The following is a 144,179-nucleotide window of genomic DNA, read 5'->3' on the forward strand; positions in this document are numbered from 1 at the left end:
TTCCGTGAAGAAAACAGGCAGAGCGGTAAAAGCCTTCTGGCTTCCTGTTGTCCTGTGGGACAGCAGGGTGGGTTGGTGATACTGAGACCGTCAGCCGGCCCATTTCAGCTCAAAGACTGGGGGGCCACGCCACCACGCTTCCTGTGTGGGAAACGAGCAGAGAGCAAGATGATGGCTGTGATCGCCGCTCTGGCCGGTTTCCCTTGTGGGAGGAGGACAGAGAGCATCGGTAAGAATAGGTGCTTTATGGACAAAGTAATTTGTTTTATTACAAACAAACAAATTGACATCATTCACACAAGGCACAATGGGAATATTTCCAGGAACATTGTGGGATGCGAGGACAAGGCCACTGACACACGGCTCGGGCTGAACAGAAGCCCTGCAGGCTGGGTCGGTTCCCCCCTCCGACAGTCACAAGTACCGCTTCTTGCTGGGCGACTGGTTCCAAGCAAAATGCGTGTTCGAAATTGGAACCCTATTGTATTTGTAAGGATTCTTTTTCTTATTATTATTTTTCCCCGCTAAAAGTATGTGCAGCTCAGAAACCGTAAGTTCCAGAGCAACCACAATTGGCAGGTGGGTTCCTATGGCCCCCCACTACTCAGGCAAGGCATTCACCCATGTCGACCAGATGGTGGCGCTATAACAAGCAACTTTACGTTTTGGCCTATAACTTCTGAACCGTAGGTCGTAGAATCAAAATTTGAACATAAAAACTTTTCCACTGGATTGGTTTATATCTCGTAATGGGCTACATGGATTCGTACGAAATTCGGTTCGCACGATTTAGGGTCATGACTCACTCACTGCATACAATTTGATAATGATTGATTAAAGTGGCCGTGGCTTATTACAACAAATCAAAATTTCTAGACATTTCACATTCCAAAATTCAATAAATCTAAATAAATTATCCGTACGTCCTACAGAGCTGAAATTTTTTCAGCACATCCACTGAATTGTGACAAAGATTTGCCTCACTGCAACCTATGGTCAATTCAAAAGTCCTTCACTCTATATTTTTCAAAATATGTAAAATCAATTAACATCCATATCTCCACAAGTCTTCATTCATATGCTACCAAAATTTACACAGACATTCTCTAGGTGGTAGATATCAAGTGTGTCAATTGGTGTTCAGATCGATGCAAGTCCACAGTGATATTCATTATCTTACTGTAATTAGTACTGTATGCACATCATTTTCTATTTCGCCAAATGTTTGATCAAACTTCACCAAAATATTTGACAATACACCCGAAACCAGCAGAATGATGTGTGATTTTTTTCAGAATTTTTTCACTAACATTTTGACTGTTGTAAGCATTTTAAAGCTAGCAACTTTTCTCAATATTAGAGCTTCCAAGAAGAGAGCATTGGCTCTGATGATGACTACACTCCAGTGCCAAGTACATCAGGTGGTCATTGGACGGACCAGGGGACGGTAAGAGGGCGAAGTAGCGGAGGTCCTGCTAGAGGCAGGCAGTCAACCAACAGCCTGAGCTGTGCCTATCACGGGACCCAAGCCTCATCTTCCTCGTCTGCTCCTCTGCCAGGCTCTTGTGTCCCACAACAACCTGGTTGGTGCGTCTGCGGGAGATACCCACAGATCTGGAGAAGACATGCTTGTGTCTCCATGCTACCACACATATGCTTACATTTTGCGCCTTGCCAGGAGGATATGGGATGACATCCGGGACAACAATTTCGATATGCAGCCTATAGACAGTTTGTTGTGTGGCAGTATGGAACACTTGGACATAGACACAGGCTTGTAATTTGCAGTTGCTGTGCCTGGAGAATCCGTGATAAGTATCCTGATCCACATGGACAATATGTAGGTTTTGTTTACAGTTGGGTGTAATTACAATAATTGCTGTTCTGCAATACTACTATGCAAGATCACTGTACTGCAATTTGGTTTATACAATATAATTTCACTGCAATTAGGATTGCTTTCTTACTGCATTTGCACATATTATGTACATTTTTTTTGTATTCGTTTCATGTTTGGTTTTACTTGTAATAAATGAGGACATTTATATCTGCCTTTCATTTACAATCACAGCATAAACCACACACAATACTCCCAACGTGATTTCAGTAAATCTAACTATGCATGAAAGATGACATTTCAGGATATGTGGTATAGGATCTTATTTTTATTCCAAAATAACTCTATACAAAACCGAAATTGGGGAGATTTTCTTAAAGAAAAAACAATGAATTTGTCATACAAAAAAAAAAAGAAATCCTCAAACAGTAATATTTACAGTGCCAGGTTTCATGAAAAGTAAATCAACACTAAATCACACAGTGCAGAAAACTCAAAGCAGGTTTTTGACATCATCTGTTAATGGCAAAATACCTGAATGTCATCACTGATTGGGGTGTGGCCAGACATTTCAACCCACAGAGAGCATTGCAGCAGCAGTTTTCTGACCCATGTGACTTAGTATTCTTTTATTCGTTAATGGAGAGCACTACAATGTTCTATAAAGTGATTAGCAGTGTCAGTCTGTCAACCATAGGTTGCAGTATCACACTACTTGTCCCTTTAGTTAGTTTCTCCTCACTAAACCTATAACAGGTGGTTGGCTCAGTAGGTAAAGCATCAGCCTTTCATGTGGAAGGTTGTGGGATCAAATTCAGACTTGTCCTTTCCAAAGTCGTTAGTAATCAAGGACAAGTAATAGAAAGTTTGGCCGTTGTGAACAACTCCAGCAATGTGGTTGCAATGAAAAGATTAACTTGACAGAACTCACGGGCCAACACCAAAGCCAGTGTTAGAATCGTCTTGAACCAAGTATCTTACTAATGAATGGAAGGTTGGATATCGACCTATAGTTGGTCAGTGCATTACCATCTAGGTTGGGTTTCTTTAGTAAGTGTTTTACAACAGCTGTTTTGAAGGCATCTGGGAAGATGCCTATCTGAAGGGATGTATTTATAATCTTCAGGACATGACTTGAAACACTATCGAACACCCGCGTAAAAAATGCTGTAGGTACAGGGTCAATACATGAGGTGGAGGAGTTACACTCGGTGACAGTCTTGCAAAGCTCAGTTAAGAGAATAGGTGCTAGAGTTAATGAATCCCCTGGGCCATGTTGCCCAGAGTCACTGAAAACCCGCCCACAAAGCTGCTAAACCAGCCCAAAAGATACCAGCCAGCATTTGTTGTACATCTACCAAAGGGTACAGAGAGGGAAGAATACACTAATAGAGCTGGTTTCTTGTTTTGTTAGCTATATTATGTATGAAAGCATGGTCAGTGCATTACCATCTAGGTTGGGTTTCTTTAGTAAGAGTTTTACAACAGCTGTTTTGAAGGCATCTGGGAAGATGCTGTAATGGAAAATTACTATGTAGTCATGTAACCAGGCTGTAATCAACGCCTGGTGCACAGCCCCCAACTGTAACACTTGCTCTTTCTCTCAATTGCACATACATTCCTCCTTTGAAAGGCAGACTCACCCAATACTCTGTATCAGTCTGCATGAGACCTTGTATGCTCTGTAACTGATCCTTTCTGCACAGAAAGCTGAATAAACAGATGACTGAGACACTTGTTTTTATATAGACTTTATTTTCAGAATTTCCATCACAATGCCTATTTGAAGGGATGTATTTATAATCTTCAGGACATGACTTGAAACACTATCGAACACCCGCTTAAAAAATGCTGTAGGTACAGGGTCAATACATGAGGTGGAGGAGTTACACTTGGTGAGAGACTTGCAAAGCTCAGTTAAGAGAATAGGTGCTAGAGTTAATGAATACCCTGGGCCATGTCGCCCAGAGTCACTGAAAACCCGCCCACAAAGCTGTTAGCCCAGCCCAAAAGATACCGGCCAGCATTTGTTGTGCATCTACCAAAGGGTACAGACAGGGAAGAATACACTAATAGAACTGGTCTCTTGTTTTATTAGCTATATTATGTATGAAAGCATGGCTCTATTGGAAGATCTTTTGCTGCTGTTCCCCAGTTCCACCACCTTACTGCTGACTGTTCTGGTCCTGCTGGTCCTCTACCTATTCTTCTCCAGCTCTGGCCCCAAGGAGAAGGAGCCTCCAGGACCCAAACCTCTTCCCTTGCTTGGTAATTTGCTGCAGTTGGATCACAAGTTGCCTCACAACACCCTCTATAAGGTAAATAATTAGGGGTCCAAGCACGTAGTGCTGGAACCCTATTGTATTTGCTGGAATTATTATTTCTGGCTGGATTCTTATTATTATTATTCCCCCATTGTAATTGGCTCTAGCTCAGCCACTGATTGGTCAAAAGTTTTCAAATTTGGCACGCACATGGCAAACTGCGTTAAGCAGGTCTCCAAACGGTTTTGTCACATTTCGGACTCTTGAAACTTAGTATATAGCTGTCATTTGGTCTGCTGAACAAATTTCAAATTGGGACCCATAAGGTCCGTCTGGGTAGATTTTCCACCATCTTGGAAATTTTGAAAAACATTTGACAATCTTCTCCTCCTGAACTGCAAGTCCAAGTGACACCAAATGTGATATGCTTGGTCCATGGACATGCCCGAACAAAACTATTTTTTTTTTTTGAATGATTGGGTAAAAAATGGCAGAGTTATTAGCCAATCAGATTTTGACAAAATTCAACCTATCACAAGTCGACTTCACAGTGACCTATGACCTTGAAACTCTGTGGGCACATCGCTGACTGCACCCTTAGGGACTGTACCAAGTTTGGTGTTGATAGCCCAAAGAACGACAACACGGTACCGATTTCAATTTGTGCTAAGCTAACCTCTAACGCCCGAAATCACACATTAACGGCATCTACTCATAAACGGTGACTCGCATTCACTCCTGATCGCTTGTGGACGCTTCTCGTACCGGTCCTGAGTGATTTTCAGAGGCGGTCGCTGTACTGAGCGGTCGCGCACTGTGAATACCTGTCGAGGCTGCTTGCAGCTTTAATTTCTTTTTTCTTTTTTTTCTTTTTCTCCGCTAAAAGTATCTGCAGCTTAGAGACCGTAAGTCCTACAGCAGCCATATTTGGCAGGTGGGCTCCTACGGCGCACTGCTACTCAGGCAAGGCACATTGGCCAGATGGTGGAGCTATAACAAGCAACTTTACGTTTGGCCAATAACATCTGAACCGTGTATCGTAGACTGAAAATTCTTATGTTCCTAGATTCTTTCTATGGATTCTGCCGAGTTCAACCCATATACCACTTTCAATGTCCGCCATATTGCATTGTCCGCCATTTTGAATTATTTAAGAAACACTTTTTTCGCAACTCCTCCTAGGCCATTCATCCAATTCGCATGAAACTTACTGTGGAGAATCTTGGGACCATCCTCTTTCAAAGTTGTATAAAGGTTTATTGATAGGTCAAATGGTTTGGCTTTTATCGACCAATAAACTTTTAACTAAACACGCCATAACACTAAATTGCCCATAACTCATTAACCGTTCATCTAAGTAAGCCAAAATTTGAAACACGTGTTGAGAAGTGTTGCCTGAACACACCCCCAAAAGCAAGAGTTCCATCACTAGTGGGCGCTATAAATGCAAAAAGTTTATATCTCGTAATCGGCTGGATTCGTACGAAATTCGGTTCGCACGATCTTGGGTCATGACTCACTCGATGCATAAAATTTGGTAATGATTGATTTAAGTGGGCATGGCTCATTACAACAAATCTAAATTTCTAGACACTTCACATTCCAAAATTCAAAAAATCTAAATAAATCACCCGGACGTCCTACAGAGCTGAAATTTTTTCAGCACATCCTGACACTGAATTGTGACAAAAGTTTGCCTCACTGCAACCTATGGTCATTTCAGAAGTCCGTCACTCTATATTTTTCAAAATATGCAAAATAAATTAACATCTATATCAGCACAAGTCTTCATTCATATGCTACCAAAATTGACACAGACATTTTCTAGATGGTAGATATCAAGTGTGTCAAAGGGTGTTCAGATCAGTCAAACGGTGAGTCCGCAGTGATATTCAATATCTTACTGTAATTAGTACTGTATGCACATCATTTTCTATTTCGCCAAATGTTTGATCAAACTTCACCAAAATATTTGACAATACACCCCCGAAACCAGCAGAATGATGTGTGATTTTTTTCAGAATTTTATCACTAACATTTTGACTGTTGTAAGCGTTTTAAGTTTAAATAGACAAAAATACCCCAGTTTTGCACATGTGATGTCATTGTCAATAAGTGTCACCTTCAATAAGTCAATAAGTCACCTTCTTCAAGGGTCCAGGGTTTGAATCCTCAGGTGGGCAAGTCCTACTTGCCAACAATGTAGCAATGCATGCATGTGGTATGTTTCCAAGTGCTTATTGAGGTCATAGTCGGACGTTGCCTATTGTGACCCCGTGAAAATTTGTTGAAAAGTGTTTGTGCAGCAAAAACCGTAAGACCTAGAAACACCAAAAATTGGCAGGTGGTTTGCAAATTCCACCCAGTACTCAGTTTTCCCCACTGTGGCACACAGCAAAGCCAACACAAAAGCCGGTGTTAGACTGCATGTTTGATCTTCACAACATGTCAGTTTTGGTGTGTGTCTTTCTACCTTCTGTAATGTTTTGTCTATCTGTCTGTCTTATCAAATTGTGCTTGGACCTCTCAATCGCCGCTTGCAGCTGTATTTGATATTTGTTTTGTTTTTTTAACCCTGCTATTATGTTTGACCCCATTCCACATTTAACGTGTCTAAAAACATGATTACCATTATTTTTTCAGCTTGACAATTGATGACTTTTCCTAATTTCATGGGGACAATAGGTAAAAATAAAATTTAACATGATGATACAACACTTTGTATACAACAGTGTTGTTTGACCCCAAACACAATTGCCTTTTAAAACCAGAGAACATATAAAGATTTTATACATATTTTCTTTCTCTTTGTTTTGACTGATACTGAATTTTTGATCTTTCAAAAATGTTCCCATGCTTTAGGGCCCGTAACATGAGACAGATAGGTTTACATTGCTGGGGTCAATTTGACCTCAAAAATAAAAGATGTCTGTTAATTTTAACATAATAGAAGGGTTAAAGATGGTGGCCAGAGGAGAAACAGAATCAATACAGAAGGTTGTATAGGCCACTAATGTAAAAACTACTGATACTGAAAAACATAATGTAATAAAACTAAACTTGTATTACTTAAACTATTGGCTTGTTGACTGTTTTGGCTGAATAAAGTAATAACTTAAACCAATAATATATTAACACTCTGAAATCTCCTTTAATGTTTGCACAAGTGAATTAAGTGTAAAATAAGTGTTGAATCTTCTTTCAGTGTTTCATTTTGATAACAATGTAGTAACCTGAAATTCACTCTGCCATTCTAAAATGGAGTTGTGGTCAGGCTTGCATGCAGTTATACTCAACCAGAATAACCAGAAAATCCTATTTTCCTATTTTCCTCAGTTCCTCAATTAGTTTCTGACCCAGCTGCTGAGTCAAAACAGAATGCTGGGTTGGGCATTTAACCCAGCACACTGGGATGATATTTAACATAAATGCTGGTTTATATTAACTATATAAGGGTTTAGATTTACACTGGGTTATTATTATATTTCAATGTCCCTTACAATACAACATACACCCAAAATTGTATTTAAACTAATAACAGACAATAAACGCAAACACAAGATAGCCGGCCAGTCAGAAACGGCGCTATGACATGAAACATCATGGAAATTCTAGTTCTTTACCAAGCTGGCTGTTTATATGCACATTAGTGTCCTTTGGACATCTTGCTTTAGGCCCCAGTTACACTTGTCATTTCACGCGTCTCTTATCCGGATAGTATCCAGATATGATTTATCCACATTCAATTTACACCTGGCCACATCAATGCGTCTCTGTTAGCCAGATAGAAATCCGATTGCATCTCTCCCTGCTTTCCCGCGATGTATGCAATTGTGGAGATGGCAGGTGCCACAGAAATTCAGTTTTTAGACGGCAGGCGCTACTTAACAAAAAAAAGAAAACACTTGTAGTGAGAATGTGCGCACCGCTACAGAAACTGACCCAGCATGTGCACATTTTGGAGACAGTGAGGAATGGCAACTTTGATGGCAAAGCAGTGAAATAAAGTAAAAATGGCCTTTACACTCACTTCATTTCCAGGCTGACTCTACAGCAAACACATACACATATGGTGTGAATTAGTCTGAGGTAAGTGCATTACAGTCTTTTAGCAGAGCTCCAATTTGTTCCAAATTATTGCAACAAATTCAAGGTGTTAAGCAATTGGACTTAATGTCATAATGTTATATATTAATGATGCGTTATGGTTTGTACTGTAGCACGGCTGGCATGCATTGGAGATGCCGGTGCCAGGCGCACAGCCGTCCTTACAGCCAGCTCTCAACCACCGCAATGAGCTTCTTGGCGTCAACCTTTATATCTTCATATTTATTTTTATTTTTAGTTTTATAAACTCTGGCTTTTGGAGCTGGCGGCATTAACTGCTGCTGTGACATGTTGCCACTCAAACTTTATTTCATCAGTGATGCCCGAACTGAAGCCAGCTGGGAAATTTCTCTTTTCCGTCTTTGTAATTTTCTCACACAGAGAATGGAATGACAAGCACATTTGCATGCATCAGTATTCATTAAGGGCGTTGTGGAGAGACATTGTTCCGTTTGGGAGGAGTTGATGGTTGATGCATTTACACTTGACAAACTTGAGGATAGAATGTGTCTAAAGCCACCTCCGAAGGTGGTTTGAGCAATCGGATACCAATCCGTCTCCAATGCGTCTTGGTTGCATTTACACTTGTTTTTTTTTGCGTCTTTGCGAGAGGGCTGGTGAATGCGGTATGAGCACTTACCCTCATCTACCTTCCAGTAAACTCCTGTTAAACCTGCCTCCGTGGACGTGTCTGCTCTTGGGTCTCACTTTGTCTGTCACAATTAAAATGTGCGGTAGGTGTAGGCTACACCTATTTGTTCCTTGTATAGACACAAATCTTTCAGTGTACAGTTCTGCTGTCTTCTGTCTTTAAATTTGGCAGGAGCGGGTTGTCATTTTTTTTCAGTTTACAAGGAGGGCCACGTGATATTTTTGAGCTGGAGGGAGGCTTGACTATTTTAATGTTGGTCGGAAAATCTCCATATACCCCTTATCATAAATATCCAATGGTAACTCCCATAGACGTATCAATAACATTACAGATGAGGTACGCAGGCAGCAACTCTTCAGACTTTTGTTAGTCACAGATGTGAATGGTGGACTTGAATGGGTTTTATGCAGAAAAGTCATATATCGGATCCAGGACCCTGGATATTAGTCTGTGGATTCATGATTAGGACAGTGCAAGTGAACATACACTGCACTCTGACAAGATGGAGAGAACAATCCAGAGTAGAACAGGAAATAAATCGAACATTTGCACATCTTTTATAACCTGTTATAAACATAAACCCTTTTGATTACATTTTTCAGTTTTCCAGTTGTCTGTCTCGCGCATGCGCAGTCTGAAGATTTTCTTTCCCACCACTTTACGCTACAGTGGCTACACTCAGGTCCTCAACTATAGAATATACAGTGTCGGGACCTGAGCTCTGCTCCCAAAAGCAAGTAATTTCTTCGGCCAATGTCGGTGGAGCAGGGGGCTTGAGTCTTAGAGGGCTACGCCTATACTCATAGAATCTGGAGTTATGGTAACATAACTAACGTTCTATTTCATATAGGCTTCACCCTCTAAGAGCTGTCGCTATTGGGTTAAGGGCGAAGCTGATGTAATCAATGCCCACTGAGACACCAAGGACCTCAAGCCAATAACATACACCAGTTCACAACCCTATAATGCGAAGCGTAATAAGGCAGGAAAACACCAGCTGTGCCATGGTTGACCTCATGTTAACCTTGGAGCGGAACCGTGGAAAAAAGGCGAGTGATAGAACACTTGCGCCACACAACACTGCCGTTGCAGAATGTGAGACGTTGATTACGTATCATAATGATCCTTCATGCAGCCCACTAATCCGTGATGATTAGATTGGAGGTGTACCGTTTGGCATGTGCGTAAAAACGCCAGATCTGACAACGCGTCATCTGCGGTCTAGCACGTTTAAGACTGAATGACTCAGGGAGGACACAGAAACATCACACAGATAGAAACGGATGAAAGGGCACGGAGAAGCCCAAGATGCCGCTGTGCAGATGTTTGCCATTGCCATCCCTCTGAGGAAGGCCGTAGATGATGACAAGGCTCTCGTGGAGTGCGCCCGGACGCCCTGTGGCGGCTCGGCTCCTGCCGCGCTGTAGGCTTGTGTGATGGCATCACGCAGCCAGTGCGACAGACGCTGTTTTGACAGAGCCGAGCCTTGTGAATGCCCTCTGTAATGAACAAACAGCTGCTGTGTCTGTCAGATGTTTGCTGTGCGCAAAACATACTGTGACAAAGCGCGCACTGGGCAGAGACGGTGAGACGCTTCCTCTGCCTCATTTCTGTGAGGCAGAGGGAAGAACCCCTCGAGGTAAATAATTCTCGACCAAAAGGAGTTTTTTAGGACTTTAGGTGTGAATGAGGGATTTGGCTGTAAAGTCGCTGTGCTCCCGTCCTTTCTAATAGAAAGGCAGGACGGCGAGACCGACAGTGCGCATAAGTCAGAGAGATTTGGGCTATCGGCTTGAAAGGGGCCCCCCAGAGCGCGCAACACCAGAGGTAAATCCCACTGCGGAGCTAGAGCGCACGACAGGTTTCTGTCGTCTGACTCCCTTTAAAAAGCGCTTCACCAAGGGATGTGCGAAAACTGATCTCTCTCCATAGCCCTCGTGGCAGGATGAAATGGCTGCAGCATACGCTTTGATTGTAGATGGAGCCAAATCGTTATCTGCCAACGTCTGAAGGTAGGTTAACATGAGAGGCAGAGGACACGACGTGGGATCTGAGCCTCTCTCCACACACCAGCGCTGAAAAGCAAACCATCTACCCGCGTAACACGCTGTAGTAGAAGGGGGTCTCGCACCTTGGATAGTGCGCACCACCGCAGGGGGCAGACCTAACCTTTCCAAGCGCTCCCGTTCAGCGGCCAGGCCCACAGTTGTTGGCCTATTACCGGGAGGTGGAGGATCGCACCGTCCAGCTGTGACAGTGCATCTCTGCGCCATGGGAGCTGCCACGGTTTCCCCGCCAGCAGTTGTACCATGATCGGGGACCAAGAGGCGCTTGTGTGTAATGGTGCCACCAGAATAACCGCTAGGTTCTCCTCCTGAACGCACGCTAAGAGGTGAGAAATCAGGGGAACTGGGAGAAACGCATAAAGGAGAGCCCTGGGCCACGACCGGTGAGAGAATGCATCCACTCCCAGTGGAGGATTGTCTCATACATTCATGGAGAACCACAGTGCGCATTGCACATTCTCTCGTGAGGCGAACAGATCCACCTTCACCTTCCTGAACCTGTCCCACAACATCTGAACTAGTGTGGGACTCAGTTTCCACTCGTGGGAGGGACCGCCGCGAGACATCAAGTCCTCAGCGCGGTTCTGTACCCCCAGGATGTACACCGCTCTGATGGAGAGCAGGTGTCTGTGAGACCACAGCAAGAGGCTCCTGGCTATCTCCAGCAGCCGGGCTGAGCGCACACCGCCCTGACGGTTGATGTATGCTGCCGCTGTCATGTTGTCTGTCCTCACTACGACATGCCTGTTCGTCAGCATCGGAACAAAGTGCTTTAGACCTTTGAGCACTGTGGACAGTTCCAGACAGTTTATGTGGAGGGAAGGAGGATTCTCCCATTTTCCCCCCACAACTTGAGACATGCACGTCCCTCCCCAGCCGGAAAGAGGCCGCTGTGTCCACCGATATGTGTGACGTCTCTCTCCTGAGGGGAACCCATGTCAACAGGACACAGGGGGGTTTTCCAGTATGCCAGGTCTGACTGCAGTGAGGGAGGAATGGACAGCATGCGTTTTCTGTGCTGTATTGGGTCGAGACGCAAGCGGCTGAACCATCTCTGAATTTTCCTCATGTGGAGGAGTCCCAAGGGGACCACCACGTGACTTGCAGACATCATGCCTAGCAGAAGCATCACAGACAGCGCCATCACCACTCTGTGAGGTGCGACAGCAGAGAGCTTAGCGCATCCAGCCTGGCTGGGGACAGCTTTGCTCTCATGGTGGCAGAGGTCAAGTCCACACTGGGTGGGGAGCAGAGAGCTCTTTTGCCAGTTCTTGGCGAAACCCAGTGTTTGCAGATGCTGTAAAACTTCCACTGTGAAGTGCAGCTTTCTCCTGGGAGTGAGCCATAAGGATTAGGTCGTCTAGGTAGAACAAAACCCTGATCCCTTTCCTGCCTAATGGCTCCAGCGCCGTTTCCATACACTTGGAGAAGGTGCGCGGAGCCAGAGAGTAACCGAATGGTAACCGGTTGTACTTGTATTGGATTCCCTGGAAGGAGAAGCACAGAAACTTCCTGTGCTTGGGAATGACAGGGATGTGGAAATATGCATCTCTCAGGTCGATGGATGTGAACCAATTGCTGGGACGCACGCATTCCAACACGTCTGATTGTCAACATGTGAAAAAGGCCGCTTCATAATGTATTTGTTGAACAGGGACAGGTCCAAAATCGGCCTCATCCCGCCTGTTTTCTTTGGTGTGAGAAAATAGCAGGAATAAAAACCCTCCTTCTCCTCTCCTGGAGGGACAGGGGAGATAGCCTCCTCCCTCTGAGTCTGAAAAAGGCTGTGCTGAGATACCACCACTAACTCGCCCCAATGGGAGGGAGGTGGTTGGTAATCCTTTACGGTCAGTGAAGCTAGCGGTTAGTAGAGGATTTATTACTCTGGGCATTGACCAATGAATGGCCCACTGGCATCTGAAGCCCTGCCCCCACACTCGCATAGCTGCCCGATGCCGCTGTGTGAGAAAAACTGTCCTCACACACGTCCACTTGTCCCTGAGGAGGGGCAACGAGGAGTGGAGTATTTTGAAAATCGCCCACTCTCGCTCAGGTTGAGCTCGCAGCACTGCGCTTTGTGTGTGCAGTGGCGAGCCGCTGTTGAGTGTGGGGAGCATGAGTCTGTGTGAGAGAAGCCGCAAACAGCTCAGAGGGAGCATCGGCGGACTGGCTGAAAGGAAAAGCTCCTTAGGAAACAGTGGGTGGCCCTGAAAAGGGCCGTTGTGTTTCGGTTCAGCCATAGTGAGACTCCCTGCATCCCGTCATTGCCACTGACGCATTTGTTTGCAAGGAGGCTCGACGGCGGGGTTGGGCCAGGTACACGCTAGCCACCGGATCTTGCCTGGGCAGCGCGGAGCCTGCCAAGTCGAGGTTGCCGGCGGAGGATACCGCGATGGGGGAGGAGGTGGTGCCGCAGTGGGTGCTCATGGGGGCGCAGCTGCTGTTGCGGGTGCAGGGCGCCTCCTCTTGGGGCGAGCATCCCTGTGCATCGGGTGAGGCGGAGGTGCAGCTCTGCCCCAAAAGGTGTGTTTCCTCACCCTCTCCGCTTCCTTGGCCGCTTCATGTAGGTGGGCTGTGGCGCTTTGGAGGAGTGATCCAAACAGCCCATCAGGGGCTATGGGACCATCCAGCAGCTCCCATCGGATGAGAGGGGGAAGCTGAGACATGTGCAGCCAGATGTTCCGCTGCACCATAGTCTGCGACGCCATGATCCTGGACGACGCCACCATTGTCGCCGTGGCGAGAGTCAGGACAGCCGTCATCGCTTTGCCAATGTTCGTGGCCAACTCTGGGGAAAAAACCCCGGACTTGATGGCCATGGCAGAGACAGCCGAGGACAACAGGGCAATGTTGTTCTGCGCCGCCGTGATCTGTGCTGCTGACGAGTACGAGTAATCAGATAGACAGGCGTAGGCTTGGTCCCGTGGCGTCGGCGGCGAAGGTTCAAGCGGCGGAATGGAGGGTAAACCTTTTTCTGTGTCCCCATGGACCCTGGTGAAAGGTTCCCATCTGGCCACCAGAGCTCGCAGTTTTCTGGGGACGGAAAACGCTGCCTCCCTGAAGGGCTGAAGCTCCGAAAACCTGGGCCAAAGGGGGGGGCGTTTGACCGGTGGCTCCTGGACGTACACATCCCCGCCTAAGAGGCCGTGAGCAGGTGCAGGTTGCTCTGCTGGCATTGCTATGCCCCTCAAATCTGCTGCCTGTTTAATGATGTCTGGCAAGTCCAGGAGAAGTCCTTTGGCGGCTGGCATGTGGTTGGCAGATTGGAGTGGAGAAGGAGAGGACCGCAGCAGCAGAGCTCCTTGCCATGGTGGGGAAGGGGAAAGCCGCAATTGCAGGGCCCCGCCCTCAAGATCAGGCTCCAGGTCTCCTGACGGGGAGACGGGAGAATCGGGAGAAGAGCCCGAGATGGAGGGAGCCAAGCCGGTTGACTCGTGCATGCCATTGAGGATTTCCTCCGGAATATTCGGGAAGTCATTGCCTTACAGGATCTTGTCCAGCTCATCGTCCGGAGAGACAGCACTCCGGTCAGCTCGGCTACCGTTGCCGCTTCCCTTCACCTGGAGCGCCGTGAAGGAGTCCACCCGCCGCTGCAGTTCCTCCGCAGGCAGTCGAGCACAGAATTGGCAGGAGGCCAACGCTAACCCGGTGTGAACGGCGCCCAGGCAAGCCTCGCAGCGGCGGTGGAGGTCTGGCGGCAGGATATAGCCAGTCCGGCAGGCGGTACACAAGCGGACAGCTCCTCCGGCACGGTGAGACGACTTCTTCATCTTCTTCTTGACTGCTTGATCGCTGAAGAAATTTTTGGAGCAGAGCTCAGGTCCCAACGCTGTATATTCTATAGTTGAGGACCTGAGTGTAGCCACTGTAGCGTAGAGTGGCGGGTAAGAAAATCTTCAGACTGCGCATGTGCGAGAGGGATAAACCCAATAGCGACAGCTCTTAGAGGGCGAAGCCTATACGAAATAGAACAGTTACTTGAGCTAGGCTTTCATCTAACAGCCAATTTAACGATGTCGCTAGAGGAGACAATTTAACCTCCAATGCCAAAAAAAGGGGTATAAATGTTGGTCAATTTATTATTGGTCAATTTTAGTTCATCTTGAGAAATATTGATAGTGCAGTCCCAGGCAAGAGGAATAACCAATGAAAATTATTAAATTGGGCAGTATTCACATTTAATGGCAGCTGTTTATTAAATACATTAAATTAACTGTGAATTATTTTACAATTTACAGCTCAACTGAGCTGCATGAAATTTAGTTCAGTACCATAATACTGATTTTCACATGGTCTTTCCGGCATCTGGTTGCTGCCAAAGCAATACGTTACTGTAGTTGAAATCAATATTAAAAGGCTGTTGAATTAATTTAATTAATTAACATGTAGGCTATTGTGATCTGAAATACACCAAGAATACCAGAACCAGAAGTACCAGAATTATTCATTTTATACACCACAGATCCCCCCTGTACAGTAGATTATCTGATTAGATTTTGGAGCACCTTGCTGCATAACTCTGCATATTGATGTAGACAAACTCATTTTCCTGAAACTACTATAACTCCATCAAAGAAGACAAGTATGTTGTCATAGAAATTTTTGCTATTAATGCATTAATTTGCTTATTTAATTACCTCATTATCTTATGTTTAATATATCATGGTGAGACATTATGCAGCTCATGTGCCTCTTGTTTGTTTCATGGCTCTGTCTCTATGATTTTTTTCACAAACTGACACCATGGACACAGTACAGCTGCGTAGACAATACTGATTTGGCCAGCACCACACAGTTTCTGTATTAATCTGAACATGGTGCTCTGATGTTCTCAAGTCTTTGTGGACAGCAGCATCCAGTATTGTTACACTTTACTGGTTTGATTGCTGTGTGATGTTATTATTATTATGTTACCTTGATCTCAGCTCTCTAAGAAATATGGACCAGTATTCACAGTCCATCTTGGACTCAAGAAGGTGGTGGTCCTGGCAGGATACAAGACAGTAAAGCAGGCTCTGCTCAACCACGCTGAAGTGTTTGGAGAAAAGGAGATTGTCCCAATAATCAATGACCTAAATTTAACACATGGTAAGGACCCAAAAAAGATTTTGTGTTGTATAATTATTCTATTCTAATTATTGTAAAATATTCTACTACCTTGTATAATTACTTATCAACAATGCTATTTTATGAATAGAGGAGGAAAAACTAACATTTTGTTAAAATATTTATCTGCAGGAATTGTATTTTCCAATGGGGACTCATGGAAAGAGATGAGGCATTTTGCCCTGACCAACCTGAGAGACTTTGGAATGGGCAAGAAGGCAAATGAGGAGAAAATTATCGAGGAGAGTCAGTACCTGATTGAAGTATTTAAACAAAAAGATGGTAATTATTTTATATAATTTTGGCAGAATTGCAATTTTGGTGGTGAACAAAAAAACTTTTCATTCTTACATTGCTAATTTCTTTGCTATTGTTTTTTTTTCTACTTTTTTTCAGGTAAAGCTTTTAATACTACCCAGCCAGTCAACTATGCTGTCTCCAATATCGTCTGTTCTATTGTCTTTGGCAGCAGATTTGAATATGATGACCCAGAGTTCACAAATATGGTGGATCGAGCTAATAAAAACACTCAACTTTTGGGCTCAGCTTCAGTACAGGTATTGCTTAATATTTTCATGATTCTCACTTAGCATCTTGCTCAGTAAGCATCTACACACAAGTGAAACCAAAGTAAACTTAATATTTATATTTTACACACTGTACCATACATATCTTATGAAAAGCTATGCGCCTTTGATTTGTACTATAGCTAGACATGGCCAGCCGCATCATCACTGCGCATGCACCAAAATCACATCTGCATACTTTGGTTGGACCAAAATCAAACTGCTTAGTTTGAGGTTAGACAACTAAAACAATTTGGTTATTGTTAGGGTATGGTTTTGGTAATTTGGTTTTGCTGAACATGAAAACATTTTTCACTGCTAAAATTTGTTTTGCATGAGTCAGGACTTGAACACAGGTCACTGGAGTGAAAAGTAAATGTATACAGCCAGCCACCTAACCATAGCACCCCTACTTTCCAGTGAATGATAAGTTTTATTGCATGATTGAAATTACCACAGAATCTAGAATTTACTGAAAGGCTTGGCGATTAGACTCCATCATGAAATTATCTTCATGGTGTTGTAATCCCATGAAGGCAGCATATGATAAATTTCCCCCTGATGGAGTCTAGAAGCTGGTGGTGGTGAGAGGACTGTAGAGATTAACGTCCTGCAGGTGTCCGATGAAACCATAGGCTGTAAAAAAAGATATGAATGAGGTCCCCCTAAAATAATGAAATAATTTCTGACCTTACCCAGGAGAAAAACTGTGCCAAATAGACATAAAGAGATGGTAAATATGATGAGCTGAGGAATTACCGGTAAATATGATGAGCTGAGGAATTAGCAGGTAAGAGAGGCTAAATAGTCAGCAGCAACAGCAATATGGGGTAACATGAGCCAGCGGTGGACAGAAATAATTGTTCATCACCAGGTTTAGCCAGCAATGACCAGATGTAGATCAAAGACGACCAGATAACAAGAGACAGCCAGAAATGGCTAGACAGGGCCAGCAATGACCGGGAAGAGCCAGCAATGGGTAGAAATGGCCATGTGATTGAGCAGAATTAGCCAGCAATGGCTAGAAATGATCAACACTGGATAGAAATGCCAGCAATGGCCAAGAATAGAAAAGCACCATAACTTCTGTTTTGAAAAGTGCTACATAAATAAGATCTATTATTATTATAATATTATTATTATTGCTGGAAAATGTGTTATGTCAATTGTTTGTTTGTTTACACATTCAGGGAAGACAGAGTAAAACTCCAAAAGATCACCGCCTTTCCTTTAAGATTTGACTTAAATGGTGTGTGCATTGGTGAGTATTAGCAGCTGGGGAATGTAAAGATACGCAGCTAGGGAGCAGGGATAGCTGGCCAGAGAATAGGCTACTGAGGCAGAGGAACACTATAGATTTGCGTGGAGAGAAGTGAGTTGATTGAGCAGGGGACCCTGTATAGACGCCTGGGTGGAAGCAGCGTCTCTGAGGATGAGGCGGTGGTGTTAGCATTTCATGCGTTTGAAGTGTGCCTCTGATGTCTTAAGAGAATTAATGAGGAATTGGGTTAGGGTTTGTCTCTTCACCCTACTTTGTATTAGTACCATAGGATTTTCCAAACAATTGGAGCTACAATGACTTACACCAGGGCAGAGATCATGTAAAATGTGGGCCATCATAATATCCATCATCTGCAAACTCCAGTTAATGTCCACCATCTAGCTACTTTTAAGCACTTTAGCTGATTATCACCACACCACGTATCAGGATCAGAATGAGGACTCAAAAGCAGACACACAGACTGAAGCGGAGAATACGGTTCAAAAACGTCTTTACTGAAGTAGTAGGCAGGTACAGGGTCATAGAGAGGCACTGGTCGAACACAGGTGGTCACAAGGCAACAATACCAGTAGCAGTAGGCAAGCAGGGCAGTCCAAAGAACGGGCAGGGTCAGAACCAGGCACACAGAAAACTATTCAGCAGAGCAGAACAGGTAATGGTAGGAACAAACTAGGTAGCAAGCTAGAACGATCTGGCAAAGACTGGAAGGAGAGTTGATATACTGTATGGGAAGGCTAAATGGGCAGATGAACTGCAGCTGGTGCAGCCAGTAGCAGGCGGGGCTGACTGCACACAGGTGTGCAGTGACAGGAACTGGTGAGGGCAAAAACCAGGACTGGAGCAGAGCTAGTCAGGATGGTAAGCTGGCTGGGATCATGACCACATGACCATTCAGCTCTATATCTGTTCAGTTTCCATTAGTGCTGCCCTTCTACCACTGTACGAAGTTTTGGAATAATTGGCAGGGCGTTTATGTCCACACCAGAAATGAGTTCTCCAGTGCAAAGTGCACGCCTACTGCCACACCCCCACACACCTAAGTTTAATGGTGTTATATGAATCCATTCAGAAGATACGTGCCTTTTTATCAGCAGTCATGCCCACTGCCACACCCCCTTTGTCCCATCAGTGTTAAAAGTTAATCAGTTCTTCCTCGCCCCATGACCAGACAAACAGACAGACAGACGGAACAGGGTGAAAACATAACTCTGGTCCAGGTAATGAAGTGGGAGAAAGACTTGTGGACACATACACTGTTTTTGGCTGGACCGCAACAGCAGGGCCAGCCCTACAAATGCGAATGTCTGTCACTGACTGACTGACTGACTGAGTGACTGAGTGACTGACTGAGTGACTGAGTGACCAAGTTACACCATTGGTCGGCCGTGGCACGTGGCACAACACAGTATCACAGAGCCAGAAATTTCAGTTTCGTTTTCTCCGCCGTCTAGTTTCTCCGCTGAGATCAGGAGCCCGTTTCTCCCACACAATAAGCAGGCTGACCAATATCATGCATGTAAGCTGAAGCTAAAGTAGAATCTATACAATTATATCATATCACCGTTTATGTCGATGCATATGCGCAAGCTCAGTCCACCTGAAGTCCTCTGTTCTGTCGGGGGAGAGAGGGACACAAACAAGCATGGAGGTTTCATCACGCCGAGGGCTTATTGCTGACCTTCCCGAAGTTTCCCGGGGCCACGGTTCCGGCCGGTGCCACTAGCTGGGCGCCGATTTGTTCACGATGATCCGGCCGAGATTTCGCCCGGGGTCCCGACAACGATGCACCCCGGTGTCCGGCGAACAGCGTTTTCGGCACCGACGGGTAACAGAGCGCCTGGCGCTTGGATTGGCAGGATCAATGCGGCCCGTGGGCGCGGTGGAGACGACAACGGTGGAGAGAGAGACAGGACTTTTATTCTGTATTAGCAGTCTACAGCCAGGGGTTAAAGTGGGCCGGAATGATCCGGAACGGCGTTCCGGCACCTTCGATTAATAAGTAAATAAATCTGATTGGCAGTTTCATACATAATAATGACAAGCGAGTTCACAGGGCTGCCAACTCTCACGCATTGACCGAGAGACTCACGCAATTGACATTTTTCACACGCTCTCACGCCACAAGTCCATTTTCTCACGCAGTGAAAAACAAATTCATAACTGATAACGTCGCGACGTGAAAAAAGGAAACTGACAGCAGGACAGACGAGACAGAGCAGCACAGCGCAGCAGCGAGTTATTCAGACCATCTGAATAGCGAGAAATATACACAAATTATTATATTATTATATATATTATATTATTATTATATAATTATTATATTGTCATTTATTCCCATGCATGCTGCTCAGAGTAATCTCAGTCAGCAGCTCTTCTGCGTCTCTCCCTCTCCTCTCGTGCCGTGCGCACGCAGGCAGCAGTGAGAGTAAGTTGCTATGGTTACGGGGACGCTTTGTGTCTGTCGCTCTGAAACTTTCTCATGATTCCCAATAATAGGTTTTTTAGGTTAGTATGCCTATGCAAGATCATGAATGTACCTCAATGCTGAAATCTAGTAATATAACATAATCTTTACATTTTTGGTTAACATTATACAGGGTTGCTGTTTCTTGACTTAATCCTAGAGGTTAGGTGGTGTAGAAATGCAGGAAATTTGTTTTAAATTACTATTTTTTTCTGACCCCCCCCCCCCTCCGAAACAGGGTTCCCCCACCTGCCAAATCCCACTTTAACCCCTGTCAACAGCAGAGTTAGTTACACCATTGGTCGGCCGTGGCACGTGGCACACTCATACACGGTCCAGCCATATACTAGGTTTTGACCTTGTCTTGTTCTGAACTTTCCAGCAAATTGAACATTTTGTTATATCAGTTCTGGATCAGAAAATGTACTCCTATTCTCAGAAAACCATCAAGGGTCAGAGTCAGGTCTTCTGTTTATTCATATTCAATTTATGGAGCTGTGTGTTTATGTGACATATATTAGTGAACGGGGTACACACTCTTCTCATTTCTGGCAAATGGAGACAGTAGTTAATGTTCACTAGTTCAGAGCAAACATATTATTTATGTCTTATGGCCCAAGTATAACATTTCCATTGTCACCACAGAATACTTGTGAATTCCCCCTTGCACACACACTCATGACACTTCAACCAGGTCAAACCAAGTGGTGGTGAATCATATTCTGTTAGCACCCCAAGTCTACTAATGTGAGTCCAGTGTGTATCCCATTGCATATGTTCTGATATTTGGTATGTCCCAGCTGTCGCTTAAATACATGATTTTACAAAAGGATATACTGTATACAACAAACAATTTAATTGTAGGCCAATGAGAAAGCAGATAATGTGAATTTGTTTGTTTGCTTTGCAGTTGTACAACGAGTTCCCAGTGTTGTGCAAATGGTCTGGAGCTCGAAAGCAACTGATGAAGAGTGCTTTTGCTAATAGGAAACAGATGACAGAATTGATCAGAGGTATACAGGAAACCCTCAATCCACAGATGTGCAGAGGCTTTGTGGACTCTTTTCTGGCCCGCAAGAAACACCTGGAGGTATAAAAATGATGCTACCTGAAGTAGAGGGAAAAAGGATTAATTTATATAAGTCCATTATCACCAACGAGGGTCTCAACACACTTCACATAATAAACAGAGAAATACTAAGATAAACGTGCATATAAAAGAAAAGTTAATACACACATAAATACATGATAAAACAACTTACATACATGACACTCATACTGCACATATCATATGTAATCGTAAAAGCCATGCATATACACATGCATGTGCTCCCCACTTGCACATGCATATGATAAAATAAGATTAGATAAGATAGCACTTAATTAATCCCCTTGGGGCAATTCAGGAAAAGGCTAGTTGAGGTTGACAGTGGGAGAGGGGAGAGTAACAAGGAGTTCTTTAACTGACTGTAGCAATCATTCGTGATCCCACTGCCTTCCAACCAACCAACATTCATTATGCGATAAGGTGCCTTTGTAAAAGATTCAGTAGTCAAGCCTGCCATCCATTCGTCTGTCTATCTGTCTGTCTGTCTATCTATCTATCCATCTATCTAATAAGTGCATTGAATATAAAGAGCCCACTTGTTCTCACATATTAATGTCGCATACTCATACTTAATCCCCTTTGTTCAATTCTGCACTTAAACCAAGCCAGGCCATTGAAGAGGGTAACTATCAGTGCAACTCTTTCCATTCCCTCAAGGAACTAGAGTTAAATTCATTACCACTGATTCCCATTTTGTCATTACGGGAGACCCCATAAACCATAAAGTATGGTTAATCATTGCTTAATCAAGCAAAACCATAAATGGTACATAAACCATTGGGAAAATGGGATGTGTACATGTCAGTGTGTGTGATGGGTGCTGCATGCATTGACAGCGGTTGCTGCCTCGCCCTGCTCATTCATGTCTTTCACAGATATGGGTGCAGGGGATAATGGGGGCTGCCTCTCAGAGTCTTTTTTCTGAGGTCTCTTCCCCATGCTGATGCTGTGGAGCAAGATGAAGGGTTAACTACAGCTTGTTAGACATGGAGCACAGGCCTTCACTAGCACTGGCTCAACTTCTTGCAGGCATGTTGGCTAATAGCAGCTAGCAGATTAGCACATCAGCCACAAAAGCAAAAGCAACATCCTAGTGAGTACACATGTAACTGTGGGAGAATGTGGTTGCATGAAATTAAAGAAAATGTGGTGTCTTTAAGGGAGGTGAAGACAAACAGTTGAAGACAATAAAATACGACAGCTACTACTACTACATTTGAAATGTCTTGTTTGTTTCAAATATGATTGTACTGACACTCAGCTGTTTCAATATTTGTAAGGAATCTGGGGATATGAATTCTCACTATCATGAGGACAACCTACTGGTGACTGTTGTCAACCTGTTCACTGCTGGCACCGATACTACGTCAACTACGATTAGATATGGCCTACTGTTCATGGCCAAGTACCCCAAAATACAGGGTAAGGAACACACATTAAACCCTCACTTAAATCCTGCTCCATTCCACCTCTGTTTTTTAAATGGATGCTTTAGTTTGACAAAGGGAAATACAGTGGTCATAATTCCTCAGCATATGGAATAAAATCATGCCATTGAATCACAATGTTGTATCATCTTGTTAGGTGTTTGGAAAACACATTGAGATGATGCACAACAAAAACAGTAGTTATTTTGTGCATTTCCTTTTTTTGCTGATGTATAGTCAATACTGTACAATTTGAGTAAAAGGGTGTTTTTTTTTTTTTTTTTTAATTTGGAGCTTATAAGGACAGGCTGCTGGATAGGGATGTAATGTTTTAAAGGCTGAACATATATACAGTAATACTTTGTTGATCACCCTAGGGATTTGTGCCGTGGCTGGGCCAACTCAATTGATAAAATAAATATTAAGAATGTTAAAAGGGATATTTAAAATGCCGACAACGCCACCTAGGAGTTAAGAGGAGCCTAGGACTCCATTAAAAAGGCTAAGCAGGTTCTTTTTAGAATCAGGGGTGAGCAGAGTTAAAACCACAACTCAAAATGTAGCTAATTGAAAAGGTTTATTATCATAAAACAATAAATGTTAAAAGGCAACTACAAAATGTCCTAAAGTACAACTACAAAGAGCAAGCTAAAACATCCCCCTATAAGTCCATTACTGTTAATGTCTCTCAGTCGGTGGAACCACCAGTCCAACACGAATGCCAGCCAACGTTCTCGGCGGTCCGTTCCCCTTCCCACGCAGACAGCTATGGCCGCCGCGGTCCTCTCGCTGGTGCTCCACTCGTTCTGGGGAAACAGACAACACCCGCCAGTATCCTACAGATACACCAGCTCAGATTTACCACTTGTTTGGCCCCGCAGCCGGTTCTCCCGGTGTCCACCGCAAAATAATGGTAATAAATACTCACTGTTTTCCTGGGTGGTAATGACACGCTACCAACCCAGGCTGGAGTATTCATGCCTTACGGACACGGGCTGCTGCGCTTCAGGCTCCTGTGGTGACTCGTCTTCCGGTCTGTGGGTTCAGTGGAGGACCACTTGTAGTTCGGTCTGGTTCTTTGTGGTTCCCTGCCATGCCTCCCTCGGTCGTACCTTCCTCTGCCTTGCCCTCCTCTCGTCTCTGCGTCCCTGCCATTTTCCAAACTTTCACCAGTGCCACACCTGTTACCTATTCGCCGCTGATTACCGCCTGGGGTTTGTCAGTGCCTGTGTTCTTCAGGGGCAGTCGGAAAAAAAACACTACCACATGCAATAACACACAAAGCCATAAAAACACACCAATCCAATAAAACAAAAACTGAACAGGATCATTAAAGAATCACAGCAAAAGCAACAAAACACACAATGCAAAACATGCAAAAAAATAACAATTAAAACATGCATAAAACCCCATAGCACTGACCCCGTCACACATTGGCCTGCAATAAGTGATATCAGACCTTTTAACCAATCCTGAAACTAATGTGTGCTATGTGGAGATTTCATAGACATAATGATAAAAACCAATGTTGTTGTTTTCACCTCTTTTCCTAACCTTGTTGTTTAATTCCACTCCGGAACAAAGCTCCTCCCAGTACATTCAGTAGCTTGTCATTTTTTTTATAACTAACTAGGCACCTCTCTCGCTTTTTAAAACTGGCCCTCACCCCCCCCCCCCAATTCCTGCAAAAACCTCTCATAATCGTGGAATCGTTGAAGCGAGCGAGTAAACTTGTTAAACTAGTAAACTTGCTACCTATGTCTTCACTTGTCATTGTGGGGCACAATCTGCCAGCGAGACTGGTAACCGGCAACACTTCTCTGTAGGTATGCTTAGCTTAGCTATTAGCCTTTATGCACGGTGCTTTGCTAGGTTTTCCCTTAGTAGGCCTCTGTAGTGCAGTGGCTTTGCTGTGCTTTATTTACAGATGTGTTGCAGTTTCTGTCTCCCTCTAGTGGTCAGAAAAGTTTTCTTATTTCAGCTTTAAGGAGAAAGATATAAGTCATTTAGAGAGCAGGTGGAGTTTGTACAGAAAAGGCTTTATTCAGTTGGGAGAAGGTGACATGAGGCAATTCTTGAAAAGATTAGTTCTATTTCACACAGGCTTCGCCCTCTAACAGGGCTCTGTTGGCTTAGCCACTCATCTAGTTGCCTCAGCGCACTGAAATTTGCATGCACATGCTCAGCCAATCAGGATGAGCCTATACACCCTCTATGGGGCCTCGCACTATAAATGCCGAGCGGCCCTCATTCAGCATCCACTTTTTCTCCAGCGCCTGACGAACAAGTTTGCCTAGGATGGCATCGTCTGAGACCAACATCGCTAAAGACTGCTCGGGCTGCCCCGGCCTGATCGCGACGACGGATCCGCATGAGGCGTGTTTCGAGTGCCTCGGCCTGGAACACGCCGTGGACGGTGTCTCCGACTCGCTGCAGGGCTCTCTCCAGGGTGAGACGCCGGCAGCGTTGAGCTCATTTCAAATGCTATCAGCATCAGTGTTCCCCTGAAATCGAGCTCCGCTGTGATGACAGCGAGGCGGAGGCCGCTGGTGGCTCGCCCGAGCCCTGCTCTTCTGCCCCTGTCACAGCGCCTCCGCTGCCGGCTCCTCCCCTGGTGGCGGAGGATGAAGAAGGGATGCCGCCGGGGGACAGCGATGACAACATCTCCTCTGTCTCCGTCACGGCTGCATCCTTCACGTCCGCCGCTCTACCTCATCCATCGTTGAAACTAGACTTCCCCAACGTGATGAGGATGGCTGAGAACGTACGGCAGCGTCCAAGAGGTGTGGATGGCGTAATGTGGCTTCCTCTTCTGCTACATCCTCCTCTCCCCTCCCGCCGGCGACACAGCCTGCCCCGCCACCGGCTCGCTCCGACGGCAACGCTCCGCGCATCCCAACACAATGTTCCTGGATATGTTCCCATTGTGCCTTGTGTGAGTGATGTTTTTGTTTGTAATAAAACAAATTATTTCTTCCATAAAGAGCCTATTCCTACCACCCTGACTGCTGATTGCTCTCTGTCATCCCATAAGGGACACTGGCCAGAGCGGCAATCGCAGTCATCATTTTGCTCTCTGCTCTCTTCCCACATTGGAAGCACGGCGGAGCAGCGATCAGTTCGGTGGTGCGGTAACCCCCTTTCCCCCCGGTCTTCGGGCCAAAATGGGATGGCTGATGGTCTCAGTATCACCAACCCACCCTGCTGTCCCACGGGAAACAGGAAGGAAGCCGGAAGGCTTTTACCGCTCTGCCTGTCTTCCACACGGAAAACACAGCAGAGCGGCGGGCGACTGATACGTTGTGTAACCACTCCCCGCTCTCCGGTCTCGTGGCATGCATTGGAGGATGGTATCGGCAACGTTAACCCACCCGGCAATGCATCCCACGACGGGATGCATCACTGGGAGTCGCTCCCAACTCTCCACCTTTTTTCCATGAAAGAATGGTGGAGAGAACGAACAGACCGGCACACCGTTTCTTCGGCCCGCCTCACTCGTCCACAAGAATGCGGACTCAATGACGGCAGAGCGGCCTCTCAACCATTTCAGCCGGCGGATGAGCTCCAGACAGCAGATCCTTTGTGAAGCACGGGGAATCAGTCGCCCGCCCGGCTTGAACGAGAGATCGGCCCCCTGCCTCTTGTCTCCGACGGTGGGCTTGATCTCTCCTAGACGCCGGCCAGTGTATATGGAGCGAGAGCAGATGAGTTTTCAAAATACTCCGCTCCCCGGCTCATTGGACCGTTCTGCTGAGAATTTCTCTCCTCCGCTCCACAGCTGTCTGCTCGCCCCCAGACAGAATTTTATCAGGAGTGGCGAATCCAGTGTGTGTTGACAGAATGGATGGACAGGACGTTACGACTGGGCTATTCACTCCAGTTTCATTGCGTACCACCCCCATTCACAGGAGTGAGAGTCGATCATAACTTCTCAGGAAGGCATGAGCGCCCTCTCCAGGGAGATACAGGAACTACTCCAGAAGGGAGCAGTTTCTGTGGTTCCCCAGGAAGACAGAGAGAGAGGTCTCTATTCTGGTTATTTCCTGGTTCCCAAGAAAACCGGAGATATGAGACCTATTCTGGATCTCCGTCCGCTCAACACATGCATCAACCAGAGACCATTTCGCATGCTTACTGCAAAAAAGATGCTGGAATTGGTACAGCCGGGCGATTGGTTCACCACAGTGGATATGAAAGATGCTTACTTTCATGTCCCAGTGGTGCCGAGACACAGGAAATTCCTCTGCACAGTGGCGTCCTGGTCGACGCCCTGTCCATTCATCAGGTTCTATCTGTTGGATGTGTCTGGGTCTTTCTCCGGTTCTGTACTCAGTACTGGTACACGAGACCTGTGAAGAAATTATCTACTAGGCCTGTGTCTCTTGTTAAAGCTTGATGGAGACCGGCCACTGGGTTGGCCAGCATTACACCTTACTGTTTGTCAACATGATTAAGTGTAGCGTTGGTTTTTCAGGCCTCCCATTCTATAGACATGGGTGTGAGCGGAACCATATCTGGCTGACATATTGCATTGTTACAGTCAATCCAGGCTATGACACAGCATGTTGTTCATGTTAGTGTCTCGGCAGGGAATGAAGTCATCGGGCTTCGCCCCCTAAGCCAACAGAGCCCTGTTAGAGGGCGAAGCCTGTGTGAAATAGACCCTCTAACAGCTCGCCCTGCCGCTCCACGAGTCGCTGAAGACTTAGTGGATGCTGAATGAGGGGCCACTCGTCATTTATAGTGCGAGGCCCCATTGAGGTTGTATAGGCTCATCCTGATTGGCTGAGCACGTGCATGCAAATTTCAGTGCGCTGAGGCGACTAGATGAGTGGCTAAGCCAACAGAGCCCTGTTAGAGGGCTCCGCCTGTGATCATAGAACTAGAGTTACAATACTTAACTATCGTTTTCAACCTTTGATGGAAGATGGAGAGAGGAGAGTGTGGACAGGCTCAATGGCAATAAGAGAATCTTAGCTGTTTCCCCTTCAGAAAAGTTCTTGCCAATACAATATTTTTTTGTGGTTATGGCTCCTGATTCAGTGGCTTAAATTTATTGAATGACCTTTACAGCTCAGCAGATATAGGGTGTCACCTATTCTTGAATAGCCTACTGTATGTAGGCGCATGTAATTGAGATGTTTTGTGGACCTAAAAACAATTTCTGTGTACAGTTTTCAGTTTTTGTTGCAACTATCAGGTATATACTGCACTGCCAGACTCAGTGATTTGCTGAGCATTATTCAGGGTCCTAAGGTCTATTCTTGAAAGCCTTAAAAAATTTGAAGAGTTAACAAAGTAATTAAGTGCATTTTTGGCCACATATGCAAATGTTAATATACATGATTCAATGTATAACATTAATACTTATCAATATTGGATATCGGTTTAATTACATATTGTATAATTGATCATTATTATACTAGTTGCCCTTGGAAAGCCCTTAACCTGAATTGATTTGCATGAACATGTTTATCATTCTTATTCTTATGTTATTATTATTATTATTATTATTATTATTATTATTATTATTATTATTATTATTATTATCATTGTTGTTGTTATGTGTTTCAATGTAGTTTTAGTGGCTCATAGTCCCACTTTACCAAGGCAAATGCTGAATGATTGTGGGGATTTTTTTGGGCACAAAAAATTTCAAATTTAAAGCTTGTAATATTGGCACCACATCAGCAGCTTCAGTCCAAAAACACTGGTATTGCCCTTCAAAAATCCCCAAAACCCATATTTGCTGCACGGTAATGCTTAGTCCAAATTTTAGAAGTTGCTCCCTGAAGGACTGGAAACAATTACCCATTTACATTTATCTTCATGAAAATGCTATTCAATAACAGGCGAGTGGTATCTATATTTCTTGGTCATGAAAGGATAAGTTTAACGATTTTGGACCTATATATAATTTGATTCTTACATACCTGTGTATTTGGACCTGCAGACAATGTTGACTCCGAGTCAGCTGTTGGTTGAAATGACAAGCTCCGTTGCCTCCTGCTGCTGACAAGCAGTCCAAACATGTCAAAATATCTCCAAAAAAGCCACAGGAGAGTTGAGAGTATATGGAAAAGTTACAGAGTAAATAAATTAAAATTAGCGCTGATTTCATGACACAAAGCCGCCATTACGCACACTTTCACTAACAGGGTGAAAGTGTGCTATTGGTGGCACGATCAATTTTTCAGACGAGGACAAGTTCATAAATATTTCCTTTATATTAGGTAGCTACTATTTTTTTTATTAAACATGTTTTAAGCTTCTTCCGTTTCATAACTTGTGGGTTTCTCATTAATTTGTTCTTCCTCATCTTTCATCTCCCAGACCAGGTCCAGGAGGAGCTGAGCAAGGTGATAGGAAGTCGTCAGGTCCGGGCTGAGGACAGGAAGAACCTGCCCTTCACTGTTGCTGTCATCCATGAGACTCAGAGACTGGCCAACATTGTCCCCACAGTTGCACATTGCACCTCTCGAGATGTAACCTTCCAGGGCTATTTCATCAAGAAGGTAAATAAACCTTAATCCTAACCCTAACAAAGAGATGCAACACTCTTTCAATATTGTATAGTAATAAAATGATGATCAGTAACACTTGGCATGCACTCAATTTATAACATATTGATAATGTTTCAACAAGAGCTTCATGACGGCAACAGGGCATATTAATGAATATTGATAGTTTTTGGGTCAAATCACCATTTCGTCATTCTTTTAACTTTTCACCCTCACTCTCAGTTGAAATAAGTGAAATAGTGAAGTTTGTATGTTCACATAAGAGTTAGCTAGCACAGTTCCATGTCAGCCTTCTCCAAATCAGCTGAAGTGACCAGGGATTGGTAATTTATAGCTCCAAAAAGGGCAAAAAAAACTGACCGTAAAAAGCCAAACGATTGCACTGAGTCAAAAAGACCTAAATTTACACCAGTATTTGGCACAAGTCTTCACCGACACTGTTGTTTCTGAAAATGCTCGCACTTCTGTGCACCCATACATTGTGTTTTCACGTTCTACTTGACATGAACACGTGACCTTTCCCTGTTTCTGTATACACTCCAACGCAGAGGTCTGCTTCACACAAAGAGAAAGAGCTCTGCTTGCAACATAGGGGTGCCACGCAAGACTTAACTTAGGTATTTTGGTCTCACAGTGCAATAATTTGGCTTCAGAACACTTGCTGCATAAGCTCTTTGGACTTTTATGGTAATTTTATTTTGCCCTTTTTTGAACTCTAAAGAACCAGCTCCCATTCACTTCAGTGGTTTTGGAGAAGGATGACATGGAGCTGTGGTAGCTAACTCTCTGTGTGTTATGTGGACATACAAACTTCACCGGTGTTTCGACTGACATGAGTGTGAGATAAATTGAGTTAAATTGATATTTTGTAGCAGATAAAGCTGGAGTTGTTTTCTACTGAGGCTGCTGTGTTGACAAATGTGCCACAGCATGGCCATGTTGCATTGCCACAGATCATACTTCCTTCATGCAGCCAAAGTAGTTCTGGAACTGTGAAAAACTTTGACAACCTTAAAGTGTGTTAACATCTCTTACTTCTACGTCTCTTAAGGAGACCCCAGTGGTTCTTCTACTAGGATCCGTTCTTCAAGATGAAAATGAATGGGACAGCCCCAACACTTTTAACCCGGCCCATTTCCTGGATGAGGAGGGGAAATTTGTAAAGAGAGATGCTTTCCTACCATTCTCTACAGGTGAGTCAGTTATATTTATTGATGGCTTATTATCACTAAGAAATTTAAGAGACCAAAATTACTTGACTATTATATTCCTTGATCTGTCTTAGGTCCAAGGGTTTGTGTAGGGGAGAGTCTGGCCAGGATGGAGCTCTTTCTCTTCTTCACCTCTCTCCTCCAGCATTTTCGTTTCACTCCTCCACCTGGAATTACAGAGGATCAGCTGGATTTGACACCTGTATTAGGCCTTACCCTCAGCCCAACACCTCATCAGCTGTGTGCTGTTAGCCGTGTTTGAGGAAAATGACTAGTACTGCGTAGACACTGCTTAGTTACGAATGATTGCATCTTAGCATATTCAAGCGACATTATGGAATTAATTCCTTTGCTGCCAGTTTTCAAAAAGTGGTAATTTTCATGCTACAGCGTAACACCACAAATGCAGATATCTACGAGTATATTCTAAATGATTCATTGCAATCCAATCCAACATATCATTCTTTTAAGCTTTTCAACCAATATTTCAATAATACATGGACAAGGTAATCTTCCCTCTGAAAAATAGTGAAAAAATATGACAAATACAGTTAAACATAAAAGTCGATAAAAAAAAATCTACTATTCAGGAACTAGACACAAAACAAATGTCCTATAGCTGACATATTGCTTAGTCTACAATTGTATTTGCACAAAAAATGTTTTGACGCCATGATTGCCACTAAAGAAACTTGTCCACAGCTGAATCTGAATCTCACCGCACCAGTGATGTGAGAGGAGCAGGAATTCAACAGAAAGCCTGTTAGCGACATTAGCACATGTAGATTATTGACTTTCTGGCAAGCATAAATATTGTCATGGACATGAAAGAAGTACTTTACACAAAGCCCATTTCATATTTTTTGTATTTTTAATAATTATATCCCCGAAATGAGTTTCGGGGATATTATGGATTCACCCCACCCACCGCCGCGTCCACCGCCGATCCTTCGAGTGAACGCTATAACTTGAACAGTATTTCACATTGATGACCCCTAGAGGAAGAACTCTTTTGATTTTGATGTGTTTATGATTATTATAACTATTATTAACTGATCAAATTAATGTCCATGTTATTTGGACCAATATCTCACCAATGGTGCATTATATTGTATTGAAATTTGTCAAAAGGATTGTTCAGGCGGTTATGGAGATTTGTATGAAGTTTGGACTTTCTGTGATTATTATTAATAAATTAATTAATACATTTTTGTACTGGTACTTTTTTATTATTATTGTTTTTGTCTTTGGGCTCAATTTCCTGTGAGATGGTAACACACTGAGACACACACACACACACACACACACACCCAGACACACACAGACACACACAGACACACACTCTGTACCTTCATGCTTTGGCAACATTGTTTGTAAATGTTAGAGCCATGAAACTTTGCACCATGGTCTAGTATGGCTTCAGTTAGACCCACAAGAAAAATGACCCCCATCGGCCTGATTGTGGCGCTATAAATAAAGGTCAGAAATAAAAAGTTGAAAGGGCTGTATCTCCCACACGGTTTGTCCGATTTACATGTAATTTGGTACACGTGTCCACCTAACTGTACTCTACAAATTTGCCATAAGGACCCTCAAGGTTCGCCTGGAAAGTTTTTGAGATATTTTCAATTATTTGAAAAACACATTTTTAACATCTCCTCCTACACCGTTTGACAGATTACCACCAAAATCAGTCAGTAGCATCTATGCTTTAAATTTTGTTCATAGATTATTTATATCTACTGATATTAACTCTTAAATTTGTGAAGGAGGCGTGGCCTATAAGCTAAATTGTTATAACTGTGGAATAGATGGTCCAATCATCATGAAACTTGGACAACATGTTCACATATAATGAATGAATGGACATGTGTGCAAAGCCATTCAAATATTGACCAATAGGGGGCGCCACAAAGGCCAGAAAACTGTATCTCCTAATCCAATTGGTGAAATTGCACAAAATTAAGTTCACTTGCTCTAGGACCATGTCCTTGTCAAAATCTGAAGTTTGGTCATCATTAGTGAAAGTGGGCATGGCCTATGACATTTTCACTTACCTGATTCGTATCTTCCATTGAGCAATAGTTAATATATTATTTAACATAAAGTCATCTCCTGTGTTCATTATATGAGTTTAAATTCAAGATGAGACCTGTTGATGTTGTCTGTATCTGGTGCCCCATTCTTTAATTCTCATTGAAGTTAACTCGCCATCACACTCTAATTCAGTTTCTGATACATACAGCGGATACATATGCACAAAGTGGATACACCATTGTTTCCATGTATCATTGTGTTTATTTTTTAACAGTTGTCTAATTTCTAACATGTAGCTTTTAATAGTGCCAAGCACTGCAGATTCAACAAGCTATTTGTGCTTTTTGTTCTTCTGTTTGTGTGATGTACATCATCGGATTCAAGTATTGCATTCAAGCATTTAGCAGTTATCATCATGCCATATAATTGTTTGTCCAGCAGAGGGAGACAAAGGCAAGGCTTCAAACATACTTAGACCTCCACTAAAACTCCAGCACATAGCCTAATCTCATCATTCCAGCGGCCATAAAATAATCCTAAAATTTAGGGGAAGATGTGTGCAGTGGATTACTTTTGTCCTTTCATAAGAGTGTTGAAGAGAAAATCATGAAGCTGTAAATGAGCAGTAAGGTGGTGTAGTGAGTAGGGAGCCCACCCATCAACTTGAAGCTCCGGGTTCCAGCCACCATGTCAGCTAGCATCTGTCCTGCTGACGTGTCACTGAGCAAAGGAATTGAATCCCTACCAAGCATGTTGTTCTGTAGCCCATGCTCTGAAATGGGGTAAGTGAAAAGAGAATTTCCCCACGGGATCAATTGAAGGGTAAAAGTCATATTACCTTATGTTCTTTATTGTAGTTAACTTGAAGTTACAAGAAGGGAGTTGCACATAGAAAAAAAAGTAAAACAAAAAAGATAATACATTACTTGGAATATCAAGTGGGGAAAAATATGAGAATGTAAATACTGTACAGTGAGATATTCAGTTTCTATGGTTTTGTAAGTCTAAGAGAAGCAAAGATTACTAAGATATGGTACCTACTAAGCAACAGTCATATAAAATAAGGCCTATGTTTCTTTTAAGAAGAATAGGCTAAATACTGTTAGGTAATAAGAAACATACGCTACTGGTCAAAAATGTGAAGACATTTCTGACAAAACAATGACATAATACTATATACACCATTCATATATTCATATATGAAAACATATGAGCAAAAAAAGCAAGACGTACAGCAGCCCACCAATGTTTGCACTGACTACAAAATAAAACATAATGGCAATTTTATACTGCAAAACAGAATTGGATACTTATCCATGTTGTTATACAATACTTTTCATAACATGGTCAACAAAGAAATTCCCCCCCACCCTGTTCTTATTTAACTGCTATTAGCAAACCAAGAAACAAAGCATGATTTCTTCTACTACAGAAAACTCACAGTTCAATATTTTACACCATGTTATTTAAAATTATACTTTACCCCAATATATTATATATTTTTGACCTTCATCTATTTTCAAAACAAATAATTTAGGAGTCAGTTAGGGATTCTTACTGATATAAAAACCAAAGTTGTGATCAAGAAGTGAGGTTGCATGAGAGCTCTCCAAGACTAAAGGTATGTTTCCTGGGGCTCTTCACACAGCTGATCCCCTATTATTGAAAAACCCTGATAATGGGTCTGATAAATCATTTAGATAGGACCTATGCACTACTATACTTCTTGATGTTACATTAAACTATAGCATAGTTGCTTTTGCATCTAGCACGCCATTGGTACTGAATTCAAAACTACCATCTGGCTGGTTTATATCAGCTAATGATGTTGTTCTTTACTTCACTTCTTTGTATAGAAAATAGCAATATCATTTACTTCTGTGTTTAAGAAGAAATATATTTTTTCCTATATGAACAACTTTATCATGGAAATGCTTAGATTGAGATAATGCTGGTGAGCTAAAGTGGCTCTGAGGAGCCTGTTGACTGATTGACAGAAACACTGAACCACAGACAGGTTACACAAACATTAAGTACATGAATGCTCATCCACATGTTGACCAAGGGAACATTCAAACAACACATTCTGATGTGGTGAAATGAATGATCTCACAAGATATGGATTTTTATCTCTGCAATAAGGCTGTAAATTCTATAATATCAACCTGGTGGGGCTGCCTCATTCCACGATCAAATAATCACTTAAGTGTCATCATCATATAAGGTAACGCAAAGGTAACTGCTAAGAATCAAAGACCCAAATCCTATGCTGGAGTCAAAAGCATATCATACAGCTACAGTTACAGAGGTAATGCCCATCAGTAACAGAGGTGTATGGCAATGGGGTCTGACGGATGAATAACCAGGACTGATCTGCGGCTTAACTCCTGCAGTTAGTCTTTTGCATTGCAAAGCAAAATCTGGGGGTACATTCACAGCTGCAGAAGGAGGTGGGTCAGTTAGGTAAAGCAGGCCACACAGGGTGGAGGAGGGCATTGAGATGAGACAGCACAACATAGGTAGGTCCTGTGCACTGGAACACAGACCGGAGAGACCACAGACATTTACCTCGCTGAAGCTGACTCCTTATCTCTCTAGCTCAGGCCAGATACAGACACTGCATCTTCATAGGAGTGGAACACATACTGTATGGAGATGGGTGATACACAGATGCATTCCGCACATGGAGACATATACACACACACACACACACACACACACACACACATACACACACACACACACACACACACACACACACACAAACACACACACACACACACACACAGGCACCCACATGCTCATGCGAACACAGGCCCAGATGGCGACTGGGACAGGCTTAAGACCTGCAGCAGCCAGTGCCCTTCATCTCCTTGTTTACGTAGTCCTGGAGCTTAAACTTCTCACTGGGATCCTTCATAGACCGGTGCTTCAGCTCCCTGAGAGAGAGGAAGAGGATAAGATAATATGAAACAAGAGGCACTTGAGTTGCTCAATGTCCCACCATAATCATCACAATGTATCACAATGCACTAGCTATGCTAATGAGGTCATTAATTGAATAAATGAATGTATTAATAAGCAAATGTTTCTATATCAACATACTTTTCTTCATATAAAACATGGGTGGTATTGATATGAACTCAGCATCTTAAAGCACTAAGGAAAGCATTTTTTGCATTTATTTTTTAATATGCACATTTATGCAGCAAGGTGCTCCAAAATCTAATCTGATCATCTACTCTGTAGGGGGAACTGGTGGCATCAGTATGAACTTTGTATTGTGTATTGTTCTTGAGTTATTGTGCTCATAAGATTGTGTCTACACCCAGACACACGGACGCCACCATTACAGCATAATGTCCCCCATACCATGTACCATATGCGTCATAAAAGAAACAGAGAGACATAGATAATGATGGAATGATAAAATGCTGGTAGGTCAAGAGGAGTAGTATGCGTTAAAATGATGAAATATCTCTTAATCACACCAATCAATAACACTTCCAGAGGGGAGAGGCAGGTACTCACTTAGCCACAGCGGTGAACGCAAGCTCAACATTGAGACCTGACTTGGCACTGGTCTCCATGAAGGGAACTCCGAACTCCTGCACAGCAAAAGCAATGACAGTTATTGGAGATATGACTTTGAGCTTCACCCTTTTACCCCCAACAGACACCAACATACCAATGATATGACACCTCTGACTTCAGACTTATGATTCCCTGGTGCTGTATAAAGCTGAAAAATGAATTTCACTGAAGACTGTAAGATGAAGACTACATAGAAGGGTATAGTAGACCTTCCCAACACAAAGAGCAAAGTAGTTTACTTTCCAGCTCCGATGTGATAAATTGTCTCCCAGCCTCTCCTCTGCAGGGGAATTTGTCTTAGCCCACAGTGATGACAGAACTGATGTGTTTTTTTTCTCTTTCCCAGGCTGAGCTTTAAGTTAACTTAGTGGCACTTTAATGCTTCCACTGCTGGAGAAACGCTTGGCTGTATGCTATTTGTATTGTATGCCATGTTCTGAAGCAACAGTCAGGGAGATTGAAAAAGTGTCTGCTAAAGTTTCAAAGCTCGGTAGTTGTATTTACAGCTGCATTGGAGTTCACAGAGACTATGAAATTGAGTAAGACTGAACTGCAGAATGTGTGTCTTGTGAAAGCTCTTAAAGCTTTTCTAGATGATGCTCAAGGAAGGGATCTATATTGGAAATACTCATTATCAAATGCTCATAATCTACAGTGGAGCAATACATCAGAGATGCCTGGTCTCTCTCATTCTTATTTATCTTTTATTTTTGCAGATGGTGCAAATTTCTTACAACACAGAGAAAAAAATTACTCAGAGATAAAGAGAAGGAGAGAAAAAGACAGAGAATTGATCTCTGTATTGTAGCAGAACCAGGTCTCAACAGCACAAAATGGACCCTTGAGTAACTTTCTTTTCCAGGAACAAAAATGACCCTTCACCTTTAAAGCTACAAAAGTGTCACCTTGACGCTGACCAAGACTAAGGGGGGATCTCCTCCACCAATCAGACAACTCTTCTGAAATCTACAAGTTTTATCTACAAGCCACATCAGACTGCAGACCAGGATCTCCCTCACACACACAGACTCACACAAATTAAAATAAGAAGATTTATTTTTATCTGGACCAGAAGACTATTGAATTGATGTTGGACAATTAGTCACATTAGATAATTAAATACATTTTGTATCATGTTACCAAAAGGATCAGGAATTGCTTTCTCCCTTCTCTTTTTAGTTCTGTAGAAAACCCCCACCTTTCTGGATAGAGCCATAAAAGTCGTAAATCCATAAATTCTTTTCATTCTTGGTTTAGTCCTCTTCTCTAGGTTGTATTTCCTAATGTCTCCAACAAGTTTTTAGAATAGTGTGAATTATATACTAAATTGGTTAATCAAATACGCTTACAGTTTTTTCTGATTGCTTAGGCACTATCTTTGAAACTATAGGCTATTTTTGCAAAACTCTACACACTAACCACAAAACCTTACACCAAACCAGCAAAACATTATACATCTCTTGCAAAAGCAAACAAATGTTTTTGTTTTCTTCTACTGCGCTTTTGTTGTTTGAGGAGTGTTACTGTAGAACATTTTGAGAAAAAAAAAATTAACTTTCCCCCCTTATTTGTATTGATAGTGTGTTATGTTCGGAATACACATCTATACTTTACACATTTGGATACCTGTGTGTATGTGTGTTTACTACATGTATGACAAAACTTTATTGCAAACTGCTACGCCCTGCACACAGAAAAAGCAAAAGCCACAAGTGTTTTTCATTTATACTATCAGTGCGTAGTTGGTGCTTCGTGTGCTTATTCAAATTATGGTTTGTGTGTACTGTATTGACGCCAAAACACAATTTTTAAAAGAGTTTGAAGAGTTTTGCAAGAATTGTTTGCTTGTATAATGTTTTGCTGGTTTGGTGTAAGGTTTTGTGGTTAGTGTGTAGAGTTTTGCAAAAACAGCCTATAGTTTCAAAGATAGTGCCTAAGCAATCAGAAAAAACTGTAATGGTTTCAGAGATAGTGCTTCAAGAATCACTGTTAGTGTTTAAGCATTCAGAAAAAACTGTAAATGCTTATATGCTTATATTTACACATTCTTGGCCCCCACATTGATAATTATGTTCTATTTCATTGTTTCCCTATATCAACCACCAAAGTTACTATGTATTTGTGATTTAAATATTAAGATTATAAAGTATGTATCTAGGCTATTCTGCTAAAACAACTCAGTTCACAGCAAAGTTTGAACAGTGAAAGTTTTATTGTCTAATCATGTTTCATGTAATGGTTTTATGCAATCCATAAGTGTTTGTTTACAGGTTTCATAATGTTCACCGATTGACAACAGTAATTGGTCGAGTATGTAAAATTGAAAAAACAAGCAACAATCCTTTACAACCAGCTACAGTGTAACACTGAAAATGCAAAAGGCATAAACCTACTGATAAGATATTCATAGTAGTGTTTTGTGTTGAGCACATCAGTGTGTTGTTGGTTGGTAGAAAGATCTATTCATATGATGGTTGTGTGTGTCATTTTGATGCAAAAAAACATTTTGGAAAGAGAAAAAACAGTTTTGAATGCAGTGTTTGTTTTTGCTAGAGATTTGTAGAGTTTTGCATTTTGTGTTTGTGGTTTTGTGTTCAGAGTTTTGAGAAAATGAGCCAAAGATTCAGAAAACGTGTGTATACAATTGTGAAAAACTGTAATACTACTACAGAGAGGAAGAACAGTGGAAAGCTGTACAAAATAAACAATGTTTTCACTGTAGCTGAAAAGATGAAAACCACGTGGTTGTGGAAATATTTGTGGTACTGTTGGATGCAACTTCCGTATATGAAGTATCTGCCTAACCCTAACCCCAATTAGTTTCACAACAGCTGGACAGTGAAAAATGGTGTCCATGCTTTTACTAATTCGACTCTATAATCCTCACCTTGGCAAGCCTCTCGCCATCTTCTTTCTTCACCACCCTGTCATGAGTGGCATCAGCCTGGTGAGACAGGGAGCGTTAAGTTCACACATGTCAGCATCACAGCGACATCAGTGTTGAAACCACAACGGGGGGGGGGGGCTGAAACTATTGGCTGGTGTTTGTGTTTGAAAGGATAAGAATGATTGTAGTTTAACAATGTCTACTACTAAAGCTATTGGTAAACAATGGTACACTAACATAGCTTCAAGTTGTTTTGGTTGCTGTTTGTATATTTGTGTTTGTATACATACAGTACATTGTCTGTATCTGTGTGTATGTGTTATTGCTGTGACATCTGCCTGTTGCTGTAGGAGATTTGCTGCTCCACTTGTGCTTCCGTTTTGTCTCTAAGTCAGAGATATTTCCCATAATGCCTTGCCTTGTTTCCCAGCAGCATCAGGACCACATCCTGTTGGGCGTACTCATGGATCTCTGTCAGCCATGCCTGGTAACAACACAGAACAGAGCACAGGAGGAGACAAGAGAGAGAGGAGACACTAGGTGTTAAAGACAAAGAGGAGACAATTATTAGTCTGAAGACATAAAAGAACGCTTCGATTCAGAAAAAGAAAACCTTGTCTGGGACTTGACAAGGACGAGTCTGAACATTAAATTTAATAATATGAATAAGAGAAAGGTGAGAGCGAGTATGACATTTAGAGGATGAATAAGGGCGAAGGAACGTAAAAAAAAAGCGAAGACAGGTGGTAAGATGGCAAAAAATTGAGGCAAAGACAAAGAGATAGAATGGACAATAGTCAGAGAGTGAGAGAGAGATGATGATGAAATGAAGGGAATGTAGCCACCATCTGTGAGAGTTACACTAACTAATACTAAGCAATCATCATAGTCATATTAATAAATCTTGGATGTACATAGGGGAAATGATAAAGCTTTATGGCACCCCGACCAATTGTGCCAGAGCCAAGCTGCATACTCATCTGACAACCCGTGGCTGGCTTCATCACATCACAACAAACAAACATCACTCGTGACTGTATAAGCTCCCACAGCAGCCGAGCCATCCATCTACTGTTAATAAGTATTTAATCAACAGAGGCAGAGATCTGCAGGCCCCCCCTGCTGATATAATATCCCTCATCTCAGCACAATGCTTAATTGTACCCAGAGTGAATTACTCTACATTGGATTCCTGACTGGCTGGTGATCAATCCTCCTTTTCTTTAGCACCTCTGCTCCAGAGCTGTTTCCCTGTGACGAGTCTCTTGTAATTAAATCTGTTGATGACTTGGCGTTTGTATAGTCATTTCACCTGGGTCACCTCCAGCCTAAGGTCACGTTAAATAGCGAGAGTTGAGATGGGAAATGTGTTAGCAGTGCCTGTGCATGTCAGTGTGTGTCCGCGGGGGGGGTGAGACTATGTGTGTGTGTGTGTGCATAATGTGTGTGCATGTGTGAGTGAGTGTATGTAAGTATGTCTGAATGTGTGCTAGGTAATATTCAGTTTCATATCTCTACTTGTAGTGACCTTATCATTACGAAACCTATTCATCTACCAACTGCAATTTAACTAGTGGTGGAAAAAGTACTCAAATCCTTTACTTACGTAAAAGTAGCAATAGCATAATGGATAAATACTTTGTTAAAAGTAAAAGTCTCACATACACATTTTTTACTTAAGTAAAAGTATAGAAGTATTAGCAGCAAAATGTACTTAAGTATCAAAAGTAAAAGTACTCATTCTGAAGAATGGTCCCTTTCAGAGTGTTACATTATTGATGCTTTAATCTTTAAGAAGTATTTTAACATTGTAGGTGGTCCAGGTGGCGCTAGGTCTAACTACTCCATATACGGTTGGGGAGTTTAAAATGTAACATCATATAGCATATAGCATGTAGCATCATATTTTATGAGCTTATTGTATGTTTTGCACGTAAAAAAAAACATATTGTGCAAAGTAACTACAGCTGCCAGATAAATGTAGTTGAGTGAAAAGCACAATATGTCCCTCTGTAGTAGTAGTGTAGTTGTGTAGAGTAGTGTAATAGTAGTAGTAGTGTAGTTGAGTAAAGAAGATGAAGAAGATTCCTTGTCATCGTACAAGTACAACAAAATTTATCCTCTGCATTTAACCCATCACTAGCATTTAACACAACACTAGGAGCAGTGGGCAGCCACAGTACAGTGCCCGGGGGGTTACTGTGCCCGGTCCCGGGGGACCTGGGGGACCAACTCCAGTTTCTTTTTTTTCCAGTGCCTTGGTCAGGGGCACCAACAGCAGTATTAACCCTAACATACATGTCTTTTGATGGTGGGAGGAAACCGGAGCACCCGGCGGAAACCCACACAAACATGGGGAGAACATGCAAACTCCACACAGAAGGGACCTGGGATGGACTGGGGTTTGAACCCAGGACTTTCTTGCTGTGAGGCAACAGTGCTAACCACTGAGCCACCGTGCTGTCCCAAACATCCTAAACGTATGAAGTCTCACAAAATGGAAATACTCAAGTAAAGTGCCAGTACAGTACTTGAGTAAATGTACTTACTTTCCATCTCTGAATTTAACCACATAACTCACTCCCATGAGGGTCTACAGACAGAGCTAATCTACAACAGGAGCCCATCCTTAACACTTTCTCTTAGCTCCTCTCTCACTCTTCACATGTACTCAAACCATCCAAACTCAGGAGCCTCATGCCTTTGTCCAATCAGCTCCCCTGGGGATCCACATCTAAGGGAATGATGCATGGCCCACAATAACCCCACCTGATTAGCATTACATGGCCATGCTCACACACACACACACACACACACACGCACGCACACACACAGGTGCATAATAATAAAAAATCTGCATTGCATTTAGCTAACATCTCAGCATATCGTATATTAAACTTGTGCTATGAGTCACTCACTTTCACAAAAGAGTCTCAAAAAGGGCTTAATGGTTCAAGTGGGACTACGCTGCATTTTATTCTAAAACTCCTCATTTCTATTCTAAAATCTCTCTGGATTAGGTAGATTGTACTCAAGTGCCAAATGCATCCCAGCTATGAAAACACCCATCAGCCTTGATTCTGTAACCCTCTGTAACGCTGCATGCTCCCATCATGTAATAATGATGGTATCACATTCATTTTTAGTTTTAGTTCAGTGATTAAAGGAGAGAAGTAAAGTGATAAAACTACAGACAGAAGAGATGCAATTAATAATCTGTGCAGGTGAGATTAAAAAAAAAATGCCCAGGGGTTTATAATAACATTTCATCTAAAAAAAACAAAAAATTAAACAAATTAAATTGACTATATGGTGGAAAATAGATCTATTAAACAAAATAATAATTAAAAAATAAATTAATACAGCCATAATGCAGGCAATTAAAACATAGGGTGAGTGTAAGTGAGTGTCGTAATGAGTGGGAGGGTGTGTGTGTGTCAGAGAGAGAGAGAGAGAGAGAGAGAGAGAGAGAGAGAGAGCGAGAGAGAGAGAGAGAGAGAGAGAGCCTAATAACTCATTAGTGTTGTAGGCCAGCATTAGTGTTGAAAGGTACTATGTGTTATGACAACCTATACAAATATGGAGAGTGGGCCTCATGCACCAACATTCTCTGAAAATTCTCTTAAATTTATGTTAAGAGAAAAAACAAGAGAAGTTAACTCCAGATGCACCAAACGTTCTTAACCATCCAAATCTGCTCTTACCCAGGTGTGCTGAATGATGAATCCCACTTGATCATAAATTGGAGGCGTGTGGCCGATTGTTTGTTATTAGCATAGGTAACGCCCCCTAAACACCATATAAGGGCAGGTGTTGTGCCGTGTCCAAATACTCTGGCACATGGCCAACAATTAGAGAGGTGCTCTTGGCAATCTGAAATGGCTCAGCAGACATTCATCCGTCTCATCAAATAGATCTGTGCGATCTCTAAAAATGCGTTCTCTGCGTAAGGCCTGGATGGCCAAAGCATCTAAGAGCAGTATATAAGCCATTCAGAAGCTGAACACACGCAATATCAGCCAAGGGTTTTTATAGTCTTAATTGGGATCAATGGACCAATAGTATTTCTTTATCCCACAAATTTAATAATCCAATCATTATAATTACTCTAAAACATATAATAATCTAAATTTGATTATATGATATTCATGCGTTTTTTTATGTTCCTCAAACTTAAAACTTATGTTTCCTTGCGTTGGACAAACAATTTGTAGACTGTGAAAATGAGATTTTGTTTTTCTTATCTTGGTAAGAGTGCTCTCGACCACTCGTAAAATTTTCTCTTAGCTAAGAGAAGAGCAAAAATAAGAAAACATTGGTGAATCCCAGAAATCATTGGGTACTAACAAAATAAGAACAAATCGTGGATACAAACAAAAATAAGAGAAAATTTGTTTGTATATCGCTTCCTGCATGAGGCCCACTGTTTGATATGCAAAGTAAAGATCCTCTATACATGTTCAAAGGCATGAAACACTTCCCTCTATGTTACTCTATCTCTCAACTGTAAAGCTGTACTGAAATACACCTCTGGACATGCCTTTTATTGTGTTGTGTAGTTGTTATCATAAAAGGCTTTATGCACAGTGGCCACCATGGCTTGTATTTCCAGTTGTGCATCTGATGTAATAAACTAGAAGGATTGCATTTGGAGAATTTGTGGAGAAGGTATGGCATTTGTGCATGATTTACTTACTTAAACTTACATATTCCTGTGGTCACATGTACTGTATTTACATGTGCGGACATGCAGGTAGACTGGGTAATGAATAATGTGCTTAGGTATTCTAGCTAATTTAAAATGCACTGCATGCATTTGTCTGTTCCCCCGTAAATGTGCCTTTTGTCCTTTAATTAGCCGCCCTTTAGTCTATTGTGTGCTTTGGTATCAGTGCTGAATCAGAAAGTCACATTTGAGTTTTGATATGCTTGGAGTTAATGAGGTCAGAGATGTTTAGTGATTGGAGAAACCAGAGATGTGCTCTGAGACTCTTTAAGCAGGCGATGGGCTCCACTGGGCAGTAGAGGAGGGGAGACCCACCATGCTCCAGGCCTCCCCCAGGCCAGAAATCTTCGCAGAGAGCCTGAGGTAACCCCACCAGACCTCACTCACACTGTTAAAGGTTGACACCGGGGACACTAGCAGCTTAATTTGTTTGTGTTTTAACGGAACAACCCATGTAAACACACATTTGTACAAAAGTAGACTAATCATTTTGTTTACCACAGAGCTGAAAGGTGAGAAAAAAAAGAAAAAAGCACAGTCCTGCGTTGCCCTGCAGTAATAAGCTGCTCTCACCTCACGCATGCTATCTTTAAATTCTGTGCATCCCAAGTACAACAGACTACATATAAGTATGGAGTCAGGTGTATGAATCTTGATGAACTGACATATCGGTGTGGGCCTTACTGATTGACATTGTTATTCAGCTGGCAAACCTGTTCATCAAAACTTATTACTTATTACTGTCAAATAAAATATTTCCCATTCAAAACCCTCAACTCTGCAGCTCCCAATGTCACACAACATAATACACATGAAGGTTATTGGCTGAAAGACCACCTCAGTCCCAGAGGGGCATTGTTCACCTGTCTCCCAACCTGGCAACCTTTACCGTCAAGACCATCATGACTCACAGGACTTTCATTCTCCCATAGGACTCTAAGCAAACCTCACTAGGATAAAATGTTCTCCCTGAATTTGACAGCTTGCCTCTGAATGTCTCTGTCCATATGTGCCATTTGCCATTAATGAACCATAGCTTGTAATTAGACATTTTTCAGCTGTTTATAGTGCATCCCCTCATGGGTAATTTCACAGATCATTATTTCCAGATGATGTTGCTTGTCACCTCCATCCCAAAGTCTCCTATTATCCTTTCATCCTGGGAGTGGGATGACAGGTGTAATGATTAGATAGACAGCAAAATGGATTCATGCAGCAAATTGGATCTAGACGTTATTATTTGAATGATAGAGAGAATATGTGTTTAATATGAGTTTTTGGTACACTACGCAGTGCAAAGTGGAGAAGGAGAGGGAGGATGTGTGAGAGAGAGAGAGTGGGGAACATGAGAAAGGTAAGCCAAACTGGACCCCATAACAGCCTCTGCACTAGAAAGCACTGTAAAGTTTCAGTTTAAGAGAAAGAAAGAGAGATAGAGAGAGAGGGAGAGAGAGATAGACTGAGAGAGAGAGAGAGAGAGAGAGAGAGAGAGAGAGAGACTTACTGAGTGAGTGTATGTGTTTGTGTGAAAGAGATACTCCAGATTTGAGGGAGTGATAGAATGGGAGAATGAACAGTTTTAATTAGCCTTTTTTTTCCTACTGGCTCCACAGAGGGCCCACAACGGCAGTGCTCATATGAATAAAGGCACTGTGATTAACGGCCCACTATGGGAAGCCACTGCAGCACTGCACCCTTGTGAATGCTAAACAAACAGTGACATTTAGAGATCCTGCTGCGTCAAGTACCCCAACCCGTTCTCACTCCCAACTCGTCCTATGTTGACTCTTTGTCAAATCCCTTGGTGTCGCTATAACGACGCTAAAGGTACCCTTCTGCGTCTGTATAAGACGCAACAGGTGTTCCATAGACTCCATGGTAAAGCCTCTCGCGGCAGTACTGGACGCCTGCAACTTTCTCTCCTGGACCACGGAACACACAGTCTGGCGTACATTTTTTGCCCAAATAAGGCATTCCACTTTGATGCATTTCTTTGCTTGAGCTCTTTGGTGCTAATATGAATTAAAAAAAACAATGGTTAGTATGGTTGTAGATCAATTTCGAGGCCAAATGAAAAAAAAAAAAATCACTTGCATTTACCATTTAATGTCACCTGCTAGATAAATAAATAAATTTGGCTCATAAACAAGTTATTTCAGTGGCATCTCAATAAACTCCATAAAATATAGCACTTTATAACGACTGTATCATTACATCTACTTTACAATAAGCACAATTTAAATAGAAGAGCGCAGACGGGAGTTAACGTTTCTAAACGTTGCATAATCCGTTTCGTTATTGAACATACCTCTTTCTGCCCATGAAACAGAACTGATGAAATCGCAGCAAAATAGCACCAACAATACACTTTTTAGCAACAACCCAAGTTGGGATATTATTTTAAGAAACTCACTGATCTGAGGCCATGCATAGTAAATGTCATGACCATATCCATCTGATTATCAACTCATCACCCCATGGTAAGGATAAGCCACAAATCAGCTGTGGAGACTGCCACCAACAAGTTTATAACAGGGTCATCTTTAGAGATATACTGTATGTAGGAAACTTCATCTGTAAACAGAGGAATATTGAGGCTACAACATACTATAATCCTGACCATGCAGGAGTTTTGGGGGAGGGGCTAAAGTGCTTCAAAAACAGCAATGTTATCCAACCCTAACCCTCCTATGACAACAATTCTGATGTATTTCGTAGGTAAAATAAGGTCTACACTAGCCCAAATCCAAAAGTATGACTGTGATTAGGAAAAACATCAATACCTTGAAGGATCTTTTCAACTAAATAAGCAAAAAATCAAAAGACTTGATTTTATCCAGGATCGAGTCTCAAAGGGTCTCAGAAACCACGCCTGAAAGAGGCTGCAGCTGGACAGAGGTGAAAATTTAACTTTGTCGTAGGACAAAATTAAAGACATTTTTGGAAAGGCCTTGTTACTCTTGGAGAGTAACATATGTCAATATGAAGAACATGGGTGGTTCCTGTACTGCAATATTGCCCTTTGAACTCTGACCCCCGGCTACTTTTGAAGGCTTATTATGCAGCAACACAAGGGGCTAGAGACATGGGGTCAACTTCTCTAGAAAGCTATTGAGCTGTACTTTCATGGAAGTGATGTTACTGATGGCAGGCGGCACTGAGTTGGGTTGAAATGCAATATTTTCTGAAATTCTCCTGCTTCCCATTAAGATGGCTGAAATCTGACAAAAGATTTGTTCTTTTCCACCCTCAAATACCCCAATGATAATGTCAATTCCATGTTTACAACGTCAACTATGGGAGAAACAACAACAAAACAACAAAACCCACGGAGCAGGGCTTCTATTGTGAAGTGCTTATAGGAAGTGCTGAACAGCGCAAGCTGTAGTTTTTCCGGGTGGAAGGTTGCGGTTGTGAAAAGGCATATATAGGTTATGAGCCACATTTATTTATTTATCTAGCAGGTGACATCAATGGTAAATGCAAGCGATTTTTTTTTCATTTGGCCCCGAAATTGATCTACAACCATACTAACCATTTAAAAAAAAAATGTATATTAGCACCAAAGAGCTCAAGCAAAGAAACTCATCAAAGTGGAATGCCTTATTTGGGCAGAAAATGTACGCCAGACTGTGTGTTCTGTGGTCCAGGAGAGAAAGTTGCAGGCGTCCAATACTGCCGCGAGAGGCTTTACCATGGAGTCTATGGAACACCCGGTGTGTCCTATACAGACGCAGAAGAGTACCTTTAGCATCGTTATAGCGACGCCAAGGGATTTGACAAAGAGTCAACACAGGACGAGTTGGGAATGAGAACGGGTTGAGTACCCCCATACTGCAAACTTGAAACGACTTGAAACATTAGATTTGCCTCTACAGTGCTGCACTTTACAGTCTCTGTAACTAAATGAAGGAAAAAAAACCTACAGAATCTGATGTCTATACCTTCTCTACCTTAATGTCCCTCTCTCCAACACAGCTTAGTACTCAGTACACATTTTCTCTTGCAATACATAAACATACGGTAGCTGCAGTTAGGTCTAAAGCCTTCCCTTTAGTTCCATACAAAATAATGTTGAGGATAGCTTGTTTTGTATCTGTAGACAGTTCAGAGTATCTGCACAGTGAACAATGCTGAAAGCAGTCATACTTCAAGCGAGTTCCATTCTTTGGCAGCTGAAACTCAGAGAATCCTTTTAAAATGTTCTCTCTTGTTAAATTCAGCAAGAGTCAAAGCCTAAATCTCTCCTCTGAGCCCCTCTTAACTCTCTCTGTCTCAATCTCCATTTAGGCGATTCATTCTCCCTCCTCTGCTCTCCCTCTCTTTTTCTCTGCTTGTTTACCCTCTACCCTCTCTTTCACCATGTTAACATCAATCCAATTTTTATAGCAGCTTTAGTGTTGCACATCCTTTCTGTCCAATTACAAACCCTCTTGTCAGTCCCCCGAAGATAAGAGTGAAGTCTTTTTTGTCAGACGATGTAAATAATTGAGCGCTGTGAATTAAGATCGCTTAAACACCCTTTAGTCCTTTGAGAGGATACTGATCCCTCCGCATGATGAAATGTAAAGAAAGTTTAGGCGTTTAAAGTATTTTATTGGACACAGACAGATTACAGCTGTGACTTTATTGGTGAAAGTCATTCAAGCAGAAAGTAATCTTGCTCTCTGAGCCAAACCTCCACCACTGCATAATACCCTTGGAAGGGCCATGCACTTGCATTCTGTGAGGATGAATTGACAAGCTCATGGTGCAATCTGGCCCCATAGGGCCAAGGACAGGCCCATTAGAACAGCAGGACTTAGAGCAGATAAATACCAGGCTCCAAGGAAGTCTAATATCCTTACTGACCACGGCTGAAGGATCTGGGCTGGGTTCATCTTTTATTCAACACTAATACAAGGATCTCTGGCCAAATGCGCAGGAAGTCAAATGTCAATGGCAATGTGGCAAGGTGGCAGAGGAGGTAATATACAGTATTTCTGTGCTCATTGCCTTGGCAACTCCCCAAAATTGTGGAAAGAGAGATGCAGAAGGAATTCTCCTTTGATCCATAAAGCCCGTAAAAATCCAGACAAATCCAGTCAAACTCAGCTGCTCAATTGCTATTTCATCAAAGGCGGCTGTGATTTCTGTCTGCAGCCTAGAATTTTGCTGCAGAAAAATGCTAGTGTGAAAGATTGTTTAATATCTCGAAGTTCTCCAAGAACCAGAATCCTAAAAAGAGCAAAATCTCCAGAGAATTTGAACCCCTGTGACATCCATTTTGTGCAAAAGAAAACTGTAGTTACTATACAAGGAGATACTACAATGACAGATGGGTATGTCTGTGTGAGTGTGTGCACATGGTCAGAAGTAGGAAAAGACAAACAGAGAGAGAGAGAGAGAGAGAGAGAGAGGGAGAGAGAGAAATTTACATTACATTGAACAGAAGAAAAATGATGTTTATGCAGAGCTAGTGGAGCACATCTGCTGAAACTCATGCAGCCTGCTCAACTATAAAAGTGAGAGGGGATGACAATGGGAGAGGGAAGAGTGAGGAGAAACCACAGACAGAGGGAGAGATGTACACAAAGACAGTGAGGGTGCCAGAAGGCAGGAGGATAGAGAGACAGACAGTGACACTGAAAGACAAGACATACAGTACAAAGACAAAAAGATCTCTAGCAGAGAGGGAAGAGAAGGAGAACAGAGCAGAGAGACCAAATAAAAGCCAGGCAGACAGCTGCTGCCGGTGGCTGCATCGTGACATTGGTGGGACATGCTGCGACTGGCAGAGGTATGTGAGGGTACTTCTGATGACACCTTGTATTTGTTTTCCCTTTATTGTCAGTGATAAAAGAAAGCAGCTGGCTGTGTCATTTCTCTTGTTCCAATACTAGCCAGGCCAGTTGTTGCTAGCTTTCTCCACATAGATGGTAACAGAAGGGGAGAGAGGCCTTCCATACTGGTGCAAATCAATTGGAGTTAGTGATAATGCCACCAATTCCAGCCATAACGCCACCTTTCATATGTCGCTTAAAACAATGGGAAAAAAAAAACTCACTAGGATTAACAGAAAATGTGTGTAGTGTAGTGTGTGTAGAGTGTAGAGTGTGTAGTGCTCTTGTCACTGACAAGAAATCATGAGTTCTTAAAAACTTTGCATCGTGTGACAAACACTCGGCCCAACTTTCTCTCTGTTGCACTATTGTCTAAGGGGATTTGCGATGGGTGACAGTGCTGCTCTTGCTGAGCTTTGATCAGAGTTTTACACCAGCAGAGAGAGCGGAGAAGTCTGCTCCCAGGAACAGGCAGAGTCATGGTAAGCCGACCCAGAAGAAGGCGCATCAGAGTCGGGGAGAATGTAGGACTTCTCCCCTGGGAAGCGGGTTGAGCTCCACCAGGCAGCCGAGCTAAACGGAGTGACACTGTGTCATCCTCTGATACACGAGCAGCACACTGAGAAACCATGTCAGACTTCAGGATGTGCTTATTCACACGTTCATGCAGGCGCGTGCACACACACACACACACACACACACACACACACAGGGGCAGCCCGTGCCAGTATGCCACCCTAGGTAAAATAGAAAAATGCAAATTGAAAATGCAAATTATAGCCAAACAATTGGGTTTATAATGATGTTGACATTTGCTAGCATTTTAAAAAAGGTTGGTTTACTTTTATGGAATTGCCTGTAATTTATGTACATTTTCATTTGCATGGCCTTTTAAAGCCAAAGATGAGTAAATATGTAACTATGTTGCACACACGTGTGTGTTTGTGTGTGTGTGTGTGTGTGTGGAGGGAGTATTAGCTTGATATCACCTGCTTGACAGACGCTGAGGAAGAGAAGGACGGCAAAAATCACAGACACTTAGCTACTCTGAGATAAAAATAAAAAAAATAAACAAAAATTGAGAACCACACCATCACACCATTAAAAATATAGCGATGGCCAAGGAAGAAAGCTTAAAAAGTAAAGAAAACAAAAAAACAAAAAACAAAACAACAACAGCCTTGTAAGCTAATTTCTGTGGCCTGACAGAGAACAAAGGCTCTTTTATGTTTATAAAAGAGGAGCTGACGTGTCTATCTGCCAGCAAACAGAGATGTGAGATGAGTCTGGATGATTGATGTGCTTTGAAAAGTTGTAGTCATAGAGTGAATCGCTGTGTGTGCATGAGAGAGAGAGACAGAGCAAGAGAGACAGACCGACAGATAGACAGGCAGAGAAAGCGTTAGTGTCTGCATAACTGATGTGCTTTGAAAAGTTGTAGTCACAGAGTGAATCACTATGTGTATGAAAGAGTCTTTGACTTTTGATGTTCTTTAATGAAACGTCTACTTAAAAGACAAAGTTAAAGACACGTCAAATGCCAGCATAGCCCCTGCCCAACACACCCACATGCCCCCACACACACACAAACTAGAGATGCACCGATCGATCGGCCAGTGACCGGAATCGGCCGGTTTTCAGCTGATCGGCCATGACCGGTGACCGGCAGATCAGTCTCATATATCCGATTCTGTGCCGGTCAAATTTAAGACAATGGTAAAAACTCTGCTATAATAGTCCATACATCCATACTGATCTCTGTTCCAGCGCGTCCCATCTCTCTCGCCGCTGTCCTTTCCACCGCGCACACGGGTCGCATCGATCCTCCCAATCCTGCCGAAAAACCCGTTCGCCAGGCACCTGGTGACGCATTAGCGTCGGGACCCCCGCCGAAATCTCGGACCGGCACCGCGCACCCGGGAAAACTCCGGAAGCGTTGGCCGATGCGCCGAAACCACCATACTCTGTGTGTCTCTCTCTCCGCCGACAGAAGCTCGCGCTTATGCATGGAAATAAACGGTGATATGATGTAATTGTATAGATTTTACTTTTCAAGCTTAAGTTTATCACATGCATGATATTGGTCAGCCTGCTTACTGTGTGGGAGAAACGAGCTACCTCCCGATCTCAGCGGAGTCAAAACAAAAAGTCATTTTTTTTCACCACAAGATGCCACTATGCCACTTTAAATCTTCATTACAGTGGGCTGGGCTCCATGGATAACCTTTTGATGTAAATAAATGACATTAGGTGTGTTGTTATATAGATCTGTTGCACCTGTTTTCTTTTGGGAAAGTAAAACATGTTAGATAAAGTGGGATATATTGCAATTCATTTTCAGTTGGATTTTATTTGTACAGAAAAGCTCTGTCCAGTAACCTGGAGCACTTTTATATTTTGAGATTTGTTTGAGTGAGAGTGAGAGAAGGTCCTGTAACCTGGTGCAGTTTTGGAGAAAATGTAAGTTATTAATAGTCAATGTTTAATTATGAACATACAATTGAATTTTAATTTTCCAATAAAGAAAAGTTAAAAAAATGTTTGTGTATGCTGTCAATTATAGTTCTTAGAAAGAAAATCGGAATCGGCCAAAATCGGAATCGGCAGGTCAGACTTTTAAAAAATCGGAAATCGGAATCGGCCAAGAAAATTGCAATCGGTGCATCTCTAACACAAACCAACAAAAACCACAGCAATAGCAACAGCGACAGTGATAAAAAAAAAAACTCCACTGTAAGTCACCTGACGTTCTAGGGCAGTCATCCTCAAAGTCCGGACTCCGGTCCGGATCCGGACCGAACCACAACTGTCTCCGGACTCTGAGCAAATTATACTTTTCATATGTATTATTTGTATTATCTGCGAGACTTCGCCGCAACGCAACGAGTCAAAATTCTCCGCTTTCTCCACTGCAAGCAGCGCTCTGACTGCTCCACTGTCTGTGTGAGGACGTCTACTCTGCTTTGGTTTGGTCCAATCACATTCAGCGTCCCGTCATCTCCATGACAGCGGTGGGTCGCGGACGCGACGTCATACTGTAGAGCCGCACTTTTTTTTTCAAACTTTATTTTTACAAGAGAAGAGAACAAAGACCGGTGTAATGAAGTTGACAGCGCAGCTCGTTTCGTCAGCAGTTAGCTACTAGCCTAGATTTGGAACGTGAATCAATCTAAAATGGCGTGTTCAAAGGTGGCCAGCCTACAGCAGTGAGTCTGCATTCTCAACAATGAACACGGTGAAAAGTACCGCAGCCAACTCACCAATGAACACTTGCATCAGTGTCTCTGCCTGGTCATCACACCTTTTGTGCCAAAGTTCAAAGTCTTGGCAGCAGACCAAAGGTGCCACTTCTCTCATTAAGCAACAGTGTTTGACACAATGTACAATAGTTCTGGACTTATTTGGACTTTGATTCTTAGGATGGTTTGATTCACCTTTGGTGGCTGGGTGTGTGAACCGGGTTTGGGGGATGGGGATAATGGGGAAATGGTGATTTGTAGCTTTAATTTAATTTAATTTAACATGTAATTTTATATTTTATTTAATTTAATTTTATATATTTTATATAATTTAATTTTATATTATATATATTTTATATTTAATTTTATATTATTAATTTAATAATTTAATTATAATTCGTTAAAAGCTTGACTGACCTTAATAAACGGACCTTTGTCTAATTGAAAATTTTCTTTGTGGACCTTTAAGATTTGTATTTGAGTACCCCTGTTCTAGGGAGTGGCAGCTTATACAGCACCCTCCACCTGCACCCTGCAGTGCTGTGGTCACCCAGCACCCCCTGCCACTGGTGCTCCATGACATCCTGCAATGCTCTGATGTTCCTGACCTTCACACAGGACAGCATAAAGGGCATAACCAGAGAGAGAGAGAGAGAGAGATATGTGCAGAGAAAATATCTCTTCTCTCTTCAGTCTGTTTCAATTTGTTCTAGCATCTAAACATTGACCCTAACCTGAGTGTATGCTCAGTTTGCCCTCTCTTTGAGTCAGTGTCTAGTCAGCACAGTATTCTACAGCAAGCTGATCAGTGTTAAGTGAGCCTGCTAACAGTCGTTACAGTTGTGGGTTTGTTGCTAAGGGGAAAGTGGCTGTGACTGTTGTCATAAGTAATTCACTTATGAGTGAGAGTGTTGCCTTCGGTTTGATTTTAGATTAAAAACCATTGAGTGGTTGAAAAGACTTGTATAGCTTTGGTATAGCTGTGAATCAAAAGGCTAATATTGTTGCTCTGATTAGCAAAGAGAATGTGCTGATGAGTTATAAAGTGATAAAGTGATTAAATGAGATTGCTGTGCTCCAAGGAAACCCTCTCCGACTCCTTCCTCTACTTAAATCTCTCCTTTACAGATATTAATGGGACTCAGCTTGGCTCAGCTCTGAAACTAACTAAAAAAACCACAAAGACAGGGGTAAGAGAGAAAAAACTGCCAAAGGAAGAAAAATTACTGATAAGCTGAGGAATTTAAGCGTATCAGAGAGTAAGGTCTATTCACAGCTTTAGCGCAAGAGATGAAGGTCTTTTCTTTGGAACAAAGTCAAGCCAGAACAAAATATAGCAGCAATTAAAAATGTTTTACGACAAGGACTTCTCACTGGCTCTCACCATACAGGTGAGCATATGGAGGGCAGGGGGCTTCAAACTGGATCTACATTGATCTTGACTGCACAATTATGGGGTAGGTATGGGGTACATTTGTCGTGATTGCATAAGGAAACGATGTAGTACAATCCTAGTTAGACCATAGTGTTGCTTTCCTTTACGGTCTAGTTTCAGCTTTCTTTCTGGGTAATCTGGAATATTTTACTTAGTACCTTAGTATCTATCACAGGATATCTGGATTTCATGAAAAAGGAAATAACAATATAACAATATAATTATCGGCTTAGATATCCCTTTCTCTCCCAGTCTGTTTATTTTGGGTGATCCCTCTGCATTAAGTGACTTGACTCCACCACTCGCCGATTGGATCCAGACTGCCCTTATGTTAGGACGGAAACTTCAAAGAATGGAAAGCCTCCTCGGCACCAGCCATCTTTCTGGCACACTTCTCTTGGTCAGCTGGCTGCCCTAGAACAATTATCATATAGGCTGCTTGATAAGGTGGAGGAGTATCACTTGAAATGGGGGCGGTGCCACTCTTATATATTGAGCGTTAATGGCGTTTCTAGCTCATAAAAATAGCAGTAAATTATCATATAAGGCATTGAAATAGGCATTGTGCTCCATTGTGGCAGCAAGGAGAACAGAGGTGAGAGAGCTATTATGTGGTATTGATGTTCAATTCAAGTCAAAGAGGAAAAAAATTCAGTTCACAAAACTTTTTGTCCTTGGTAGTGCAAAGCAGGAAGGTAACCCAGTAAATGGATTTCAGTAAATGGATTTCTATTTCTCTAAATTGTGAATGCATGAATATAAAAGAGGAAATAAATAATTTAAAGTTTTCAATTTATCATAAAGGGAAAGGTATGGAGTGGGCTAAATGTCAAGTGTCATCAACATGGGAGAAATGCATTTTTCAGCTTGAGTCATCTGAAAGGTCTCGCTGCTGCAATTAAGCTTCCAAATGTGCCATTACTATGCTACATCATCATTATAATAAATTGATCCATGCCAGGTACCCCAACAGGAAAGATTTAGATGCTCCCCAATTATGTGTGCCAGTTTTAAAAAATGTGTCCACATGCACTGTCCTCATTATTATCACGTCAGCTGTGACATCTGAGCCAATTGTTGTGACGTGCTGTGAGTCAGAGAGGAGTGGGGGACTCAGCACCATCCTGTCAATCAAGCTGACATCTTGTCAGTCCTCATGTGTCCCCATGTAAACACACATTCTCTGATTTAAAAATAAAATAAACAAAATGAGATTTTTTGGATTTTTATGACAGTGTATTAGGGCCATTGTAGGTGATTTATTTTGTTCTTTTTAGCCAGGGAGAGGGGGTAAAAAATTCTGAGATTAAAGTCAGAAATTTATGAGACAAAAAAACTCAGACATTTGCGAGAAAAAACTCTCAAAAATGTATTTTCTTGCAAATGTCTGACTTTAATCTGAGAAATTCTAAGTGTTTTCTCTGAATATTACCCCTCTCCCCCCTGGCTGTGGTTGATATGTAGACCCATCATTTGTACATGAATGCTTATAAATCACAGTTAATATAATGTAGACCATGGAACAACTTTTTTTATTCAGTTGAGCAGCTATTATGTATACAATTTATGTCCTGTGGTTATTTATATAGAATCTATGCTTTTAATGGACTCCAGTCTACATGCGACACAGAAAATAGGCAAACTCAGAAAATGGCCAATCCAAATTTCACTTCATAATGGGTTCATGTAGAAGCCACCTATTATTCATGAAAATATATATAATAGTCCCACTCTTTCCATTTCAAACAATAGCTATAAGGCCCCTGTGTCTGGAGGATAAAATGATAGCAGGAGTGTGATAAACAGCCTGAGTAACCACAACAAAAATAATGATGCCTCTGCATTCGTTCATCCCGGTCAGAGATAAAGCACTCAAAAAAAAAAAGAGACCAAGAGAGTGACAGGAAAAGAGAGAGAGAAAGAGTGTGTGTGAATATATATATATATATATATATATATATATATTTTTTTTTTTTTTTTTTTTTCTCTGTCACAAGTTAAACATTCGGTCAAAGGGAGCAATGTATCTCTGTTTAAAGAGAGAGAGAGAGAGAGAGAGAGAGAGAGAGAGAGAGAGAGAAAGAGAAATTGTCAAATTGAGTGTGAGAAGAAACACAAAGTTGTACTATCTCCAAGCAGTAGAAAACAAGATGGATTATAGCATTGTGTTTTATAGGACCACATATTTTCTGGGATTGTATTTGTTGGTGTGACTAGCAGGAACTATAATACAGATCAGACAAACCATGTAGAACATGAATGGATATTGCGCAACACTATCTCAAGACACAAGCCACAAAGTGTGCAGTCTGCAAAACCTGTGGATCTCAGATCATCTGATGAGTTTTTATCCAGTCACTGTGGTGTTTGGGGAAAAAAAGGGTGAAGATGTATAAATAACCGGCAGTTATGGGAAACCTTCACTCATAATTGATGTTTAAGGCTCAGGTGCTTACCCTCTGCATGCCAAAAAAAATTCAGGAAGCTTTTTCATTTAGTAGAAAATTCAAAATAATCTTCACATACATTTATTCAGAGCTAACACATAAACAGCACCCAGCAAATCTTTTTTGTCACGCACATGTAGGTATTATTCTGGGCTGTGAGACTATTGTAATATATTCTGCCCAAAAAAACATGTGTTATTAGTTTCAAAACTGCTATTGAGTATAGAACCCAATATTTTTTTTTTCGAATACGCATCATGAATGAATTCCAAACCCTGTCTAGTCCTTCTTTGAATAATTTCTTCCTTGTCATACGTCATTAATATCATTAGATCATTAAAATCCATTGTGGTAGTTGGAGTGTAGACAATAGTATTAATACACGCTCGTCATCTTGAATAATCCGCTTTCATATAACAAAGAATAGGACTTGCAGCCCCAAAACTGAAGGGGCTATCAGACAGTTTTAGTCACGTCGAAGCACTCTTTGATTTTTCTAAATAGTTCATGGTGCTGTTTTATGCATTAAGAGGAGATTGTGAGAGACAGACAGGCAGTTAATCACAACTTCTCTCGGAGAGCTCTAATGGAAAATGTCTGAGAGTCTCTGACCTTTGTCAACCCCCTCACTCCCTCGCAAACCAGGTAGAGTGCTCCCTTCTGCACAGCTGCAACAAACTCGGTGTGAGATGAAAGGCACTTCACTGGTGAGCGGGCAGAAGTGATGTGTTATGTAACAAAGAGCAGCGTGATGATGGAGAGGAGATCGTCCATCCATGTTCCGCGCTATCCACACAACAAAGAGGAGAAGAGGGCCGGGGGCCTGTTTTTGGTCAAACATCTATAAAACTGAAATGAAAACACAGAATGAGGGGGATGAAGGAGGCAATTCAAGGTTTGTTCACTTATTTTGTGCCATACAGGCATTCAAACACCTCTGTGACACAAATACCACCAGTTCCAGTGTTAAATCAGTGGACCTTGCCATTGAATGTCAGTGGTGACTATTGCATATCAGTTATTTTATCCCCTCTGGCAAACTGAACTGAACTGAACTACAATCCACTAGCAACTTATGACACATCTTCAATCTTATGGTGTATGTAGGTGTGTGTGTGTGTGTGTTTCTGTCTTGTCTCCTCCTCAAAGTGACATGAAAGTAAATGGAACTGTCCAGTTTTCTTCTGACACCTTGCTTCTGTAAAGCCACACTCTGCTGGCTGCATTACATGTGACTATATAGTCAAGGACAGGCAGTAATCTGCTGAATCAATAGAGGTGACATACTATTGATGTTCTATACAAGAGACCCAATTACAGGTGATGTGTGAGTGACAAGGTAATGAATAAGGATGACGTCACACCATCGGTAACTTATGGAGCTCCATGCAGAATGATCCATGGAATATTTTCCCAAAACAAAATTTACACATCTGAACCGTGTTTAATGTATGGCGGCTCCTAAGGCCACAGCAATCACTCTAAAAATGCCACCGTCACCGCTGATGATAAATGAATGGTATTTGAATTCATATCACTGCATTATTTACTGACTGTTTCTCTCACCACCATCTGGTGTGGTGACGTTATGACATTTAACTAACAGCTATGTGGAAGGCAGGCAGCCCTTTCATTTGAAGCCAGCCCATGCCCTGGGGACGAAGAGAGAGAGAGAGCGATGAATGAGACCAAATGACTAAAGGTTTCATCTTGTGTTGCTTTTATAGATTGTTCTACAACACAGGAACACACACGCATGACCATGCATTTAGTCACATACACGTGTAAATATTCAGGAACACACACACGAAGGGCCCTATTTAAACAATCCATGGCGCATGGTCTAAAGCGCATGGCGCAAGTGCATTTAGGGCGTGTCCAAATCCAAATTGCTAGTTAAACGACGCACAATGTGGGTGCAAAGTAAGGCGCAAGGCGCAAAGGGGTTCTACTAAGTCCCTTAATTAATCATAGGTGTGTTTTGGGCGTAACATGAACTCAACCAATCAGAGTGTCATCTCCCATTCCCTTTAAGAGCCAGGTGCGCTTGCACCTTGGCGCATTGCTATTTAAATGGCGGATTCGGCAAGTTGGAGAAACGAACGGTTTTCTGCTGAGGAAACGGATCTGCTCGTGCGCGATGGCGATGTGTGTGTGTGTCAGGTGAAGGTAAGATGCCTTTGCAGTTTATTTTCATGACTTTTTGTTGGGCTGTGCTTTTTACATATTTACTTTGTTGTTTTTCTTGGTTGTAGGTTGCGTATTTAGCAATTGGCAATGTGTGATAATGGTTAACGGGACATGTACGTTGCGCATTTGGCACTGCGTAATGATGAGAGGGATACGTAGTTTTTGGCATCTGGCATTGCGAAATGGTGAAAGCATATGGCAATCTGGCAACAAAATACATGTCAGGAACGAAGTAAAGTGCTAATTTTCATAGTAGATGATCCTATTTTTCTATTTTGCATGATAACGTTGTGTGTGAGTGTGTTTGAGAGAGAGAGAGAGAGAGAAAGACGCATCTTACTATCTGAATAATGCGCTCTTTAAATAGCAGGAAAATACTGCGCCAGACTTTAGACCAGGTTTTTGTTGGTCAATGGCGCAATCGCTTTCCGCTGCCTCATGATAGCAATGCGCCAACAATGCGCCTGACCACACCTCATTTTAAGACCAACACGCCCATGGGCGCAAAGATGGGCACAAGTACATTTGCTATTTAAACAACATGGGCACTGAGCGTGAAAATGACAACTGCGTCGCTCAGAAACTAGCAATGACAAAGTTTTGTCATTTTGCGCTGGGTGTAAGATAGGGCCCAAAGAAGCATCATTTAACTGTCGGCCAGTCCAATGAATCCAATGAAACCCAGACTATTCAATAATGGAGCAGTAGGGATGTTTCAATTTGGATGCAACCCCCCCCCCCCCCCCCCCCCCCCCCAAAAGAAAAAAAAACAACACACACATTATTCAGAGAAAATGAATTCCAATTCACTTTGGAGCCATCGATCGGCCCAGTCAATATGAAACAGAGAACTCTGGCTTAGGAAGCTGCTTCGCTTGGATCAGTGCCAGAATGCTGATCAATGATAATGTAATGTGATCGCTGTTGGGAAATTCTCTTTTTGCTTGTCTTCCTCCAGGGAGGTCAGAGTGCAGTTTCAGCTACAAAACAGCAACCCTGGAGCTGGTGACTTGCTCAAGGACACTTCAGCAGCCAACAGAGGGGCTTGGACCAGGATCCTCAGGTTGAAGAGCCATTTCTCTACAGGCCACCTTGCTGCCCTTTCTATATTTTGTATATCAGGAACTGCAAGTTGATGGACAGATAGAAAGCACCAAATCTTTCTGTTCTAAAAAGACAACTCTCATCAATCAAAAAAGATTCTGGCTCTGAATGATGGCACCGCGGGAGCCAGCCTGCATTTTAACAGCATAACCCAGACAAACGAGGCGTAGTGGAAGCCTAAATGGACTCTGATATTCTCCCTCAAGCTCTAACTCTGACAAGAAGACATTTACTGCACTACTGAATGGATTGTGTGTTTGTACTATAATGGCTCAAAGTAACAAATGTTCCTCATTGTGTATTTAATAAGCCAAAGATTTATTCACGGTACTGACAACAGTCGACTGGATAAAACACCTCAATAGCTCTGACAGTCTCTGATGCAGTCTGGAGCTTGAAATGCATATGCATGTGCACAAACAAGCATTCAAGCAAATACACAAATTAGAGGGGAGTGTGTGTGTAAGGGAGAGAAAGCCACAGATTTTCCACAGTTGGAAAGAAAGGATTTTTTTGTCTTTTAATCATTCAAAAAACACAACCTTGTTGGGCAGAGCACAGCAATGTGCCACACACACATATGGGTCATCTCCAAACCATGTGAACCACAACTACAGTATATTGTGCAGTTGAATGCAGAATGAGCAGCCAATAGTTTGTAGTTAGTGCATTAGTAATTAGTGTATTTCACAACATAGGTAAGAGCAATTCCTCTTACTAATTCCTTAGAGTTGCTCAGTGACTGAGCAACTCTAACCCTGGATGTTAGGTGTCCCTCCTCTAGATGATGGACAGCTCCTTGATGGCATTGGCGTTTGTATTGCCTAAACGCCTCCTAGCAAGGGAGAGAGTGATAAACCGCCGAGAAAAGTGAGATTGAGGGCAGAGGAGGAGAGAAGGATTTGCTCCTTTTGTTTCTCCCTCTCCTTCAGTGTGGCATTCATCACCATTAGCATTCATTAACATGAGTTAGTGCTCGTTAGGCAGCGGTGTGCCAGCAGGCATCTGTAGCTTGCCAGCGTACCTTCTTGCTGTAATAGACACTGACTGAATGCAAGTGGTGGAGGGATGTGGAGATGAGAAAGGAAGAACGGGGCAAGGAAGGACTTGTCAATCTGTGCCTACTTAGATTACCCCTAATTTGGTTTTGGAGGAAAAAAGTGTTTTATAAAAGATAAGAAAGTTTTCTTAATTGGGCCATAGCAGCAGCAAATAGTATACGATACAACAAAGAAAAATTGAATATAAGTGGGAATAGAGCATATGGGGAGTATATAAAAAGTGTGGATTACAGCATTAACATGGTGTGCAAAATAGCAGCAGAAGAAGCAGTAGAACTTACTGAGATAAAACGGAATGAAATATGTGCAGTATGAAATTGTCTTGTCTTTATTGTTTTTATTGCTTTTTGCTGCTGTTGCCTTTGATGTTTTGCATGCTGTGGGCTTATTGTTGTTTGTAATGTGTTATTCACCTGACAAATTACTATAAAACATCATATACATATATATATATATATATATATATATATATATATATATATATATATATATATACATATATATATATATATTTTACATAAATTACAAATGCCAAAGGAATATGAGAATGTGAAGAAAAACTATGTGAGACTTTATACATGATGTTCAAAAACGTGCTCATATATACTGTATGTGTCTAGGGTTAGGGTTAAAACTACACACCCTCCAAATATATTAACTTTACAGATGTTGATAACACATGCAGAACATGCAAATTTGGTTATGAATATTAATAGCTGTCCACCTTATGAAGTGGCGGGAGGTATTGTCTAGGATGGCTATCAGTTTAGTCTCATCCTCCCCTCTGGTAACACCTCCAGGGTGTCCAGGCTCAGTTCTACAACAGAGCCAGCTGTTTACACCAGTCTGTCTCCCCCATCTTGGCGCTGCCTCCCCAGCACTCACCCACTCACCCCATCTCCGTCCCTTCCTCCCTCCCTCTCTGTGAGCCGCTGTCCACACCTGGGCCTGAAGGAGCACCTCTCCTCTCCGGGCAGATGGCTGGACCTTATTTCCCTCTTTGAAGTGAGTGGCGATAAACAATCTCTCCTTCCCTCTACAGCCCCTTTGCTACTCTCTAATAGCTATTTTTCTGAAGGCCTCCTGTCAATTAAATCAGTTGAAAATCACCACCCCCTTCTGTTGCAGAGCACAGTTACTACTCAGAGGTAAACAGCAGGTACGATGGCATGGTGACATCGCTGGCACAGCTTCAGTCCCTCTGACAGTTGTGGCACTACGGAGGAGGAAATTCAAAATGATCGATGCCTCTGAGATACTGCCATTTCATGGTCCTAACTGCTAACTACCTATTTGACTTTCACAAACGTCAAATTGTGAGGTGTTCTTTATTCATGAAATTGGACGAGCAGTGGCAGGGTAAATACAGGCCTTACTGAAAAGTCACAGTGGGGGAAAGTAGCAGCTTGTTCTGGTGATTTGATATACGCTATTCAGGCATGGAACTTAAGGATTTTATGAACTAGCCGGCCGAATACAGTTCATAATACAATAGCAATTCAGCTGAAAGCAATTGTTACGATTTCTCCTTCCCAATCATTGACTAAACGATTTTCTATTAACTAAGGATAAATTAACATACACAATGTTGCTAGGCTATCAGAAATTATATTAAATTAAATAGCTAAGGGGCTGTAGACACCCTGCTTATAAATACTAATTTTATAATCAGCCAGTTTTCATATTTACACACACATCCACTCAAAATCCAGAATGGCTGTGCTTTGCCAAAGCACTGGCCTTTGTGAGCAGAATCCCCCCTTGATGACTTGTGGGGGTTTTATTTTAGAGTGCAACTGCTCTGTCATGGAGACAGCAGGCCTGGCTTTGACCCTTTGAACCCCCAGGTCACAGAGCTGAGAGACGGATTTCTTGTGATGTGTATTACTCTCTAACTTCACCTCAAACTGACCTTTTCTGGACGAGTTGGAAGCTTCACAGGCTGAACACCACATCGTATCCCTGTTGTTACACAGCAGCACCTTTCTCCAGCTATCAAGAAAAAACCCATTCCCTCTTATTTTCCTCATAATGAGCACTCATCTTATTTCAGGCCTTCTTCAGCGGAGGTACTGGAAAGTTTGAAAAAACATATGTATATCCATGTCCTTTAGCTATCTAAGTCTTATCTTGTTAACGATGTTGTTGTGGTAAGTAGGCGTCTCACTCACTGCTGGTCTAAACTTTTTTAGACTGCTTCATTACCTGCCAGACACTGTGTCAATCACTCATCCAGTCAAAAGAAAGAGTTTCTGTGGTGTTTGCATGAAGCATCGCATGCACACACACTCCAAATGTGCGAGCGAGCACACACACACACACACACACACACACACACACACCACTAACCTGTTCTCACAATCATAAGGTGGAACAGTCCCTAAAAAGCTAGTATAGCTAAAATATCACTCACCACCAGGGCCAGTAGACTGAGAATTCAACCCAGTAAAAGCATCTGAATTAAGCTATCGTGAGTAACAGTTTCCATGAGCATAGAAATTTCTCATGCCAATGTTTCTCATGCTTTAAACGTTAAGAAGATTTGTGGGAACGATTTGAAAGTGAGAGAGAAGAAAACGTTTGGCTGGCCCTTTACTGGTATATCTGGTACTAGGGATGAATGTTCTTACTGTTTCAATTTTCAGCTCTATCTTCAATTCTCACTCCCCCCTGCTGATATTGCTCTCTGCACATCTCTGACTTCAAATTATCACTCTTTTCTTGCTCGCTTCTTTACTTAGCTCACTTCAGGTTTCTGTGCTGACGCAAATGAACCTACCCTTTAATGAAGACAGAAAAACAGGAACGCTGCATGGCTTCCATCAGGTGTAGAGCAGAAAGCTGCTCATTAGAAGCACTTTTCTGGAGAATTGAGCAATCTCAATGGCACACATACAAAAAATCCAAGGCATCTCTGTCATTAGAAAAAAAAGCCTTCATTATTGTGCCTAATGCATGACGCAAGGATTAAAAAACGCACCAATGCATCGTGGCATAGATGCCTTTATCATACAGGATCACATGCACACAGGTGTATTTAATGGACAACCCATTTTTAATGAAGCTATATGCACACAAGGCACAGTTTCTATACTACAATCTTATAATCCAATGTCTCTTTCATGTTTACTTTCAGTTCACTATACTATTTTTCCAGTCTAACTGGTTATGTAGGAAATCAAATACTGGTCAATACTGGACTTGCATGAGTGGTCAGGTAATTCTTATCAGTTTCATCCCTCATCCTATAAATTCAGTTCCAGTGTTCCTGCTGTCACAGTGCGTACAGCCAGAACATTAACCTATCTGCACCAGCATGTAGCCTCCCTTTCTCTGTTGAAGTTATATTTTTGGAGGTATAGGTGACAGTTGGAAAGGCCAGGCAGTGAACACTGTCACATTCTGGATGAGCAAACACTTAATTTGTCAGACGGTAAAGTATATTTATCTTGATTTCTTTTTTTAAAGGAGAGTGGGCAGACCGCTCACTTTTAGTATTTATTTAGACAGTTGGAAGGCAGAACGGAAGACAAAGTTGGGGAGATACAGTTACAGGAGAAAAGTTCTGGCCAACAAGGGCACACAGAGGTGGCGGATTTAACTTCTCGACTGTCTCTGGGGACGATCTTGGGTTTCTAAAATGGCCTCAGTGCTGAAATTGCATACTGAAGAAATTATATGCTATACTTTGATGGCTCACAATATTGCAAATATTCTATTAAAAAAAGGATAAATGCTCCTCACTACAGTAGACATGCTCATTGGTCACAGTCTGTGTCATTTTCTTCCCTTCTTTGCAGGCATTAGACTACACTGGAGTGAGAGAAATAGAGTCTGAAAAGGGGAGAGGGATGGAGAAAGAGACTTCAAGTCTGCTCAGGGCCAAAGTAGGAACAAGCATTAAAAGCTCCCCTGGGGCCAGGGTTGCCATGCCAATTACTGATACACTGGAGTCACAGCTGACCCCGCCATCCCTCACTGAATCTCACTCAATCTCTCCCTCACCATTTCCTTCACTCCTATTCTTCCTATTCTCTTTCTGCACCTTTTTAGAGAGGACCACTGATTGTTTTCTGCCTGTTCATCCGTCTGTCACATGCAATGTCTCATGCACTGCTGGTCTGATTTTGACGAAAACTTGGGGGAATGATCTTTCCACAAATGATCTTGCCACTGAATCTTGCCACTTCGCCATTACAAAGTTACACAGATTGTCCCAAGGAGGCCGCTACACCATCCAGAAATTCGTTCATCCGTTATGCGTGATTATCTTAGACACCCACTGAGCCAATTTTGACAAAAACCTGGGGCAATGATGCATCTTGCCACTGCATTTCCACATTTACAAAATCAATCTGATTGGCCAAAGTGAGGTAGTACTGCAATTACAGGCTGAAATTAGAAATTTTAACAAGCTAAGTTCACTTGACCTGAAGTTTGGTGCACATATCCAGCTATTCTTACTCTAGGCTTCTAGGACCATGAATGTATGCCATATTGGACATTCTGCCTGTCTTGAAAAGCAGGTTTTCCACCCTGCTGTTTTTTTTTCTTTAACCTATCAACATCAAACTTGGTACATACACTAAGGAGACACACCTACCGTATTTCCTCTAATAGTGGCTGGTAGTCAATTAAAAGCCGGGTCTCCGATAATGGCCGGGGCCGTGGTCGACACGAACAAATAAAGGCCGGCCCCAAATACAGGCCGGGGAAAAAGACAAAGGAAAAAACAACGGTTGATACCGGTAAACTCCTGGTGCCTGTTACATAATGTAACTGTAGTTTGTAGTAACGTACAAGTTCCACAAGATGGCAGTATGTCACAAGACGGCTCAGCCGGCGGAAGTCTCTGGAGCGTGCCGTCGTCGATTACCGTAATTATCATAATGCATTGCAGTAACAAAAAAACGGCTACTACTCACGAACCCCAACAGAAGCAGATCAGAAAACAAGGAGGCTTCGTACTAAAATATGAGCAAATATACTTATCAAACAGCGGAAATTTGAAATAAAGGCCTGTCTCTAATATAAGCCTGCTTCCAATAAAGGCCCGGTAGCCTCTGCAGTTGAGGTAAATAAAGGCCCGGGCCAATATTAGAGGAAATACGGTATACTATATACTCATTCCCTATTCAGTGGGGGTTAATTGATGCTTGATTGATTGGAATTGCTACTGATTGGCCCCAGGGCATCATCATACGTGGGGGGGGGGGGGGGGGGGGTTGACATATTTACTGTTGCCTTGTTTCCCCATTAACACCACCTTTCTTTCTTTTCCCCATTAACACCACCGTATTTCTCTGCTATCTCTTGTTTTCCTTCTTTGCCAAATCTCCTTCATATCCACTGTTCTGTATGAGTCACAGGTGGAGCAGCAGTCATTTGGAAATCTTCCATGCCTCCCATATAAGATAATGATATAGCAAAACACATTTATGAAAACCCCCCCCCCAAAAAACAGAAAGATTCACTGTATGAAAAAGGGAGAATGTGAGACAGAGTGACAGAGAAAGGTTGCCAGATCTATAGCACAAAACCACTTAGAGGCTTCTGCGTAGGCATCCATAATGGCCTCAGTGATTATATACCATTTTCATTCACAGCTGGAACAAAGAGCAACCTACCTGTATGTTGTCAAAAGATGTTTTGTTGGTGACATCATACAGCAGCAGGAGAGCTAAGAAAAAGGGGAAGAGGAAATTGGGAGAAAATGAGGAGAGAATAGTTAGTATATCTTATAAAAATCCATGACTATGAATCTTTTCATCATTCTCATTGCATGACATAAGGAGTTCTCAGCAAATGTTCAATTTATTATTTCGCCTTGGCCTCTCACCTCCCTTTTTCAATTAATTTAGAGATTCAGTTTATTATTCAGTTTCATGAGGGGGCACATGAGGAGCGGTAAACTGCTCCTGTTCCCTCCCTTGGCCTGACAAAGTCCTGCCTCACACTAAGGCAGCCTGGGCTCACAAAGACAGGACCTTGGGCTTTAGCTGGACATCATAGCCTGTTACCAAGAAGTCTGATGACCTGTCACTGCAGTACACGAAGTGTCCAAAGGGAGCACAGCTGGGAACTTAAACTCACTCTCGTGGTAGAAATACTTCATCCTCATCAAGTATGCACCTTTGGTTTTGCCCAATCGATAGCGATCGATCGATTGCTGTTTACAATGCTGGCACGCACAGGACTCAAGATTTGAGACTTGGAAACAGATTCTTCCCTGAGAGGAAGCTGTAATCTTCGCTAACAAGGTGGCAGGGTGCCGCCGTGGTTAGAGAGGCTGTCCATCAACTGGGCAAGCTGTGTTCAAGCCCTGAATCTCTACCAGGTGCTGTTCTGTAGGTGCTGCTGTGCCAGCTGCATTTAAAAACAAAATACTGATTATCAAACATTACAACATGAGTGACACCTGTGACACAGTTGCTGCGTTGCACGAGAAAATGAGAGTGAATGGGCTTTTTGAACTAAAAAGGAGATGCCTCAGTCCATGCCCCTCTATCTATGTGCTGAGCAGCTCACCCACAGAGAGTGCAGGTATTCGAGAGGCAGGGGAGCTGAGAACGGATGTGGCCCAGGAGAGATGAGGATGATGCAGACTGACAGCTATGTAATAAAACTGGATTCTGCAAGACTCTTCCTCGAGGTGTTTCTCACTCTCTTGCTATCTCTCATCACTCACTGGTTGAACTCAGGACACGGAAGATCAAAAACTGCTGTGGCTGATGGTTAAGAGTGTGTGTGTCTGTGCGGATTCATGCATGCCTTTGTGCGTGTGTGTGTGTGTGTGTGTGTGTGGTGTGTCTGTGATGCGACGGTTTCTGCCGATTAAGGGAGCACACTGTATAAGACATCCATTCACTAAAATTGATGATACACAATGTTAACAACAGAGACAAGCGTTAACAAATCAGTTATTTACAGACTGTGTGAAATATACTTGTGTCGTTTTAAGTCTCTGACACAATTGGACTCAATCAAACAGCCTCAGTGTATGGAAGGCTCACTGGTGAGGGGAAGAGTGAAATGGAGGTTTGAATCAGCAGATGATCAGAGATTGTGGGCACAGAATAGAGAGAGACTTGATGAGGAGGGGGGAACGGGAAAGGGAATGAAAGGCAATACGTCAACAAAGGAGACAGATCTAAATTGGTAAGGTGCTATAAAGGAGAAAACAACAAGGACAGTGATGAAGAGGATGAAAAGACAGGCAAGGGAAGAGAAAAACAAAGATCACAAAGGGAACGGTAATGGGCATGTGAGAGAAGTGCGTGATGCGTGCACGGGTGTGTGTTTCTTCCTCACACACACACACACACACACACACACACACCCTTCATTACCACACTCAATTCAACTATGATTTCATTTCCTGCATCTGGTGGCTTTTAATTTACTCTTATTTTTATTTGCCTTGTCAGTTTAAGGATTGCACTGTTCCACCATGTTGTCTCTGTTGTCATTTAGACTCTGCTTCTTATGTTGATTTTTGTTTTTTCTTCTCTTGCTTTTTTTTTAGATGATTTTTTTAACCCCTCTTTTCATCTCACCTGAACAAATTAGTAATTTGCGTCTCTTCTGTATTTTATTGTGTCTATTATATATTTTATTATCTTATTTCATCACCGTGTTTTTTGTCACTCTGCTCTGTCCATAAATAAGCTTAGCTAAGCTAAGCTAAGCATAAGAACTATAGAACAGAAGATACAACGGAACAGAAACAGAACTGTTTTACCATATATTTTCTGTGGTGATGACAAAATTTTCACACAAAAAAACTAGCTGAAAGATATCTGATGGCTGTCTACACTTTTTCTCCCACACAGCAGATACACTGCCTATCCACACACATCTAAAATAATCATCTCTGCTACTCTCAGTCCCTCTCATTGTATCACTTCCAGAGCCTCTGCTAGCTCACCGAGTCCCTCCACCCTCCCACACTGATCGGCTCTCTGGATGCAGCAGCGCTTTGGCTCTGGAGTCCGTTTGTCTCTCTGCCTGCGGCTCATGGCAGATAACAACACTCAGCTCCATTTATCATACTCCGCTTTGGCTTCATGGTGGAGTGTATGTCTGCATGTATATATATATGTGTGTGTGTGTGTGTGTGTGTGTAGATGGGTTTGTGTGCACTTGGCAAGTATTTCCAAGTGCATGTATGTGTGTGAGAGCAAGAATGAGGAAAAAAGACAGAGTGAGAGAGAGAGAGCTTGTGTGTGGGTACTGTGTCACTACACTTAATCAATATATTTTTATTGACCTCTTTCAGTGACCAAGGTTATGCAACATCGACAGGTCTCTGGCACCACTTAACGGTAGCCTGTAATTGATATAAATAATAAAGTCAGATTTTCACAATAGAGACAAGTAAGCTTATTAGAGCAGAAATCCATCAGAATTGTCTGGTGAAGTGTATTGTTTGAAAGTTTTTGTTACTTATATCTTGAATTCAATACCAGTACCAAAACAGTACTTTTTCAATACCCATGTTGAATAAAAGCCTATTATGTAATGCAATAGCCTAATTTTTTTGACTATTATATAATTTTTTGTTGTTCCAAAAGAGAGAGTATAGGCTGGAAAGTGAGTTTTGAAAGCCAGAATTCCTGGCACCGGGCAAAGTAATTGTTGAGTAATTGGTATTGATAAACAACCCCTTCAAACCCCTGCGGATATATTATGGTCATTTTGTGCTATGGGGGCATTACAAATCTTACTTATTGCACCTTTAATCTTCCTACACCCACCTTGGCTGTATAATTTCCACATTGTGGAGAAAAATGAGTACCAATATATATGACAAAAGACAAAAGAGAAAAGAATGTTCACTTGATGATTATTTCATTTTTGCCTTCTATCACACACAGCAATAAAATCAAGTCCACTTCATATAAATCTCAAGGCGCAGCATTGCCCAAAGTCTGGGGCCATTTCATATGAGCAGGTTGATGCTGACTGATGTACAGTACAGCTTCATGCAGTCACCAGGGCTTTACTCCGAAACCTGCTTTTCAATACAGAATGACTGCTTGTTATACATGATCCACTCACAGTTGGGATATAGGGATGAAAAAGTGCACTTTGCTGAAGGGAACCTGAGTTTGTTTTCAGAGTTTTGGGAAGCACAAAACTGGCAGCCAAGAATATGTAAGCAGCAGGCAGATCAAAATGTGCGTGTCTTTGTTTGAACAAAAGAGTCGAAGCTGGGAAAACTACTGCAGTGGTCCTTTTTATACACAACACTATGTCGACTTCAAAAGCTGCCTGAAAATGTTTTGCTGAAATAGGGAGTTGTTCAGGTTAGACAAACTCCTGACAAAATCTGTAGGCTTGGTATTTACATGGCTATTGAAGTGATGAGTGGAGCCCTTTCACTTTGATACCGCTGTCAGGACTGACAACATAACCAGAGGAGATTTTTTAGCAATTCCGCATTTACATCAGCCCGTCAAGCTTTCATGAATCCAAAAAGAGCCAACAATAAATTAGAATTTTCAACATTCACACTATGGCCTGCACACATGTAAACATAGTCTCAGAGGAATATAAATAAATGCAAAACTCACACACACAAATTGAAAAGTCTAAAAAGTCCAAAAATTTCCCCAGTAACAGAGGCTGCTATTTCTATTTCTTTTCTCCCTCCAGCTCTCAGAATAGACAGGTTAGTTGGTGAGCGGAGTGCAGAGTAGAGTACAGCCTGCCATGCAGTGAAGACAAAGGCCCCCGATTTCATGGTGACCTTTGCTTTCTCAAGCTCTGTTAAGTCGTTGAAAACAAGTGAATGGCCTTCAGAGCCTGATAAACTGGACTGTGGAGAGGGAAGGAGGGGTAGAGAGGCATTGAAACAGGTGGAGGTGAAGGCGAAGAAAATTGTATAGCATTCAACAGCTGAGCTCTGTAGAAATTAGATGTTGTTATTGGTGGTGGTGGTGGTGATGATGATGGTGATGATGGTGGCAGTGTTGGTGGTGGAAGTGGTGATAAGGAATATATAACAGAGATAATAATTCTTATGCAAGTTACAGATATTGGAGAGTTCCGTTTTTCTGAAACAACAAGTGTTGCTTCTGCTGGAGCTGGTAGCGGTACTTATTTTTCTTTAATTCTGAGTCCATCTTAAATCACTTTAAGATGGACTCAGATGGAATTATGTACCTGAAGTGGACACCATTAAAGCAATGCATTTCAAAAGACACCAAAAAGCTCTAGAACAAAACACTCCCTGTGTAGAAGAAACTATAGGCGTTAGGGTTCATCTGTTCATGTCAATCTGCATTCATACACTTTTTGTCTCGATGCTTTTAATGTTTTATGTAAAGCACTTTGAATTGCCTTGTTGCTGAAATGTGCTATACAAATAAATTTGCCTTGCCTTGCCTTGCCTAATAGCTGTGGAGAACAAGACACCTTTTAACTAAGGATCATGTCTCTGATCATTAGGATGGACACGGCTCACACTGTGCTCTGTGCTGTACAGCTGCCTGAACTTTTCCTGTGATGAGCTTCATAGTAGTAATCAAAAGTCCTGAGAGTGGGATGTCAAGGGCGATGAAGTTCCAGAGAGGTGATGTTTAAGAGGCAGATGTGATCCCACACATACTGCCTGTGACTGGGGTTTATAAAAGTCCTCTGGGGTCCCCTTCCTATCCTCTGGGCAACAGACAGATAATTGCTGCTGTAATTATGCAGGCAAATTGCCAAACCATGACGTGCATAATGAGGATAACACATGGGTGCAGATCATTCATACACTCTAAAGCATGCATGCACGCACACATGCACACAGATATGCACACACACACACACTCACATGCACACACACACACACACACACACACACATACACACACTAACCTGTCCTTGCTTAAATGGATTATATCGACGTTATAAAGGAACTGGGTCCAGAAGGTAAAACCTCCCTTTGATCACACTGCCTCCTGCCTAGAGATTAACAAACCAGGTGACACATTCTCCATACATATGGGGTGGACAAAATAATGGAAACACCTAACAATGTGTGAATATCAAGTCCCAAATAAGGAGTAGGGCCACCATTTCACTTCAGAAAAGCTTCAGTCTCCTTGGAATGACATACTAGTCCTGAACTGTGTGTAGTGGGATATTGGACCATTCTTCAAGAGGGAAAGCCTCCAGGTCTTTAAGGGATGAAGGAGGTAGAAACCTACTTCCCATGAAAGTTCAAGATTTGGTAACTTGGGGAGGCCATGGAAAGTGTCTGACTTCATACTGGTGTTCATTAATACCTAGGCTACTGACATGAGCTACTAAAAATATACCACAAATTCTGAAGACATGGATAAATCAATTTTAACTTTTGACAGAGATAATTAAATAAATGTTCCCTTAAATTTAAACATTTGAGTTTAAACCTGCATCAGACACACAGTCATTGTGAGTCATTGTGAGAAGTATCAAGGTGGCTGTTTGCAGCACAGTAGGGCAAATGGTACTCCCATTGAGTGAGGTCAAGTTTTTTTTTTTTTTACATTTTCTCAAAGACTATTTGTCCAAATCACGTCAATCAAAGTTTGTTTAGTGTCTGGGATCTCCGGAGAATCTATTAGCAGCCAATCTCATAAGCATAAAGACGGCAAGGGAGAGCCCTAACGCGTAGTTTCCCCAGGTTGAACTAATGCAATTTTTTTACTTATATTACTCAATGCTATAGTTATTACATCTATTTTAATGGTTAGTGGTTAATGAGTGCAAAGGGATATCTCCAATCATGTTGTGTTTCTCAAGATGTTTATAATTTCAGCTCACAGAGCTTTTTCTCAATACAAACAAATAGTTTGAGCAACACATTGCACTCAAGATGCATCCTGGATGTCTCCAATAAAAGGAAACATTGTCTAATACATACAATTGCATAATTCCTCATCATCAAAGGGGACAGATAAATTATAATAAAAATCACACTGTCATAATCATGTTGTGCTTTTGCATTGCTGCATCATGACCTGGCCCAGAATGGAAATGCTGCATCTGATTTAACAAAGCCTGGGCATTTTTGGACTTGATTGATAAAATGAGCTGTGACAATGTTCAGGAGGACAAATAAGTAAAAAAATTCTCAGTATGAAACTACTACTGTCACACACATTAATATGTTCCATACCAGCATTTAAGCCCGGGTGAGAGCGGGAAGACTTCTGGTCAGCTCCACTTCCATTTCCATTTGTATAACCCTTAATCAGAGTTACAGTCTCAAAGGGCTTCACAGCGGCCACATTATCAAAAAAAAAATAAACACGACACTTCTCAGGTCTCCAGCCTTTGTGCTTCTTACACCAGGTTATGTGTCTTGATGTATTGGCTTTGGATACATGCATTTTGTGAATGGCAGCCCTGCTGTACACACCCGCTTTGTGAGAGACCAATGGACTGCGGCCAGCTAGAGCTTCCTGACTGAACTTGCATAGCTAATAACAACAGACAAACAAACAGAAAGACAGACAGACAGACAGACACACACACACACACACACACACACACACACACACACACACACTCATCCTATTGCGATGGCTGATTACATTTTTATCAGAGCATAAATCCTGAATGTGTTGTCCTTCTATCCCAGGAGAAGAGTCAGAAGACTTCAGGGCTTCGTAATACTGCAAAGTGAGAGAAAAACTGATCTCATCCACACCTAGACACTAACACGACTGTGAATTATGACCGGTATAGCAATTTTATTTTCATGGCAGAGCGGTGAGTATAAACATGAATTCCCCTGTACTCTATTTCATTGTACCTTTATGGGCACAAAGGGATGCACTGTAGATTATGCCTTTTATGGCGCCCTCTCCACCTCTCACGAACCACTCACATAATGCACACATCATAAATAATGGATACACACTAAAAAGAGACATTGAACATGCAAGGGACATGCAACATCTGCTTATATAATAGCATTCAGACCCAATCCACTGAATGCGCAATGAATGGTAAAATACAAAGATGTAATACTAAAACTGCACTGCAGACACAATGCAATTTTCACCATAAATCTAACATGGCTGAATTAAATGTGGCTGTCATGTGCATATTAAGACATAAATAAAAACTGGATGTAACCTGAAGAGTAACAGGAATTGGAGAGTGAATTCTCTGTAGTTTAAAAACAACTGGTGATGGTGCTTATGTTACAGTTGGGCAAAAACAGAAAAGAAAAAGAATCTAACAGGTCTATGTGTATATGTGTGTGTGTGTATGTTTGTGTGTGTGTGTGTGTGTGTGTGTGTGTGTGTGTGTGTCTCACCATGGGCGTCACGGTAGTAGGCATGAGTGACACTGCGGAATCGTTCCTGTCCAGCTGTGTCCCAGATCTGCAGAGAATGAGAGAGGAAGGTAAGGTCCTGTCTTTTTAATAAGTCTCCTGTTCGCTCCTCCAGCCTGCTCGACCCGCTGCTGACCTCCATTCAATTTACTGTGCGATATTGGATAATTCTGGATTATGAAAACGAGAGATATACGGTACTATTATGAATAAGACAATGAACAAAATTTAAGCTCGCAGCACAAATATAGATAGACGCTTATGCGCTCATTTTTAATGACTGTCCTCGATGACTTCACTTTGCTTCTATTTCCCCGATCATTCCTACTTGGGTGGCTGGGTTCAAGGCCTGGGTCATGATTATGAATATAAATCAGCTATGGTCGCTGCCCATTTGCCCCATTGTCCAACCCCAGTGGAACAAAGCTAATTAAGTCCTTCTTTCTCACATCAGGCAGCACTATCTCTCATCACAATTTGGCTCCGGTGGCAATCGCATTTTCTTCTCTCACTATCGCAGGTCTGTGCAGGATGACTGCACTGGTTTTTGAATGAAAAGCTGTTGCTTCTTGTCTATCTCCCCTTCTGCCCCTCTCTCTCTCTCTCTCTCTCTCTCTCTCTCTCTCTCTCTCTCTGTGTTTCTATTTCTCTCTGTCTCTGTCTCTCTGTTTCTCTCTCTCTCTGTCTCTCTCTCTCTATGAGCCATGTCAGCTTTGATGCTGGCTGTGCTTCCTGATCCCCCCCCCCCCCAGGATCCAAGTGGCAGTAATGAGGAATGGCATTTACGGGAGGAAAAATAACTCTCTCCCAGTTTGTTCGCTGCAGGCCGCTCTGCAAACTGACTCTGAGCCAATTAACCCCAAATGAATACATCACAGAGCAATGGCCTGCTCCACCAACCTCTGTCAACCCCTAATTATGTTCATTAGGAATGATTCACATAATTACCAGCTCCATTTGACAGAAATACCAAACAAACAACAATACAGAGTTGTTCTCAGTATGGGTGCCAGCAGAGTGAATGAAGTGCGGGTGGGGGAGAAAATACATGGCCTAATAGCCTTGAGAAGATTCATGGAGATGGATAAGGCCCAATTATCTTACACGGGCTATTTTGTCTCTAAATAAGGACATTGATTGTCTTTACAGAATAAGGCAGCCAGCAGAGCTCTACTTCATCTTGTGAGATTAGGCACATACATCAATTGTGGAGTAAGTAAGTAAACAGCAGAGACTGCTAAAGCTAAAATAGGTCAGTCTTGGGAGCACTTAGGAAGACAGGTAGGGCTGGAAACAGGATCCTACATTTTTATATATTAGCGTAACAGTTCTTACCTGGAGCTTCACCTTCACTCCATCGATGCTCAGGACTTTATTCTGGAAAATAAAAGCAAGGGAAGATCAGTGATGATTCTGTAGATCAGCTATTCCTAATTCTAAGCATTTTTTCAGTGTATGGATGAAATAAAATCAGGTTGTTTATGCGAGTGTGCAAGTGTGTGTGTTTGTGGTCATGGTGAAGGGTTGAGTAAACACAGTACATTGACAAACTTTTCTAAGTGTAAGTGGTTACTTTATACTGGTCAGACACCTAAAGGATGTTCTTTCCTCTTCTCTATCCTTCCTCTCATCTACACTCCACACTTTCCTCTCCTTCTCTCCATCAATATTGCATGTCTCCATGTTACTCTGGACCCTTTTAATGAAGCTGGCCTCTTTCCTCCAGAGGCTTACCTCTTTCCCCTCTCTACCTCTCCTCCTCTCCCTCTATCTCTCAATCCTTGTGAGACATTCCTGTGATCTCTGCTTCGATCTGCTCCACTTCACAGCGGAGTCTAGCTTTGCCAAATGGACTTGCCTTTTCCAAGGGCAGAGGTTGGCTCTGCCTTGAGAACTGGATGTACAGAGGTTAAACACTCCAGCAGGATGCACCCAACCTGCCATCGAATTAAGTTCAGTTTGACTGATGACAGGGCTTTGTGCAAGTAAAAACTATATCTTATGACTGTAAACGAGAATGAATGGGAGGACTGTTTTTAAAGGTAGGAAATGAATGGGCCATATGCCCATCGGACTCCCTGAACAAATCAGTCTATTTTCCAAATTAGATTGCCATACTCTATATTTACCATGCTTTAGAGTGCACATTGGACTGGCCGCTCCCTATAGTCCATCTGTGCACCTAACCTGTAAGAGGATATGTCTGACACATACAAATCAACATTATTAAGATGTGTACCTGCCTTGTGCCCTCTGCCCTGCACTCTATTGATCAACATCACTCTTGGTCCCACAACTGGAGGACCATTCAATTTTATTGATTTACAAAACCAGTGCTGCCCTAGCTTCCCCTGTGTGTGGAGGAAGTCCTGATTAACTGGGTGACTGCCCTGAAAATAAGACAGGGATTCTTCCTATACATTTATGTTAACATATGTATTTCACCACAAGCCCTCTCATTATCTGTCAGTGTCTGCCACTATTTGCGACTGCTGCGTACAGGAGGAGGTCAAGATGTTCTTCAGTGACCCAAATCAAGGCTTCCTGATACGACAGCGGCGATTACATCACCGGTGCCACGGCAACACTCAAAGACCCCCCCCCACCACCACCACCATCCCCTCTGAGCTGTTCCTGTGAGTCCCTGCCTTCTAATTCACTGGTCCCCAAGGAAAAACTGAAGATATTCAACTCCTACAAGATGCTACAAATCTGCCCACAGAGCACTTCGGAATAGAGGGTCTTTGTTGACTTGGGTTGATTTACCTGCTCCAGAGCCACAAAGGGGAAAACTCATACATATTCAGGGGCTGGGAGAGTTAAGCTGCTACCTAGTTGGTAGCTGTGCTCTGATAGGAATCACAATCCCAAAAGACTTCTCTCTGTTGTTGTCACTAAAAACAACCCACAATGTGCTTGCGGGCTTCATGAATATGTAGTGACCCAGAAAAAGAGGCTGATGATGGTACTGTCATCAGGATTTGAGGTGGTTAGCCAGGCTTGATTGGACAGATAGATGTGCCAAATTTCTTAAGAGGAAATGCTTGAAATCAGCCTGACCCGGACGCTAAAGCACAGATTAAATGTTCGCTGAGAGTGTGGACTGAGCAGCATAGAAATTATTTGAGCAGTTTAGACAACTAAGTCTCTATGTAGTGTGGTGGGTCGAAGGAATAGCAGATTATAGAACTTCAATCACACTACACTGTCTCCCCTTAACTTTTAAAGAGCACAAACTAAAGTTCCTCAAGCTTCAACATCTTGCTGACAGAACTTCAGACTGTGTAGTTATAATTTACTTGCAATTTCCAGAGGGATATGGCTGAGAGGCTTCCACCACTTTCAGGTCATTTTCATTCCCCAGGCTCTATACCAAAGTCCCTCCACAGACACAAACAGAACACATCCTCAAACACAAACATAAACTGCCAGACTTCCCAACCACACACTGGATGTTTGTACTCAACATACAAATGGCCATTTAATTTCTATTTTTCCCCAAGGTACACGGAACAGAATGAATCTACTAGCAGCTCACAGCCAACACAAATTACAAATGTATGAGGAGCTTTCAGAGGAGCCTGCGAAGTGTGAGGCAGCCAATAAAACATTGATAGCAGCAGTGTGCAGCGAGGAACAGGAGCACGGCGGGAGCAACAACGGTGCGTATGAGAGAGGGATTCACAGTATTAATAAGGCCAATGAAAAGGAAAGAGAGAGAGACTGTGTGACACTAGTTGTAAGCAATGTTCCTTTCTGTCTTTCTTTCTATTCTAGAAAACTCACTGGTGCATGTGGCTGAGCTGTGTGTGGCCTCAACACACATGTCAGAAATCAAAGCAATGGGGGGAAATAAACTCAGGAATAGACAGGGAGGCACTCTGTTCTGCTCTCAGCCCAACTCTTGCCGGTCTAGTTTTGTAAGTCACAGAGACTTACACATACACATACATACAAGCAAGTGTACCCCCCCCCCCCCCCCCCCCCCCCCCACACACACACACACACATACACACAAAACAACAACAACAACAAAAACACACTTTTTCAGTGGGGGTCTACAGACATTTTGTTGCACCATTTCACACTCAAAACCATACCCTCTCTCTGTTTTCCGCTCCTTTCCTTCCTCTTTATCCTCTTTATCTTTACCTTATCTTCCCATTCCACCCATCCTCTCCTCTCCTCTCCTCTCCTCTCCTCTCCTCTCCTTTCCTCTCCTTTCCTCTCCTCTCCTCTCCAGAAGAGAAGACCCTGAATGCAGCTTGGTCAGCATTTTCATGGCCACTATTGAACGTACAAGCCACACGACACTCTTTTACAAATACCTTCAATTAAGACACACTGGGTATGCTGCCAGAGACCGCGATAGCACGATAAATCCCCATCCACCAGACTCACAAATACTTAATGCAACCTGTTACATACAACCTGGGGATCATTCAGTTATGAGCCGTGTTTGCTGACCCTCAGAAAAGCTAGTAGAGAGGCCATCTAAAAATAATAGATATCATGAGTCATTAGTATAATATCTGACTCATATCTAAAAACTTTCTGAGCTAAAGTTTGCATGCTGCGGTCAAGGGTATACTGGTGACCTTTGTTTTAAGGACACTTGGAACACCATCCAGGCCAAAGAAGCAGGCTTTGTGCACAGTCTGCCTCCCCAAATGACTATTGACTATGCAGTCAGCCATAGAAATTGCCGGAACCTTCCTGCTATTGACTTGCTCAGCTGGGTGACCTGGTGAAGCTAAACTAATTGTGACTAATTGAAAAGCACAGGGCCTCAGGTTCTAGGGTCACACTTACTCCCCTCCTCCACACACACACACACGCACACACACACACACATGCACGCACGCACACAGCATTCTGTGATGTTTTAGTGCAGTTACTATAAAGACACATTTGGCTGAATACTGTGCGGAGATGCCTTGACCTCTATCTGTATAAAGATCTTCCTTGGGTTCCTTTCAGATTGGCACGATACAAATCAAAATGGCAACACATAGAAGAGTATATGATTGTGTTGAGTGACCATGTGTGAGATGGTGAATAATCTGCCATGGCTGAATCACAGGGCAGAGCAGGCTGTGGAGCAAGCTGTTGGCTGGAACTCCAAACACTTTGTGCTTTTCCTTTTCTTTCCATTAAATTGTTTTTTTTCAACTTTCCTCCACTGACATGCACATACAAACATATGCACAAGTTTCACACAAACACCAATACCCAAAAACATAATGGTGACATACACAGCCACTGTAGAAACATGTAAACAGTATGACGCACTTTTATTTATTTTGGTCCAATATCCAAGACTTTTTAAAAGGAATGTCTGCCAATGCATATCCTACTCAGATCTATTAATATACATATAAATACATATCTGTGGGGGAAAAAAATATTTTTTACTTGGATATGGTATGCTTTTCTGTGCATTTGCAGTTGTAAAATGAGTGAAGTTGATATTTGAATGAATAAACAAATTCTATATAAAATAAATCAATAATTCAGTACAACTTATGAAAATGGCTCACATTGTCTGCATCATAAAATCAGTTTGCAGGATTATAGTTCAGGAAAATCTCCAGTCTCATTATTTAGAATGAAAACCAGTGTCCAGATCAGTCGGACATCCTGCTCCGTCCACCTTTTTGTCTCTCACTCCTTCTGTTTCCCCTCACTTGCTCTCTGTCTCTTTCTCTCACCGTCTCTCTGTCGAAAACTTCCTTCTGCCCTTGCTTTCTCTTTCTCTATGTCTGTCTGTCATCCACTTCCTCTGGCAACACTCCCATATTCCCATAGTTCACTTCCCACCTCTTTCATTCCATGGTTAATTATTCATGCTGCTCCTCAGGGTTGGCCTCTAGATCCCAGTGACATTAGGGCAGCAGGTGGCAGAGCTGCATTTCATTAATTGCAAACACCTCCCCAGGCAGAAGTGAAGCTCCCCCCACCCAACACACACACACACACACACTGTAAGTTCACACAGGCACGTATACATACACACTCACTTGTATACACACACACTTACTTGGACACGCAGTCCCCATGAAAGTCATTCAAGTAAAATTGAACGCTGGACAACTTTCAATTAAGTAAAGGTTGGGGCGTGTACTTCCATATCAACACAATAAAACAGCCTGTTCCCAATCAGACTAATAGACACAACAGAGCAGTGACAATAGTGACAACCTAGCAAAATGGCTTCAAGGTAAAAGCACTTAATCCAGTAACGGGGGATGACAATAAATACACATCTAGTTCCCTTTTTCTACCTCATCTTGTGTGTGTGTGTGTGTGTGTCAAACATCCTCCAACTCTGCCTCTGTCTTGCCTTTCGGCTCCTACTTCATCTTAATCCAATTCATTTCAGAAGCAGAAAAAAAAACATTACTGCCACTTGCTGGCATGGTTACGCCTGGCACTATAATTGCACCCACTCAGACTGGCAGGCAGGCAGACAGGATGGCAGGCGGGAGAGTGGATAATAGAGAAATCAGTCAGCCAGTCAGTCAGTCAGTCAGCGCTTTGCTAACTATAGTGAACGTATGGGAGTGGGAGACAACTCCGAGATACGCTCATAAAGTCCCTCGTGTGAGATCAGAGGATGAACTGTCAATGACAAGCGAAATGACGGGGGAAGAAGAGGAATCAAGAAGGAGAGGAAGTTTTCAGTGACGAAGACTTAATCAGCCTATATAGTCACATATAATACAAACATACAAACATACATTAGTCACAGCCTGTCTTTGTGTGATGGGGCCCCTTATCATCCTCTCACACACCAGAGCTGCCTCTCTTCCTGCTGTCTTTTCACCTCTTTTTGTTGCTTGCTCGTTCCCTCCATAATGTGAACAGACAGAAAGACAGATGGACTCATGTCTGCAGATAGTCATAGGTGTCTGCATGCTTTAAGACCTTCTAAATGCTACCTGGAATTGAATTTACAACCAGTTTTAGTGCCAGAATTAAGGAACAAACCAGCCTATTTGTGACTGAACATAGCTAATCAAAGCTCTGAATCTACTAATAACCCTGTTCTCGATTAAGTGGACATGCGGCACAAAAAAAGACCTTTAATTACTGTAATTAAGACATTTTAATACTATTTTATGCCTTAAATCTTTTTTCAAGGACCAGCGGACACCCTGTCATATGCAGAGATATACGCACACACACCGACACAAAATGTACAGTCACACATCCTCCGCTTCCATGCCCTCTGCGTCAGACACATTGATGTCCTACAGTATCAATAAAGCGATGAATCATCTGCCTTTTATCAATACTGGGAGGGACTCAAAGGCACAAGCACACAAATATCTCCTCCAAACACATGGGTGAGGGTGAATATACAGTTTAACTCATAGCCACAGCCTCAACCTCCCTACCTCTGACTGTGATTAACTCTTCACTGATTAAGTCTATTATGTCAACTTGTGTTTCTTTAGAAAAAATAAAATAAAAAAAACAAAGCAATCAACTGCTTGTTTGTTAAAGACAATATTTAACAGTCGGTGTTTCACAATAGGTTGGAGCGAAAATTTAATCAAAAGAATACAAATGGACATCCTTACCCGACTGCATCTACTTTGAGAGTAGCTGTGATTATGTGATGACTAACATTCACTTGTTGCATGAGTCACTCCCTCAATGTTGTCTGGAGATGATGACTTCATGTTGCACTGGGCAAAGAGCTTTTTCATAACACTTACAGCGCAATATCTCAAACAACAACAACAATTATTTGTATGCATAGAAGTCAGAAGTGGGTGAACACACACACACACACACACACACACACACACACACACACTCAAAGTCTTTTCCAGTCAGAGCTGAAAGACAAAGGAAAAGTGATTCACACCATGCTTGTCTTCATTTAATCTCTTATTTCAGAGCGCTATCACTGTAGGGACGGACCAGCTCATGAGTCAGTGGTGCACAGCATGCACTCTGCAATGCATGATGGGTCACACAGTGTGCGTGTGTCTTGCTTCCACACATGAACACACTTCATTTCCCCCAAGCACTTAGCAGTATGTACTGAGTTATCAACCTGTTTCTCCCTCACAGCTTTTTTTTTCTTTTCTTCACTATACTTTATGCAGCGGAGCAAACAATTGCCAAGCTAAAATGAGAAATTGCCCATGTTAATATACACACCACCTGCATCTCAAAACATGGTCACCAGTAGCCTGTGCCAGTTTCGTGAAAGTTATTTGCCAATGGTGATGTAAGAAGAGAGATGGTTAACATTGTCTAGCTACAGTCAGCAGAGAGAGAGACAGAGAGGGAGAGACACACACAGAGAGAGAGAGAGAGAGAGAGAGAGAGAGAGAGAGAGATAGAGAGAGAGAGAGAGACATGTGGATCTCCTCTGGCTCATTAACAGTTGCCACTTCAGGCAAGTGATGTTATCAGTGTGTGTTTGTATACTGAGTGTATGTGTGTGTGTGTGTGTGTGTGTGTGTGTGTGTGTGTGTCAGTGAGAGTCAGTGTGCCAGTGAACGTGTGACTAACAAAGGAAACTACAGCAGTATCTCATGCTATGATTTAACACGAGCGGTGCATAATTGGAAATCGACCGCCATCCCCGCATCAATATTGTAGGATGGAGAGATCCACAATTCAATAGATACTTCTCTAATATTTCATGTCCAGCCATACCACAAACATACTCTCTCTCTCTCTCTCTCACACACACACACACACACAGACATACACACAGATAGAGAGAGAAACAGAGAAAATAGAAAAATACAAAATCACACCCACAAGAAGCAACATAAACACGCTGATGCTCACACACAAACCCAATACACACACATACACAATGATTCTTGCTAAAGCTCTAGCCAACTCTTTTTTCCCAATGTGTTTTCCCATGGATGATGAGGTATTGTGCACAATACCTCATCATCCCCCTAGAAAGGCTATTAAACTGAGGTATTGTCTCTTTCCCTTTCTCGTTCTTGGCCCAGGCTGAGCTCAGCTGAGATCAGGGAATTGATTATGGAACACATTTGCAGCCCATTTAGCCACTGAGCTGTTATCAATGTTATTGACCACACAACGAGGGGCTCGGTCTTCCAGTGCTGCCATGAAACACTGTGTGGTGGAGCTTGACTAAACCACAACAACACAACCTTGATGACAAATCACATGTCTGGGTTCAATGATTGGCTAAGCATTACGCGGTCAGAGGTCAGATAAGAAATCAATATTTACATCTTCAATTTTTGTAGCTATGATGATGAAGATATACAATCTCGGAACACAGTTACAGCGTCAAATGTAGAGATTAGCATTTTTCTTTGGTGTAAGCTTTAGCTCTCTTGACAGTTGTTTAAAGTGATAATCTGCAAAGTTCTTGTTCTTGTTGTATGTCCAACATACTGTAATAGTAGAGACATTCAGTGTAGACTGTGGCTGCGTGGATTTCTTCTACCTTCTAATATTTATTCCAAACAAACCTCTCTTTCTACTTCTGTGAACATAAAACCCATCAGTTCTTGTGCAGCCGAGGATTTTTCCCTCGAAAGAAAGACCTCCTAGGTGTTTACCACAGCATGTAAAAGCTTTCATGAACTCGATGTAGGTTGAATTACTATTGTGTGGTAGAAAACAGGCATTTATTTATTTGAAAAAGTCAAATACAATGTCCAGTGGAGAATACATATTAACTCCACTGTGTACAGACCTGCTCTGTCCTCCCTTAAAGAGGGAAGACTGGATATCTATCTTGCCCTCTAATCCCTGTCTCACAGCTCACAACTAGGCTACAATCTAAGAGACCTTGTTACCTTATTCTAAATACAGACATCCTTTCAATATATGGAGTCTGGAGTCTTCATTATAATGTGATATATGCAGGGATACACTCAACTCCTCATTATACTGTTGAAGACATGTAGCATGTGTGATAATTCTGTATATGTGTGTCTCGGTGTGTTTCCCCTTTGCCAGTTTCACAGTCTGCTACTCAAAGTATTAGGCCAACATTTACAGCTGATTCCTCCCCTCCGTTGCTTGGTTAATGAGACCCTTCCTGCCACTTCTCTCTTTAGCTGCTGCCTTTGGTCTCTTCTCCTCATCCTCCGCACTCAACACACGCATACTTATTCCCTTCTTAATGCACACACACACACACACACCACCTCGTGTCAAGAAAAGCTTCTGCGTTGCCTGCATAATCAGACCAGACATATTTGAATTATTCAACAGCTTATAATGTTCATAAATAGATAAATGGAAAAATGATAGATGGCTGTATTGGGCAGTAATTCACCCAAGACAATGAAGGACATTTGACACAATGATAGAATCTGTGGCTACTGTTTTAGCGTTAGTGTAGAAATACATTTTGATGCATGCCTCATTATGGTATAAAAATACAAATCCCTTTCTCTGTGGTAAAGGGAAATCAGTCTTTGGCTGGCTCCCTGGGGCTCTGTGATTAGCATGTTGCCCATGTAGCCCGGCCAGGGCAGAGGAGGGCGAAGTGGTGCACAGTGATGGAGTTAAGGCCTTTCAAAGTTAGAAATTTCGACCTTTAATTGTAGTGCCTTTTACAGGCCAATCAGTCTAATGTTTTTAAATGGCAGAACACAATGCCAAAAAGTGATTTCTGGTATTATGTTTGAGTTAAATAATTTGACTTTTAATTATATCGCCCTCATTAGGCCAATCAGTGTAATTTGTAAGTTATTAAGTTAGATTTTCAAAGTTAGAAGGTGCATCATCTCTCCAAGTATCGTCAAGAGATGTTAGACGGACGGACACAGCCTGATACAGTTAGGGCAGATTTGCTGGGTCCTAACTTCATGAAAAAGTGAAGTCACACAAGGTAAATCATCAAGTTTCTATTTGTTGACACTGACAGAGGTAATCCTAAATAGGATAGATAACCTGCTCTCAGAGTCTCTCTCAGCCTCAGGGATAAAACTGTGTGACTGCAGCTTCTAGAAGCCAGTGTTAATCATACAAATGTTGGGGCAGGTCTTCTGTTTGAACTAGATTTCAATTACCCAAATACACCTGTGTAGACTACCATCAATAATCGCATGGCCTCAGTTGCCTCATTCTTCCTTCCTACACTGTATCTGCCTCTCAGCACTCTCAGGGAGCCTTAAGCAAATTATATGTATGAATTATATATATGTATCTAATTGGATATGATTTTACATAAATTTGATAAGGCAAAAGGTACTTGTTAGGAAGGAAAAACAGCCTCAGAACAGAAATGAAAGATACGACAAGATGTGACAAGGAGATGGAGATGTTGTAACAAAAAAATAATTTCAACTAATGTAATCACTGTATCAGTCAGGTGCGATTCTGCTCTGTAACAGATTCAAGGTGAACAAAATTTATGATTCCTGCTTTACTGCCCTGAAAACAACAACAACAACAACAACAACAACAAACCTCACCCCAGCTCTAATCTGATATGTGAGACAATTAGCAGGTTTCTCTCAGATTGGCCCAGTCACCCGCATTCAGTGACGTAACACTGACTCATGCCCTTCCATTGTAGCTGTAGCTCACTGAGACGCCTTCTGTAGTGTAAGAGTGCAAAGCTAAATCACTACGATAAAGATCCTGTACAATATGGATGATGAACAGGGTGAGATGTATTAGTGGGCCAGCTCTGATCCTTGTCTCTTAAACCTGTCAGGGACACTTTATGAGCCGCTGCTAGATAAAATGCTCCAAGTAAATCAACTGCGAGGGGAAGCGTTGTTGAAGTTTCATCTATTCTGGGCTGCATGTGGTCAGTTGGTGGATGAGTCCATGCCCACCATATGAGATGTGAAGGTAGGGGATAAATTATGGGATCTGTGACCAGTTCATGGGGAAAAATTTAATATTGCTGGACACATGCCGATACCGGTTGAGCTATTGCACATTATGTTCATGCAGGCAGGGGGAAGGGGAGGAATGGCCACTGAGGTGGTCATGCATCTCAATCAGACTTGGGGATGGAGTGTCAGTCTGGCACACACACACCCACACCCACACCGACACACACAGACACACACTCGGTCAAGCACCACACACAAGCTAGACTACAGAATGGCAGAGAAAAGCAAAGTTTTTTTCCCCTGCTTGAATGCACCAATGCAGGCAGGTTGAGCAGTAAACAACATTAGTTTGAGACATTGTCACAATAAAAGAGTGGACAGCAGCAGCAGCAGTAAAAGTCAACCTCTTGACATTCCCGTGAAAACCTGAACAGAGGCAACAAGCCAGCCAGTGGAATAGTAATCAGTGGAACTCAGTGTGCCATGTTACACAAATACATTAAAAAAAGCTGCTGAAAATGGGATGGAAGACACAAATGATGGATTTTAATCAGTTTTTTGAGAGCGTTTCAATTCCTCTCTCTGGTCCAAAGCTGAAAAAGTCAAAAGTCATTGATGACCCATCAATGTCAAAGGCATCTTTTGAAACCTGAGTCAAATGGGGAATGTTTATCTTCTCTCAGGGGGCAGAGAGGTGAAATGTCTGGTTGCATAAGGAGCCTGTCACTCGGCACAGTATAACTGACAGCTGGGAGCGGCTCCCTTGTCCCTCACTAGAGGTGAAAAGGGCCGCCCTTCTCCCCACCACTGCATTTACATCAACAGAGGGATTGAGGGATTACTTCTCACCGCTGTGATGAGGTGAGGTAGACTGTAGAGAGCGAGAAGGAAGACAACAGGAGAGGTTGTTTTTCTGACACTCACATCGGAAATGAGAGTAAGGCTTGTCAGAGTAATGTTGTTAATTGGCTTCCTTCAGAACATCTTGGCCTTTCTGCCTCTTGTTCTCTCTCTCCCTCTCTCCCTCTCTCTCTCTCTCGCTCTCTCTCTGTCTCTCTCTCTATGTTCCTCTTTTTTGACTCAAGCTTTTGTGTCCTAATGGGGGTAATTTTGACCCTTTATGGTTGTCATGGGGACAGAATCGCCTCTCAGGTTGACAATATTGTTTTTTTTTTGGTAAACAACATTTGGAACTATTTATGTTTGGTGCTGAAATAAATTCACTAACTCCCCCCACCGATATCTGTGACTGTGGGGTTTGGGTTGGCGTTTTTCTTCAGGGTACGTTTATAAGAATATACAATGCATCACACATTGTTTTAGCAAGAAATATCCATAAAATGCTGAATAGCATGCCAGAGAGAAATTTGACAGGAAAATGTAGCAAACTCAAAATATGATGGATGTGGACAATTACAGTGTGGAAGATTGAAATTGGTCCTTGAGTGTGTGCGCATCCCGTCTGCAGCACATTGAGATGGATAGGTTGAAATGTCAATTATTTGAAGAGTTTGGTAAGTCTATTGATAGACTTGGTAGCCTAATTCACTACAGCTGCACAGGTTCTGAATCTGATCCAGCTAGTGTTGACTGGCATGACTACGTTAGCAATGAAGCAAGTTTCCCTCCATTCAACAGACAGCACCAGGTGGCTGCAGAGAGTTAAGAGTTAAGAAAGTGTCAAGTGCCTGAGCAACAGGAATTGAGAATGAACCCCCGACTCTCTCAGCCACCTTCAGTCGCCTCATAATATAGCCTATCGCTGTTTTGATGCACCTTCTTCAAGGAAAATTAATTATGTATCCAAAGAAGAACAATTATCAAAATTATATTTGTCCCATTGGAGGTGTGGCAAGCAGCCATCTCCTCGTTGGTAGCCTAACTCACTGTCACTGTCTCTCAATAATCACTTTAGTGATTTGACATAATTCCTATTTCATTAATGAATTGAATTCAGTGACTAATTGTCCTGCTTCCCTGCATCAGTCTTTTATCTGTGATAGAGAAATGAATCTTTCGATCCCTGCAGTGCTGGAGCTTCCAAGTGAGACCAGCCGGACGGAGTCCTCTAATAGCCATTTGCTGGTTTCTCCGTAGTCCTCTGTTGCTGCTTCTGATTCCCATGGGACTAAGCCTGTGTTCCACAGTCCATTACCAGGTCCTAAACTGAGGGCATGAACCCAGGATCTCTTGCATGGAGCTGCAGAGAGTATCAGTCAAAAGACAGCTAAGTGACATGGGGTGATTAGATGTGTCAGAGAGAGAGAGAGTAAAGAGAGAAATGGGGACAATAAAGGAGAAAATGTCCTAAGATGGCACACAGTGGTATGTGAACTTTGTGTGTGTGTGCGCGTGTGTTTCCACATGTATGTGTGAGTGCGTGTGTGTATGCGTGTATGTGTGTATGTGTGTGCATGTGTGTGTACGTGTGTTACAAACCATATTTCACTTCTTTTGAGCTACACATGATGTCATCAGCACAAACCATTAAACAGCCGAAGAACACATCAGAGGTCCTTTTTCCTTTGAGCGCAACAGAAAAATTTTCAATAGCAGCAGCAGCGGCAGTGGCGGCGGCAGGAGTCATTTACACCCACCTGCTGCCTTTCACCTACTGTTTATGACCTTCTGATTGAGGCACAAAATCACCAGCGGCTCTCACTGTCACGAGCCAAGCACATCACACACCAGGCAATCAAGCCCAAAGACAAGCTCTGCCCCCTGGCCAATCCCAGTCACCTGCCTCTTACACTGTCGGTTAGCACCTGCATCACCATGGCAACTGATGGACTGGACTTTGCTGTACCACCGTTTGCACGCGTAGGCCTTCTTTATACAAGTTATTTTTTTTACCGTGGCATGGCTCAAGACAGAACTGTGGACCTCAAGAGTCAGTGTGACATCACTCCTCTATGCCTGAGTACTGTGAAACTTCACCAAAATACTTTTGTACAAATCAAGTCTGATTATTTATTGAACAGTATCTAATAAAAAGAAAAAAGGTTGTATTATTAAACTATTAAGTTAATCATTTTCATATGCAAAGGAGTGAGAGACTTCTGGTTCTTCATCTATTCATCTTCACCTTCATCTATTGCATGAACCGCTTCCATGCAGTGATGTATGGCAACAATTAAAAAATGTTCTGATGGTAAGACAACACATTCTCTGGCAATTTATAATAAAGTACATTGTAGTACAAGCAGTGCTTCTATGTATGTGATATGCTAGGTATTTTTGGTTCAGTTGCTAACATTAACCCAGGTAGCCTGATGTCACTGTACTCTCCACACAAAAGATGAAGGCAACTGATTATCTAAGGAGCCAGAGAGCTGAGATCACATTCACATAAAACAATAACTAATTAGGTCTATACTGTATGTCATCATCACCACAGATGTGCCATAGGACTGCACTTTTCGTGTAAAATGAACAGTAATTGCCTGCTATTCATTACGCCAGAATAGAACTGAAAAAGAGATCAGAACAAGGTAAAACCTAAACTGAATAAATGTTATTAGGTTATTTTTTCTTTCCATTTCCTCTTTGAATTTAACCTCCTGTCTTTAGAATTACATGCAATTTGTGTATAGTTGCCGTTCTAATCCTGACTCGCTGTATTTTAAGCCTAACAAGGCGGTGGTGCAGCTCTGTAATCCTGAAAACATGCTGAGACTTAAACAAGATGAGACAACAACAAACAAGAGGAGAGAAAACATAGCCTCTCACTGCGGCTTTGAAGTGGGAATGGATCATATCCCCATATGAGGCAAATTGCCTTGCTTCCCACCACCTAAATAGACTCAGAACTGCCTTTCCTAAAAATACCTAGCATTTCCTGTCTCTCTGTCTCTCACTCCCTCATCCCTCTCTCCTTCTCTCTCCCTCCTCCCTCACCTCCCCCTCTTTGCCCTCCCATAGGAAGACTGATCCTGAGGACCCTCAGGAACCTCAAACTCTCAAACAAACACAAAGGCACAGATGTGTGCACTCGCATTAATGATCCCACAAAATATACTGTGACTACCTTCGGTATTTTACATATACTGTATGTATACACATACATGCTGTGTGCGTGTGTGTGTGTGTGTGTGTGTGTGTGTGTGTGTGTGGGTGTGGGTATGACTTAAGTCACTTTCAGGGACACACACCAGACTTAAGACCGTTGATTGGGGACAGATTTTTGGGTCAGTGGTTAAGGTTAGGGTTAGGTTAAGGTTAGGGTAAGGGTTAGGCTTAGGCAAGTAGTGGTTATGGTTAGGGTTATGGTTAAGTCTCCAGGAAATGAATGTAAGTCTATGTAAATACTCCAAAAGTGACATAAGTAAGTGTGTGTGTGTGTGTGTGTGTGTGTGTGTGTGTGTGTGTGTGTATGATAATTTTGAACATCATGAATAGCATGCAAACTATTAAAAACTATTGTTCAAAGTAATGACACGGATATGTGAAATAAAACTATAAGGAAGGATCCTTGTAAGTTGGATAAGTCTACTTCACACCAGTGTAAAAAACAGAACCATTTAACAAGAAACCATGCAGAAGAGAAAGGGCGCTTTGAGGGTGATGATGAAATCATTCATGTCACACAGCGCAGTGCCATACAGCAATTAAATAATAAGTCAATATGACAAAAAAGCAGACTAAGCAGTAAACTTTATGAGTTTTGTACTTTTTCCTCCATTACTAATAAATGTAGCAGACAGAGATAGCTGGAGAAAAACTGTATCTCTGCTTTGCTTGGATAGGCCTAACTGTACATTGTTACTAAAGATACAGCGTTATAAGTACCATTACATAAGTAAATAAATCAACTGCCCATCCACCCACACACTCATCTACCCACACACACACACACACACACGCACACACAGGGCCAGCCCATGCCAGCCCTTGGTAAAAAAGAAAAATGCTGCATGATTCACGTGATAATGACCAAGGTTTAGAATGGCGTTAACATTAGATAGCATTTTAAAACTGGTTGGTTTACCTTGATGGAATTAATTTATGTACATTTGCACATTTTATAGGCATACAATATCCATAATAAAAAAATACATTAATAAATAAGTAGCTGCTATGTTAATCACTCAGTGCTGTTACTGGAGGTGCTGGCGACAGGTAGTTGCCTATTTCTGCTGCCCTGGGCCCTAGTGTCACCCTAGGCGGTCTCCTAACTCTGCCTAATAGATGGGCAGGCTGCACACACACCCCAGTGGGCCCATCAGAAAAAGATGACCAAGTTCTTTCCTAAAGGTGTCCCTAGTTTCCCTTGTCATGGTCCCATATGGGACCGTGAAACTGGCACATGAGAGCCATGGTTATCCACTAGGGAGTCTTCCAAAACGAAAGCATGTCAAACTAATTTAAGAAATCAATATTCCATCTTATGAGACCTGTAACACATGAAATACTCATAGCTCTGGGGCGTATAAAGACATTGAATAGCTTTGCTCAAAAAATCCTATTGCAGCTTACGATAGATATGGCCCCATTTTGCACACAAGTGTGTGTGCATGTGCATGTGAGGGGCTTGTATGTGCATGTATTTGTGTGTGTGTGTACATGTATGAGCCTGTGTGTTTTTGGGTCCAATAATTTAAACTCACCCTAAAGTCGATGCCCACAGTGGAGATGAAGCTCCCAGCCAGGAATGCTCCATCTTTGAAACGGACCAGTAGGCAGGTCTTCCCCACACCGGAGTCTCCAACCAGCATCACCTGCACAGCAAAGCCAGAGGGAAAAACTCAGTCAGCTAGAGCAGCCAAAATAAGCATATTCCCCTTATTCAAGTCCAGACACTCTGACTGGTCGATAAAGGTAAATGTCAGATAGACAAACCTGGAATAATAAGCAAAGAAACATAAGAACACAAGAGAGCAAGAGGAAACTAGTTAAACTTGACTGAGCAGCAGCTGATCATATGTTTGGTTTGATATCAATATCTGATTGTTTTAAACTCATTAAAACCAGATCATTTGGATCATTTAAACTGAATTAGTCCTCGTATTTTGGTGCCTGGCCAGTGAAGATCATGTGTGTACGACTGGCATCTGGCCTTCTGGACACAAGTGGTTGTCCTTAGATCCTGCATTTGTGTGTGTGTGTGTGTGTGTGTGTGTGTCTGTGTGTGTGTGTGTGTGTGTGTGTGTGTGTGTGCATGCATCCAACCACTGCATGGTCCTGCGTATGTGCATGCATGCATGTGTATGCACATATGCCACATGCCACAGACTTGCATGTGTTTGACTCCTGCTGAACAGACAGTTGTGCATTCCTCTTTTTATTCCGAGCTGTGATGAAGTTAAAGGTTTGATGTGATTAGTGTTATCAGGTTAACTGAGGGACTGTGGGCCCTGGACCATGGAAATCAGAAGTGCCTCTCGGGAGGAGAGAGGGAGGGGGTGATGAAAGAGAGAGGAAGAGGAATGGAGGGATATGACAGACTGTGGCAGAGGAGGTAATATCTCTTGAGGCCTCACCATCTCCTCCCCTTTGCTCCCTCTTTTTCCATTGAATATTTCTTTTCATCGCTCTTCACCACTTTGTCTTCTCCCCACAATTTATTCTCTTCTATTTTTTCTCTTCTTTTCTCTTCTCTTCTCTTCTCTTCTCTTCCTCCGCCCTCCCTCTGCCCCTATCCTTCAACCAGCTCTACATCATCCAAATGGGAGTTAACAGTGGACAGGAAGTACCTGGTCTGTCGCTGTTAATCATAGCGCCTGCCTTTAGGTGTGTGTAAGTGAAATACAGACATTGCCTCAATGTAGAACATCAGTGATAAAACAGATACTACCCAGCCTAGTCACAATTCTCATTAAATGGTCAAATCCAGCATAATGCTCTACAAATCACATGTTTTGCATGTCTCTCTACACCATCAGAAATAGGGGCAGGAGGTCCATTACAAGTGTGCCCAAAGGTGCATATTTGTATTAGATTTCTTTGAAATTGAAAGTACGCTTTTGTCACTTAAACGTACAAAATGGCCTGTCACTGGGGTGGTGCCCCTGAAGGGACACACCTGTACCTTTTCAAAGGGTTCATTCTTGTACCAAAGCATCAAGTAAAATTTTTGACACTCGGGGTACATACTTGTTTCTTTAGAGGGGAAGACAACAAGGGTACAAATATGGAGCATAAGGATACGATATTTGTACCCTCATAGTGTACATCCCCAGCGATAAGCAGTTGTACGCTTTTTGGTACTTTCCAGTACTTTGTTTTGTGAGAGTGTAGGGGTCTGGGAACATGTAGTGGTTTCTGATAACGATGGGTGCCACAGCACAGTCCTCTAAGGACAAAAGAGAGACAAACAATTTGAGGTGGGATTGAGTTCTGCAACCTGTCAAACATTACAACTAGACCCAAATACATAGAGCAGGCCATTCTAACTTCAGATACATAACCTTGAAAGAATAGTGAATATTTTGGGCTTCTGTCTTAACAGGTAGGCTATATGCCACTTGTCACATCATAACAAGATAGAGTATGAAGTGTCACTGAAGGAACAATCAATTAAATTGTTCTGTGAAACGAGCAAGCCATCATCCAGTCATATCAAACAGCTGCTTCAAAAACATACTGTACGTGGCACAGGTCTCTTGAAGCTATGTTGGGAGTACACAGGGAAGATCAGTGTGTGTGTGTGTGTGTGCTGTGGTAAAAGCTTTAAGGCCCTGGGGGAAACGACAGAGAGAAAGACAGCAAGAGAGAGAGAGAGAGAGAGAGAGAGAGAGAGAGAGAGAGAGAGAGAGAGACTATACCGGCCATCATCAATCGACCCTGTACATTGTGCATCTACCCTGCAAGTCCCCAAGCATTTAAAGTGTCCACCACATCAGACAGATAAGGCAAACTGTCCAATATGCAACTATTGGGGACGGACAGCTGAGTTAGTTCATGCAAACTTGGACGAGCGCAAGGCAAATGTACAATCCAAAAAAGCGCTGAAATTTCAAAATGCCTATTCAAACCATTGTAAGCACTATGAAGAAACAATCGCAATATCTTGCAATGAGCAAAACGTGCTTTGGACCAGTTTCACGGCACTAGCAAACGGTTTGTTTTGGTTTTGTGTGTGTGTGTGTGTGTGTGTGTGTGTGTGTGCACCTTTCCAGGTTGCATAGGAGTTTATCGATCCTCTCTATTGACACAGCTGGTGTCAGGGGCTTACTGCTGTTTAATGAATAAAAGGTTCTTGTAAAACGTCGTGCAATGAAAGCTGAACAGCACAACATTGGCAAAGGTTAAAGTAGACTAACCCATACAGGTTTTCTTTTTCTCTGCCGTTGTCTTTCATTATTGGCCAAAACAAAAATCACTAGCCTATAATGTTCCTGTAATATTCCTATAGAGACTTAGTGTGTATGTCTGATGCTCAGTAGTGAGTTTATAATGACCTTTACGGTATTTTTTTTTTTAATATCTCCTATGGTAACATTATTCTACACTATAGCCTACATCACCTTTAATATCCCCATAGGGACGTATAGTGTTTCTGTGATAGGCTATTTGTATTCTAAAATGAAATGACTGAAGTTCTTTGCTGTGCGGGAACGTAGCCTACTTTTATGTAAGTTTAGTTTGTTATGTTAGTGAATCCATACAGGTGTGTTTACGACCGTTCAGTTTACCTTGAAAGCGATGTCGTAAAACTCGCTGCTGTTGCTGATGGAGGGTCTGCTGGGATGGACCACACCGTTCCCTTGAACAATGCTGCCCGGGCTGCTCTTCACCGCCTTCCCGTTCCCTTTGCCGGTGGGGCTGCCTGCCGTCGGGCTACTGGTGGCAGCTTTGCCTTTCACCGCCTTCTTACGAGACATTTCTCACTCAGTTGCAACAGATCTCACCAATATCTCAATCAATCTTAAAGCAACAATCTTGTCTAAATCTGCACAAGGTAGGCCCGAAAAGTTGCAGCGGCGACGAACTTAAAATCTGCCTTTTTCACCTGCGCGTTGAACGCATAATCCTCGGCACCTCTCTCCGAAAAGTTGTGGTGAAATTGCAAAAAAAAAATGTCAAAAAAAAAAACGTGCTCTCGCTTCCGCTGTTCAGTCGCTTCGGTTGTGGGTTTTCTCCGCTCCTCCTGGCGGCTTGCTCACAGCCTCAGCAGTAGTCTATGAGCGCGTTATAGTGGCAGCAATTAGATGCGACGGGCTGCAACAAACTCCACCTTGCGAGCACAAATCATCCAGGAGATGGAGCGCGCTGCACTTGGCTTTCGGGGCTTGTGGCTGCAAAGCTTGAAGATGTAGGCTACTTCAGAAAAGCCTTTAACTCTATCTCTAGAATTTTTTAAACATACCGAACAAGATATCAGTGGACTATTAGCCTACAGAATTTGTGGAAGTAGTTGATGGTGAAACATCAGCAAGTGTCAGCATCAAACAGTGTCTTAACCTGTTCAGGATGCAACTGTATCATAATCATATGTCTGTGGCAGGACTGCTTTATGGTTGCTGTTGGAGATGAGGGCGATAGAGGGCACGGGTTGCTGTCCGTGGTGCTGAAAAACATTTGGCAAGTGTCTGGCTGGCTCTGGGCAAAATGTGGGGTCGATTTTCCTCCTTCTGAAACTGAAGCTGGGGATTGAGAAAACACTTACTGGTACTAGGTTGAAACGTGCCAGAAACTTGAAACCTTTTGTGACAACGCGCGCCTACACACTCTCTGTGCATATGTATGGCCTTCTGTCATTTTGCACATAATGTATACTCACATATTTGTGTTCCTCATTCTCTCTCATTTGTGTATATTGCAAATATCTCGATAATTTTTATAGAGTACCTCACTTATTTTATACCGCATATATTTTCGTTTTTTTCATATCGTGCATATTTTTATTCACTTTCTTTGTCTCAGTATGTTGATTGTTATTTTGTGCATAGCCTACTCATGATGACGTAACTCATTTTGTACAATACCTTTCATTCAAGCATTTCCATATAATATGTTCTTAAAACGTTCTGTGTGTTGTGTTGTGTTTAATCCATGATTTACTATTTTATCTCATCTTATCTCATGTCACCTTATCACCCTATCTTTTCTTTTCTTTTCTTTTCTTGTTTTTTTAAAATTTTATTTTATTTTCCAATACATGCCTCAATGAGAATTTTGTATCTAGTTGATGTGCAAGAACATTCTGAAAAAATAATAATTAGATAGTGAACCTTGAATAATGATATAAATATTGAACCACCGGTATTTATCAGGACTGTAGCCCACGTCTACTAATTTAATTGAATCAGAAGCCAAGACATGGCCTAATAGACAGATGTAGTCTGGATGATGTAAGAAATCAAGGTAGCTCACCCCCTGTCTCTCTATTTGCATGGGCATTTCCTATAAAATGTTATAAAAGCTCAACTCAAGAGCCAGATACTGAGGCCACCTGTGGAGTGGACTGGAGATGTGATTTCTCTAACGCACCACAAGAGGGCAATATAAGATAGAAAGTCATAAAGGGAGGTTGGGGAACTGCAAGATGAGGTTCAAGTTCACTTTGCTTTCCTCATATCAGATTGAGGTCTACAAATCTATGACTTATCAATATCCAAATGTACGGAAGCCAAGCTGGAGTGGATCACTGACCATAGACCGGGATCTTCAGATGCTTGTTTATTTACCGTTGTGGTTTTACACCAACTGAGCTTTGCAGAGGACTCATTAATTTTACTACTTTCCCATTAAGGCCATTCTCTCACAAACTTCGCACCACCACTATTGTTCTTGCCACTTTACCCCATGATTGCGTCATTAATGCTTGTGATCAAAGACAGCCATCGTCCTCTAGCCTCCAACAACAGAGTGTCAACAGGCTGGTAGTGTGATCAAACTGCAGCCAGTTACCATTAACGCAAACAGTCAAGGAGATTGATGCTGGCCTCCCACTGACTCCTACCGCACACCAGTTATAATCAATAACATAAAGATAAAACAAGTCACCCTTCAAACTGGGAGAGTCAGTGGATGTCACTCTGGAGTCCACATATTGACTATATTTGCAACAAAGAACAGCAGCATATTCTGATTAGACTGTGATCCTTTGTGCCCAGTAATGAGATGCTGTTTTTGTTTTTCCCCTCTGTAATCTAGTTTGTTATGCAATATGGAATTAGTGTATGATACAACTGCCTTTCTGTTCAAGTGCCAGGCTGTCCAGGCTCATTAGAATATGTTCACAGATCATAGTCCAGCCACTAGAGGAGACTTTATGTCCTGACCACAACAACAGGAGGCTAATAGTTTGTATTACCTCTGACCTCTCCAGTGTGTAGCAGGGAGAACACCAGGCTATACTCTCAAAGAGTTCAGTTCAGGTCGGGTTAAGGTTAATAGCTGACAATTAATTCAGTCTGTATTCTAATAAGCCAAACACTCTAAGCTCTAAATAGGTTATGAGCTACATGTGAAATATGGGAGCTTCTGTGCAACTGATAAAAGCTTACAGTATGTTGTCCTCTTGCTGCATTTGGTATGGGCCTAGTCGCAACGCAAATAAATCACGGTGATGCACAAGTATAAGGAGAGTACAGCGGATCCTTGGAAGTCATTGAAATTGAATTTCAGAATCTATATGCTTCCTCTCTCTTTTTCTCCAACAGCCTGCCACATTTTATAATTTGCATAGCAATAAAGCTGAGGTTATTGCACATAAACTTCTTATTCCAGGGCAGGGGAACCTCTCAGTTCACCCCAGTGCTAACCCCAGGCCAGGGGTCCCGTGAGAGGGCTGGTTGTAAACATAAAGACAGCTGAAGCCTCCCCGCTTTTTCGTCCCTAAAACTGCTGCCCGTCAGCATTTTTACACACCCCTCCCAACTTAATGCAGAGCGGGGAGTGGAGTGTCATTGGTCTGAGGGACTACAGACCCTAAAATCCACCAACCCCCGCGCACAACTCCCCCCCGACAGCTGAGATTCGTTCTGCCCCTAACGCAGCTGTCTCCCGTGGCAACAGCTGGGCATTTTGGAGGGAATTGGGGACGAGGATAGAGGGGGCCTTGGAATCCATCCCTGGTTTCAGAGAAATTAACAGCCTTGTCAAGATGAGTTAAATATGCCCAGCGAGTGTACTGTTCATTGCAAGGCTAGGATGTACATGTGTGTGTGTGTGTGTATATGTGTGTGTGTGTGTGTGTGTCTGTGCCAACATATACGGCAAATACACAACAGGAGTCTATGAAAACAAATTGTGGAGGCAGTTGAGACGAATCTAATGAGGCAAATGTACGGCTTATTGCTCAAACTAACATGACGGCGATCAAATAAAACCTCTGTTTTCAGCACTATGCGCTGTAACTCTCAACTGTCAAGAATGCACCGAATCACATCATTTCAACATGTTAATTAGGAACAAATTACAGTGCTCTTTCCTGGGTGCGGGCATTGTTCGAGCTGCTCCTCTCTGCCATCCCATTTCCATGACAATAAGTCAAGCAGCCTCAAAACTGTGTGGGAGTACAAGCGCAAAGTACTTGGTCAGGTGCTTGAAAAAACATTGTGATTGGGAACATAAGGGAGGCACAGAGTGTGGCTATAAGTGTACGCATGTGTGTGTGTGTGTGTGTGTGTGTGTGTGTGTGCCCAGTGCTAAGGTCATAACACCATCAGGGTCACAGCATACTGCAGACGCACCCCAAGGGCAGGCATTTGTCAGTTTACCCAGGGTCAGGTGCCCTGAACGTGGGCTGGGCGGTGTGCAGCAGCCTGGCCAGTCGCTCAACCAAAGTCCCAGCAACTGTTGGTCTGTTGGCCCCTCTTTCTCTCAGCTGCCTGCGGTCCAAGTGCTGTGAGGAGGGGCAGGGGGCATCCTGCCAGCCTGCACCCCTGTTTGTCAGCCCTTGGCGAGAGAGACCATCAGTGGACTGGTACTGCCTGGCACTTATTCGCTCCCTGAGGCATCTTAAATGAGAGAAACAGAGAGAGAGAGAGAGAGAGAGAGAGAGAGAGAGAGAGAGAGAGAGAAAAGAGAGAAAATTACTAGATGCATACAAAGAGAAAGAGAATGGGTGGCTTGGGTGTGGATTATTTTCACAGTGTGCTAGATTTGTTCATAGTATACCAGTTATATAGGACATATTGTAATGAATCAAATATCATATCATATAGATATAGTTGGCATTGTGTTTACTGTGACATAGAATACTACACTTATTCTTTGATATTCATTATGAATGACAATTATCCTCCTCTCTCAGTCACAATGCTGGGGCATATTTCTTCAATAATGTATTCCAGTACATTTTAAGAAAGTATCCTACTTTTAACTCCACTGCATTTATCACAAGTAGTTACAAGTTACGCTGATGCAAAATGTGTTGCATACCAAACATGTGATCAGCTCATGACAATTATATATTTGAGTATTTTTTGAGTTTGAGGGAGAAAACTCGCAGTCAGAAACAGCATCACTGGCCTGCTGATTACCTTAGGCAACATATAGCATTTAAAAAATTAACAATGCCAAGCACTGAATTCGGAGAGCGTGACAGTGAACATGTTATTTTCATCAAGCACATTAGATACAAAATACTTTTATTTCAGTCGAATTTTTTAAGTACTTTTATTCTGCTAGGAAGTAAGTGAACTAACTCTGAATCTCACCTACAGTAACAAAGTGTAATATTATCTGACGTGTTAATTATTGCAATACAATTATCATAAAACCATTTTCCTCACTGTGCTGTGAAAGCAAGAGCTAGATGCCTTTATATAGCCAAGACAAGTACCAGAGAATATGGAGCGGAATAAGCCTTTCTGAAAGCAAAGTGCTCTGGTGGCTTTGAATTGTCTTGGCATGATTGTCATGCTCAATCTCGCCATATTTTAATATGCTTAGCCAACGAAGCCAAACCCTCACTTCAAATCTGTCATCATGCAAAATTTTAAGTTCTCTTTCCTCTGTGTCGTAAAAAAGGTGACACTAGTAATTATTACCTTTCCAAGGGCCGACGTCATCACAGCATCTCAGTGTCACACTTGCCATTTCCACCTCCATTTAAACACTGTTTTCACAGTCAGGGCCTTTTTCATTTTTAATTTTGCTGTAACCCAGCAGGGGGTCTGCATTAGCAAGGCCTCAGAGAGCCATAGCAAGGTTTAATCTAAAGTGTTGAAAATAATACATGCCCAATCCTCCCTGGACCCTTTAAAAGATCCAGACATAAGACTCCGAGCCAGGGTACGAGGATGGAAAAACTCTACCAGGGCAATAATCACTACCAGGGGCCCAATTTTCCCCTATATCTGCTCCTTATTTCAGGCTCCTTATTTATTTGGATAGGCTCTTTAAGTTACATTTAATTTAAATCTGTTTTCTGTTCCTATGGATTGATTTATGGTGTAGGACAGGCTTGTTTGCCACTTGTCGTCTCCAGAAGGAGGGATGCCAGTCACCTCGCGATAGGGGGTATTCTGTCCATTCAGAAGGGATGGGTGTGTTATCCAAGGCCCAACCATAAATCTCTGCTGAGCCAGGGCGCTTCCTGAAAGCGTCAGTGTCACTGGATTCTGTTGCTGCGGTAATCAGATTTATGACCTTACACATGGCGCTGCGCTGCCAAACAGGAAGGATTTGGTGATAGAGAGGCTGAGTACATGCACTCACTCACTCACTCACTCACTCACCCTCCCACATACACACACACACACACATACGCACAAAAGAGAATTTGCAGAGTAAGCATAGGGTAGATTTCACACACTGGTCTCGAGATTCACTGGCTATAGGCTGATCCACGAGATAGATTGAGTTGGAGAGTTGGAGAGGGGGGAGTAATAGGGAGTAAATAGGACAAAAAGCAGGGATACACTACAAGGCATTGTGAAATTGCCCACTGCCATTTCAATCCTTTCCCTGCACTGAGATGCAGAACAGATTGAGTTTTAGGTGGCAGTAATAATTCACAGCTTAGAGGAGGCCACAGTAAAACAACATGACTCACTGTCCGTCACTTTCTCTCTCATTCAGCAGGACCAGAGGTGGGCACTGCCTCTCTATGCTCAGCTGGAAGCATGGCAATGAAAGACACACACGTGCACGCACACGCACACGCACACACACACACACACACACACACACACACACACACACACACACACACACACACACACAGAAGCTGCAACAGAGAGTGGGCACACAAGTACCAACTGGAGAGAGTGATGGTGAGCGGGAAAAGGTGTGAGCAGGAAAAGTGGTGTGTGTGGGTGAGTGTGAATATGCGAGAGTGTGCATGTGTATTTGTAGAGCTTTTGCAGTTGTGACAGCTGGGATGAGGGAGTGGAGGCGGCGTGTGTGATTGGAGGAGGTGCCAACAGAGCAAGTGTCTCTTTATTTTCATCACACGCAAGTGTGTCTGTGTGTGGATATATATGTTCAAGCACAGTATGTACATCTGTGTTTGTGCCTGTTATCATCTATCTTCATGGTAATTTTGTATGTATGTTCAGAACAGTCTGATCTTGTTTGTTGTGAGTACAATATGGAGCACTCGTACAATGTATACAGTGTGCAAATTAGCTTCATGTTTATGTGATACATTCATGTTTCTTGTTGTAACCGCCATCGTTAACGCAGTAGAGGTTTTTACGATGTTTTGGACACCTTGTGTACAAACGTGTCTGCTTATGTGTGTGTGTGTGTGTGTGTGTGTGTATGCTGGGTAGCTGAGGTCACTCCATTGCTGTTGCAGTAACGAGCCATGGCAGCCGCTGCAGAGAGGCAGGCAGGCGATGATGAGGTCATTCAGCAGGCAGGATTAAGGCCGTGACAACTGGCGCTGCGGCCAGTGCCAGTGCTGACCGGGGCAGTTGTGCAGCGGGCATGGTGCTACGGTCCCAGCTCCGCACCAGCATTACCCCACTGTTGTTTTTTCATTAGCTGGGTACTGGCCCAGGGCGCAGTGCGGCTTGCCAGGCCCACGGCCTGAACCCACAGTTGTTGCAGGGCTTTAGGGCCTTCTCACTCGCTCTCTCTGTCTCTCTCTCTCTCTCTCTCGTTCTCTCCCTCTCTCTCTCTCTCCTTCTCTCTCTCTCTCTCTCTCTCCCTCTTCGTCTCTGTCTGTGGTCACACTCTGTGACCGTGGTCCTCAGGGGGAACGTAGGATCAGGTTACATACCAAACACACTCGTTAACTCAATTATGCAAGGCTTGGACGCTTTGATGGGTAGCGATAACGCCGGGCTTATTGAAGGGACAGATGCCATCTGACCACACCGGAGCTTTGTTGCCACATGCCTCAGCTAGAGCCGACGAAAGATGGACAATATGGACTGGTGAGGGTCAGGAGAGCGACCACTTATAACCTGATAGGGCTGAAAGACAGATAGAGACAGACATGGAAGACACCAGTCACTGAGACTATATTGATGATCTTCAAATATATGATATTGGGGATGTGAAATAGTTGCAAAACCTAGAATAGCTTGCCATGGATGAAACAGTTCCAAATTCACGTTTGCCTCACATCTGTTTAATACATGAAGGCGTAACAGGATGTGCTGAGTGTGGCTCTAAATTAGGTGATTTCAGTCTCCAATTTCAATTTTTCAGTGCTTTAAATTCTCCTTCTTCTCTTGCAAATTAATGAAAATGCATAAAACACAGCAGCAAGCTCCGCATTGGTTCCCACTTATTTTTCAGTAGAGGTTGGCCATAAACCTAAAACCATTAGTTGGTCCGCTGAGACCAATTAGCGAAACGTGGCCAAACAAACCTTCCCTTGCTTTTACAACATGTTCTCTTTTTCACCCTCCCTCCTTCCAGTCCCTCCATCTTTCTCTCTCTCCCTCTGTGGCAGGCTTGAGCACCCAGCAGTATAGTTTTAAAGTGTGTTTGGCCTTGTCTGGGTCGCTCATAAGTGATTAATCCATTATGGGTGTCCTTCATTCTTTGCATCTGTAAGGATACTCTCCTCAGTCTCTGCTTAAGGCCTAAAGGCCTAACATATTAGAGTTGATTTCTATGTCTCACATAAGTTCCAGATGTGAACCCAATGGCTGGATGATTGTTTCTGTATTAGGTTAAAGGAGTGGAAGGAATGGATGGAGGAGCTCAGCTGGAAAGCTTCACTGTCTTTTATAGGCAACATGGGCTACAATAACAGCGGACTGACAGCCTGAGCTGACACAACCAATGAACAAGAGATTATGGTGATGTACTGCTGGTTTGAACACCTTTCACTTATTCTGGTCTCAATCTTATATTTAGCACTACTCTATGCCTCAGATATGCTGCCTCATTAAGCTTTATACAGCATGAAATCCGTACCACTTCTGTTTCCCACATTATACATAAACTTAAGTTACAGTAGTCTGAGGACAATGAGTCTCCACCCCCACTAGGTGGCAATACAGTTGCAGACTCACATCATGGAAGTGAGAACACCTGTGGGTTCAGAGCACCTTCGCTTCACACTCTCTCCTTTCTGGCCTCTTGAATGTCTCATATCTCGGTGAATATGTTACTTTGCCATTCAGGAACTGTAATGGATGGGCTGGTGTTTTTATATAGAATCCGTTTGATTTCCCTCTGTAAGAGCCAATAGGTACGCGGAGGAAGAAGCCATTTAAAACTAATTTTGCAGAATTTCACCATTAATTTTCTAAATTTATGTCCATCTGAAACTTAAAAAAATGACTTACTGTCCTGCTGTTCCAGTAATCACAACATCCCAGCTATTATGTTAAAAATAGATGTGGGGGTTTTCCAGGAAAACCATCTCCTGAAGAGCTACTGATTGTAGAGTGCTTTGACCCCTGTTTAAGGCATCTTAATAAGCATGCCTATATTTGCAGACACAACAATATATAAATCAACATGAGCAGAGGAATCTTTAAGAAGGTATTTTACTATAACTTATTGAACCAATTTCTTGCTCCAGTTGTTCACAATTGTTTTGTTACAAGCCTTAATGCTGAAACCATTGACTGAATGTTGTACTTCAATTTGGTATCAGATTCCCCTGTCAAACCTCAGTAAGCCTGTAGCCTATATGATCAAACAACTATTTGCATTATTAAAAGAAAAAAAATGCCTGACTTCTGCCCAACATCTTTTGTGGCTTACTTACAAGATAGTGAGGGAATTCATTGTCATAATTACCTTTAAAAAAAACCTAACCTGGCAACACTTCAGCAACAAATGACAGAGAAGCCAACTAGCGTGCTACATCAGAACAAATATCCCATCTCCTTTGTTTTGCATGTGAATATTGTTCCATACATTCATTCTCCAAAAGCTAGGACACTTTTTTCAAGACGTACAGCTCTGTTTGATATGAATTCTGGAAGTTATTTATATGTTGTATTGTAATGTACTTTGAGATCATTTTTAGCTATGCTATACCTGTAACATCAGCCAGATTAGCTAGAAAGCTAAACGCTGCATTGTGCTGTGTGAACATGGCTTTGCCAGCTTGCAGCAAAGTGACAATTTACACACATACAGGGGGAAAAAATTACCTAAGTCTGGACGTCAATGTCCTAATATGTGGCAATGGTGTTGACTAGGACCTGCTCTACCTGCACACATCATTAGATCCAATGGAGAGTATGAGCATATCTTGTGTATGCTCATGTGACCCAGACCGAAAACATGAATATGCATTGAAACCCCAGGGGAGGTCAATATTTTCTCCTCTCACAATCTCTGCTTTTACCTCTGTTCACAACTACAATTAACAACCAATGGCTGACCAATTGGGAAAGATTCTTCATGACCTTCTCACCTTCTTTGGTCACAGAGTTCCTGTTCATAAACTACAGCCAAAAGAACAACAAAAACAGTGTTTGATGTTGTTAGGGAGGTCTCTCTGCCTGGAAGTCCCCTTCAAGTCCTAACTACCACCAAATGGTGTCCTATAATTCACTGTGTGCATGTACATCATTTGAGAGCAGACTAAACCCAGAAGCCTGACCTTGGGATTTCTCCGCCACATGAAATGACTCCCGACATATTTAATGTCTCTTAAACGTATGGCCAATAAAGCAACAAACAAACAAATAAACAAACCAGTGTCAGAGATGGAGACAATAAAACAAAGACTATAAAACTGGGGGTCTTGTCAGCCTCTGGGGTGTAATCGACTGAGAATGGGGACTCTGCGGTTTGCCAATGTCCACAATGTTTACTTACATCTCACACGGGCACAGAAGAGAAGAAGAGAAAGCAAGGATGTTAAAAGTGGGAAGAAAGTAGTGGGTGCTGAGAGAAGAAAGAGAAAGATGAGAAATGGGAGAGAGGAAGAGAGGGACAGAAAAAAGAGGGAGTGCGAGGACAGACGAGCCTGGAATCAATAATAGCGTTTTTCTAGTCGGGCCGAGGAGGGGAGCGAGTGAGCGAGCGGTGCCTGAGGACAACAGACCGCATCCTTCCTTCCTGCAAGGCAACATGGGGACAGGAAGGGCCACCAGGGGAGGTCACTTGGCCAGCGACTCACTTCCTGTCAGGGTCGCCAGGGATCAGGGGATAAGTACATCCGGGTCGCAGGAGGAGCCACCTGTCTCCGGTTGTCTCTCCCCCTCCCTCCTCCTCCGTGTTCAGCCCCCCTGAGCGGCTATCTTAACCTCAATGGCAGCCAGGTGGGAAACAGATACAAGGAGAGGGGGATGGGTGCGGGAGCGAGTCAGAGCCCGAGGGGCTTAGGGTGCTGGAGAAGGATGGTAGGGTGGGGTGGGGTGGGGGGGGGGGGTGGGGGGGGGGTGGGGGGGGCTTTGGGGGGGGTGTAGGGGGGCGGTAGACGTCATTCTGTGTCTTCTCTTCACCATCTGGGAGTCCTGTGATTGAAGTAGAGAAGAGAACCGAATCTGAAAGGGAGAGTGGGGGTGAGGTGCAAAGACTGGCAACGGTCCAAAATGCCCATCTGACAAAAGGGAAAACGTTATCTTTGTACTCTTCATGCTGACTGTTAACTGTCATTTCAAACAAAGATAATTCAGTTCTGCTTGAGGAATGTGGCAAACTGGTGGGCCTGTGTGTGTGTGTGTCTGTGTGTGTGTGGCTTTACAGTATACAGTATATTAAGCAGCTTGGCGTTTTCCCTGTAAGACTCAGAGGCGGCCATCTCCCCTCCTTTAGCTTTGACATTGGGATTTGGATCAGCTCACAGTGACTCTCCTGTCAGACCTGCTGTACACATGGCCACGTTTTTCTTGCTCTCAGTTTCTTCCCTAACCACGTTTTGATAGTCTACAGAGCACTTTTAGCATTGACTCATATATGGCAGCTTCTCTCAACAAGTCAAGGCCTGTTCAGTAAAAGAAATTATCACTCAAACGTGGTGAATTAGAAAATGACATATAGGGGGTTTCCAGAGTATAGGAGGTGCATTGTTGATGCTGAGACAAAGGGGATGATACATTTCTGTGCTTACCATTGAAATGATGTGCGCTGGATGGAAACATGCACCCAAGGATTATGGCACCGAGGGTTAGAAAAGTGGACAAACTTTGCCACTGTGACAGAGAGAGGGAGGCCAGCTGAGGAGCGCGCGCGTGTGTGTGTGTGTGTGTGTGTGTGTGTGTGTTTGAGTGTGTGCCAAGCCGACCAGAAAGCGCTGGCAATTTCCTTGAGACGCGGAGCCTCACCGCACTCCCCAGGGGGAGGCCAAATAAACCTCAGATGTGCAGCAGGATCTGTCCCCCCGCCCACCCCCCGCGCTCTCGAAGACTGCAGAAACACATGGGAGTGGAGGAGAGAAGGATAAGAGGGGAGATGTGGGGGAAGGGGGGGGGAGGGGAGGGAGGGAGGGAGGTAGAGAGGAAAGGGGAGATTTCTGCTGTTTCATTTTTTAACTCCTTAGCTGTAAGCTGTCATCGTAGTCAGCTCCGGGAGGTTTGCAGATGTTTATCATGTACAAAAGGGAAGAAAAAAGAAATCATAAATTGTTCCACGATGCATCCAAGGTCACAAGTTCAGACCCATAAAGTACACGAATAACCCTGCAGAGCGTAATTATGGAAGTAAACCTCCACATCGTAGGCCGCAAGATCTAACCTCTACCAACCCATCTGAATCATTCTGGAGGCAGAAGATGTTTGCATGATGTATGGACACAGACACACACACACACACACACACACACACACAACACACTAAAGCCCAAAAGAGTCCTCTGGCTGTACTGACTATCACTTTAAGCGGAGTTCATTTTAAAGATAGCAAAGTATGTGGGGAGCAAAAGGCCATTTATGGAACCAGCATGCCTGAAACCCACAACCACATTGTAATCATCTTTGCGTAAATGACCATCCCCACCAACACTGTTCTTTCCAGTCCCATTCATTTGGTTCACTGGATATGAATCAAGACCCGCCTCCGCATCATCACCTAATCTGACTACCTGGAATGGATTTGTGAATATGATGCGAGTAACACAACAAATTACACCAAATTGATCTAAACAGGAATCATGTTGTTTCGAACACGCAAAGAGAAAATGTGACGTAAGTTCTCCTAAATCACCTCTGGTTATCAGTAAAAGCATTACCATTAGGGACAGGGACACGCACCGTCTCACCTCTCACTGTGCGTCTTTGTATGAACCGAATTATGCCAAACCTGAGGGAATTCTGAAAGCAGTGTAAAAGCAAAGGGGCATTTTCCATATTTGCTAATAAGGGGCCTCTGTCTCACCCACAATTTCGAACCACACTGTATGCTCTTTAAGGGGCCGGGAACCCCTCTAGACACACACACGCGCACACACACACACACACACACACACACACCTCTGCTTCTGACACCCCACCCTGTCCTAAGAGTCCCCTGGCAATATCCCACCTCTATGTGTCAACACACCCTGGCAGGTAAACAAATACACACACGTCACCAGGGCGTTTACCTGTTTACCCACTGGCCACTACCCTACCCCTTTCCCAGCATCCCCTGGGAGAGACCTGATTGCATTGCTTAGCAGCAGAAAGCACAACATGTTATAGGTGAGCTATGTTGCCTAAGTCTCACCCATGGGAAAGGGTAGCACAGGAAGCGAGGGAAAGAGGGGGCAAAAAAAGAGGCACAAACATTTAGGAGTGAGAATTATGACAGAGAGGTGCAAGGTTATGCAAAGAGACACAGCAAAATGTTAAGATAGAGACCTGAAAGCACACACCAACACATTTGCACATTAAGATAAGATTAAACTTTATTGATCCCCGTGGGGAAATTAGGTGCAGCAGAAAAAGTAATATTGCCTTTTTTTTTTACATTACTTATATTTATAAGTAATGTAAAAAAAAAAGGCAATAGAAAAATAAGCAATAAAAACATCAAAAGACAAAACAATAAAGAAATAAGATAGGATGTAAACAATTTTTGCGGGGTTCTAGAAATGTATGCTGGTGCCATTTTGTGCTCTATATAAATCTAGATATGTATAAACATAATTAACTAAATAATAAACTGTAAATATATTAGTATTTATACTATATGAAATAGTAGACCAATTATGAAAGTACCATTAATATATGCAGAATGTAACAATGAGGGACAAATGTGAAAACTGAAGACGTAAGTATGTGAATTAACAGCAATGTACATAATTGTATTCACATTATATTCACATTAGTCTGCAGAAGGCTGTATGTAAAGTGTTGAGGGTTGCAGACTAGTGCTATACACACTATGCACCTTATCAAATATATTCCAGAATATGCCTTTTGGATATGTGCATTACCAGCTCTCCCATGTTACAAAGCTCCAGGACGGAGGTACCACATGTACAAAAAAATAGCAGTGTAGAGAACGCACATGCATTATCATCTGTTCACAATATCACTATATTATCAGAACATGGAACAGAATAGTATCATGTGTGCTGTCTCCTGTGTAGAAAATGTGCAGAGATATGCATAAAAGTGTGCACATACAGTCCAGAATCTAGAAATACAGAGTCCAGAATAGATTGTTGGCTGAGACTGGGGCCATTTGGACATGAAGCATTGTGCAGACTGATGGCTGCCGGCACAAAGGAGTGCCTAAAGCGCTCAGTGTTGCACCTCAGGGGGGATGAGGAAGAGGCTGAAGCTGCTCTGTAGCTGCATCAGCTCACCATAGAGGGGATGGGAGGTGATGTCCAAGATGGAGTTCAGTTTAGTCCTCATCCTCCCCTCTACTACTGTCTCCAGGTTGTCCAAGCTCCATGACCCATTTTGTTTCCTGTCTTGATGTTGCCTCCCCAGCAGGCCAGAGCAAAGAATAGTGCGCTGGGCCGGTGGCCACTACTGATTAGCAGAACATCACTGCAAAAAATCTCCATCTTAACAAGTTATTTAGTCTATTATTGGGTCCTGAAATTTTAATTTTATTCAAATAAGTGAAAATATCTGACAACGGGGTTAGATAATTTCACTTGTTTCCCATGCAAAACATTTTTTTCAATAATCTTGTACAATCAAGTGTCATTTTCTTGATAGTAGTGCAGTGATCTGCCTTATTATGACTTGTTTCAAGAGAGTCATCTCACATCACTGGCAGAATTTTTCTCTTGGTTTAGAAAAATAAGATTTGAAGGCTGGATATGGGACTAAATGACTTGTTAAGATAGACCTTTTTTGCAGTGATATTGAGTAGCCTCTTATATACATTAAACAATCTGAGCTTCCTCAAGAAAAAGTCTACTTTGCCCTCTCTTGTACAGTTCCATGTTGTCAGTCCAGTCCAGCTTGTTATTGATGCGATTAAACAACATTACTACTGTAAACACGTATCCTGAAACACCAAGCCTCAGCCTGAGCTACAGGAGAATACACAGGCTCCCCACAGATCCCAAAACCAACTTACAAAACCGCAGCAGCACCTCAACCCTGCTGGCGCTACCTTTATTTTCCTTTCCGACTTTTTCTGTTTTCTCCATCATCATTTAACAAGTCTATAAGCTGTAGCAACAGCCAGGGTTGTGGCTAGATACGGGCTTGTGATGGACGTCGGGTTGCTCTTGCCATACCCAGACTACTGGGCTCACAGCGGGGAAGTATCCGTTTACCCTGGGTCTCCCCCACTCACTCTGACTCTGGAAGGAGGCCTATAAAGCGAAAGGGGGGGTGGAGAGAGAAAAGTATATGTGTTTCCATAACGGCTATTGCACCCCTGAAACACTAGAAGTCTCATATTGGAGATCCAATTTTATTAAATCAACTGTGTGACAACGTTGGGCTGTTTCCACAACATGAGCAGGTACGGTGGGTGTGAGGTGCACAGACAAAGTGCTCTTTGAGTGCTGTGGTCAGGCACTTTGCCAGACACCTTTCCACACCTAGCACTTGGGGAGCCTTTATTGAGCGTATGGGCTGAGCTGCAGAGTTGCCTTTACCATTATTGCACTCAACACATGGCCAAGAGGCTCTGATAGCTGTACCACTGTTGCTACCAAGAACCCGTTCTGTGTGTGAGTGTGTGTGTGTGTGTGTGTGTGTGTTTATAGGTAGGTTGGTTGAATGTTTTGGCTTCTGTCTGTTAAAATTGCCCAGCTCTGCCGGCGAGCTGAAACGACAGACCTTGTCGATGCATAAATGTTCTGACAATTATTTTACACCATTACAGCCCCACTGCAATTACTTCAATAATGAAATATCCAGACTGAATTATAAATGGCGAAAACAGGTGACAGGTGTGTGTCTGACAATCGGCAGTGATGTGTGTATAATGATTGGGCGCGCATGCTGTGTGTGTGTGTCTATGTGTGTGTGTGTATGCGTGTGTCTAGGGAAAGCCAAGTGTGATGAGCAAGAAAGCAAGTCCCTTTACCCCGATAGAATAATTGAGGGGCTGTAAATCACAGTAAGAGCCTAAGTAAATAAATAAGAGAGAGATTATTTATTTGATTTCGGGGAAGCCGGAGCTATAACTCATGTCTCATTGGAGTTGGCGCCGGTGTTGCTGTAGCCTCCAACATGCTGGGAGCCTCCTCCCCATCAAGCTGCATGCTGCTCAGACCGAGGACTCAACTCACAACACAACATATAACTACCAACACCCTGTAAAGCACAGCAAGGGAAGGGCAGGCATACAAAGGGATAGGTCTGGGTCACAGCGCTAATGTAATCAACTGCAGGTTGGAGTCATATAGCAGTTCTTAAACTGCACATGACTGCTGTTGTTAGGATATTTTCCATATATACATTCAAGCTGGAGGTGCAATACAGTAAATGAGAACTACACAGGTGGTATTGTTCCAATATGGCAAATAAAGACGGAGTAATATTGCAGTTTTCGGATTAAGAAGTGCGATGCATCAGAGGAGGGATAATGCTTATAAAGGATCTGATGGTTCAGTTAAGCTTCTTCACACTCCTCTCCTCACGTTCTCACACGCTGTCTCTCTCTGCAACAGGAGGTCTGGGAGAAAATCGCTCTTACTTTTGCGAGGATTCCAATCCCTTCCCTCCTTCCCTGGCTGTCTGTTTGCCAGCTGAACAGTGGACGGGACGGCTGCCATTTTGGCAGGGTGCGTCTTTTCCCTTACATACTTATTAAAGGCTGATTTTCCCCTTGGCCCCAGTCCCCTGAAACAAGGTGTGCTCACTCGCTGGATAGGCCCTTAACAATCTGGGGCCAATTTAAAGGGGAGTTAAAGAGGAATGGGTTCGCCGAGATATATGAGAATGAGCTGGACGGAAATCAATGTCATGTCACAGGCAGATATGATTATGGTAATCTGTATTAATTTGACCACAAGTACATAAATATAGATTAGGACAAGGCCTCTCTGGTGAATGCACCCACCCACCAACCCACACATACACACACACACACACATACACACTCTCTGCCGTATAGAGAAGCCAACATATGGAAATACCTTTTGAGTCAATAGCAATGATATGTGATATGGTTAGAAGACAACAAGTTCACAAATTAGCTTGTGACAAGCTTCACATGCTCATGTGGTGGTGTCAGGCTGTGTCACATGCTGGATGGAAATGAACAACAAAAAAGAGCAGTTGCCCGTGGCAATATGTCTGCACAGACACACTTTAATACACATGCATACACTTGCAGACAAACACACACACATGCATCCATACACGTGCATGAATGGAGATGCATGCAGAAAAACAGATACACACAGACATAAAAACAGACACACATGCACACGCACACACACACACACACACACACACATGCACACACACACACTTCACTGCAGGCGTAGTTTGAAGGTCGATACTTCCCCGGGTGAGACAGCACCCTCTGGCCTGTGGGTCTAACAATAGGTTCCATTCTGCACTGTCCCCTCTGCTCTATTCACAGCCCTCCCTCCCCCTCTCCACCCTCCATGCCCATGACTAATGACCTCGGGGCAGGGGTAAGTTAGGGGTGAAGGCGGGCGGGGGGTGGGGGGGTGGGGTGGGGTGATGATGCTGTCACTGAGGACACCAAGACAACAACATCACCACAGGATCAGAACTCAGCCTCTCCTCTAACCCACAAAAGACAACACTTTAAGACATAACAAATATCCACAGGCATACCGTCATTATGTTCAGATGCCATGCCTCCATATGTATTCTCCCAAAAAAAAAGTCAAATTACAGCACTTACTATTGAAACTGGTTGTGTACTGGAATGGCATGTGTTGTGTCAGTCACTCTCTGGAAGCAAGCCTTTTATCAGTCGACATCAATGATGTCCCTGACTGATGTCCCTCTGTGAGGAAGCTACAGAGAAAAGTCACGTTTTAGACAGATGCAGGATAATTCATCGGACTGCATTTGCTGCTTTAGTGAACATGCCAGAAAAGCTTTGAACATGTGTCGCCATGAAAAGACATTCCGTGTTATGACCATTAGAGGTTCAGTTAGGCAGTTGCCACATCGTCCTCTCAATCAAAAAGACGTCTAAAATAAAAACCCACCGTATCACATTCCCTGTAGGAATACTTTAAATAGGCAACAGGACTCCTGCACTGTATAGTTGTCTGAGGTTAGAGCATGTATCACTCAGCTGGAGGACTAGGGGAGGGTGGCACGAGGCCAAGCCCAGTTGAGGGGAACGTGTGTGGGGTGAGGGGGCCAGAGCAAAAGCCTTGAGCTGGAGCGCACAGATGTGGAGGCATTGACGGATGTATCTGGGACAGATGCACACTTGGATCAGGCGTGAGCAGCTGTAAGTGTGTGTGTGTGCGCGCACGTGTGTGTCTTTGCGCTTCTGTGTACAGCAAGCGTATGTTCTTGTTGTCTGTGCAGTATATATGTATATATGTAATATATACGTTTATGTGTGCAAAAGGATGAAAATTCTCTTTCTGCCTGTATAAGTTGCTCAGCCTAAGTTTTATGGGTTAAATGGATCACCTGGATTTTGACCTCCTCAATTACAGTTAAAAGCACTGTAAGCAAATATGATCTCACCACTTGATGATCCCTGACTTTCTGATTGCTACTTCATGAACATTAAACAGTAGCAGATGAGAAAGTGACCCAAGAGGACCAATAATGATGCTCAGGTGTTACTATTTCGCCTATCCAAGATTCTACCATGGCAGATATACAAAGGGAGCTTGGCCAGTGGGTTCACAGGTATCACTGCTTTGGCACCACACTGCCTGCCGTTGCCGTCACTGGTTAGCTTTACATGGCACAGAGGGACAACAGAGTGAATCAGAGCGTGAGTAATATCTGCACCCCACTGTGTATGTATGTGTATGTGTGTTTGTCAGAGTGACAGTGTGTATATAACTGTGTTCACAGTTTGTGTGGGTTATTGTGCACATGTCTCTGACTGTGGCTGTGCGCACGCATGTATGTTTGAGGAGCGCTTACACTTGCATCCATGTGTGGTTGGAGATGACGCAAGCCCTGCTGGTGCAAGCTGGTGCAGAGCTTGGTTAGGCTCTAATTGGACTGCCTGCTTCAGCTGCCTGATTGCAAACAGACCCAGGTGAGTGTGTGACAGCACCCTCCTCCTCCTCTCCCCTTTCTGCTTTCCTTCTCCTCCTCCTTCACTCGCTGCCCAGTCCAGCTAACCCACTCTAATGACTTTCAAGCCCATGTCCCGCACGTTGCTCACTACAGTGCTAATGATTACAATTTGTCCAGCCGTCTGATTAAGGAAGTGGCTATTAGAGCGCTGTGCGACACTTAAAATCCTCCCCCACTGGCTCGATGCAGAGAGTTTTATGGGCTTAGGCGGTGGAGTGTCACTGAGGAATAGCTCTCCACCATCAAAGCTCTAATGATCCTTAATAACATATGTATGCATTTTACAACTGTGCTGCCCACAGAAAACCACAATTATATGTAATATCACTCACAAGGTGTAGTAAAATGCATGCATTTTGGAAGGAGGAGCTTAGAGGCTGGTGTTAGGCACCCAGACAGGAAACAAAACTGATTTTTACAGGGCAGGGGCACCCATAAGTAATTACTTATAGCATAGGTTGAGGTTTGCAGTAATAAACAATTACTTGGATTACACCAGCAAAGTGCCTCGTAAACACGGTGGTTCAAAACTACACCTGAGTTTTCACCCGTCTGCTTGCTGGTTCTTGCACTACCTCATAGGACAACCATGTCTGACAGCTTGGCGGCCCTCCAGCTGAGGAAGCACAGGTTTTCTCAAGCGCTCTCATCATGTTATATTTACTGAATTAACCAAATGGGAATAAGGAACTAAGATAATAAGTAAAGATGGGTAATTAGAATGGAACAGTGGAGATTGATCCAGAGAATAAAGAGAGGATACAGGGGAGAATAAATGCACTATAGCAAAAAGGTGCGAGAGTAAAAGACAGAGAGCGGAGACTCATGAAGCTCATTCAAAGAGTTAAGGATCATCCATAGATAAACAGCAGGCCATGTGGTGGAGAGGTGCAGCAAAAACTTCCCTCTGTCCAACACAAATGTTCCGTTCCTCTTTCCCCCAGGGCCAATAAAACAAACAGCGTGGACTCCACAACACATTAAACCCCCCCAGGAGAACACACACTGAACCACCAGTTCTCCTCCACTCTTCTCCATTCTCTTCTCCTTTTTTTTCACTCTTACTTGTTCCTGGACTCCTCTCTGTCCTGTGCTAAATCTTTTCCTCTGATCTTGCTCCTTCACACCCTCTACTGCCCTGGAAGCAATGTAGATAAATGCAAACCAAGAGGACGGAAGTTGTGGATAGAAAGTGAAACTAGCTTTGATAATAGCAAAACACGACCTCTGTGTTCAATATCGCTTTCCTTCCCTCCTTGCTTCCTTCCCTCGATCCTTCCCTCTCTCTGGCCTGCTTCCCAGCCCCTGCCAGTAGGCGTAATGCTGGAACACTCTGCTCCTCTCTGCGTAGTCTCTGATTACCGAGTCCTGAGCCCGGCCCCGCAGCTAAACAGGCCAGCACCCCAAGACGGAGCCAGGCAGAGTGAGATTAACTTGAGCCTGGAGTCATTATGCCGTTCATGAGCCGTGTCCAAACCAACAACTTTTATAGCACCTGAAACACACCAGCTAATCTGTCTGACACCTCCGACCAAATAAACACAGCTAATGCCACTCTAAACACACACACACACACACACACACACACACACACCAGACAGTGGCTTTACGCACAAGCCGCCACTCTAAAGGGAAACAAGGAGCAGGCGGTTGAGTTGGGGATACAGGCAAGTTGCCATTGTGTTTCCATTGTGCAATAACAATAGACAGAGAAAATTAATTTAAGCAAAAAAAGGCATGTGATTGTATGAACAATGACCTTTGACCTTTAGTACGGTTCCATCTCAAGGACAACCGGCATCAAGCTAAGGCATTATGGGACAGCAACAGGATGTCCACGCGCACACACACACACACACACACATACATACACACACACACACACACACACACACACACACACACACACATACACACACACACACACACACACATACACACTCATCATGCCAGACCCCCTTTTCTCTCCACAAACACACCCTCACCTCTGTCCTAACCATCAGTCAATGCCAGGGCTAATCAGTCAAAATAAATCCAATAAACCAAAACGCAGACCCCTACGTTTAATTACAGGAATTGGGATCTCGGAGTAGAGCACACCCTGCCAACACACATACTGGGCCCTTTATCGACAAGCGTACTGCACTAATTGCAGCCTCAGTGATTATATAATTTAACTGTATTTAACCATATTAGTAGAATAGCGTGCACTACCGGGAGTGGACATAATCCTCGGGAAGAGGAGATGTATATAATTGAATAATTTTCGATTCACTGACTGATAAGGAGTGGATAAAGGAAGCAAACCTCTGCACATGTTGGTAGCAATCCCTTACCATAGTCTTCTCATTAGGCTTAGTCAAAGAAAGCCTTGTGGTGGCTTCGCCCTGGGCCAGTGACTGCTGCTCTGTGAGTGAGAGGACAGGAATGATGGCGTTCCCAGGGACGCCTGGGGTCAAATGGTCGCCGATGGTCAAGATACTCATGCTCAATTGTGTATCTTTAATTTAATCATCTTTGAAAATGCAGTGTAAGTTGTAACACTCGGGTTAGAAAATGGTTGCTTATCCATATTGTTCACACGCACCATTGTCTAATAATTCAGAGTAATACTATTTTAACAGTATTTTATCAATTGGGTTATCAATTTTGGCATGGTAACATTAGTGATAGTAATTTGAACAACAAAGATGATGCTGCTGATGATGATGATGATGATGATGATGATGATGATGATGATGATTACAACAATATTGACAAAGATGATGACTACAGAGCTGATGAGCACAAGCAGGGGGATTTCTCAGGCCCAGAGAGAGGAGCAGGAGGCCCCTCGGGCGGAAGTGTGGGTGATCAGCCAACAGACCAGGACATGTGGTCGGGGTCAAGGGTCAGCTCACCCCCATTTCTGCTCCCCCGCACTGCTGCACACAGGAAGTCCCAGTACACACACACACACACACAAACACATAGACACAAACACACAGACACAAGCATGCACGCACATGTAAAGACGCACACACACACACACACACACACACCAAGCAAAAAATTCCTTGTCGCTCCTCCAGGGCTGACCCAGTAACGTTCCCCCTGCAACAGCCGTGTTCTCGGCACAGTGATGACCTGCTCCTGGAGCTCGTAAACACAGGCCACCCAGAGAGAGAGAGAGAGAGAGAGAGAGAGAGAGAGAGGTAGGCGGTGGGGGGTGGGGGGGTGGGCTTGTACTAGCCCAGCGGCTGCTCTCCTCTGGCTAGCCGTCATGTCCTGTGCCCTGACCTGCAGGACCTGGAGCTGTAATAACACACACACAGCTCTCCTACAAACACTCTGCTCTGTGGCCGGGAGAAAGTCCAGCACTGTGAGGGGGACGGATTCTGTTACTGATGCTGTAAAAGATCCCTAAATATGTTTTTCTACGTACGAGAAATAATTTTGGAATAAAAACTCACCAAAGATTCAATTTCAAGCATCATGTAACAGTCACAAGTTGAGGAGGAAGAGGTTTGACTTTAATCATGCCATAAACTCAGCCGACTGGTCGTCTTTATGGCAGGCGGTACAGAGAAGGTTCCTCCTTAGATGTTCATGCAAATAGCCAGTCAGATGAAGGAGGAAGTGCACCTGTGAACTGGTTAACCCCACTGCCTGTGTGAAGTGTGTCTCTGCTTGTCCACAGGCTACACCAAGGCTGGTGATCTCACTGATGGGCTGTGTGCCAGAGCTCTATCTAAGCCATGCGGATAACACAGACACCAACTTACATGATTTATTTGCATAGCCCAGTGCATAGCTGGACCGGCCTGGAGACTTCTTTTTTTTTTTTCCTGCACTCAGTGAATGGCTCATGTAATTTGCTGATGAACTGGATTCAACGGCAAGCTACAGACTGGAGCACAAATGAACAACTGCTACTGCAGAGTGACACTGTGTTTCAGAAGTTACCAAGTGAATTAGAAAAGTTCTTTAAGAATACCAAAATGTCCATAAATGGCTCCTTTGAACCAAACATTTTGCTTGTCCAGAGTTCGCAAAGAGGCTGCTGTGGGACAGAGCATTGACTATGTGCGGGATGTGTTTGGTACTGAAAGATGTAGGGGTGGTGTTAGATGAAATAACAGTGTGATGACTGTTCAGAAGCCCGCCCCAGAAACAGAGTTTCATTAATGACTAGAGCTCTGGTCATGAACTTGTGGCCCAGTCAAATAATGAACACATTTGTGGATCCGCAAAGAAAAAAAAAAATCTGTTAATGGCCTTTCCATCCACACTTCTCAGAGAGGCAACTGAAACCAATTTGCTGTGATTCTGCCTGGTTTGTTGCTGTACTTCATTAGAGTCCTGTCTCTTGGGGGATTTCATCAAACTTATCAGTGCCTTAGCAGATGTGCATGGTGTGTTTGGTGGTGTGAGGAGCCAGATGTGTTGGGCACCTGTAGTGTGCTGTCAACGCTAAAGAGGAGCCAGCAGCAAGCAGGACAGTAGAGCTTGTCCAGGCAGACACAGATGCACAGGGTCACACAGGCCTGCCATTGTGCGGACACTAATCACACACACACACACACACACACACACACACACACACACACACACACACACACACACACACACACACACACACACACCCACACACACACACCTGGGATGCAGTAAAGTGCCACTGTGTGGAACTGAATAGTATTTATAAGTAGCAGGGACGGCCAGCTGCTGTCTTGCTGTTACTGGGCTAGTCCACTAAGCCCAGTATACCAGTCTGCACTGGCTGTAAGACAAGTTACAGAGGTCAGAGAAAGGCTGACTGACCGAGTGACTGACTGACTGACAGACACACACATGGACACCTTGACTTTGAGAAGAACTGGTCATGCTGTCGTGTCTTTCTGTCCTGTGCAGCTGTAACTGAACTGCTCATTTGCAAGGAAAATCCCATGTAGTTTCTCTCAGGTTACAGTTTGTCTTCCATGTGGCAGACCAACTTCGCAAGTTATATTGTTTCAAATTATTTTAGGCTAAATGTGGACAACGCTGAAGATATTAGGAGGATCTTTGAGGAATGAATCATTGTCAGATGTAGCTGATTGAAAGGGCACCTATTTTTGGTTGGAGCACTAATATATAAAGCAGATTTCTATCCCATATAAACCGAATTATGAAACATCAACAACAACTGCTGTTTTCGAAGGAAACTTTTGAAATCAAATTCCTGATCAAATCAACAGAAATTGAGTTGTGTGTGTCACTGTAACTGCCTGATATAGATGTGCAGTGATGTCAAATTCAAAAATAGCTGTCTCAATAGCTCCAGAGCAACACATGTGATTGATTATTACAAATTGATAGAAAAAAAAGTAAGTTAAAAGTAAGGACAACAACTGTGTCGACAGTTTGAGGTCATCTTTGGCCAGAGTTTCCCAAAGCAACTCCCAAAGCAAATTCAATTTCTTCCACCAGCTACAGGCATACAGAACGGGAGATATTTTTCTGTTCTCATTTGATTGACTGGCAAATTACTGTAAAACACATGAAATCATATTGATCTTTGGTGAAAACAGAAACTCAAATAAAATATAAATAAAATATAATACTCAAATAATAAATACTGCATCACAAAAACAACACCTGCCATGAATAGAAAGACAGCCTCAGGATGAAGAGATCTGTATAGGGGTGCGGGATGATTGTGGTGCTGCAGAGAGGAGGTGTCTTGTAGATCAGATCAGAAGTCAGATCAAATCATGGTATAATTCAATTCAAAATTCTTCACCATTGTAGCAATCGAGGGTGGATGATAACAACATTCCTCCGGAGCTCAATGCCCAGTTTGAAAATGCAGATGTCAGATAGCCCCCCCCCCCCCCCCCACCGCCACCCCCCCACCCCTTCCTCTCCTCTACCCTTGATCTCTCCTCTTTGATTTATTCATTTTCTATGTTGGCGAGCTGGACAGGACAATGGTGTCTTTCATAACTGAGGCTGTGCTCCCACTACCACCACCCTGCAGCCCCCCCAGGGGCCCTCATCCACCAGACCGGTCCGATCAGACCTGGTTCTCCTTGGGAAAGAAACACAGCAACAGGAATCAGAGAGAAATATACTGTATACAGTACAGTGGGTGTAGAAACCTATTCAGTAGAAGAGAAAATATCGCACCTAAACACCAATCCACTTTATTGACAAAAGGGATGAAACTCTACAATAGAAAAATTCTATTGTAAGGGTATTGAGGTCAGTTTCTGATGTATCCAGAACTGAACCATGTAGTTGATAAAACTCTAACAATCATGACTTTCAATCTCTACAAATGATGACCCTTTAATTTTGTTATAACTTTAAGATCATGGCAAGTCAAACTCTAGGATAGCATGTAGTTTGAAGAGCAACCACCCACCTTGACAGAGCAGAGAGGTGCTACAGAGGTGAGTGGGGTTGGAAGTACTGGGGTGTTTCAGTACAGGTGAAAGGGGATGTTTAGAGGTTTCCCATGACATATAAACTGATGTCAGAACACGTATAGTCATCTTTCATTCAGACTCTCAAAGAGAATGATGAAGAATGAACAAGAATGAATGAAAAAGCAAAACAGAAAAGACTGAATTGTTCGATTCTACAAGCAAAAGAACTGATTTTTGTACGTCTTACAACCGGTAGCAACGTTGCATTTCTATGGGTTTGAATAGATACACTTTGAGATGGAGCAATCGGGTGTGGGAGGAAAATGTGGAATGGGAAAAGAGGGAAAGGAGCTAGAGGGAGTGAAGGAGGAGAGAGGAGAGCAGGCAAATGAGGAGGGGGTGAGCAGGGGTCATGTTGCCTCCCCCCTCACTTGCTCTCTGAGGTGCAGGGAGGCTGACTGCGTAGTCGAAGGCTCCTGCTTAGAAAGACAGCCTTTCTTTTCGCCAGGCCCTCCCTAATGCAATTGAAAGAAATTAGTATAATTATGCTCCATATTGCAGATTGAGGAGGCAATGTGGCCCGTGGGATGAGGATGGGGAGGGCAAGCTAGCGTGGGTATTTGCTGACGGGAATAACTAATTCATCAGCTACTTTTGCCATTTATCAGAGTACATTCTTGCATTTATGACATTACAGCTAATCAAATAAAGAGGTCCTGGAATGCTGCTTCTTTCTCAAAATGTGATTCTGCTAATGTGAAAATGACTCCTCCTCCCTCTGGCCCCCCGGCCCTCCCACCAACCACGTTCCAGCTGCTTTGCCCACTCGGTCACCACCATGTTGGGCAGAAGAATTCGTTTGGGCCAATTGAGTTGTCTCGCCTGCACCATCGAACCCTGATGTTAATGCTAATTCTAGTGCCATTGTCTTCCACACAATAACAGCTGCACATACACTGAAACACATGTGAGTGCACTGCAGAGGACAGATCCATCACACGGGTCCACTCCAAGACAGATGTCCCCAATTCTGACACATTTATGGAAGAAAAATGTTAAAAAGGAATGGTACAAAACAAATCCATGTCAATAATATATTTCCGTACTTGACGTTGGCTCTGGACTTCTGAGAAAAAGCACAAGAGGGGTTCTTCCAAGCCCAAACCAGAAGTATGCATTTATGACCGCAGTTTGCCTGAACATGGTTTCAGGGCCCTGATCCACCATTATATATGCAACTGTGACAGTAATTAAAGAGTGCTGTATCCAGGGGTCAAAATGAGGTGCGGAGCGATGGAGAAAGATGGACTTGGACATTGAGGGCCATGATTCTGTTGTAAAACAACAGCAATAGACAAAAATGTTGAGTTCCTCTTCAATCACAGATTTCAGTGAATTTGGAGACGTAATGACATCCAGATGACTGACAGGAAGCGATGATGACGCTGCAGGTGTGACGCGGTGACCTTGAAACACGCGCCTCCTCCTCCGTGGCTCTGACCTTCTCCTCCTTCCTCCTCGTCTTCGTCCGCCTGTCCGTCCGGGCCCCGCCCTGCAGAGACGGAGAGAGCGGTGGGGGGTGGAAGAACACCATTTGATCCCAGCTCCAGGGAGCACCGGGCCTACACATCATCTATATCCTGTTTGGGAAAGCAGCCTTTTGAAACCCATCTGCTCCTGCGTCCCAATGGTATCATCAAAGACGTGTACGAGAAGAGAGCATGCAAGAGGAATACTCCGGAAACCAGTGACTACTTTTCATAAAGGATTACAGATTCAACATTTCCAATTAAGATGCTGAAGAACGCAGTTTCAGTGAGAATGAAAAGCTTTACTTGATCTAAATATATGACAAAAAGATACTGAATAAATGATGTTCTATAGGAGAAATTCTCAGCACCCACAGGACACATGTACACCCACTCACACATCCACTGATCAGATATTCAATATCTCCTTTTGGGAGTATCAGGTCAAAAACCAGATGATGCCTGGTTTAAGTCAATTATTATATACTTACATACGCTTACACAAAGTCTGTTGCATATATGAACCAGAACCCCTCCACGCATACTGACAAATACAAACACACACACACACACAAAACAACTTCAAATATGTTGAAATAGAGAGGCTGGAATAAGTGGTTTATAAGTAAGAGAATAATTAAATTCAGAAAAGCAAGATAAAAGGCCTGTAAGAGAAATGAGCAACAAATTTGATTATGACCAGAAAACAACTTGTATTGAATTTGAATGACACAGATGTGTTTTTGAAACAGGAAACATATACAGTCCTCAAATCTTTATGGGCAATCTGAAAATTGCCCAAGCAAAGGAGTGATGCAAAGAAAAGCAAAATCTGTTTTGAGATTTTTTCCTTTTATTATTTTTTTTTCATTATCTCTTTTGGTAAATTTAGTTGAAATTGACATTTTAACAGAGATACGTGCGGGGCCACAGATGTGGTGACACACCAGTACATGAATATTAGTTGGACATACATTAATGTGTAATAAGGATATTTATTTTTTTAAGTTTAAAGAGGAAAAGTGCTGACAACTTATTCACTAAAAGTCCTTTTGATATAATCTGAATAAAATAGCCCTCATGTGAAGAACTTAAATTGTAATATAAAATCAAGCTTTTTCTAGGGCATCAATATGTTACATATACTGCCAAGCTGCAGGTAAAAAGGTGACTGAGACAATAATGTCGCCATCACATATCAAATATTAACAAACTACTATTAAGAACAGCGCCTTTAGAATAAATCAATTAATACGAAAGTCTCTCTCTCTGTGAAATTGGGTAGAGTGGAGAGTTACACTGGAGATTTGCGGCAATGTGGTGTAATAAAAAAGTTTTGTAAAAAAAAAAAAAAGATTGTCAAGGTTGTCGAGGCACATAATGCGGGCCGTTAGTTAGTCACAGAGGGGAGGGAGGCGACTCCCTCAGGAAGCAATTAGCTGTGTTGGACCAGTGGCTAATAAAACACATGGGCTACAAGCTACCCACAGCCCAACCAGGCCAGGGGACCCCAATATAGTGCGTGTGCGTGTGTGTGTGTGTGTGTGTGTGTGTGCGTGCGTGTGTTTGTACGGGTTTGAGGCCTAACAGGTTAAAAGAGAAAACCCTTTAATACCAAGCTACAGTAGCAGTGGCACAGCAGCACTGTTTGGGTGTCAACATCAGTCGCTGTCGGCCTCTTCTCTTTCCAACCGCTCTCTTACTTAAATACACTTCATTATTTGTGAGTTAAGATGTTTGTATGGGCAGAGCCCTAAATAAAAATAGATACATTTTGTCATTGCAAAAAAAAAAAAAAATCATCAGTATGCTATCAAACTAAAACTAAAGACAATATATCTAGATTGAGGGGTAGGTATGGTGGTAAGGAACCAGATTCCCATGGTGGGAAGCCATTGCCCTCAGCAGGGAGCCTGTAGAGTCCCTGAATAAAGAGGCCAGCAGCCACTAAGAGGATCCGAAAAACCACCTCCTCTTGCGGTGTGGCGAGCGCAGCATTAGATTAGGTTTCAGCTCAGCATCCAGGCCCTGCCAAAGCCCAGACACCAGACACAACAAAACCAGCCTGTTTAGGAAACAAAGCCCAGGGAACGCCACTTCAAACTCTTCCCCGGGGGAACGACAGGGTGAGAAGAGATAGAGGGAGAAGAGAAAAAGACGAGAGAGAGAGAAAGAGAGAGACAGAGAGGAGGAGGAGGTGGTGGTGGTGGTGGATATAAGTGGAAGCATATTGACAAGCTGTGGACAGCAGGCACGTCTCTACACTTTTAATGCCCAGTCCAGCTTCCAATGTTTAGTAAGGATCTGTTGAAAAGATTGGTTACTGACTATACACTTGGGACCCAAAACTCCACTTGATGGCTTTTGTAAGGATTACTCTCCACAAAAGGTCCCATTTTTCAGACTTGGTGGAAGGTGTTAACTTGTGAGCATCATAAACAAAAGATCAGCCCATTGGCTGCCTTGGAAAATATGAAACACTTCTCTGAAACTGACATTCATCTCATATCAACACAACAATTGAATACGTTCCCTATTTTCATTGTCTAATACATAATGTGTTATAAAGCATTATATGACAATATCACTTAGGCTCATAATCACCATTCATGATTTTACTAGCTCCGTTACACTAGAAGGACATAGTGTGCATGCTTAACAATAAATGAGATCTGGAGTTGAAGTGGAAGCATAGCCGAGAGACTAATTGCTCTCAGATTGAGTCATGGGGAATTAATTTGAGCTGTGATTTTATTTCAAAGCATAAAAAACACCAGACATGGCCCAGTGCTTTCTGCAGCCCTATTAGAAAGTTGGCTTCCTAGTTTGTCTTGAAATGCTAAAGATCTATTATATGCCATACAGCACAAATTAAGCCGCTTGGCAAGTTCCCTTAAGAGCACTAAGAAGGAAATGAACGATGTGGAAAATGTAGAGGCATTACTGCAATGACCCCCTTTAAACATGAAATCGAGGGGTTGACTTCTCGAGGAATGTCACAGTGGTCAATTCAAAAGATCGCTGACAAACATGAAGCATTTGGATGTGCCTGCCAAATGCAATTAGTCATACCAGACACACGCAAACACAAAGGGAGTTTTCTAAATCAAATCTGACTGGCCAAACTCAATACACTATAAATTTAGAACCTTCCAGGAACTTCCAGTAAATCGGAAAAGACACACAACTGAAATTAACTAGCGCTCAGCAGGATCAGCAAAACTCAGGTACAATTTCATCCTCCCGTTTTGATGTTTATTGAAAAGTTTCCATCTACTTGGGGGACTGAACCACATGCTAATAGTGGTGAACTCCTGCCAGCTTCCTTAGATCTTCTCCATACTTTTCATCAGTTGTTTAGACTACACCAATGCTGGTGTGCATGAAGAACATTTTATTACCTATTTGATTTTTATTTATTATTGACCTATTTGAGTGATGCACAAAAACAACTAAGATCACTTTGACATTTTTCTAAGCCTGAGTTATTGCTCCAAAAGAGGGCGGACAGTAATAGCGGTGCATCTCTCAGCTGAGGACCCTTGTGGTGTGAAGTTGTTTGTTGAGGGAAAACACCCGCGTGTGCGCATGTATGTATGTGTTTCACTGCACATGGAAACTGAGGTGTGTCTGCGGGCCAGATTTTCACACGCTGTGTGGTCCTGCCTCGAGAGGTGCGGAGATGAAGAACCTCACCCTTCGTCAACAGAACCGGAGAGCGTTTTCTGTGGAATCTCGGTGGAGCGCTGGTTGTCTTTTCCCAGAGAATGACTCAACGTTGAGAAGAGAGAGAGAGTGAGAGAGAGAGAGAGAGAGAAAGACACCAGAGAACTTTGTCTCCACTCTCTGAGACCTGAGGGAGCCAATGGCAGGCCGGCTATTCCCGTGAAGGCGGGTCTCACAGAAGAGATGAGTCAGCAAATATGAGAAAGGATGCAATCACCCCATCAATAGACGGATGACATAACAACGAAAACAGAGAGAACGTTCTGATGTCCAAAGATGAGAGGAGTGCGGAGGGAAAGGGAAAGACCCAAGGAGCGGTGAGAGCAGCGGGAAGGTGGGGGAAGGATCTGGGGAATTCTCCATCCACATCCTCCATTTTTATTGAAACAATTTAGGTCAGGCCTCCCCTCCTCCCCTCCCCCCTCCTCCCCTCCTCCCCTCCTGGCCTGAGGGTCTCCCCGGCACACATGTTCACTCTGCGGCCAGCTTAGAGCGATTAGCCAGGCCTTCCTCTCTGACAGGTGCACCGTCACGCTCACACAAGCCAGGCAAAGCCCCCCTGCTCCGCCACAGGAGATACAGGACACACACTCGCTGCCATCCCTCAGCCAGTCCAGCTCTCTGTGTAGACGAACCAGGAGAGAGACTACCAGGCCTGCCTACAAACACATAGCTAGGCAGTCCATCAGACTTGCAAAACAGAGAGCAGCAGGTACCATAGATAAGACAAATAGTCAATAGAGAGACAGACAGGTACGATGGAGTGTGGATCTTACTGTCCATTCCATTACAGATGATGTTTTTGTAGATTGGTATTGATATTGAAACCCAATATCTTCCATAATTTATAGCCTATGGGTTAACCACAGCCAGTGGCATTTCCTCAAGAAGAATTACACACGGCCAATGTAAATTACCGACTTGAAAGTTAAAACATTCAAATAAAACAGATATTAGACAGACCACATGAAGTTTCTTGAGTTCTGTGAAAACTAAAGAGCTCGCTAAGTCTTTTTCTCCACTTTAAATGGCCTGTAATTACTTTGAGTCTCAGGGAATCAACTTTGGTTTTTACAGTTGTAAGCACTTAAGGAAAATTATATTCTTGGCACCTGAATTCCACTGTGGCACAGCTCAGCTTCCCAGGTCCACACCAGTCTGATCGAAAAAACACCGGCAGTGCTGTGGCAACCTTAGTGTTTGGCAAGCAACACAATGCAGCCAACGCAGAGAGGCCATAAGAATCGTAAAAAAAAGCCAGACATGCCGTCTGTCTGCTTTCCTATTTGCATTCTAGATGTATATCGTGAAATTTCTTACAGGGGAGGTGGGTGTAAAATAGAATTTTTATGGTTAAGAAACTGAAACTGAAGAAAAAGAATAACAGTGATTGCAACCAGCCGAGGTGATAGTGCTGAGTGCCAGATGATGACAACAGGAAAGACACAAAACAGAAAGTGGCGCTACCATCCAACTCCAGTGTTTAGTCAGCACACGATACGCTTTCAGATGGGTACAATATCAAAAGGAGAATGGGCTGGGGAGAGTGGGAAGTGCTCTTGAGTACAGCATTGACTCCCATGTTATGAATGTTGAGAATTTCATTAAAAAATATCAATTCAGTTTTGTTACATGAAGATACAGTATTCTTTGGCCACCATATTATTTTATTCTCTGCATGAATTCCAGTCAATAAATGCACAACAATTTCACACTCATGTATTTTAAAATATGAAAATAATTGTAGTTAAAAACAGTTGAAGTCAGTGAATTGTGTGTTTATGATGATGATAGTGCATTCTGGATCATTTACATTTTTTTTTTTAGTGCAGCTACAACATTGTTGTCAACAAGTAGTTCTGCTTCCTACTAACCAATTGCTCAATTTTCAAATATGATGAGGCTGACAAAAGCATTAAACCAGACCTTTCTATATGTATTTCTTTATGCATTTCTATAGAGAAGATTTACTTGAGGTGATGACAGGTAAAATAATTTTACTTAGGAATGTTAGTATTTACTACAGCTTAACTTACCTACTGTAGGCAGACACTAAACTATTATGGAGATAATATGCTCAGAGCAGTTAGTTAGACACAGCGCTTCAAATGTCCAATATGACCTATGGTTAATATTAGGTCCAGGTCTAACTTACTTGTGAGCTTTACTGCCTCATTTGAAACTGTAGATGCAAATGTCCCCTTTTGCATCTTATTTTGCATTCAAAACATTCCAGTTTGCTGTGACAGCTGGATGATGTATAGGCTAGAAAAGAGAGAGTGGTAGCTTTGAATAACCAAATAAGTTCAGTTCAGCTCTGCATTTTTCATATGGCTCAGTCATTTCTCAATGCAAAGCAGCCCACTTGGAGCGATGCTTATCGCTACACATGTTACTGTAGCCGCTGAAAAATAGGGAAATGAATAGTGCAGATATGACAGTTATTTGGCACCGGGATAAATGGTCTACTTCCTTGTTCTTTTGAAGTTCAGTTTGTTTGTTTGGGTGTGTTTGCTCACAAAACACTTGAGTGTATGTGCTCACAAAGAAGATTAACAAGGTTTATGTAACCATATCGTGTAAATAGGAACATAACTCATGCAAGCTGTGTACAATGTTGTGTATATGCTTATACAGAAATACATAAAAACATCTCTCTCTCTCTCTCTCTCTCTCTCTCTCTCTCTCTGTCTTTCTCCCTATCTCTCTCTCACTCTTTCTCTCTATCTCTCGCTCTCTCTCTCTCCCTATCAGACACACACACACACACACACACATAGAGAAAAGTCATTCTGTCTTATTGGTTTCTGTTGTTTAAACACAAAATCCTTGCGGTGATGCCCCCAACTCCCCCCCCCCGCCCCCCAGCTGTGTCCCGGGGAGGTGAAACCCAAACCAGAGCGCGGAGAGCTCTCTCAACTCCTCAACCTCTCAACACATCCTCAGCACTACCCTTTGAAAATAAACCACGCCGGCAAGCCCCCGTCTCAAACTCTCGTCCTCATGTGTGAGCACACATGCCCCACACTCCGCTGGGAGCTCTTTGGAGACTTCCCCGCCGCTGTTCCAGGAAGCAGATGTGAGAATGGCGGCAATCACGCATGACGCTTCGCTAGGCAATGTGCGGACCATCACTCTCATGGTGGAGATACGGAGGAGAGGTGAAAGGTGCCACATCTCTCCAGAGTTGGCTACGATGACGCAGCGCTAAGCCAATATGGCATATGGCTCCATTTTATCAAATTTCAGACATGTGGGTTGGACGCAGATTGTGCGGCGGCGAGAAATTTGACATGACAAATGAGTGGATGTAAATGAATGTAGATGACAACGATGGGAGAGTAATTGGCCACAAGAAAAGGGAAAGACGCTCAAACAATAAGATACGCACACCCACAAGTAAACACAGTGTTGCTGAAATATTTAGTGATTTGATATAGACCAGTGACACGTTTCTGCTGCTTCCCACACTCTCAAACATGTGGAGAGATGGAAATCCAGATGGCTGGAATTCAGCATTTTCTAAGATCCACCTTCTAATGATGGTCGCACACACACACGCACACATACACACACATGCACACACACACAAACACACAATGAAATCTGAGCAAGGCACATACACACACGCACACACACAATGAAATTTGAGCAAGTGGAAGAACCCAAAATGACCCAGAGCGTGTTGTTTCTATATCAGATGAACCAGAATGACAGATAAGAAATGAATAATAACCTAGTGCACCACATGAGGAGTGGGAGCCATGTCTTCCCTCTGGTGCGGGGCAGCAAGTTTATCTGTGTGTGACAGGCGTGTGATGGAACCGATATCACGGCACTGAACTCCACGCCACGGCCTCATGACGAAGCCTTTTGAACGGAACACCGCTGACCCAAGAAAAGAATTGAAGTCATTCAGAAATGTGGGAAGAAATGACAAATCTGTGTTTCTGGTGACATGTTGCCGGTGCAAGGTTTTCCACTGTGAGAGACGGAGAACAATCAGATTAGCTGGACAGAAAAATGTAGGGTAAAAATGAAAACAAACCACGCCGTCAAAGGGGTAACGCGGTCAAGAAACAGACAGAGTGACAGAGAGAGAGAGAGAGAGAGAGAGAGAGAGAGAAAACACAGCGAATCTGCCTCACACCAAGACACACACATGCACACACACACTCACACATAGAAAGTTAGTCCAAGGTGAAACAAAATGTCGCTATAGAATACTACCAACCCAACAAAACAATTAAAGCCAGAAAATGACGGAAGAATCACAAATGGATGATTAGAAATAAGAGAAGATATACTATGTATGCATTCAGTCGCAGTGGTTTTGTCACAGATTTTGGGCGAATGTGCTTGCTCTCAGCACTCATTTCTAGTGATAGGGACGTCTGCAAGTATCTCAAGGCAGGAATACTAAGTGTGTGTGGGACACTGGGCTCTTTCAGGGTACAGCCCTGTGGGGCATACTGTGTATGAAATGGCAGTCGCCCATTTTGAGGACAGGCTTATTCTTAGGACAGAAGGACTTGTTATCATCATGGATGAATTATTGTACCCAAGGAGGGGGATGGGTACACTGAGGAGTGGGGGGGGGGGTCTATGTGCGTCAAAACCCTCATAAAGGATACAGAGAGACTTCAGTGGAGAAACAGATTTTTAGAGATGAGGAATAGTTCACAAAGCCCACTGCTTTCCTTATTGTCCAACTCCTTCGCATCCCATTAGCATAATGCTTTTATGATTATCAAAAAGCTTGTTTATGGAACATGACGGCAGAGAGAAAACATATGCAAAGTTAATAGAATATTCATCCATATTTTGGTTGGTGTTTCCATAGAGAATGCACATGTCAAAAAGCGGCTTCTCTGGAGCTGGAGCTGATTTAGGATGTGGATGGAGACTATAAAGCAAAGTGGGAACAACTGTAAAAAATAGCTCAACATCCTTTTTCGACTTCAACACTACTTCATGGTCTCCCCAGACTCCTATCTTCAAGCTCTTTTAGATTAAAGCAAACAATAAAATAATGAAGCAAATCTGTATCCATGCAGTTTATGTCACATCAGTCCAGCGACATGTCCCCAGCAGGGAGGATGGCGTGACATTCGATCCGCCTCAACAAGAACAAGAACACTCGCCTGCATGACTTCCTCTCTTTATTCCTGTCTTCTCTTTCATTCCTCTCCCCTCTCTCTCTCCTACCAGCTCTTTTTTTTTGCCGCACAAAGCCGGATGAGGGTCATCTTACCAATGTCCCCATTGCGATGCAGAAATCCAACATTTTGGCAGCACCCTGACCTGTTAACATCTTAACTTCACAGAGCTGACAGGATCTTCCTCCGCTCTCGGCCGCGGCCACACAACACTCACAGTCTGGATGACTGTGGCAATAATCACCGCTATTAATGAAATCAAAGAAGGCTATAAAACCCACAACTTAGTACGAACACAAGGGCTCAAAGAGACGACACCTAGGCCAAGTTTGCGCTGCTGTAATTATTTGTGCTGCTTTACAAACTTTCTGCCAACATTCTCCCACTGTATGAATGATTCCAGCGACGCACACTTGTTTGAGTGGGCAGTGTTTCCTCTGTGGCAGTCCTTTGACTCGTGCATATTGCTGTATTGCTGTTTTTGTGGGTGTACTGTGCTTGTATTTTGACATGGTATATTGTTTGTTTGTGTGTGTGCTGGGGTGTGGGGTGCTGTGAGGATGTGTGTGTATGTGCCTGTGTGTGCCTGTGTGTGTGTGTGGGTGGGGGAGGGAGGCACAGCTCTGCAGCCTGATATTCTGGGAACGGCGGGGTGGCGTTGTTGACCCACCTGCTCCCTTCTCTCTTCAGCTGGATCTAGTCGGATTTCAGCAGCTGCATCCCCTCACAAAGCACCTCTTTGTAATCTTCCCAAGGCGCACAAATACAACTGCAACCAGGAGAGGAGAGAGGAAGGAGGAGGGAAGATGGACAGAGGAGACAGGGAGAGGAAAAGGGCGGTAACTGTTCTGCTTGGTTTGCACCAGTGTCACTGGCAGAGCGGATCTTTCAACAAAGTTACATACAGTAGCAGGCGCTCTTGCGAGGGAGTCATGTTTTGCCGCCCACAAAATACCCCCCTCCCCCCACTCTTCTTCTCTCCCCCCACACACACACCTACATGCACTCAACATACAGTATGCTGACACACTGACGCACACACATGCATACAAACAATGTAGCTAGACAACCTCCAACATTATTTGAATAAGTGACTTTAAAAGTTGCATGCAAAGCTCCTTTGCAAATACACTGACAGAAAGATAGCGAGAGAGCAGTAGGCTGGTTCTCAGATAGAAAGTGACAGGAGCTGAGGAGTGTGGCCCATTTGTTTCCCATTAGCTAAATTTTCCCCTGGCACTCTCACTCGCAATGGATCATACCCATCTGGAATATGCCATGTCAGATACTTGTCATATGCACTTTGCACTACACAGTACACATCCCAGGCAGGCAAGGCCCTGTTTCATGCTAGTCTCTCAGCCACAAAACTCAGTTTAGTTTGAGCCCTGGTCCCCAGAGCTCGCATCCCCAAAACAAGGCCCCGTTCCCCCCATCCTGTCTCCAGCGGCTGGTCCCTGTGGCCCGAACCCAGACTCACCGGTGGCAGAGGAAAGGAGACGTCACCGGGAGATTAACAGCAGCAGCCCACTTTACTGCCTTCATAAATATATGTACCTGAATTGGAGGCCATAAATGCACCCATGAAGCCAGAGGCGGGGTGGGGGGTAAGGGTCCGGGGTCATTGGTTTTGATTAAATTTGGAACCAATTTTTCCAAACACACATGGAGTCATAGGCAGACAGCACATGGGCACTGACACATGCATGCATACTCACATGTTGTACGCTGCATACATACAAATACACACACACACACACACACACACACACACACACACTTTCCCCATTTCTCCAATTAAGAGAAGTCTGCTTTTACACTATTAGATGCATAGAGGGGCTTCAGAGAGCCATATCATTGTCAAATTATCGATGATGAATTAATCCCCAAAACAAACAGGGGAGCTCTAAAGTGAAAGCGCAATAACCAATCAAGTAAACCAATAGTGACATATACTCCATATAATGCATAAAATAAAGTCTCGTTCTTTGCACAGCACCATAAAGCAGCATCTTGTTAAGTCTGGGACCTTGCAGCCCGGCAGATTTACAGTCTATGTTAAATCTAGCCAAAGCTGTCTCGGGGGCTGCCATTAGTAGACACAAGAGGTAGCTGGAGGGGGGGCAGGGGCACCTCTAATATTCCATTAAATCAACTAAAACAACCAGATTAGCCGAATAGAAAAAATTTTTGAGTAAAAATGAAAACACATCATGCCCCTCCAAGGATAAATCAGTCAAGAAAGAAGTGAAGGGTGAGTGATTGCCTGAAAAGAAAGAGAATGAGAGTGAGAGTGAGAGAGAGAGAGACACACACACACACACACACACACACAAAGTTAATCCAAGGTGAGTGCGGTGAGTGGAATCAAATGTTGTTGATCTGACCAACTTCAGCAGATATGTAATTTCATCTTTGCGTTGATAGTGTTCAGAGCTGAACAGAGAGTCACCAGTCAGTAGAGGTTAAACACTGTGAACTTCACCAAGGGCAGTGCCGCGACCCAAAGTGCTCCGAGTCAGTTTACACAACACCGGATCAATTCGCTGCTAATGTGTCAGATGTGCAGCAGAGGTACGTTGTATCTGAGCAGTACAACTGGTCAAGATTATTATGACTAAGTTACAGAAGGTGGAGGAGAGCGCTGCTGCTACACAACTCCCAAGCCAGGAACTTCCACGGAAAGTCAAATTCCTGTGAGAATGAAAAGGTCAGACTTTGTGGTCCATTGAAAAGACTCTTTATATTCTCCATACAACACAAGCACTTCCATGTAGTCTTTTGTCCCCAGCTAGAGCCCTGCACCTCTTTAAAGGGAGGAGGAAGTGACCTTTGCGACCCCAGACTCCCACACCATGTGAGCTGTAGCCATGCCCCCCCATGCTGCCATGGCCGAAACACCTCACTACAACCCAATACCTGTTCCATAGAGAGCTGCTAAGTCCATTAAACTCACAACAAATGACCTGCTTTAGTTTGAATGTACATCTGTGTTCAAATGCTAGATTAGCCAAGAGTGCCACGATAGATAGATAAAGGCTTTACAAATACTAATTTATCTTTCTAAACAAAAGGGGACAGAAATGCGCAACTGCTCCATGTTTGTTTTTTGTTTTTTCTCTGTCTCATGGATTTGTCTTTGTATGATGCACCTGACAGCTACAACGCATGACACTCTTTCCACTTTGGTGCTTTGCATGTCGGGCAACAGCCAGGCGAACAGTTGGAAATAGTGAAGTGGCTACCAGGAAATACCCTCTACCTGTAACCAGTGGAAACGGTTAACAAGTGCTTCCTTCTTTCCCTGCCTGAGGCAAGCGGTGATAGTGTGACAGTTAGTTGGAAACCATACTGCAACAGCCTGCTATGGACCAAGAAAGTCAGCATCAACCCAATGAGGAGAATGCAATGTCCAATCAAGGCTGAACACAATAAACAAGGCAATCTTTCACAGATCAAAATCTTTGGGAGTGTGCAAGAAAAGTGGATAGTCAGATTATCTTAGTGCACCCATAATTAGTGTGCAGTAGCATGACAATACATCAATAAGTCTCTAAAGGACTTTGCTTTCCATCTTCATGATCATGAATTCACTTATGTTAGCTTGAATTGATGTTCAGTGCTGCTCATATTTGTTTTTATGACATGCAGTGGTGTAGTGCAGGGTATACGCAGGTATACCGGCGAACGGCGTTTTCGGCACCATTGGGTACCAGAGCGACCGGTCATTCTGAATGTTTGTTAAAAATAAACTAATCTCTGACTGAAACACATGTTTGCCTCATCTTGAATATATCTTATATTCATGTATTAGGCCTGTATAGGACCAGTCATTTTTGCAAACTGCCCCATGACAAATAATGTTAATTTTATAATGGTGGCACACTTTGGCCTACACTATCTGTTGCTAATCAGCTGTTCCAAGAGACAGTTTACAAAAGAAACTACTGGCCCATAGACTACTTGCAAGGTGAGAGAATATTTGTCCAATTTTCATGTGTGGATGGACTAAGGAATAAGGAATAGTTCACTCAAAATGCATAATTATGTAGTTGTCTCACCCTATAGTCTGTGGGCCAGTATTGATTGCAAAATCTGCACCTCTTCTGTGGCTAATGTTAATTTCATAATGATCCTTACTCCCTGAAGTCAAGCAGCAGAAGTTAAGTGACAATGTGCAAATACTAGCCTACTGGCCCATTTTTGGGTGAACTAAATATGCAAGAGTAGTCTTACATGTCACTGTTTATAACACAGGGCGTTTATCCTTTGCTGGACAGCCGCTTTAAAAAAATTAAATTGGGCATAAATTAAGAGTATACCCACTTCTCTAGGCACCACTACACCACTGATGACAAGGAATACTTTATGAGTGTTGTCTACATGTAAATCACGCCAATTAATTAGCGAAAAAAACATATCCTGCTCCCTCCTCACCGTCATCTGGGGCCTGGACCGGCCAGTTGACTTTTTAGTCAATTACAAGAACAGCTGATAGATCATATAAATCCATGCAAAACAGAACCAAACATGAAGCCACATTTAACCTCACGTATTGATTACAATTACTAGATGACAGGTTTTACAACAGGGATGGATGAGGGGATAGAGGGATGCTGGCCAGGCCAGTTGAGAGAGGCCATAGCTATGCAGCAGCCCCATAGTGATGACATCTCAAGCACCCTGATTCAATTTGGGCCTTTTTGACAGCAGATCTGAGGATACGTCTCTGACTGTGTCTGTGCATGGTGCTAATCTCTGGATAATGTTGCAATACTGTTTTCCCCAGTCAGTCATGAAGACCCTGATGGGTGTTTATAGGTTTATGAGGATACGCATGGACTGAAGACATAATTTATGAGCAGTTAGGCAGGGTGGGGAAGCTTCAAACATTCCTCCTGCTTCTTCCTACCCTGCGCACCATGTATGTCTACGTACAAGGATGATACAATATAATTTACAACCATCCTGTGTGTGAATCACCAATGATCAAATACAGCACTAAAACACTAAACCAATTTTTATGAAGTGATGTAAGCCATATCTAGCCCTGGGTATATAATTTAAGGGCTGCAACACTGGATTATAACACTACAGTCCAAATGACCACGAGACACTCAGCCTCTTCATCAGGTTAGTGCCAGGTGCGTTGATGTTTTTCAGTATAGAAATTCCATTAGAGGGTACAGACAGACTGGAGACTGACTGCTGCTCATAAACATAGAAAGGCTTGGCTAGTGTACAGTATGCCTAATTGGAGAATTTGATCCACTTCACCACTGATCATTTTCAGAGGTCACAAATGATCCTTTAGTATTTCCACTACCAGTCAAAAGTATGAACACACCTGATTGAATGTACTATGTTTGTCATTATCTTGAAGCCATTTTGATCTAAAGGCTTATGCTTAAATGCTTGAAATTTGTTTTTTAGACAAATATAAACCCAAATGTGAACACTTTGCCTTCCCATCAAGGCAAAGGATGGCTACTTTAAAGAATCTAATATATAAAGAATCTAATATATGTATATATGTATATATATATATATATATATGTATATATATATATATATATATATATATATATATATATATATATAGTGTAATTCACTGTTACACACAGCCCATGTGTGTGCATGTATGTGTATGCATGCGCAAATAAGCTTGTTCTTGTATGATAAAAGGAGATGTAAATGTGAACAGTGCAAGTGGCTTTTCATTCTTGCTTTAATTATCCCTAAATAAAAACAATCCACGGGAGAGTTATCTTAGCGCTATGAGGCGAAGTCCCCGCAGCCAGACAAGCCCTCATAGTCTTGCTATTGTGGAGAGGCCTCCCATTTCCCGTAAAGTCAAGGGGTGGGCTCTCTGTTCTCTCGCCCCCCAGCCCTGTCCTAAACGTCTACATGTCCCGCACCATCTAATTCACAGGCAAATTAGGAAGATGATTTATGAGATTCAGGGATCAAAAAAGCAGACAATGTGGAAGACTGAGCACACCACAAGTTTTATCCAGAACATATGCCTAGAAGATGAGAGAGAAGCGAGAGAGAGAGGGAGGGAGGGAGAGAGAGAGAGAGAGAGGATGAGAGAGAGAGAGAGAGAGAGAGAGAGAGAGAGAGAGAGAGGGCGGGGTGAGATCAGAAGGTGGGTAAGAAAAAAGACATACACCGCTGTTCCCCCTGTCTGAGTCTGGGACAAGATACAGGATGGGAAGTGTAGTCCCTGCTGTGCATCTGAGCGTTTATCCTGTCAAGTCAGAAGATAAACCAGGAATGGGCATTTCAACTGCATGTGGAATCATAAACGGCAGTGCCTGTCTCTCTGGTCCTAAATGCTCACCCCTTACGCTTCACCTTTAGGTACCGTTCAAACAGAAACGGTTGTGTCAACAGCTAAAACCATTATGTGCTTCACACACACAGGGTGTACTTGCATGTCGACTCGTGGGAATTTCTGCACAATATGATCTACCAACTGACAGTTGGCAGATCAAAGATTTACAGAAGAGCCTGGGGGAAACAAGGGAACGAAACAATCAGAAGAGCAGACTTAACATAATCCTTCCAGACCTGCCACCACTTTCACCCTAGCACTGCAGCTTTCAGAGCCTATCTGTCCATATCTCTAATGCAGATGAACATACACAACTACCACAAGCAAAACCGCTGCCTTGCAAGACATTTACGTGTCAGGGAGAAAACACAGCAAATAATCTGGAAGCACTTGAGCGCTTTTTATACTCCTGACATTAAAAACGAGTGTGGCCGAAGGCCAAACACACCCTGGGACGTTTTGGACTAATTGTTTCCTTCAGTCTCAAACACTCCCCCTTCAATCCATCCAAAACTCCCTTCCTTCCCTTCTCACCATGCACCCCCTCCCCTCCATCTCCCTGCGTCTACTAATAGGTTTAAATAAAACCTCCAATTGGTCCAGTAAACCCCTCATTACGGTGTTTTAATAGAATGAATTTAGGGGAGTGTGGGGTCAGGGGTCAATGGGAGGTCCTAACACACAGCAGCTGTCATGGGGGTTGGACTGTGATTAGAACCAGTAGAGTCAAACATCCCCGGGTCCTCGACCTCACTAAGTAGACAACCTGGAAAATACATTTGGCCACAGCCCAAAATGGAAAACATCCACCATCCAAGTTCCAGTGGGGGTGGGATGAGTAGAGGGAAAGAAGGGAGGAGATGGAACAGAAAGGAGGAGCAGGGGCATCCATCATCGAGGGTTTGCCTTAATGTGTGTGTGAACCTGGCTGGAGAATCCTCTGAGTCTTTTAATCCAAAGATGTAACAGCCTGTAACTTTTCCTGGGGCGGGACAGTGTAAGTTCTGTATCTGACTCCTCTAAAGGGACTTTCTTTTCTATCTGTGACCTGTACCCAACGCGTCCGGACACATTAGCTGCGACTGTAAATTTTGCACTAATTACCTTCTTTCTGAGTGTGTGAAACCAAAGATAGAATGGTCTGGTTGATGTGGTCCCGGGGCATGTTAGCAGCCCAGGAGCTTGTTACACATGTGGTTAGGCAGCGGTCGGGACAGTCTGAGTGAGACAGAGGGCATGCCAGGCCCCACAGTTCACCAAGTGAACTCTAACTCAGTGTACAGTCAGTTGGATTTTTGAGCAGCATGAAGGCCTAGTCTTTGCTGTGGTGACTGCAGAGACACGGGCTTTTTGTGGAAAATTTTCTTTGAATTCCATTAGAATTCTTGTGATGTCGAATTTATACGTCATGCACAATGAACAGATTAAATGGTGAGTCTACAGTTGGCAAGCCATTTAATATTGGGGGCGTCCTGAAATGGATAGTGTAAAGCATAGAAAACGTATAGCGAGAATATTAACAGTCAACACAACATGACATAAAAGGAACCACATTCATGTATTACCTTTCAAGAAACGTTTTCATGGGTTATTCTCTTTAACTTGGTGATCACAAGTTGTAAAAAAAAAAAACAATCCTGCTACTATGATGTAAGTGACACACACAAGTTCACATCATCATGCCATACCTATTCCTTCAAAACTCTTCTCTGCTGCTCGGTGCTGCGGTGCGCATGCCAGTTTAACCGCTGAGTGCAGTTCTTCTTCAAATAAATTGCTTAGAGCGATGAGATGCCTAAGTGTATTAAAACACAGAGGCAGAGACCAAAGGGTGCAAGATTCCTGTGGGTGACTATGTAATTTAATTTTGTATGCGCATTACTTAAGCTGGAGAGTATAATTTACGCGTGGGGTAGAAGTGACTCGGGCCCAGGAGAGCTGGTGTAACAGGCTCTGCTGAGGGCCAGAAAAATCTGAAAATCTTTACCCTGCTCTTCCCTTTGAGATACATCTCACAAAAAAAGAGGAAATTAAAACCTTCCTTCGCTCTCTGGGACAGTTAAGGTTCATGCGCGGTTACCTCTCCTCTGTTGCTCCTTCCTTTTCTAATCAAGAGCCCGAAGCCAACAAACTCTGGCCAGAGTTCTCCCCACAATACAGGGAGCCATGAAGGGGAGAGGCTGGAGTCTGTTTAGGCCTGTCTCTTTCCCTCTTTCTGTCTGTCTCCGTCCCAGAGTCCCGCCGCTTAGCAAGGCTTGAAAGCAGCTGTCAGTCATATTACAGTACGCTCATTCTGATTTGTCTAGAGTGTCTGTACTTCCTCAAAAATGATTGGTGAGGTGTAACTAAATCATACCGTTGAGGGCTTGTCTTTGATTAAGCTGGTCAACCTACAGTCTCATTCGCACATTGTTCATGTAATTTGTTGTTCTGCTTGTTACGTGTTTTCCAAAAATACAACCCACCTGAAGCACTGCTGGAGCTACGACACATTGTCATTTTTACCTCCGCCAAGGAGTTTATGTTGTCACCCGTGTTAGATTGTCTGTCTGTCTGCACAATATCTCAAAAACTTTAGGAAAAAAACACGATTGTGTAAAGGAACAATTGATTTGATTTTTGTAGGGGATTTAGCAGAAAACTGTAGACTCCCGCACACTTTCTTCACTTACAAGAATTTTATTGAATGACACAACGTTTTGGTCAAGTGACCTTCGTCAGGTATGGGGAAGGTAGGGGATTTTTAAGATTAGATGATTTCCTTTTTTTTTGTTTTTTGTTTTTTTTTAGCCATAACTATGAAACTAACGGTGATAGAAACTTAATTCCAAAACCTATGGGCAAGTTTTCAGGGTCAAGAAATCAAAATGAACTCAAAATTGAAGTGTCTTTGGGCCTAACAGCAAGTTGTTCAGTGTCAGCAGAGGTTTGAGCTTTCCAACTGCCTTCTAGTTTTTCACTGAGGCGACTGACTGATCTGTCTTGTCTTGCCTTCGGCTTCCTCAAGTAGCTACTGGAGTTTGTAGTTAATACTGCAACAAGACTATACAATGTATATACAAATGTGACAGGTTATTAGATGATTTTTCAATAGTAGTGTGCAGTTTAAAATACTTCTATGGACATTTCACTGCAATTAAAAGGGAATCCAATCTTTTGTTAACACAGGGCAACCAGGGGAAAGCAGTGAGGAAAATGTTCAGTGATTGTCAGAGAGTCTTGAATGACCAGCAAGCCGTGCAGCAGAGGGTTTTGTTACTGTCTACCATAGTGAGTGCATGCACACTTAGACACTTTCACACATTTGACTTTTACCCACATGCTTATTTATTCATATATACCGGCAGACAGACAAACAGACAGACAGACACACACACACACACACACACACACACACTCAATACTCTGCCATGTGCGGAGCTGGACTAGAATGAAGCCAGAGTCATTCAGGCATGTTTGACAACTAGCCGCCATCCTGTCTGCCCGTTCACACACACATACACACACACACACACACATACACTGAACTTGACTTTTGTTCGACTTCATAAACTGAGCACTTTGACAGCAGCTGCTAGCAAACGAGCTGGCTGAGGACTGACCAAATGAGAGAATATTTAAAGAAAGGCCACCATAAGTCACCCATGAAGCAATAAGTAAAGTCCACATTCTCAAAAGACTTGCTTAAGTATTACAGTAATAGACAGATAATCATGTTATAGGCATCACATCAGCATGTTTTCATTCATATTCACTGGCCAGGCCCTTGTCTTTGGCTCGTCAAGCCCATTGTTTACGTCCTGATAAACAACAAAGAAAATCCAGTACAAGTGTCTTACCTCACTGTGCAAGGCATTACCTTTCCTGCAGAAAAATCTGTATTTAAAAGCCACAGCTTATATTATTTCCACATAGTGCAGGTTCCCCCTTCCCTCAGCCATCTGCAGTGTGTATGGAGCAAAGCAAACTGCCGTCCAGCTCAAACATACCTTGTCTTTTCATGGGAAGGCCAGTGATAAAAATCATCCCGCAATACATGGACACAAAGACATCCTTAACAAAGGCAGTGATTCAGTCTCCTCTTATCTCCTCTGCTCTTTCTATCGAGCATTCAATATAATAAAGGGCCTGCTTCACTGGAAGTGAGATGTGTGTGTTTTTTCCTCATGGATCACAAACAGACTGCTGTGAGAGATTAACTTCCTCCTCTAAATTAGGAACATGTAGCAATGATATCAATAAAAAGGGCCTTAGATGGATGTGTGAGGTTAGAGGCCTTTGTTATCAAAGCGAACAGAGGCTTTTGTCCGAAGTATTCATGGGTGAGACTAGCTGAGTCCAGAGTCAGAGTCATTTGCTTAGATTCAAATTCACTTCTGCACTGGAATTCACACAGGACACACGGAGAGGAGAGTGAAACAGACAAAGACAGAGACAAAGAGAGAGGTGCGTCATCTGTTTTATTTTTTGTTTTTAATTAGCACTGTTGTCAAGCTTTTGTTTCTTTGCAAACACAGTAGGCTTAATGTCCCACATTGAACCAAAACTTGGTATGGTTATGATTAATGGTATGATTATTATAAACAATTATTTAATATCTTAACCTACCTTGTTTACAATGAGAAAGAAAGAAAGAAAGAAAGAAAGAAAGAAAGAAAGAAAGAAAGAAAGAAAGAAAGAAAGAGAAGAAAAGAAGTGGTCATCCATGTCCTCATCTCCACTGTCCAACACTAATTGGATGACAGGCATGAAGAGGAGGATCATCCTGTGTGTGTTTGGCTATGAACTCTGTCAGACCTGACGAGAAATACGCTGCAGTGTGTGCTGATAGAAAAGTGGGATTTTGTATTGTCGTCATCAATTAGGCGAGACTGTTGCAAATTAGTGCGCCGCAAGCTTTGACACATTTGTTATTTAATGATGGAGCAAACCTAATAAACGAATAAACTGCCTGATAAACGAAATTAACGAAACAGTGAATTATATATAATGGACAATCATTCTGTAGCCTACCACTGGTGCATCGTAAATGTTAGGAATTTATTTAATAGATAAATTCCTAATTTCCCCATGCTATAATTTGATTCCCGCTATGTTATGATATCTGGGAGAACATAATGCTGAACAGCAATCTTCGTTTTTTTGTTACATAACTTGTTCTGATTGTCGATTTATTTGGATTTATTTGTTTATTTGGAAAGCCATTTCATCAGATGTTCAACTCCAATATCAATCTCAGTAGGGAACGGACAAACTAGTTAACATAATGTCTGATTATTTTAAATAAGATCAACAGGTAGATTATGTTTGTTTGTTGGACAGTCAAATATCATAATTAACTGCCTTATTTCTTGATATTACATTGTTTTTAAACATTAAAATGAATACTTTTGTGGAATAATAGGCTGACATATCGATGGGCAAGTACAACATATAGTTAGGTATTTAAAAGAGGATAAACATAGCCAGCAGCAGCCAATATTTCAATAATAATTTTACTGAATATTATCTTAATTTAATTTAGGCTCTGACTTGTGAATATATTTTCAGATATTGAATCCACGTTTATTGTACTAATGATGAATAAACAGTTTTGGAGACATTCAAAAGAGTCTTTTTAAACATCTACATTTCTATATTCTCAACTCGCCACATTTCTCAACTGATCACATTTCTAAACGTAAGCGTTTGAAGTTGTGGTACAATATTAGTATACAGTTTGCTACACAACGTGTGGAACTTTGATAAAAACAGAAGTGTGTCACTGCTGAAAAAAGAAAATCATCATCATGATAATGAAACCCATAAAAACCTAAACCAATGGGAAGCAAGTGGTGATTTGTTCCAGCCAATCCCAGGCGGAAGGTGGAGTGAGGATTTTAAAACTCCAAGTCAAGTTGCTCTATCGTCCAGGTCCTAAGCTCACATTCAGGACTTCTACTTCCACGACTGAACCTCCCATGACAGCCTAGGAAAACAAGCCGCACGAAGAAAAACAAATACGCATAAGGGACACATGAGGAAAACAGCGGACGCGTATTTACTGAAATTGTTAAAGGAATCTACCATGGTGCACCGTGCGTAAAAGGCGCACTGGCCGTTCTGCTTCAAGCCTTAATTTAGCGGTAACGCTTGTTTTATTTAATTGAAGATCCCAGAGTCTTTATTTTTCGGATTTTCATCCCCAAGACGCTGATCAAATAATGTTAAAAATGACAGAGGAGCATGACAAGTGTGTCAGCGACCCACCGTGCAGTCCCTCGGGCACCAACAGCTCCATGTCCCAGGACGAGTCCGACTCGGATGCTCCGTCCTCACCGACCGGCTCCGACGGACAAGGATCCCTGCTTGCCGGTTTGGGCAAGAAACTGGACCCCGAGGAAGACGACCGGTTCCCAGCTTGCATACGGGACGCCGTCTCTCAGGTCCTTAAGGGATACGACTGGTCCTTGGTGCCCATGCCCGTGAGAGGGAACGGGTCACTGAAAAGTAAACCTCACGTCAAGAGACCCATGAATGCGTTCATGGTCTGGGCGCAAGCGGCCCGTAGAAAGCTGGCAGATCAATATCCACACCTGCACAACGCCGAGCTGAGCAAAACCCTGGGGAAACTGTGGCGGTAAGGGAAATTTTAGTTGTTTATAAAGACAAATATAATAATAAACAGGTTGCATTAAATATTACAAGAAAATCAGGAGGACATTAGCTTGTAATTGGTCACTGTTAGTACTAATTCGGATACAGATACAACTTTATGTATTATTATGAATTATTTAAATGTCAATTATGTATTTCAGTCTCACTTTTACTGAATTGTAAAACTTTT

General features: G+C 42.9%; 3 protein-coding genes across 4 annotated transcripts in view; 2 read left to right on the forward strand and 1 right to left on the reverse strand.

Annotated features, from left to right (window-relative positions):
• Positions 1-3,954: 3,954 nt before the first annotated feature.
• Positions 3,955-30,873, forward strand: LOC139644509 (cytochrome P450 2K4-like). 2 transcript variants are annotated; one of them, XM_071519882.1, is made up of 9 exons: positions 3,955-4,155; positions 15,852-16,014; positions 16,165-16,314; positions 16,429-16,589; positions 21,255-21,434; positions 22,733-22,874; positions 29,213-29,394; positions 30,452-30,593; positions 30,686-30,873. In XM_071519882.1, the coding sequence occupies exons 1-9, from the start codon at positions 3,955-3,957 to the stop codon at positions 30,871-30,873; spliced, it is 1,509 nt and encodes a 502-aa protein (XP_071375983.1). The 2 variants fall into 2 exon arrangements, with proteins under 2 accessions (XP_071375983.1, XP_071375984.1); XM_071519883.1 differs by lacking the exon at positions 3,955-4,155 and adding an exon at positions 10,461-10,499.
• Positions 30,874-35,463: 4,590 nt separating this feature from the next.
• LOC139644517 (ras-related protein Rab-26-like) lies at positions 35,464-95,109 on the reverse strand. Its single transcript, XM_071519890.1, has 9 exons — positions 94,921-95,109; positions 91,894-92,004; positions 75,807-75,848; positions 74,454-74,520; positions 66,781-66,833; positions 39,548-39,613; positions 39,130-39,186; positions 36,180-36,256; positions 35,464-35,587 (listed from the first exon to the last, which is right to left on the reverse strand). Exons 1-9 carry the CDS (start codon positions 95,107-95,109, stop codon positions 35,488-35,490), a joined length of 762 nt encoding a protein of 253 aa, XP_071375991.1. The 3' UTR covers positions 35,464-35,487.
• Positions 95,110-143,293: 48,184 nt separating this feature from the next.
• The window catches only part of LOC139644511 (transcription factor Sox-8), a 3,924-nt gene continuing 3,038 nt past the window's right edge, over positions 143,294-144,179 (forward strand). The window contains exon 1 of the mRNA XM_071519885.1: positions 143,294-143,972. Within this exon, the coding sequence (XP_071375986.1) occupies positions 143,557-143,972 (416 nt within the window). The 5' untranslated portion in view covers positions 143,294-143,556. The remainder of the gene's footprint in view (positions 143,973-144,179) is intronic.

Source organism: Centroberyx affinis, unplaced genomic scaffold (assembly GCF_046629955.1).
Source record: "Centroberyx affinis isolate AG114_WGS23_722 - 3 ecotype Tasmania unplaced genomic scaffold, CSIRO-AGI_Caff_v1 ptg000748l_1, whole genome shotgun sequence".
NCBI lineage: Eukaryota > Metazoa > Chordata > Actinopteri > Beryciformes > Berycidae > Centroberyx > Centroberyx affinis.

Coding starts and splice junctions, on each gene's coding strand:
- LOC139644509 (XM_071519882.1), top strand. CDS start 3,955: ATGGCTCTATTGGAAGATCTTTTGCTGCTGTTCCCCAGTTCCACCACC. Junction 16,315..16,428: donor AGTATTTAAACAAAAAGATG/GTAATTATTTTA, acceptor ACTTTTTTTCAG/GTAAAGCTTTTAATACTACC. Junction 30,594..30,685: donor TTTCCTACCATTCTCTACAG/GTGAGTCAGTTA, acceptor GATCTGTCTTAG/GTCCAAGGGTTTGTGTAGGG.
- LOC139644517 (XM_071519890.1), bottom strand. CDS start 95,109: ATGTCTCGTAAGAAGGCGGTGAAAGGCAAAGCTGCCACCAGTAGCCCG. Junction 66,834..74,453: donor CTACTACCGTGACGCCCATG/GTGAGACACACA, acceptor CCTTTTTCTTAG/CTCTCCTGCTGCTGTATGAT. Junction 35,588..36,179: donor GCGTTCACCGCTGTGGCTAA/GTGAGTACCTGC, acceptor CCTCTCTCTCAG/GGAGCTGAAGCACCGGTCTA.